Source organism: Lissotriton vulgaris, chromosome 9 (assembly GCF_964263255.1).
Source record: "Lissotriton vulgaris chromosome 9, aLisVul1.2, whole genome shotgun sequence".
Taxonomy (NCBI): Eukaryota; Metazoa; Chordata; class Amphibia; order Caudata; family Salamandridae; genus Lissotriton; species Lissotriton vulgaris.
In genome coordinates, this window is record NC_141697.1 from 259,244,691 (window position 1) to 259,388,869 (window position 144,179).

The 144,179-nt window shown below is 45.5% G+C and overlaps 1 protein-coding gene across 1 annotated transcript; it reads right to left on the reverse strand.

Annotated features, from left to right (window-relative positions):
- Positions 1-4,907: 4,907 nt before the first annotated feature.
- PROX2 (prospero homeobox 2) lies at positions 4,908-101,625 on the reverse strand. Its single transcript, XM_086936610.1, has 4 exons — positions 100,065-101,625; positions 86,563-86,664; positions 80,114-80,308; positions 4,908-5,403 (listed from the first exon to the last, which is right to left on the reverse strand). Exons 1-4 carry the CDS (start codon positions 101,550-101,552, stop codon positions 5,218-5,220), a joined length of 1,971 nt encoding a protein of 656 aa, XP_086792736.1. The 5' UTR covers positions 101,553-101,625; the 3' UTR covers positions 4,908-5,217.
- Positions 101,626-144,179: the final 42,554 nt, after the last annotated feature.

The following is a 144,179-nucleotide window of genomic DNA, read 5'->3' on the forward strand; positions in this document are numbered from 1 at the left end:
TCTCATTCATATCTAGTATTCGTTTTCTTATCTTCTGATATATTGTTCACAGCGGTACTCCATCTAGATGCCTGTAGTATTCAAAATGTTTGTTAACATTTTCACTCTACTGTAACATTCTTCAAGCAATGTTTCTTCATTCCATTAATTTTAGACATTATCTTCTACATATTTACCCCTCCTTTTCAGTTTTGACATTTACAATTCTACGTTTTTTGTGAATGACCTTGTGGTTGTTATAATGTTTGTTTGGTTTTACTGCTATTAGTGATGTCAAATATTCCCCACTTTACCATCTTTGACAACCATATCGAAATTTGGTATGTTTGATATATGTTTGTCCAAGAAACCAGCAAATGTGGTTTATGTATTCCAATTAGACGTTTTTCAAGGGTACTCCATGCAAGTTTGTTCACCATACAGCCCTCTTAGTCACAATCACTTTGGCTGCATGAAGCTTGTTCTATTGTTTCCTTGATTGCACACCTTATTCTAACGCTTTTTAAAATTGAGGCCATTACGTCTATATATTAGTGGTGCAATTGACATTCTGTTCTGTTAGTCCTCTTTTTATCTCCAAGAAGATCCTGCGCATGCTCAAACCCCAGTTACAGCAATTAGCTAGGTGTAATGCGTATGCTTGATCTTTCCTCACCAAATTAACCCCTTTCTAGCGTTAGGTGTACCTTGGGGCTTACCAACATTAAACAGATTATAAGGTAGTCCTGCCGTTTATCAGGGACAAAAATTGGCCATAAACTATCCACACTAACTTTAACACCTAGTGTGTAGTAATTGTATAGCTCTTCAATCCCTGTCTGCACAGCACCCAGGATAATGTGTTGCTTGGCTAAACACATACGGTCCAAAAGGCCAGTGCCAATGCTTTCTCTATATTAGAAGACATACTTCAAATATATAGTTCATGTTGAGTTTCTTTGTTTTCTATCCCGGTAGTTAGGACACCATCTTTCAAGTCCTAGTAGTGTGGCTTCCGTTTTGTAATTTCATGTTCCCACGCTGTGTAGAAATGGCACCACCCATTCCCTGTTTGAGAAAATGCAGTGGAGTGGAGTACAGGAGCAAGGATTTACATGACAGCGTGCTACGGTGGTAGTTGGTGCAAGGGTTAGTGGAAGGAGATGCTGAGAGCAGAGAAGGAGTTCAGTCGGGTTTGAGAGGTTAGTCATGGAGTGGGGAGAGGAATTAAGGTTTTAAATACCAAATTGATTCCAATAGTTGGAGAGGTGCTGGGTGCAGGCTGAGGGGTGGTGAGAAGAAAATTGCACAGCTCCAGCTCAGTGTTGGGTTTGAGGGGAGGGTACATTTTTGCAAGGGGCTGGTCGGGAAGCTGCGGATTACATCGGGCTCAGGGCTGGACTGGCTGTAGCGGGCACCGGGCATTTCCCCAGAAGGGGGTGGGGGGGGCGTTGTTTTTTTGGCCGTGGCGGCCGGTTTAGCAGCATTGCTGGAATATCGGCTCCCTGTAACAAAATCTGGAGCAGTGCTTCCTATTAGCTCACAAACGCCCCACCCCTCCACCGCTTCCAGGGACGGTCGAGCAGCAATCTGCCGGGCCCGTTTCTGATCCTAGTCCGGCCCTGATTTCGCTTTGGTGTTGTTTGAAGGGATGAGCCTTCTGTCCATTCCTGAAATGAAGAAGTGTTGGGGCCGAGCGGATCTCGACTGGGATGGCCTTACACACTCTTGGAGCATAGCTAGAGAAAACCTGGCACCTCAGCTTCTCCTTCCTTCCTCCTTCGCTGTTCCTGCAAGTCAGGTGTGTGACACCAGAGGCCTTGATTCCCCTGGTGCAGTGGGATACCAGAATTAACCGCCTCGTTGATGACTCAGCGGGTTTGGAATATAAGGGGAAGCCAATGAAGGGCTACTATGACCCTGTAGTGTTTTTTAGACCTTTAATAAGGGAGGACCCCATGTTGGACTGCCTGTAAGATGCACTTCTCAGGTGGATGTCGGGGATGCTGGCGGGCTCTGCACTTACTACCTATGTCGAAATGGGATAGGACCAGTGTTTGGACAGCTGTTTTGAGGTTTGCTCGTCGTAGGAAGGGTTTCACTCTGCAGAGTAGATATAAGTGGTACTAGGTATTTGCCCTCTCTTCTGGGCCATGTATTGAAGCTTTTGACTGTGTGGACGCCTTTGAGCTTGTTGTGTTCCTCTTTACACCCCACTTGTTGCTCAAGATGGATTCAAAATAGTTTTACATAGAGATACATTTTCATTGGCTTGTCGAATTCCCCTTGATATTGCCTACATTTTGTAATTGCTGTTTTCTATTTTTCTTGTACCACTTCTTGGTTAAGCTGGTAAAGCACACCGTTACCCTTATTTGTTTTCTGGGTTTAAATAGCTGAAGCCTATGTGTGTGTTTATGCATGGTGCTTATTAAACTGTGATTTAACTTTTTCTTCTCTGTATGTGCTTTTCTGGCTACTGTCCTCTCACATACCATAGGCGAAACCAATGTGCTCACACGCTCCAGAGTTCTATGATCTCTCCTTTTAGGAAGTCATCGTAAACAGTGAATATTTTATTTGAAGGTGTTAAATTGGACGAACACCGTTCATCTGATTCTTAGATCTAGAAATCAGCCACTGTCCAAACGATAGTTGTGATTTTATACACATACGTATATGTAAACATAGAAATAATATATTCACAGGATCCCCATACACATGTACACGTCTATTTGTTGCCGCATTCGTGTTTCTTGACCTCTGTCTTTCATTTGTGGCCACAGACATGTCCTGTTGTGGTGAAGATTGCAGCCAGCAGTCCAACAATCCTGTTCTATGGAAATAGTACAATTTCGCCCTTTAATGTAGTCACTCCTTTACCTAGTCTAGGGCCCAAGAGTGCTCCAGACCCTGCATGGATCCCTCCACCATGTGCCATTATACCACACTCGCACTGCTTTGTGAGCCAGAATCTTCCATAGGTATGTGAAGGACCCTCATTATCATAGTCCCATCAGAGCTATGCCTGCCTGGATGGCATTCATATTTTATGAGAAAAAAAATGTAATGTGCTCATTTCAGTCTACAGCTTGTGGAACTTGATTGTACCTGCTTGACGGCTAGCAGTATGGACTGGCTGCTCGGCGGTCCCTATTTCCAGGACTTTCCACAGTTGTAGATGTTGCTCCATATTTTGTGAATGTAAAAAGTGCATGTTTCACAAATCATTAATGCAAATCATCTTTATCCTGCAATGTTTATCACCATGTCAGATTGGCTACTGTCCCCTTGATTTTTGACATCTGGCTGTGGGTATTGTCACTGGTCTTGATCTTGCACTGCATCCTCTGATGGCTAACTATTTAATCTTAATGTCCAGGGGACCCCTTCTTAATATGGTCACTTGATAGGGGAAACCAGCGACTCTGGGTAAATCGCTGGCTCCTGTGCAAGTAACATGTACTCCTTTCTGTGGTTTTTCTTAAGACATCATACTTTTCCTCCTTTTGGTGAGCAGACCACAAAATGAAGGGATTATTGTTCTGTCGGTGACTCTTTCTAAGAGCTGCAAATAGATCATGTTCTTTTTTTTAACCGAGTATTGTACATATGCATGACTATATTTTTCTTTTCAAAACGTCATTGGAAGATTCTCACGCTAGTGGAGCAGTCTCAGTCATCTGCGGTTAGTAGATGGGGGAAGAGGGTGGATGAACGCATACATTTGTTTGGTTCTCAAAACTTATAAAAATGATTGTAACTCAGTGCCATGCTTTTGAGACCTAACAAATACGGTTTTTGAAAATGGGTCACTTGTTCTTCATAAAATTGATGTCATGGTTTACAATATTTTATGCTTGAAAACATTGGCATCCATTTCTTTTTCTAAAACCTGGAGATTTATATATCAGTTGATTTCAGGATTAGTATTGGCTTGTGTGAGAGGTGGGTCAATCCCCTAAACAGACTTTTTCCATCATGCACCCTGGCATATGATAGGCTCTTTCATAGGTTGCTTAGAATGTTGGCAGAAGCAGTCTCAGCACCAATTAAGATGGTCCGCAGTAATGATTGACTGATAAAGCAAATGCGATTTATTCAGAATCATCTTGTGTGCATGCACATTTAACATCACCAGAGCCATGGCTCACAGGATCAAGTTGCACCTGACACCACACAACATTCACTGAAAGCAAAAGTCGAATTGATGATGACCTTCCTCCAGAAGGAGGCGATGTTTAAACTACTTTTCATAGATGTGCCTTTCCTTGTATTCTAGATATACGCCTCTTTCTTCTATGAAATGGTCCCCTCTTTAATCTGGGGTCCGGGACAAAGTATGCTGAGCTCTATCTGGAGACACATCTCTTCTCTTATGAAGTAGCTTCAGATATAATATGTATTGATTCTTTCTTCGCATATTAGTTAACCATGGTACAGACCAGTGAACCTCATTTGTTTCCATATGGCAAGCCCACAATTCACCAATGAGTTGGCCTCCCTTCTGAGCTTGAATGACACATTGGAGAAACATGTCTTCCTGAACAAGGTGACCTCCAGGTCTAGTTTGAACTTAGCATCCGTGCTAATAGGTGGTTTCCCCATCACTAGTTTGGAATGTGTACTTCTCTTTGGTGAGATTGCATCATTGCTGATAAGAATTAAGCCTCACAATCCAGATTTGTATCTGTAACTTCCAACTAGCTTATCTATGCCTGTGATTTATTTTCGAGTAAGTATCTCTGATCTGGAGTAGGCATCCCACCCATACCAGAGGGACTCATTGCTAATCCTGGTAGACCTTACGTTACATTACAAGATGACCTCATAAATTATCTGGAGAAAACAATTATTCACGAGAAGGTTAACACATCTCTAATCAGAAGGTAGGTACCCTGTTCTTCCATTGAGACGAACCCAGAGCTACTCTTGAATATTTATTCTCTACCCATACTCAGTGGCCTCTGTTGTACAGCAGCAAACATCTCTTCCTGCACAGGTTAGACTCATGTTTCTTTAGTAAGCTTTTTCGACAGATGTTACCAAATTTTCTCTAGGAAGCGGAGTCATTTAGTAGCTTCTGGGAGTTTGTGTGCCTGGTCTCTGAAATGGATTTTAGTTTAGATAGGGCACCACAGTTAGTAAGCTTGGCCAGAAGAAGCAAACTAAAGGGCCCAAGTAGTCACCTTGGTGCTCTCTAGATGCAGCTGTTTCGAAGACCCTGTAAGTCTTTATTCAGCTCTGCAGAATCTCTTGTGGAAAGCCGGGACTTTGGAAGGTGTCTGGGATCTCGCAGTCCAGCTTAGCAATAATTTTGTATATAGATTTCTTCCAGGATGGATCCAAGTCTTTCCCGCTTATGATTGCACCAAAAAATTCACGCAAAGTTACTGTTGCAATCTCCAGGAACTGTTCAGGGACCTGAAATAAAAGAGGCACAATGAGATTCAGCGGCTACAAAAAGACGTGATTCAAACCCCCTGCAACCCTCGTAGGATTATAGAACCATAAGTCTGCCATCTGTTGTGTAGATCACAATACCCATCCCGGATGGACTCTGCTTGTCAGGGAATGGCTGCTATAGGTAGCCAGAAAGCTTTCTGCCAGATTGAGGAAAGTAGGTGCCCCCGGATCCCATCTTTTCTCTGTGTCACCATTTTTGTAGACTGAACTTCTATAAAGAAAAAGAGTGATAGGTGGAATGCCACTCAATTCCAGCCCTACCCTAAAATGATGGCCAAGCTAGACCTGCTACATCTGTGACCACAAACAGCAAAGCAAACAACTCCACTCCTATCCAGTCTTATTGGCTCTTATCAGTGAGGGTGTGCCAGAGTTTCTATGTTTTCATGTTGGTCTGTACATTTTGGAGCAGGGCAAAGACTGATTTGTATATGAGTCGCCTGTGTCTGCAATAGCATGGTGTAGGAATCTGGCTCTGTATATACTATACCAAAGTAAGGTATAGTGTGCCCAGAGTCCAGTGGAACCCCAAAGGTAGGCAGAGGTAAAAGTAGATAATACCTTACTCTCTATTTGTGGCAGTGTGGGCGAGCAGTAAGGCTTTATCAGAGGGTAGTGCTAAGCATTTATTGTACACACACAGCAAGAAATGATGTAATACACTCAAAGACTGAATTCAGACCAAGTTGTTTGCATAAAAAATGTGTTATATCTATTTTCTGGATCCAAGCAAGCCTGGCGCAGGTAAGTGTAAATGGTACTTTTCAAGGCTAGTTGAACAATACAAGAAAGCTGAATGAAAATGACTTTGTTACAGGTTTCTAAATACTTTAAATACACACAAAATGACTTTTAGATTACTTTTGATTACTTTAAAGATTGCTTTATGGACTACGTTTTCTATGTGATATGTGATATGCCTAGATATCACACTGGGACATTGCCTAGAGAAAAGGTAAGTAAAGCGTTTTTTTTGTATATTTGCAGTTTCTTAGAGTTTCATACAAACCAACTCCACACTTTGAACAACTTTTAAGAAAAGCAGTTATTGAAATTGGTAGTGATAAACTAAATATTTTACCTGTATCTCTTGAAAATTTTCATCCTCCATGAAATGTATCTCTGTCTTTCTTCTATACTTTAATTACTTCATTGGAAATGTTACAATGCATATGGTTAATTATATGAAATTATCTTTGAGGCAACTTGCTGTCATTATTACTGTTACTATTGATGACTCATAATATGATCTTTCCTATGTCCTCCCTTCCTCCCCCTACCTTCTCTCCTTTTCCTTTCCCCTTCTCAAAATTTAGAAATACTTTTTATGGTTGTTCTTATAGATATCTAATACTGCATATTCATTTTGGTTTATCAATATTGTTCTTGTAGTTGGTTGATATGTAGTATATACTGAATTCAATAACGTATTTTTAACAAAAAAGCAAGCATTGACATAGCCAATAGGTATCGTCTTTAGGACCTTACAAGCAGGGACGTAGCTTTGGGGTTTACACCATCCTAACACATTTGTTTAATGATAAATAGTCGGGTATTAGGAGGTCAGTTGGATTTCATCAGGAAAACACACACATACACTCTGTTTTGAAAGTCCTCAAAATATTGGTAATTTTTCAAAATATTGTGTTTTCTGTCTTGGTACTCCTACAAATTCGCATTCCTCGCATTTTCCACTGACCCTCAGGTCCCTCTCATGCAAACTGCTTGTTGTATAATGTATTCAAACATTATATGGCAGCATTATTGTTGGAATATCTGAAGCTCACACCGCCCCAATCTTACTGACCAAGCTACCACTGTGAGTGTTTAGCCAGAGCTATTGGCGTTGCCAAAGTCTTTAAACTATGCTGTAGAGCAGTGTGGCTGCTGTTAGCATGTTGAAAAGTTATAATAAAAAGCTTTATAAGTATTTTTGTTGTCTTATATATAAACAAGAAGACATTATGTGCAACTGAACAACCCTATTTAAAAATAATGAACATTCGAAAAGCAGTCAGTGCAATCCTATGTGAGGAAATTAATTTATCAATTTACAGATAAGTACATTACTTGGTTGTGGGAGTTTGGTTTCTGGGATTACCATGGTTTCCCCAGGGTCGAGGATGCACTCTCAAAGCACCCTTAGCGGCACTAGAGCAGCTGTGTGCAGAGTGCTGAGGCCCTATGTTATCCAATGGGGGGGTAGGGTGCCTGCGGTTGATGGCTGCTCACGAGCAGGCCACAAGGTTGTGGGAGCGAAGCTCATGCACTTAGACTCAGGGCAAAGGGGGATCTGATTTATTACACATGGTGCACCCACAGTGGCGGCCAGGTGCAGGGTGCTGTTTTGGCATCGAGTGCCCAGTTGTTTTCAATGGGAGTTGCCGGTTTGGGATTTTGTCTGCCGGCTCGGCCCAGGAAGTATTCCAGGAGGAACCAACAGTTGGGCAGGTAAGTTGGAGGGCTCAAGGATGTAGGTGCACCTCAGGTTTTCTTCTTCAGGGCACAGGGTGGCTGGATGCAGGGGTGTCTTGTGAAGTCGGATTTGACCTTACTGGGCCACTCGGGGTTGGGGGGGAGGGTCTCCGCGCAGAGGCTGCATGCGACCCTCAGGAGTCCTGGAGTGGACAACCCACAGTGGACTTGGACTCTGGAGTGCTGGGGGACCTCGCTGGGACCGGCGTGCCACTTGGACTCAGGCCGTAGGCGTCGGGTGCAGTGGTGGTTCCAGGCTTCTGGTTTATTTGTCCTCAGCAGGCTCAGAGTCTGTTGTGGGAGTTTCTTTTGTACAGAGCCGCTGTTCACAGGAGATCCAGTCTTTGTTGAAGGCAGTCAGTGCTCACAGGGGCTCTGGAGGTAGCTGGCTGAAGGACACGGTGAGCTTTGGGACGGATCTCTGGATACTGCAGATGGGCCTGTAGGGTGAGGCCAAGTCGGTTCTTCTCTGCAGTCTCCTCTGCTGGGCGTCTTCTTTCGTCCTCCTTCTTCGTAGGTTGCGGGAATCTGTCTTCTTGGTTCTTGAATGCAGCATTTTAGGGGGCAATAAATGAGTCGACTGTCTGAGTGAAAGAATGCCTTCATATACTTGTCAGCTTTGATAAAAGCCCTCACCTAAATGTGACACACTGTCAGAGCACGCCCCCACCCCCGCCAAACACACACAGGCTTCTCTATCCTGGGGGCACAGATCCTGATACAAGAATAACAATAGAGGAGGGATATGACACTCCAAGGGAAGCTGGGGCCAGGCCACACTGAGCACCTCCCTCTGCATCAATCCAAAGCAGGCGAACCAGCTCAAAAGGACCCCTGCTGCAATGGAACCGGACGATAGGAGATTTAAAGGTAAGTGACATTCTCTTGTCTTTATGAAGGTCATTTAACTAATTCTCATACAGTGGGCTGATAATAGACCGCAGATTAGTCTAATTTTTTAACCAAATCTCCACTTCAGTAAAACCTAAAAAGGCAGCATTTACTCTTGTTAATTTTTAAGCGGAAAATGGAATCTTCACCAAAAGCTTAAATACAACACACATGAAAGAACAGGAATCCTGAGCTGGTTGTGAGCCCTGAATAAATGTAAATAAAATGTAGATATAATGATTCATTAAATGGCATAGCCATCAAGGAAGAAGAATGCTAAACACTGGGGGGTTAGGGGGAGGGTTCCCAAACACTGAAATATCAGCTCATACTGTAAGCAGCTTAACACTGAAAACCAATGTGTATGGGGTGTCCTGACACTGAACTATTATCTCATACTGAGAGTATCTTAATACTGAGAACCATAGTGTGTGTATATGTGGTGACCACACACTAAAATATCAGCTCACACTACGAGCAGCTTAATACTGAAAAAGAGACAGAGAGTGAGAAAGAGAGCGAAAAGGAGAGCGTGAGAGTGTGTGTGTGGTGTGTGTATGCGCTTGTGTTCCACACACTGAACTAACAGCGCATACTGCAAGCAGCTTAATACTGAAAACCAGTGCGTATGAGTGTGAGTGAGTGTGAGTGTTTGGGGTGTCCAAGCACTGAACTATCATCTCAACCTGAGAGCAGCTTAATGCTGAAAACCAGTGTGTGTGTGTGTATATGTATGTAAGGGGTGTCCACACACTGAACTATCCGCTCATGCGAGCAGCTTAATACTGAGAACCAGTATGCATGGGGTATCCACATACTGAAATATCAGCTCACCCTGCATTCAGCTTAATACTGAAAATCAGAGTGTGTGTGTATGTGGTGTCCAAGCATTCAAATATCAACTCACCCTGCAAGAGAGGTGTGGATATATATATATGTACTTAACTATCAGCTCACCCTTGCAGCTGCTTAACACTGAAAACCACGGATCGCAGTGTGAGTGCCTAAAAACTGAATACACTGAAATATCCGATAATTCCGTGAGCTGCTGCATACGGACAATCATAGTGGAGGGATTACCTACACACTGAAATATCTGCTTACTATGAGCTACTAAATACTGAAAACCACAGTGGTGCAGTTAAGTAAACACTGAAATATCAGTTCATACGTATGCTACTAGATGATAGTGTGAGAGGAATTACAGTTAAAAAAACACGACATGAGGGCTACTAAACAATCAAATACTACATCATATGACGAGAGCTGCTAAGTACTACCAGTGCGATGTAATAATAGCGGGTCTGCGACAAACTAAAATGCTATACGATCACTTGCAACACACTGAAATATCAAAGAAAATGAATTACTTTTGCTATAATCGCGGCACCCGCCCTTTACTTTTAATGTTAAAAGTAAAGCGCGGGTGACGCGATTATAGCAAAGGTAAAGAAATAGACATAAACATCTATTTCTTTACTTTTGCTACAATCGCGGCACCGGCGCTTTACTTAAAGGTAAAGCGCTGGTGTCGCGATTGTAGCAAAAGTAAAGAACAAGCAATGGTGCGACAGATGGCGGCTGCTCGTGTGCATGCACACGTGCACGCAAGTTTGAGGCCACCAAAAGCCTGGTGGTGGCACTTTCAAAAGCCGCTTACAAAATGTCTCTCCGGGCAGCACATGGGCTGGCTCAGGCAAGACCTAAAAAGGGTACCAAGCTAGCTTCTGTGTTCTGCTGTCAGAACTCAGAGATTCAGCAAACCTCGCGGGATCTGTACGTGGGGTCTCTCTCTTCGAAGAGCCATAGAGCCCACCTAAAAGCGTGTGTCCTAGAGGTGTAGAGGAGCAGTTTAACTAGACACTTCTCATCAGCCGATTACCCTATTTTCCAAATCTTTTAAACATTGTAGGTACTTCAGAAAAAAAGAAGCAAAAGCATGATTATGAGGCTGTAGGGTTAGAACACACAGAGGATGGCAAGGCACACGCAGGGGATCTGAATTCAATGGCACTTGAGTGCTGAAAAACAACGAATTGGAAGAGAGAAGGAAGTTACGGTCATATTCATTTACAAAAGCAGGAGTCCTGCTGGAGCTTTTAACTTTTAAGGAGGAGAAAAAAATTTGACCAGATGATAAGGAGATGCACTCGGAAGTCTCTGATAGGCTGGAGGACAGCGTATTGATTGCCGACGTAGATGCTCTGTTTTCCTATGTGCGCATACATGAATTGTGTTGCGCAAAAAAAATCCTACAGGGTAGCGTGGCAAACTCAGTTATTTCAAAATTTTATGAGTTTCTCTTTAGAAATTCTAAAAGATTGCTGCAAAATAAATCGTCCTCCCTTTGTTTTAATAAAAACATTAGAGGGGATGCTAACTTGTCTAATATGTTTTGGTATGTATGTGTTTTTTTTTTTAAAGTCTGGCGTTAGATGAGAACCTTTGATTTTACTAAAATTATATGTACAATTTACTTACTCAAGCCACTTCAGACAGCCCTCTTTACCCATTGGTCTGCTGCGCTGTCATTTACATTTCTCTTCTGGCCACCACAGCACATAGCATTGGGAAAATGGTCAGCCCACTTAAGCCATTGGCTAACTTCACTCTGACTGATGGCATTCTGTCCTTTTAGAAGGAGCACATCTGCACATGGACTTCTCGACAATGTGTGCTCTTTTTATAGACCCTGTCACCAGGTAGGTCGCCCCCCTAGCCACCGCGTGGTCCTCCCCGTGCTGTGTGCTGTTGGCCGCGCTCTGCCCGCTGTTGGTCCTTCGTTTTGCTGGTAACTTGAGCGACCCTTGACCCTGTCACCAGGTAGGTCACCCCCGTAGCCACCGCGTGGTCCTCCCCGAGCTGTGTGCTGTTGGGCAGCGCTCTGCCCGCTGTTGGTCCTTTGTTTTGCTGGTAACTTGGGCCTGTGTTAGCCGTTTTCCCCCTCGCTCCCCTATGCCTTCTGTAACCCGTGACTGTGACTGTTTTTATCTCCCCCTCGCTCCCCTTTGCCTTCCGTAACCCGTGATTGCGACTGTTTTTATCTCCCCCTCTTTCCCCTTTGCCTCCTGTAACCCGTGATTGTGATTGTCTTTATCTCCCCCTCGGTCCCCTTTTGCCTTCTGTAACCCGTGATTGTTTCCCTTCGCTCCCCCTTGGCCTGCTGTGCCCCCCCCGCTTCCCGCCTCGCCCTCTGCTTCCTGCCGCAGCTCCCTGCGGCCCCGCCTGCCCGCCGCTCCCATTCGCCACCGCGCTCCCGCCTCCCAGCTGCTCTTCTATCCCTCAGCCCCTCATATGGAGGCAACACGGTGGTAAAGGGAGCGACCCTTGACCCTGTCACCAGGTAGGTCGCCCCCCTAGCCACCGCGTGGTCCTCCCCGTGCTGTGTGCTGTTGGACGCGCTCTGCCCGCTGTTGGTCCTTCGTTTTGCTGTTAACTTGTGCCTGTGTTAGCCATTTTCCCCCTCGCTCCCCTTTGCCTTCTGTAACCCGTGACTGTGACTGTTTTTTATCTCCCCCTCGCTCCCCTTTGCCTTCCGTAACCCGTGATTGTGACTGTTTTTGTCTCCCCCTCGTTCCCCTTTGCCTCCTGTAACCCGTGATTGTGATTGTCTTCATCTCCCCCTCGTTCCCCTTTTGCCTTCTGTAACCCATGATTGTTTCCCCTCGCTCCCCCTTGGCCTGCTGTGCCCCCCCGCTTCCCGCCTCGCCCTCTGCTTCCCGTCGCTGCTCCCTGCGGCCCGCCCCCCGTTGTTCCCATTTGCCATTCCGCTCCCGCCTCCCAGCTGCTCCTCCGTCCCTCAGCCCCTCATATGGAGGCCGCACGGCGAACGCTCAGCTGGCGCGCCGATTGTGCGCCGAAGGCGCGCCAAAGGCAAGCCCGTCTGCACCCGTCCGCACCCGGACGCGCCCAGCGCCAGGGCCCCTGGCCCCCGTCGATGCCATCCCACACGACGGACCTACGACGCCGCCACCCTCCACGCACTCAACGCTGGCCGAAACCCCGCCTGCTACCTAGCCACCCCGAAACGCTCCTATGGACCCTTCACCTGCCAAGCCTGCAAATTCACCTGCCTCCGGACCTGCACTGCACCGGACAAGCCGAGCACCAACAACAACCACCTCAAGTGCATCCTGCTCAACACCCACTCCGTCCACAGACACGCCGTCGAACTCTGGAACCTGCTCAACACAACGTCACCAGACGTCGCCTTCCTCACAGAAACCTGGATGAACGCATCCTCAGTGCCCAACATCGCCATAGCCATCCCGAACGGATACAAGATCACCCAGAAGGACCATGTCAACCAGACTGGAGGAGGCATCACCATCGTACACAAGAACACCATCCGCATCAGGACCAACCCCGACGACACCTTCACCGCCGCCAAACTCCTCCACTTCCAGATACACACCGAGCCCAAGACCACCCTCAGAGGCACCCTCATCTACAGACCCCTGGGACCACGCACCCAATTCAGCGAAGACATCGCCGTCTTCATCAGCCCGCAAGCCCTCCCCTCCGCCGACTACATCCTCCTAGGGGACCTCAACTTCCACCTGGAGAACAACAAGGACCGCAACACCGCCACCCTGCTCGACAACCTCGCTAACCTCGGACTCAAGCAACTGGTGAACACCCCCACCCACTACGCCGGCCACACGCTTGACCCCGTCTCCTCCTCCAGCAAGCACATCTCCTTCAGCCACTCCACCGGACTCCATTGGACTGACCACAGCTGCATCCACTTCAGCTTCAGAAAATCCACGACCCACCACCACCCGCAACAGGGTCCTCGCAGGAGCTGGAACAAGATCACCGCAGAGCAGCTCACGACCTCCCTCCGCCAGAACCCTCCCGCCACCACAACGGACCCCAACGAAGCAGCCAGCAACCTCACACAGTGGCTCACCAACTGCGCAGATGACCTCGCACCACTGAAAGACCCTCCCAGCAGACCCGGCAGCAAGAAAGCCCCCTGGTCCACCGACGAACTCAAGACCTCCAAGAACAACTGCCGCACCCTCGAGAAAGCCTGGCGCCACGACCAGACCACGGACAACATGACGGCCCTCAAACACGCCAAACGCAAACACCACAAGCTGATCCTCACCACCAAGAAGACAGCATTCAAAGAACGACTGCACAACAGCGCCCACAACAGCAAGGAACTCTTCAGCATCGTCAAAGAGCTCTCCAACCCGAGCGCTGGAAACAACGACATCACTGCCTCACAAGACCTCTGCGTCTCACTCGCCTCGTTCTTCCACCGCAAGATCACCGATATACACAACAGCTTCGGCGCACCAACCACGCACCCAACCGCCAAACCAACGCCCCCCACCACCACCCTTTGTGCCTGGACCCCGATCAGCACCGAAGGCACCACCCGCACGATGAACACCATCCACTCCGGATCACAACCGACCCCTGCCCCCACCACGTCTTCAACAAGGCCGACTCCATCATCGCACCTCAACTCCAGGACATCATAAACACCTCCTTCAACACCGTCACCTTCCCGGAGACCTGGAAGCACGCCGAGCTCAGCGCCCTCCTGAAGAAACCAATGGCGGACCCCACCGACCTCAAGAACTACCGCCCCATCTCGCTCCTCCCTTTTCCTGCCAAAGTCATCAAAAAGACCGTCAACAGACAGCTTGCCACCTTCCTCGAGACGAACGGATTCCTCGACCCTTCGCAGTCCGGCTTCCGAGCCAACCACAGCACCGAGACCGCCCTCATCGCAGCCACTGACGACGTCATATCCCTGCTCGGCAATGGTGAAACAGCGGCCCTCATCCTCCTGGACCTCTCTGCAGCGTTCGACACTGTCTGCCAACGCACCCTAGTACAGCGCCTCAGCAACATCGGAATCCGAGAGAAGGCACTGGAGTGGATCATCTCGTTCCTCGCCGGTAGAACCCAGAGAGTCCGCCTCCCCCCGTTCAGATCCAAGGCCACCGAAGTCATCTGCGGCGTACCACAAGGGTCATCACTCAGCCCAACCCTCTTCAACATCTACATGAGCCCTCTCGCAGCCATCGCACGCAAACACAACCTCAACATCATCTCCTACGCCGACGACACCCAGCTGATCCTCTCCCTCACCAACGACCCCGCCACCGCCAGGACCAGCCTACACGTAGGGATGAAAGACATCGCCGAATGGATGAAGAACAGCCGCCTGAAACTGAACTCAGACAAGATGGAAGTCCTCATCCTGGGATCTTCCCCCTCCGCCTGGGACGACTCCTGGTGGCCCCCTGCCCTGGGCTCCACCCCCAAACCAACGGACCATGCACGCAACCTGGGCTTCATCCTGGACTCCTCCCTCTCGATGACCAGACAAGTCAACGCCGTCTCGTCATCATGCTTCAACACCCTGCGCATGCTCCGTAAGATCTTCCGATGGATCCCCACAGAAACCAGGAAGACGGTCACCCAGGCACTCGTCACCAGCCGACTGGACTACGGAAACACCCTCTACGCCGGAACCACAGCCAAACTTCAGAAAAGCCTCCACCGCATCCAGAACGCCTCCGCACGACTCGTCCTGGACATCCCCCGACGCAGCCACATCTCCGGCCATCTGAGAGATCTGCACTGGCTCCCCGTCAGCAAGAGGATCACGTTCAGGCTCCTCACCCACGCACACAAGGCACTCCACGACCTGGGCCCCAAGTACCTCAACAACCGCCTGACCTTCTACGCACCCACCCACCAGTTACGATCGACCAGCCTCGCCCTCGCCACCGTACCACGCATCCGCAAAGCCACCGCCGGGGGAAGATCCTTCTCCTACCTAGCCAAGACATGGAACTCCCTCCCGATCCACCTCCGGCTAACCCAGGATCATTTCTCCTTCAGGAAGCTCCTCAAGACCTGGCTCTTCGAGCAGTAGCGGACCCCTCCCCCCAGCGCCTTGAGACCCTTCCGGGTGAGTAGCGCGCTATACAAATGCCCATGATTGATGGATTGATTGAAAATTAAGACCTCCTTAACTTCAAAATAGTAACATTTTTGTAGGCTTAAACAGGTTTTCATGTTCCATTTAAATGTATTGTAGTAGATTTATAAGAGGTACAGGAAGCTATTTTCAGACTGAACTCATGTTTAAAATGAATAGATTTGGGATCCTATGGGTAGCGAGACCCTCCGACTGAGTCACTGTTTGGATGTCTAATTTTCTTTTTTTTCTCCTGCTTCTTTTTGATAGTAGTAGCATCTCTCTGAATGAAAATGCACTTTCTTCAAAATCATTTTTATAGTGAGATAAGCGATCCCCAGTATGTCACGATCTTTGGGCATTCCCACAGCGTATGAAGGAAAATGCCAACTCCCCCACACTGTCAAGCAGAGTCGGTCAGCAGCGTTTCCCAACTTATGTATCATTAGCCTTTTGTAGTAAATTTGGTGAAGTATTTTTAATTACACCAGCTTTACTTTGGAGGGTATCGCCACCTCCGGAGGGGACGCAAGTGCCTCCTGCCAATCCGTCTCATCCAGCTCCCCTATATCAGCTTGCCATTTTTCTCTAAGAGTTTGTGTGGGGTCTGGTTGGTTCTTAATAATTTTACGATTGGTCAGGGAAATGGCTTACTTGTCAATGTATTCTGTAAGGAGCCTATCCTCCAACGGGGAGGCCTCTTGGGGTATGGTACGCGAGGGGAGGGTCACTTTAAGAGCATGTTTGATCTGAGTGTAGCGGAAAATTTAGGTAAGTGCCATTTCATACGTATCTTGGTGCTGGGTAAATGTGATGACCTCCGCCTTGCACCAGAGATCTTCCCCTCTTCAGATCCCTGAGGTCCCACTGTTTGAAACCCTTGCTACCGCTAAGCCTACCCAGTCTTTGGGCTTCCCAGAGCGGAATTAGCTGTGTTATGATACTATCCCAGCCAGGTTTTTGTGTACTGCATACCATATGTGCACCGTGTGCGCAGTGAGCCCCATAAGGGTGCTTTTCCGAGATCTATAATAGAGCGCCCTCATCACCCCACCCTCACCTAGCACATACCTATCCATACAGAACGCAGGCTCCATCTGAAGTGTGTGCAGCCACTGGTTAATCACGATCAATTGGAAGGCCCTATAGTATGCTTGTAAATTAGGGAGGGCGATCCCACCCTCATACCACCCCCTGACCAATTTATGCATGGCTATATGTGCAGGTTTCCCATCCCATAGGAGGTTGATTACTTCTGCTTCCATTGCTTTGAAACAGAAGGGGGCTAACCGGGAATGGAGTGTTCTGTAGGGCGGAGAGGAATCTAGGGAGTACCGTGATCTTAAAGAGTGCTGCTCTTCCCAATAGTGTCAAAGGTAGGGATTGCTAATATTTGGTGTCACGACAGAGTCTTTTTAAGGGTTCCCTAAGGTTTTTTTCCAGAAAGTCAGTGGGACGCGATGTGATATGAAGTCCCAGATATTTGATACTCCCCTCCACGTGCTGCATCGTACAGCCCGCTGGGAGCCGCGGTGGAGTGCCGCTCAGCACGTAAAGAAGAGATTTGGTCCAATTGATAGTATAGCCGCAGAATCTACCATATAACTCCCATATATCTAGAAGTCTGGGGAGCGAGCGCCTGGGAGATGCCATGTAGAGCAGGATATCAGCATAGAGGGAGATGTGGTCCTCCCAGCCTGCCGCCCAACGAAGCCCACGTATGACCGGGTCCCGTCTGATCCAGGCTGCCAGCAGCTCCAGCACCAGATCGAATAGAAGCGGCAGCAAAGGGCAACCTTATCATGTGCCACGTCCGAGAGGAAATTCTGCCGAGATTCGGCCATTGGCCACTACATGTGCCAGGGGCTTAGTATCCAGGCACAAAACCTGGGGCCGAAGCCCATATGCCTAAGTACGGCAAAGAGGTAATGCCACTTGACTATATTGAAGGCCATACGAGCGTCTAGGGCCGTGGTTCCCAAAGTGTGCGCCACGGCGCCCTGGTGCGCCGTGATGAGAAGCCAGGGGCGCCGCGACGCCGTGCAGAATGTGGGTCGTGAAAACTGCAGCCACAAGTCCTCCCCCTCCTTTGAGCTGCCAGGTCAATTGATCCCAGCCCTCGCCCTCTGCATATGAATGGCTCCAGGGCTGTGCTCATCAGCCCCAGCACCTTGCCTGCTCCTGCTGCCTCAGTAACGAGCTGCTAATTACCAGACTCCATTGACTGTGCAGATAAGGCCGGCCAGGGCGGGGGCTCTGTGATAACAGCTAATGTCAGGTGTGCATTTTACATAGCTGCCAAGGTTTCAGATTGTTATGTGTGACATTTTCATGATTTCATTGTAATTATGAGTGACATTTGAACGACTATGAGTGATACTTTCACCCAATCAAAATCAAGCAATGAAGAAAACTAGGCAAACATATAAATATCAGAAATTACAGCCGTTTGAGCAATAAGAAACTACAAGATGATCTTTAAACTGCTCCGAAGAACCAAAAATGGAGGCGCACTGAACTAATGCCCTTGTAAGATCGTACTGTTATACAAATGTGCAATCATGATATTAAACAAGTCTTTTCGAGGAAGTATTGTCATATGGTTACTACGTTTCTATATATTGTGTTAAGTTGGCATGGGCTTATTAAATGTTTAAACGCCATATTTTCTTTCTGCTTCGGTTTGCACACGACACCTAATTGTTTTTGTAGCTTCTAACCTAGACGAAAGATGTGATTTATTTGAGAATAATATGTTATTGCACTGGTATCAGTCGTGCTTGGAACACTTGGTACAACTGTCTGCACACTGAGAACTGCACACTCTAAGAATAACCTAACACAAGGTTGCTGTAGGCCTGATCCTCGCACCACGTTAGTCATAACACAAATAATGTTGTTGCCAATATTGGGCTCTACGCGGTTTTAAGATAGAGTTACAGGGAATGAATCGACACACTTGATGCTTCGCATGCTGAGAGCTGGTAGCGGTTGATGTGATCTCCTTCTACTGAGAATTAGAGGTATGGGTCCGCCCTGCTAGGAACCCCGATGAGACCTTCTTAGATATAATATAATATGCTAATTAGGGTGCGCGAAATATAGGTGATACAGAATTTCATAGATCTTTGCATCATAACATGCTATCACCTTTTGCTTATTATGGATTAGTGACTATGCTGCTAACTCTGATTTTTATAATATGTATTTTGATATTATATAAGATACTGCGTTTGAGAATGTTGCATTGAAAAATAAACATTTCAAACTTGCACGTGTGTTCTCTGCCTCCCAGTTTCGGTTTGTAATGATTATATAACGAAAGAGTGTTCATGTGTTCCACGATACCTGGGGTATTCTAAGTTCATGTTCTGGATTGTCTAAGTCATTGGGAAGTATTTACTACCGATGAGACACTGTAGCTAGCTAGGTAAAGGGATTTCTGAAACAAAGGTGGGTTCTGGGTCACCCTGACTCACCCAGGTTCTAGATCTCTGTGCACAGTTCTGTGGGAGAACGGAAACCCTAACACAGTATTTTATTATAGTCCTGTGCACATTTGCAGACATGCACTTAAATAGGAAAGGTAATACTAAATCAATAAAGTCAGCTGACTCTCGAACACTGACAGGCACTGGACATTAATTGGGCAAGCCTCCGCTGAGGCACACACAGTCACATAACTCACAGCGGGCACCGAGGGTGCGCTGATGTAGTGTATTATACTCTCCCAATTCATTAATTCCCTAAATCAGTCCCGTCTGCCCTGGTTGGCGCACAGCTACCTGCCAGCCCCTCAGCTACTCTATGATGGCGTTGTATGCATTGCGATGTACTTTATAAGATCTTTGCGATTGCAAATAAAGTTTTAAATGGTGATGGCTACTCTGAATCCTTCATCACGTCTAGGCCTGATTCTTCATGTAGACCAGTGGTTCCCAAAGTGTGCGCCGTGGTGCGCCGGTAAAAAAATGGTGGGGAGCCACGGCCAACTGCCAATTAGGTCAAGGGAGCCACGGGTCAAAAAAGTTTGGGAACCACTGGTCTAGGGAGAGAATGACAGCGTCCTCCTGGATGTTGTGCACCCGGGCCATTACGCCATGTAGGCGTCTCAAATTGAGAGCTGTGTTCCAGCCGGACTGGTCCAGATGTGCTACTTTTGTGAGGTGGGGTTGTAATTTAGCGGCCAATGTTTTAGCAAGTATTTTAGCCTCTGCATTAAGCAGTGATATTGGCCAGTAGGATGTACATTCATGCGCCAGCTTACCCGGCTTGTGTATAGCGACCCCAGTCGCTGGTCTCTGGGGAGCTCTCCTGCTTCTAGGTTTGACTCAAACATGTTAAGCATATGAGGTGTGAGTTTGTCTGCTGCGTTTTGGTACAATTCAATAGGTATGCCGTTGGGCCCCATTGCTTTTCCCGATTGAATATTACCTATGGCCAACACCAGTTTTTCAGCTGTTAAGTGTGCAATGCCTGAGTGTCCTCCGGAGTGAGCTTGGGCATTTGAATATCTTTGAGGAATGCTAGAGCTTCTTCTGGGGTGGCCGTAGCTGCTGGAGTGTAAACCTGTTCATAGTGGAGGGCCTGGGTGTTAGCTATTCGCTGGGGGTGTGTCACAATGTACCCGGTGGACAATTGTAGTTGCGCCACCCAGCGGCTAGCTCTTTCTCGCTTATCCAGCCAGGCCAGAAGCTTACCAACTTTGTCCCCAACCTCATACACCCTATGCTGTGTGGCTAAGAGTTTGGCTTTTGCATCTTCCCACATGTATTCTCTAGGTAAGTGTATTACTCCCTCTAGCTTCCCGCACCCGTCAGCCAATGTGAGTATGTAGTCTATTCTCGAGAGCCTATTATGTGCTTCGGAATAGGTGTATTGCTGTTCCTGTGGGAATCGTGTGCGCCTAACATCTATTATGCCACGTGCGTCCAGGAATTCTGCGAACCAGGAGTGTGTACTGTGAAGGTGCTTTGGGCCTAAAGAGCCACCGAGTGCAGTGGCGGCGGAATATATACTAAGACTATATTATATGCTCATCTTTCCCATTGACAGGAGATGGCTGCGAATCATCCCTGGTCGTCTGTCCATGTTCTGTCTATGATGATAGGGAATTGTTTTCAAAGCAGGATGCCCACTCCTCGTGACCCCAAAGAGAATTCCGGATGTGCCACCATCTGGTTCCCCCACTGATCCAGGGCCATACATGCCGACCCCACTAAGTCTGATTCTTGTATCAGGCCCACAGCAGGTGCCCGGCGTTTAAGATGCTGTGGGCCCAACCTTCTCTTTATTTTGTCACAGAGGCCGTTAACATTCCACGAGAGAATAGTGAGAGGCGGGCCGCCTGTGTGAGTCAGTGGCATTACGTTTTCTGTAGTGGTTGACTTTACATCTTGTGCCATATAATGGAATTATCGGTAAAGAGCAAGCAGGATATCGTGTCTGTGGTGTCGTGCGGAGGCGTTGAATTCTCAGTGTAAGCCTGTTTCAAACATGTAAACCAAATAAAATGCAAAACATATAACTGCACCCAACTACCCACCCCCTCCCAGCAAGACGGACTTCGAACTACCCGCCACCCAGACTGTGCAGAATGCCTATATCCCATACCCTAGTGCCTGTATGGGGGGAGAGTCGTCCAGTGACACTCCAGAAGTATCCCAATTACCTACTACACAGTGTATTGGATATTCATCATTAGCGTACATTATATGGCTGTAGTGCCGACAATTGCAGATGAGTCTCGATGTATATTAGGTTACCATTCATTGTAGACCAGTGCGGCCTGCTCGACTGCCGCCCCCTTCTCATGGTTCCCAAGCTGAAGTCCCAAATCCGAAGAGGGCAACCATAGTGTGCAGCTGTTCCTTCAGTCTGAGAACCAGCGACCAACAGGGTCTTTTCACTCATCGCCTCTGGCCGCCTCTGATACGTCTGTTGATCTAGCCACATTCAGCTCCATTGGTGTCGCCCCTGTCGTGTGCTGCTTACATTTCCTGCCAAGCTTTCTAGAGCTTGTGGCCTGGTGCCATCCTTTCAGCCAATCTTGAGCTTCCTCTGGCATCATAAAGTACCAGGTCTTCCCCTCGGCCTCTACTCTCAGTTTCGCCGGGAATAACATAGAGTACTTGAGTTCACGCTCTCTCAGCTCTTTTTTCACTTCAAGAAACCTGCGGCGTTGTTTCGTCACAGCCGCTGTGTAGTCTGGAAAGAAGGTCACTGTCATGAATCGGCGAAGATAGGCAAATGGGGCACAAAAAACACTGCATTGTATGAATGGTTAAGTACGTACTACATTATCCCAGAATCCTCAGAGGAAACTGGCCAGGGCACCTTCTGTGAATACTTAAGCCCCCGACCTGGAAGTGCTCGGGATTGTCCCTCGAGTACCTGATTGTTGAAAGAAGAATCTACACGCTTATTGCAGCACTGAACAAGCTGCTATAACCTTGAGGTTGTGGATTCTAAATGGCTTCCACCTGCTGACGGCTGTCTAAATACCTTTTTGTTTGTGCACAGTATGCTTCGCTGCTTGCTCTGTGTCAGGTGAGAGAAATCACTGATTCGCTCAACGGAAGAATCCGAACGGAACACCTTGAAGCGGTGTGTGTTTGAGAAGTGCTTCCGCTTCTTTGCCTCTGGTCGTTGGGCTAAATGGAGTCAAGATTGCAAGGTAACAAGCGGAGAAATCGCTTTTCTTTGGAACTGCTCGAGTTCGAGCATTTGACCCTGCATTGAACCTGTGTGTGTGTTCTGGAGCGGAGATTGAGTTTATCGCATGGCAGACAACAGAGGTCCGCGCTAAGGAAACGCTTTATTTTTTGTTTCTTTAAAGCACCGGATTATCGCTCAAGGGAGTGGGGTGAAATTGGATGATTTATTATCAGTATTCTTTTGTCTCCAGAGAGCTATTGCTTCAGCGCTTCAGTCACACTTGCTCACACATTCTGGAGAGTAAAACAGGCTGGACAATTACTGCAGTAGAAACCTGCCATACTAGGGGGCACAGAACTGCCAAAAAGGATCGCACAGTCACCAGCTTTGGGAGGATTATCCACAGTAAGATAAGTACCTCATTCTTATAGTGGATCAGGACTGTTTGTTTCTATATTTTCTTTATTTTTTTACTTTCGTGCCTTTTTACGTTGGGAGAAGCACAGCTGTATTATAAGTAAGTACATACACATAGGGGTATATGTTGGGTTTATGAATGAAAGCGGGTATAATCTCATGTGTGTATTGTGTCTTCACTTACAGGGCAGACGGGGTGGATTTCAGGAGAGTGAGGTCTGCATCTTTCGAAGACATCCCTATCCTAAGCCTAACAGTGGCAACGTTATTGTTTCTTTGTCCCTTTTTTCCCTTTCCCCTATGGTGGTATTATCGGTGCAGTGTTTATACATATACTCATTGGTATCTCCATAAAGGGGAAGGGATTAACTAGCTTCACCATCGTTCCTGCTGTATCCGGCTGTAAGGTTAGTGCTTAACCTTACTCTATCTGCCAGAGTGACAAGCCCACGGTTACTTACAGCCTGAACGATGGACACCAATACTGTTCTTACATCAGTGTTGGAAACTTTGACTGCCCTAAGGATGGAGGTAGATGCCTTCTGGGGGGAGAACCAAGAGTTACGCAACAAAATGAGCACCATGAGACATGAGGTTGCAGGGTTGTCGCCCTCTAGTCCTACAGGTTCACGGGGTGCTCAGTACATTAGAAATTGGACGCTACCCCCGCCAGCATCTCATGATGACGGTGTAGGGCAAATGACTCAAACCGTGGGTGGGGCTGCGGGTACTTCCACAATACAGGTTATACAGCCGCACAGTTACCCTTAGCTCCTCCTGAAAGATTCTTTGGGGATCCTAAGAAATTCGGTATATTTCTAGGACAGTGCAAATTACATTTCATGTGCAAACCAGCCGTGTTTCCCACTGATCAGGTTAAAACGGCTTTTGTAATGTCTGCCGCTAGTTGGTCTTTCCCTTTTATAGAAAGAGACGACCCTGCGTTGCTAAATTTCGACACTTTCTGTGAAGAAATGCACAAATTGTGCAATAGAAAGGCACACTTACTCTCCTTAGACAGGGAATTAATTACACTTCATTTAATTTCATAAGGCTTTATTCGGAACAAAAAACAAGTCCATAAAATCACAGCATAAAAAGGATTACAATATAAAACAACAGCCATAAGAAGCAAAGGATACAACAGTTTAAAAAGGTTAAATAAAGCATACTTTTCCTAGCATTAATTGATTTGAGAATGAAAGTAGCCGTATAAAAACAAACATCGGGGTGATGTAAATTAAAAAGCAGGCTCATGGAGTCTCGGATTGTCCTTACACCAAACTTAACAAACAATGGCTTCAGATAGGCAATCCGCAGATATTTGTACAGCTGGCAAAGCAAAAGAAAGTGCACAGTGCTTTGTGGGGTAGTATTATCATACAAACAATGGCCAACAGGATGTAAATGCAGAGAGGGGAAAGCCACAAGGTGATGGACTACTCCAGTTCTCAGTCTAGCCAACACAAACCGATGTGCTTTCCAGGTCACTTGTGATAAATACATTTGAAAACCTACAAATTCATTTAAGTCACGATTTAGGAACACAAGAAGAAAGTTCAGCACTGTTTTGATGTCGCCTTATAGATAGCTGTTGTAAAAAGCAGCCCTTAAGTTCAGTTTTAGACAGCTATTGGCCCCGCATCAGTCCACAATGATATTAATGTCAAAGATATCACGGAAGTTGTCCACAATATACTTTAACCATGGAATCTTTTCATAGTGATCCAAAGAAAGGCAATCAGAAATAATGGCTCTACACAATGAGGTCTCTTCTTTTATCCAAATAGAGCGCCATAGCATCAGAGGTCTGAGGAGAATCAAGTCGGCAAGATGTTAAATACCCAATTCGTTATGCACTAAAACATTTGAGACAGAGCTTGGCAGGCACAGAAGTCTCTTCAAGAAGACATTCTCCTCTACCTGAAGAGACCCTGCCGTGGCATGGCCCCAAATGCCTGCTCCATACAGGGCAATCGAGACACAACAAGACTTGAAAATTCTTAACATGTCGTGGACCCGCCTATCTCCCAGTTTTGTAGCCATAGTGAATATTTCATGAGAACTCCTCGCCATCTTAGCCCGGACATTCTTATGCGCATAGGCCCAATTATTGTTACTAGAGAAGGTGACCCCCAAATAGGAAAAATTATCAACAGCTTGGACCTTTTGACCCTCTATAAAGAATGAGAAGTGCTTCTTTCTATTCATTCGCCCGCATTCCATAACAAAGGTTTTGGATTTATTTAACACTAATTTTCTACTGTTAATAAATTGCAAAAAGCCATCCATCAGCCGTTGAAGGCCGATAGGGGTGCGTGAAATTAGGACTGCGTCGTCCGCGTAAAGTAACACAGGGACGCTGTCTTCATTTATTTTGGGAGCATCCACTGCCAAGGATTTGAGAAAAGAATCAATCTCATTGATGAAAAGAGTAAAGGGCAGTGGATCCAACACACATCCCTGTCTAATTCCCCGCCCGATTTTAAAGTTATTGGTGCATTCCCCGTTAAGGCCATAACGGACACAAGCACGTAATTTGGCATAAAGACGTGCTAGGAAGTGCACAATACGCTCAGGTGCCCCGATTTCAATAAGCTTTGCCCAGAGGATGCCATGGTCCACCAGATCAAAGGCACTACTCAGATCCAAAAAGCAGAGATAAATAGTGCCAGTCTTTGCCTGAGTATATTTACCGATGAGCAGGTCCAAATTTAGACCCTGCTCAATCGTGCCACGGCCCTTCCTGAACCCAAACTGGCTCTCTGCTAGAATGCCGTTTTCCTCTACCCATTCTTCCAACCTAACTAAGAGCACTCTACTCATTACTTTTACGGAGGAGTCCAACAAGGAAATTGGACGATAATTCTTGACATCCCCTCTGTTTCCTTTCTTAAAGATTGGAATTAAAATTGACTCTTCCCAGGTAGGGGGCACCTCGTTACAGACTGCTGCGTTGAAAATATTGGTTAACAAAGGCCCCCAAACTTCGGGGACCAGTTTATATATATCAATTGGTACCCCGTCTGGTCCCTGTGCTTTTCCTCCTTTACTGGCCCTTATGCTATTTAAGACTTCTTGGACAGTGATATCAAGTGGCGTATGTGGCCACGTATCCCCTGAATCCCTTGATACACTATCCGAGTCAAAAATTTTGGAGAAATGAAGGATCCACTCATCCTTCAAGACGTTGGAAGTTAATTCGGGGACCTTATCATCTTTGAGGAATGGGGAATTAACAGTTTTCCAAAACAGGGTACAATTATTCATTTCGGCAGCCAGAGTCAAATTATCCCATGCTTCCTGTTGGAGTTCCAGTTTCCTACGTTTTAGGGTTTCTTTATATCTAACTCTAAGGTCCAGGACCAGGCACTTATCCCTAGGCTTTGCTTATAAGGCTGACTTTAATTCCTTTAGGGCCAAGGTACAAGCCGGGTTAAACCACCCCCGCAGGCGTTCTTCCTTATGCTTAGATGTGATGGTAAGCTTGGAGTTGATGACGGCATTAATACCAGTAAAAAGCTCAATAGAGCTAGTGGTGCCTTGATCATCTTCTAAAATCTGTGTAATTCCAGCCAGACAACTAGAAATGATTGAATCGGACATGCTTTCAGCCCTATCCCCCTTCCACCTAAGTCTAATGCCGTTGGGACGCACAGCCTCGGTGTTATTGATAGTACACCCCGTAGTGGGGGTCCCTTTGGTCTCCCATAACAATGGCTCTACTGTCAGACAATTGTGGTCACTAAGTTGGATATCTATAACTTTTGGTGCCATAATCCAGGCCTCAAGGCTCGACGAGATACAGATAAACTCAATAACAGAATTAGCTCCCCGCCCTGTGAAAGTGGGGTAGTTTCCCTCCTGTTCATTTTTCTCGTTTACCTTGATATGCATATTATGTGAATCCAGGAGACTATTTAGGGCTTCTCCATAATTATTGTGTTGAAAGTGGGGGGCTCCATCCCCATGACAGTCCACCGCCCCACATACATTAACATTAGAAAGTGGGCAAGTAGTGGTATTGAAGTCCCCTGCCATGAACAAATCAAAGACTACGTTGGAATCCTTTATGATAACATCCAAGGCACTTGAAAGTGCTCTAACCACATGATCCCTGGTGCCATCAAAAACATTATTATAGAAATTAGTTAATAGAATATTCCTACCTCCTGTTAGAATCTGGGAATGCTCCCCGACTTGTGCATATTTTTTAACTAGCAGAGTGGTTTGGACAGAAATCAAGATCAAAAGGCCCCCTTTCGCTCTACCTGATAAAGAACCGATAGCAGGTAACTGGTAGGAGACAAAACCATTATATCCTTTAAAGTCCCTACACCAAGTTTCCTGGAAACAGATAATGTCAAAGAGGGCTAAAAATTCTGTCCATCCCAGGCAATCTGATTTGGACCTAATGCCCGCAATGTTCCAGCTAGCAATATGGCAGATGGAGAAACCGGAGAGACCTGACCCCACAAGAGGACGACCGCAACCCTGTTGGGAAGGTGCGATGTTAGTAATATCGGGTGGTACCACTGGGCAGCCTACTGCGTTACCCTCCTTGCCCGTAGGCGCACAATCTACAGTGATCCCCCGTTTTACAGGCAAAACTCCTGATGAACAAACATTTTGTCCCATACCAGACAGGACCTGTCTCTCCGGGGTTTCTAGGGGTACTGTACAGAACTCCAGTCAATCGTTTTGATCTAACCCGCTAAGACATTGGAAACGATTAACGGTGTTCACCTGAAAACTGCTTGGGAAACTATACGGGACCTCTCCCCTCATTTTCTCCCACCCGTGGTTACTAGGATGATGGCTGGTATGTTGTCTGTAAAAAAAGCCTAAGGGGCGGAGTGAAATGCCCTGCTCATTACAGGGGCGGGATGTGGCTCGAATCAGGGCAGTTGTGGCCAGATGAGGGTTACTAAAATTAATAATGACGCAATCCCCGGCGATGTTCTTCGGAGACGTGCCAATCCAACTGGTTCTGGTAGTAGTCAAGATTTGGTCCGCCAGATCCACTGGAAAGCCACACTCCCGATTCAGCCATGCCACAGTTTTACATTTAAGGGAATCATGCGATTCGGTAGAGCGATGAGACCCGTCTTCCCTGACTGGTGTAACATTAGTCAGGACTGCTACATAAGGTGCGCAGTCCGGTGGAAGGTTCGGTCGGGAGAGGCCACAGTTATTAGACTTCCCCCTCTCAATGTTCTTAGTCTGATTCCCTAAGACAGGAATAGTGGAAGGGTTCGAAGGGACAGGTTTAGAACATACTTGTGTTACAGTGGTGTCATTGGTAAGGCCCTCTACCGATGGTAAATTTGTTTTTCCAGTTACGCCCTGCTGCTCAACAGCTATCAGGGGGCTACTGCTTAACTGTGCAGGAATACTAGAGCCTGCATGGACTGCGCCAGCTCCGGGTGGGCTTACTGGTACTGCCCCCGGCCACAACAGCTAGTTGCGGACTATTATTAAGACTCAGACAGGATTGCACCATCTCACCCAATCTAGCCACTTCCTTAGAGACAGCGTCAAGTTTATCCAAGAGTGGAACAACAATGTTATTTAACTTGGCATCAATCATTCCGATAAGCAACTCAAACTGATCCGGAGCTAATTTCATATGGGTTGGAATGACGTCATTATAAGGAGGATTTAGATCGTTGGAGCCCCCATTAGATACAATGACATTGTTCTTTTTATTTTTACGCCCCCCCCCCCCCTTTTTGGACAATACAGGTCTGTTTAAGGGTTTCCCTGACCTCAACACTCTATGAGTTTTGCGGGCCACGGAACTCGATGTGTCAGAGTCATTATAGGGCTCATTTTGAAACTCATCAGCATCCGATGTCTTATCAGGATCATTAACGTCAAGGACATCCTGTAAGGACTTAATTTCAATGGTGCCCTCCCTGGGTTGACAATCCGGAGAACCAGTGGCACAGCTGTCATCAATAGACGTTGGCAAGGGAGTTGGTAAAGGAACAGGGATCTCAGTAGTAACCAATATGGGGGTAGGGTCTGGGGCACTAGCTACTCCCAGGGACAATCTTCATTCCTTATTAATCTTATCAACTACTTTCACTAAGTAGTTGTCAAGTGTGGAGACAATAGGGCGGGGGTTCCCGCTGACTGTTATAGACATAGTACCTTGTGTAAGGTATACGCTACGAAGAATAGACCCCAATGCAGTATTAAAAAAATGAACTTAACAAGATAATAAATAAATCCGAATAGCACTCAATATGAAACGGCCTAAAAGCACAATTAAATAATCATGGGTAGGACAGTAACAGACCCAAGATTTGGGAGCTGAAGTTAAAAGAAGTGATTGTTACCATGGGGGAACGGTAGAATCCGTTGATCCAATATCGACAAAGTCAAAAGGTAATGAGGGCAAGATGACAGGGGGTTGGGCCCAGCCCAGCCTCGTCCAGTCGCGGACTGTCGTAGACTGTCCCGCTCTTCTCCCGGGCCGCTCCCACGCGCGACTCGCGGCTGCGAGAGGCGTTCCGGTCTTTAACGTGCCTCCGGGCGCTCCTGTGGCGTCTCTCCCGCGCCACAGCCGCCGGGGCACCTGGGATATGGAGTCCCAGCCCACGCGGCGTCCTGGATGTTGCTGACGCGATGGCCGTTTCCCTCACGGCAGTGCTGGAGTAGGTGCTGGGACCGAAGAACGCTGGCCGTTCACCTCACGGCAACAGGTAAGCCCCACTTAAACAAGGTACCCAGGACCTATTGCCCTACATCACCACCTTCAACAGACTCATTTCTGAAACTGACTGGCCTATGGAGAAAAGGACATTGCTGTATTATCAAGGGTTGAGAAGTGAGTTGAAAGTCGTCTTGGTTCAGGTGGTGCACATGCCAACCACTTGTGATGAACTTATAGATCTCACCATGCAACTAGACCACAGACTTCAAGAAAGGCGAGGAGACCAACATCGTACCGAAACCAGATATGTATCCCCACGTCCAAGAGCCATAACAGAAGGATCCTCTCCAGCTTCAGATGGGACAGAACCCATGCAGATTAGTGGCATCCGCGGACCACTAAGTCAAGAGGCGAGAGAGCGAAGGAGAATGCAAAGACTATTTTTCTATTGTGGGAAGCCTGGGCATTTCATCAAGGATTGCAAGGCAAAACACAGAACAACCTACAAAGAGTTCAAAGGGATTCAGAAAGTGCCAGTGGTGGAGTATCTGCAAGAGGAGTCGGAAAACTAAAACGCCCAAACAAGTCCCAGATCCATTGTTTGATGCCACAAGAGGAAGAGGTCTGTCCAGCGGTAATCCACACTGTACAAAACGCAGTGGCACACATGAACGTGTGCGTCACACTGGAAATACCAGCGGCCGGGCTTGTGCTAGTACATGCCTTATTAGATTCAGGGGCTGCAGGCAACTTTATTGACCAAAGTTATGCACAAGAAATCGGAGTACCCTGTGTAAAGAAAAAGGTCCCCGAGCTGGTAAAGGCAGTAGACGGCAGAGAATTGACATCAGGTCCTGTTCGATATCATACCCAGCAGATTGAGATGCAGGTGGGCATGGATCATTATGAGTATATCCAATTTGACTTGATAGACGCCCCCCATTTTACCCTCATATTGGGCATGCCATGGCTCACACTACATGATCCCTTTGTGCAATGGGCTGCGCGGACAGTTACGTTGAACTCCTCGTATTGTGGGGAACATTGCACTCGAGACAGAATACAAGAAGCTCCTACAAAGATGAACCCGGCAGAGCGGCTAGCCAGCAGTTGTTTGACACAAAGTGTAGGATGTGTCACCACGCTACCCAAAGAATATCAGAAATACCATGCAGTGTTCAGTGAACAAGAAGCCAGCAAACTGCCTTCTCATAGGGAGTATGACTGTGTGATTGATCTGGAACCAGGAGCCAGCATTCCATGTAGCCGCATCTACGCCCTCACCGAAGCCGAAACCACTTATTTACAGCAATATCTGGAGAAACTATTGGCAACTGGCTTCATTCGTCCATCAATTTCACCGGCGTCCTCTCCACTTTTTTTTATTCCGAAACGTGAAGGTGGTCTAAGGGCTTGTATTGACTATAGGGCGATCAATTGCGTAACCAAGAAGAACAGAACTGCCTTTAATACCCGTTGTTTTGGACCAACTCAAGGGGGCTACTGTCTTTACCAAACTAGACCTTCGTGGAACATATCATCTGGTGAGAGTGCGGCGGGGAGATGAATGGAAGACGACATTTCATACCAAATTCAGACTATACGAATATCAGGTTATGCCCTTTGGGCTATGCAATGCCCCCGCCTTATTCCAATACTTCATGGATGAGGTGTTGAAAGGGTTATTGGATGTATCATGTATAGTCTACATCAATGACATTCTTGTATTCTCCACCTCCATGAAAGAACACATCCCTCATGTGTCGGCAGTTCTGGAACAGCTACAGTACTATTCACTTTAGGCAAAACTAGAGAAGTTCTTCTTTCACACCCCAGAAGTAGAGTTCCTGGGTTACGTCATAGGCCCTAATGGACTCTGAATGGATAGAAAGAAAACACAAGCCATTATGGAATGAAAATCCCCTTCCAAGTGTTAAGGCTCTACAGAGTTTCTTGGGGTTTGCAAACTTTTATAGAAGATTCATAAAAGACTTCTCATGTATTATACAGCCCTTGACGCTCCTTCTCCGGAAGTGGACGACAGCAGCAGACCAAGCCTTCCAGACGTTAAAACATTGTTTTACCAGTGCTCCAATCCTGAGACATCCTGACACATCCCAGCCATTCATCCTTGAGACAGATGTCTCTTATTATGCTTTAGGGGGAATCCTTTCCAGACGGCACGCCAACACTGGCCAACTGCATCCTGTCGCCTTTTTCTCAAAGAAGCTGTCCAGTTGTGAAGTGAATCACAGCATCACAGATAAAGAGCTGTTGGCCATCAAACACACATGCGAGGAATGGAGACATCATTTATTGGGGGCCAGACACACAGTAGAAATATATACGGATCAACGGAACCTGCTGTTCTTGAAGCGTGCCCGGGCCTTAACACCTCGACAACTACGGTGGTCCTTATTTTTCTTGGACTTTGACTTTGTGATCAAGTACAGACCAGGGCCACAAAACGGAAAGGCTGATGCACTTTCTAGACCCTTGTCTACCCCTGGTGAAGATATCTATCCTATGGAAGAGCCTCCCATCATACTGCAAAAGGCTTCCTTTCCAACTGAGACAGTAGCACTAATCACAACTCATGACTTCCTGAAAGAAGTAAAGGAACAAACCAATGGCCTTGATAAAGATGCTTGGGTTATGGAGGAAGCATTACATAGTTCCATAAAGGATGGATTGTTGTTCCATGATGACAGATTATATGTCCCTGAGGGTCCTCTTCAGCAGCAAGTATTACAATGGGTCCATGATACCACCCTGGGAGGACACATGGAGGTCCACAAGACGTTATAAACCTTGACTCTATACTTTTGGTGGGAGTCACTCCGAAGAGACACTGCAAAATACATATCGGAATGTTCCATTTGCATACAAGCCAAGGCACAACACCAACAACCCAGTGGTCTACTCAGAACAATACCCACACCACCGGCTCCATGGCACACGGTGTCCATATATTTTTTAGTGGAAATGACTCCTTGTTCCGGTCATGACACCATACTGGTTGTCATTGATCTGACCAAAATGGGTCATTTTGTCACTCTTAACAAGCTACCTACTTCGGCGGAATTGGCCGCTGTTTTTTTGCACATATAGTGAGTCTACATTTTCAAGGCTTTCTTAAGCTCACGACTGGCCTTCGAACAATTGCTATCAAACCATTTTGGGTTACCAGTTGAGTTAACTTTTCCCTTAGTAGGTAGCGTTAAAAGTGACTCCACCTTCTTAGCAATCTCCTTAAATGATGTCAAAATTTGTAATGGTGCTGATGCAGGAGATGTACATACTGTCAGATCGTGATTGCACACATTGTTGATAGAGGAATAAAATTGTTTACAATCCACCATTGACCATTTTAAGCATCGCTTGCCATTAATACATTTTGTGACACCACAGTCCTCTCGAGAATTACGCTTTTCAAATATATTCACGCCCATTGTGATGCATAGAGGGTTATGGTCGCTGTAGATGCTCAAAAGGATCGAGAAATCCTCAACAATATTAACAAAGTCTGCCGAAAGTAAAATATGGTCTATGTAAGTCCCTGTTGCATGTCCTTTAAAGGTAGGAGTTGAAAAAACGGTTTGCTCCGATACTATTGACATTGCTGTAAAAAAGTTATTTTCATTCATTAAGTCATTTAAACCTGTACCCCTCCGCGAGTGATCAAAATGAATTCCTTCCAGGCTATTACATCCCATTTGGCCAACAGTTCTCGAACTAGGGTTCCCACATAAATGTGTATTAAAATCACCCGCTATTATCTTGAGGCGAGGCAGAGAGCCATCATTAGCCCTTAGGAATTCACGCAGTGACTCAATATTACAATCTCCGGACTGATTCACTGCGTTATAGAAGTTGATCAATGCAAAATTTGTTTTACCCTTCTTAAATTCTAAGACCTGAATATTACTGTTGTCAGAGTGGTATTCGGTTTTGTGGCATATGAGTGTCAAATTAACAAAAATTGCCAAACCCCCTTTTGCTCTTCCACTGGCAGATGGAACTGCTGAAATTATAAAACTCTGGTAGCCTTCAATATGAACATTTTTCCCCACTACCCAAGTTTCTTGGAGGCATATTACGGAGTAATCTTTAACAAAAGACAACCAATCTTTATCTTTCAATTTATCATGGAGACCAGCTATATTCCATGATAATAGCCCCTCCTTATGTTTTTGTGGTTCGTGTTGTGTTATGTCCACTTTTTCACATACATCTAGGCTAGTGGGCATTAAACCTGTGCTACAACATACCCGATCTGTCCCAGAATTGGCAATAGTATGAACTGGGGGAAAAACTGAGTTTATGTCGTTATGTGAGCTAGATATATCAAATAATTGATTCGCAACACCCAATGCCACGACATTACTACCTTGCAGATCTAAGACTTGGGTGACATTTCCTAAGCCTATGTCTTCTGGCAGGCGATCATTGAAGGCAAGAATAGAGAATGTGTCAGGCAGTCATTCCACCCCCTCCAGCCCACCCTCATCTAAAAAGATGTCATACCTGTTGGAGATGGGAATATTGAAACGATTATTAAAGTGGCTAGGGTATTGTTGATCAAGGTGGTGTGGCCGTATTGGGCGTTCCCATCTATCCTGACTATAGCCCCAGTTATTAGTTGGTACACCAAAACCCCAGCCGTTAGTTGTTTCTGGCCATATTGGCCTAGTATGGGTATGAGTAGGCTTAGGATATGTCATACTCCGTTGTTTTTTGCCAAAAAACTCTAGGGTGAGAGGAATGATGGTGCCTCTCCTACGCTGCGGCGGCAAGATATTTGGCAGGATGTTTGGTAAGACAGCAGAGTTTACAAAATTAATAATAATACAGTCACCTTTGAATTTTTTAGGATTTTGGCCTATCCACGGAACCCTTCTGGCTGACTTGATGTCTCCAGCTAGCTGTTGTTTCCCCCAAGGGGCCAACTGCATATTACCGGATAACCAATGCAGGGATTTGCGGGCTGAGTACAAAAAGTCACTTGCTACTCGCAAACGAGCAGTTAAAAAAAGCGTATGGGAGTCACTGTTAGATCCTGAGACATTAAAAAATAGCTCGAAGTTCTGGGAGATTATTAATAAGCCTATATTTGATCATCCTAGTATTTCTAATGTGGGCACTAATATCCCAGAAGGAAGAATGGATTAACCACTTCAGCTCTATTTTTAAAAGCAATGGGTTGCAGGTAGAACGCAGTTCAAATGAAAGTAGAGAAAACTTTCTATTCTTCTCAACTGATGAGGTAATAAAGGGAATCGAAGGATTATCAAACAACAAGGCCCCAGGACCCGACGGTCTTCCTCCTGACCTCTTCAAATCTTGTATATCATTATGGGCACCGGTCCTTACAGCAGTACTCAACGCGGCTGTGTCATGTGGATGCCCAAAATCATGGGGGGTATCTACTATTGTGCCTATTTTTAAGAAAGGAGACCGTAGCAGCCCAGCTTGCTATAGACCAATATCATTAATAAACTCCGTGGTTAAAGTTGTGGGAGGAGTAATTTTGAATAGATTGGTCAGATGGTCTGAGGAAAATAATATAATATTTCCAATCCAGTATGGATTTAGGCCCGGAAATTCCACGATTTCCCAATGCTTAAATTTATACCTCATTATCGGGAAGTACACCAAGGCCCGAGGAGGAACGATCCACATGGCGTTCATGGATCTCTCCTCGGCTTTCGATTGTGTGAGTCGGGGGAAGCTCTGGGGCGCCATGGCAAAAATGGGCGTGGATCAAAACTTAGTAAATTTGCTAGAAGATATGCACTCGGACACCAAAGCGAATGTCAGATACACCCAAGATCTAAATGTGACTAAAGACTTTGGAGTGTATCGGGGTGTCCGTCAAGGATGCATTCTGGCCCCGTTCCTTTTTAACCTCTACATAAATGAGCTGGAAGAGCACCTATTAAGCACCAATACTGACTACCCGTACATTGGCCGAAAGGGTCTGCCAGTTCTGCTATATGCGGATGACGCAGTCCTTTTATCTAGAACTGCCAATGGACTTCAAACTTTATTAGACTCCTTCCACTCTTTCATGAAGTCCAGAGAGTTAAGTATTAATAATTCGAAATCCTACATAATGAAGGTCGGCCAAGGAAACAAAAAACCAAATCGCCTAAATGTAAATGGAGTACAAATCCCTGTAACACATGCATTCTCCTACCTTGGGGTCCTCTTTGATAGTCAATTGAATTGGGGACCCGTGATTCAAAAAAAGAAGGGACAGGTCATCAGGGTAAATGCGGCGATACTGGACTTTTCCAGGAAAGTGGGTAATAGCCCAGTTGCTGCATTACTCCAACTTTACCAGGCCAAAAGTGTTACCACAGCATGTTACAGCAGTGAAATATGGGGTTATGCTCCTCTGGAAGCCCTACAGATAGTCGAAAATAATTTTCTAAAACAATTACTAAGGGTTCCCAGGGGCACGGCAAATTTTTCTGTGCATGAGGAATTGGGGGTTCCCTTCGTAAGTGATAAAATTGCAGTCAATCCCTTGTTATGCTGGAAGAGAAACACTTACATGGGATAACAGGATGAAGGTTCCCTGGTTAAAGTACTTACACAAGTGCTTTACTGACTTAGGTCGTCCTGAACTCTTTTTACTTCCTGAATCTATTACTAAAAAGGATGTTATAGCGGTCAAGAAAGCTTTTATTGATTCTAGACACCAGGATAGGGAATCATGTGAACTAAAAAAAGAAAGTGTTCGTAACCATGTATTAATCAAAAGCACTTTGCTCATGGAACCCTACCTATCATGGCAAATGTCTAGTTATGACCGTTTTCTACTAACAAGGTTCAGGTTCAACCTGTTTCATCTTTTGTTGGCTGTTCCCAGGGGATCTCATCGTGGGCAAGTGTTGCCGGCTTGCGGCTGCGACGATAAGTCTCCGCAAGACCTGGCACACTTTCTGTTTTTTTGTCCATTTTATGTTATACCAAGGAAGTTATATTTAAAACCCTGTTTGAAAAAACAAAATTTTCGGCAATTCCGTCCTGCACTGCACTTTCTCCAGCTGCTAAGTTGTGAATACACTTTGTATATATGTTGTTTCCTAAAATTGGCAGTAAAATTTAGAAACAGTATGGAAGGATAAAAAATACTTATACATGAATTGTTATCTTCTCTTTTTAAGGATTTCTTAAACGTTTTGATTGTACAATGTAGATCTGCCTTTTTTATGAATATATAATAATTGAATCTCCCTTTTAATGTATAATTGTGTTATTAATTGTAATGTAAATGCTTTTATGGTTGTCAACAAGAACAACCGAATAAAGTTTATTGACTTGACTTGAGTCTACATGGAATGCCTTCCGTCATTATCACAGATAGGGGGACCTAGTTCACCTCCAGATTCTGGAAATCCTTGTGTGAAATCATGAAGATTGATGTCCGTGTGTCAACAAGTTACCATTCGCAAACAGACGGCAAAACAGAAAGACAAAATCAGACATTAGAGCGATACTTTAGGTGCTTTAGGTTGTCACAAGAAGAGGAATGGAGTAGGCTCTTGTGGACAGCTGAGTTCGCCTACAACAATGCTGATCATACATCATGGGATGTTCCCCCTTATATTGTCTCCATGGCTTCCATCCCAATATGTTGCCCTTTGAACGTCCTGTGTCCTCCAACCTTCCTTCTATCCAAGAACACCATGCACATCTCAAGTTAGTATTAGATAAGGCAATTGGGGGCGTGGCTTAGCCGCATAGCGGAATGGCTGCTTGATCTCGCAGCTCCACCGGCCAAGCCGTACAATCCGATAAATATCCGACTTTTACACGCTGCAACTCAGGCCTGCCTGTCGGCATTACTTGTGGGGTACAAAAGGGGGTGGTAATGGACGGAGCATCTGAACCAATCAAACACTCACACCCAGTCAAAAGATCTGGGTTTAATCCACCACCGTTCTTTAGCCCACTCTGCCACCCCAGTTCAGACATGGCTATATGCAAATCAGTCTGACCCTGTGCCTCATGGGAACAGTCCAGCCCGAACTACCAAGCGGAGTGCCCCCACTGTTACTTGTGGGGGCACTCCGCTTCGGTCCGTGACCGAAAAACAAACTGTGGGGCGAATGCGGACGGAGCAGCGGTGATGGGCGTCCTGGCATCGGGGTGAGGCCTGCGCGGCCGGACGCAACCGGGGCCTTGCGTAGTGGCCCTAGCGGCGTCGGAAGTTCTTGGGCTCAGTGCTGTGTGACGCGGCGTGCGCTGGAGCTGCGGGGGCCAGAAACCACCTGCAACAAAATCGGCTGGCTGCTGGAAGGGCCCTAGTCGAGGGTGCAGTGGCGTAAAGGAGCGGCTGAATACCGGAGGCGGCGGAGGCTGCCGGGAGGTGGCTGCGCAGTCCAGAGAGGTGCGGTACAGACTGGGACGGCTGCGAGATGTGAGGGGGCTGCTCCGGTGATGCGACACATGTGTGGAGGTACAGATTGTTTTGAAGTGCATGGGGAACGTTAAAGGCAGCATAATATCATGGTCTGTGGCTGTGTGGTGCAGAGCTCCCTTAACCACTTCCACGAGGGTGATCGGTGATCGCCATTTTGAGAAACCGATAGCGAACTGTGCTGGACGCCAGGAGTGGGGTTCGAGACGAGGGCAACACTCATGGATAATTGCTTGGTGGACTAACGGCGGCTGCTGTAACAATTGGGGGGGGGGAGGGCACCTAGCTGTTGATATTGGATATGACCTGGACTACCTTCGCTGTTATTGATTGGCGAGCCGGGGGTCCTTAACTGTGCTGTCGCAGGCGGTCACACAGCAGCAGATATGGGGGCTGGTCCGCCATAAACTACCCAAAACAGCTGATAATGTGAGCTTCTGTGGTGGGGTGACCTTCTTCATTGTGGACATTCCGATGTATGGCACAGCGTGCAGGTCTTGGGTTTGCGACAATCTTGCCCTGGAATACCGATAAGAGCTGGTCTGGAGTCAAGCTGGCGGCAGCTGTTACGTGTCTGCTAAGAGCGCGGAGGCCAGCACTGCGAGTGTGTTATGCATCACGCAGCCTGCCTTAAATGCAGATAGCCATAGGGAGACCTATTGAAAAGGGGGCAGAGAGTGGAGCCGGACTGGTGTTACTGTACCGACTGTCACAAAAGTAGTAAAGAGCTGTGGCTCAGTGGATCGCTTTTGATGAACGGGTCCCATCCGTATCAGGACTCCCCTCTGGTCGCAGCTGGCGGCAATTGGTGGCACACAAGAGGCAGACATATTTTGGCAGGATGAAGATACGACCGATAAGAATCAGTGAGTGGTGCACTTTCACATCATGGCTCATCCAGATGGCACCCCCGGATAATGGCTCGCAGGCTGCTCAAGATTGCTACATGTTTTAAGAATTACTGCTGCAACCGTAGTGCACTTGCATCAGTGCTGAGGAGCCCGTAAAGGGGGCCCTGTAGATTGTTGCTGGGCCTACCTGCTGGAGGGTGTAGCGTGTTGCTGTGTAGAGCTGGGGAAGCCGGAAACGAGACAAACAAAAATCACGTTTGACAAGAAAACGAACAAATCACATTAATCGGACGCCGCGGAACGTGAATCGCCGGAAGACGGTGCTCAGGGTCAACTGCCAGCGGCGGATTTCAGAGCCATGTTTCAGGAGCTGAAAACAAGCCTACAGGGCATTGACTCCAAGATGGATACTTTAGCTGATTGCATGGATAGAATCACCAAACGGATGGATAAGCAGGAAGGTAGAGTCAGTGTGCTGGAAACGCGTGTGACAGAGATGGAGGAAGGCCAAACTGACATTGAGAAGAAAGTGAGAGGTATGGACAAAATGCTGGCCCTGATTCAACAGAAGAACGAGGATTTGGAGGCGAGATCGAGGCAAAATAACATACGTATAACAGGTATTGCGGAATCGACAGACATTCAAAATATGGAACAATACATCGAGACTATGTTGAAAGAACTGTTCGGGACCGGACTTTCTCCCATGTTCCTTATTGAAAGAGCTCACAGGTCCCTGGGGCCCAGGCCCAAACCTGGCGCACCGGCGACACCAATATTAGCCCGAGTGCTTAACTATAGGGATCGGGATACGATATTGTGCCTCGCAAGAGAGAAAGGAGCAATACAATACATAGGCAATGATATAGCACTATATTCAGACTTTACCCTGCAGGTGCAAGCTGCCCGGAGGGAATTTATCCCAGCGAAGAAGATCTTCCAACAGACTGGTACAAAATACGCATTGATATATCCGGCCAAGCTGCGGGTTAAGGGCCCTGGAAGACCCACCTCCTTTGTAGATGCTAAGGCGGCGCTAAACTATGCAAAACAGTTGGTAAAAGATCAGCAGCAGCAGAAGGCGTCTGAGGAGGAACGATTGACGGACAGATTAAGTGACATTGAATGATATGCAGTATATGGCGCAGCATGGTAAGGTACCTGACAGGCGGAGGTGGGTGAAGGCTGGCATAAACCTGAGAGTGACAGGTAAGACATGCTCCATGTCATCATGTCGGAGTGTCCAGACTATCCTGGATCTCGGGGGCTGCACTGACATTCAATGGATCAAACTTTTAGTAGGTGGGCCCTGAAGGAGCATGCGTGGCATTTGTAGCTCGGCCACCCTGTCATAAGTACAGGGTAGAATGGAGGCCACCCTGCGCGCCCCATGGGAGGATTGCCGTAGACTTGACACTGTTCTTGATGGGTGTATTGCGAAGAGTAGTGGGGGGGGGGGGGGTGTACACAACCTGTTTGGGAGGTTGGTGTGGTGGGCATTGATGTTATTATGAGACTCCCATGGGGATTGGTGGGCTGGGAGGGGAATGCACAACCTGATTGGAGGATTGGAGCGGGAATGAGGGGACCTAGAACGTTATTGTGTTGTTTATGCCTACTATGTTCCAAGTTAAAATTGCTGAAGAATTATTGCCCGGATGTGCGGACGCGACCTGGCTCCCTGGGTCGGTTAATTAAGTGCTCTGACAGTGTCCAAGTTATCGCACCTGAGAGAGCTCGGTAGACTATTGCTGCAGAAGTAAGACTGCTTGTGGTTGAATATGTAATAATGTGGGGGTCCCTGTGCAGACCATTACTTTTCTCTCTTGGAACATCAGAGGGTTGAATGACCGCAGGAAGGCGAGGTTGGTCCATTCATATTTGATGCGTCAAGGGGTGGATATTTGCTTTCTACAGGAAACACATTTGGCAGCTGCGAATACTAATATGCTTAAACACAATAGATGGGAAGTGATAGTAGAGGCTCCTTAGTCAAATTATGCTAGGGGAGTAGCTATACTAATCCGTAGAGGCTTGCAGTGGAAAACGCACTCCTCGGTTATAGACATCGAAGGTAGTATATATTGTTATTGGGTACCCTGTGTAATGCCCCGGTGTTGATTGTAAATGTTTATGGTCCAATTGCAGACAGCCCATCCTTTTTTCAGAATGTGTTGCATAAAGTTGAAACAAGTGGTCAGGCGGCGGTATTGTGGGGCGAGGACTTTAACGTGGTCCTATCTCCCTCAGTTGACAGGCGGGGGGTGACTCGTGACCATCACCCTAGAGCGGCGTAGGTATTGGGAGATATCATGATGGAAGGTGGCTTAGTAGACTCATGGAGGGCACGTGTGTGACGGCACATAGGAATGCGTGGACGAGGATTGATTATTGGTTATTGACCAAAGATTTGCACTCCCAGGTGGTAGAAGCCGATCATCTCCCTCGGTCATTCTCTGATCATGCACCGTTGCGGATACAGCTGCTAATACCACTGCAATATGTGCAGCCATTTAGTTGGAGGTTTCCCTCACGAGCGTTGCTAGATCAAGTATTTAGGGAAGAACTTTGGGAGTAACTAGTTGAGTACTTTGAGTAAAATGAAGGGTCAGTGGAATCACCGGGAACACTATGGGAAGCTTTTAAAGTAGTGACAAGGGGCAGCTGTATGGCACTCAAAACAGGAGTGCTTAGGGCAATAAGAGACACTCTGGAACGACTTCAGAGGGAAATTGCTAGGTTGGAGAGAACAAATGTTGAGCATCCCTCTTCTTCCACACAGGCTGTGCTCAGAGCCAAGCTCACGTTATTTCAGGAGGAAGCAGAAAGAGAGACTGCCTATCTCAATAAATACTCCCAGGCCAGACAATATGGGGAGGGAGATCGAGCAGGGAAAACACTGGCATCATTATTGCGTCCACCCAGGGGGGTGGAGTACATTACTGTATTACAAGGGAAGGATGGAGAGTTAGCCAGATCACCACAGGCCATACTACACACAATGACTGACTATTATAAATCACTCTACACATCTCAAACGACCCCCGAGGAGACGGCTATTACAGACTTTTTGGACACTATCGCCTTAGCATGGATTAATAATGGCGCGAGGCAGTATATGGACCTTCCGATTACAGTGGAAGATGTGCGGGGTGTAATAGCCGGCATGCCGGCTGATAAAGCCCCGGGATCGGACGGATTAACGGCAGCCTTTTATAAGGAATACGTTGATATAGTTGCACCTAGACTGCATCGGGTATATCTAGAGGCTATGGTAACAGGAATATTGCCGCCCACACTTAGTGAGGCCATGATTATAACCCTCCTGAAGCCCAATAAGGATCCGACTAGCCCTAAATCTTACCGTCCCTTGTTGTTAATTAACTTAGATGCAAAAATTCACGCGAAACCTTCTGGCACTCAGATAGACGCCCATGTTGCCACAAATAGCGCTGTCGGATCAGTCTGGTTTCTTCCCGGGAAGGTCCACATCTCACAATCTAAGAGTGCTGTTTGGCTTATTGCATTATCTAGATCCGCGGGTGTGGGCTGCGGCTGCTTTATTGGACGCCACCAAAGCATTTGATTCTCTTGAGTGGAAATTTGTATTTGCTTTATTCACTCGCATTGGGATTTAGCCCCTTATTTATACAACAAATTCGGCTTTTTTATATTGCCCCTACAGCAAGGGTGAAGGTAAATGGTCAGATATCGGGCCCGATTAATATTACGAGAGGCACAAGGCAGGGTTACCCCCTATCGCCGTTATTGTTTGCCATTGCCACTGAACCTCTGGCGGCCCGCCTGCGGCAGCATCACACTCACCACAGCATTGGCTTTACCTCGAGAGTCTGCTCGTTTCTATGTACGCAGGCGACATGACCATTTATATGATTAAACCTGACACAAACTTTGACCCGATTATGAGAGAATTTATACATTATGAAGGCCTCACAGGTATACAGATCAACTGGGCAAAATCAGTGATGTTGCCACTAACTGACGATACCAAAAGGTGCGATACAGAATTTCCCATAGAGTGGGCAGAGGACGAAGTTAAATATTTGGGTATCTGGTTTAGTAGGTCCATACAAGAAATATGGCTAGCAAATTATGGTAAAGTGATGGACTGGCTGGAAGTCAAAATACAGAGATGGAAAACACTGCCGCTTTCTTGGACGATCACAAAAATTTAGATTTTGCCCAAATTACTGTATTTATTTGTGAACATCCCTCTGCCACTAACCGGTCAATTTTTTAAACGTCTTCGGACTGTAATTTTGGAATTAGTCTGGGCTGGACGACAACCTAGGGTGTTGTGGAACCTGTTGATGCTTCCATTTAGTCAAGGAGGACTAGCCGCTCCTGACTTTGAGCTCTACTCCTATAGTGCACAAGCACAATATTTACACTATTTGCAACATCCAATCCCATTCCAACCACATGTGGCCATTGAAATGGATGCAGCTGCACCCACCCCGCTCAATGCCACTTTTTATCATCCATATAAAAGATCCCCCTTGGATATTAACACAGTTGAAGCTACGAGATGGGCATGGACGAAATTACCTAAAAGAGCTGGAATTGTGAAGCTAATTGCACCATCAATGCCGCTAGGGGGGAACCCTCTGTTGGACCACTAACAGACAGAGCGGTCGCAGAAAGAGCCAACAAACGTGGGCTAAAGACTGCTAGTGATCTCTACCCAGATAATGAATTCTTGACATTGCAAAAGATGTGTGAGCCAGATGAACCTTTGGCTTCTGACCTATTATTGTTTTATCAATTGAGAGCGGAATGTAAGGCTCGCTATCCAGAGTTTCCAGTGGCACCGTCCACGCTGCCGGCACTGGAAGATCTATTATCCAATGAGTCTCCTCGTAAATTGATCACACGTATCTATAGTATTACACAGAACACTTCACCGGTAATAACGAGTCCGTCCAAATCTGAGTGGGAAAGGGAAGCGAATATAGTAATCACTGATAAACAATGGTTATTTTGTTGCTCAAAGCTCGAAAACCTCTCACCCAATTATAGATTGAGGCTTTTACACTTCAACTATCTGCACAGAACATATCGTACACCTAAGTAGCTTTGTCATATGGGACTCCAGACTGACGCAAAATGTTGGAGATGTGGGGCGTTGGAAGCGACTTTTTTTCACTTGACTTGGGAATGCGGGCAGGTGGCGCAGTATTGGGTGGAGGTGATACGACATATAGGGCACATCATCGACTTAGAGTTGCAGGTGGACCCACTTATGGCACTCTTAGGATTTGTAATGGAAATACCTAGTGGTCCACGTAAATTGACTGCACTTTTGTTGCTGCTGGCTAAGCATCAAATAGCGCTGCACTGGAAAAGGGTGGCCCCACCTACACTGGCAGGTTGGATACGTTTGGCTATTTATTGTAAGGATCAATTGACATCTTATTGGGAACTTATGCCAAGTAGGTCTAGGCCTGTGGATATTTGGGAACCCTTTGTAGGTTGGCTGGGACAAATTGGCTCGGCGTTGTGTGGAACTTGAGTTGCTGTGGAGAGGGCGGGGGCGGTGTGTGGGTTCTGGTTGGGTATGATGCAGTGGTAGTTTTTTGGGATGATTCGTGTAAGCTGTAGTATAAGTAAGAGATGTGTGGAAGAGGATGTAGGGCGCGATGGTTGTGTTTCGGTCATATTGGGCAATTCATGAGGATTCTTGATAACATGGGTTAGGAACAAAGTAGGCTAGTTGGGGGGTTGGGTTCGTTGATAAATGGTTCAGAACTGCATAGGAACACTTTCATTTTATGGATATACTAGCACCCCGTCCCGACGTTGTCCGGGTAACAATTGCTGGCGGCCAGTAGTATATTGTTTTGTAGGATTTCGTTATGATAGCATTTCTTCTCTGTGATAGGCCTGTGAAACGCTCCGATTCACAGTGCACTGCTGATGCACTTAAGAGTGCGCCTTCAGTAGTGTGTGAACTCGACTTTCCCTACTTTTTTTTCCCTTGCAATATTATATAGCGCGAACTTGACAACATGGCATGAGCACAATTTACATTACAGAAGTACACATTTATTTGTGGGAGGCACGGGGAGACAAAGCGATTTGCCTGGAATCACAGGATGTTGAGCTGATTCAGAGATTCGAACGTAGCTCCCCAGCTTTAAAGTTCGCAATTCTAGAACTTGTGGCAGGAGGTGTGTCTAAAAGTGTATGTCGGTGCTGGCCATCAATGAGAGAGACATGTGCATTTTTCAAATGGGTGGTGAAAAAATATGAATATGTTGCTGGAGATGTGGGCCGCTGTGCCACCAATGTACTTACCGGGGGAGGGTAAACACTCATTACGAAAGTACCATGACTCCGCAGTGCCATTATAACGCATGGCATTACATTTTATATGCTTATACCACGCATACATTTACAACGAAATTCGTTGGAAAAGCATGAATGGCAAAAGCATGTTTTTTTTAAATGTTTGGATAAGGTAAGTATGGGCATAGGGGTATATGTTTTGGGGTACTGAGGTATATGTTTTGGGGTGTTTGGGTATTTTAAGGATTCAAATATAGTTTTGGGTTATGGGGTACAGGGGTAGGTTTACGGTTAGGTATGGGTTATGGGGTACAGTGGTATTTTTAGGGTTCAGGGCTAGGTTTGGGTTTTGGGGTATTTTTAGGGTTCAGGGGGAGGTTTGGGTTTGGGGTACAGGGGTATGTTTAGGGTTCAGGGCTAGGTTTGGGTTTTGAGGTACAGGGGTATTTTAGGGTTCAGGGGTAAGTTTGGGTTTTGAGGTACAGGGGTATTTTAGGGTTCAGGGGTAAGTTTGGGTTTTGGGGTACAGGGGTGTTTTAGGGTTCAGGGGTAGGTTTGGGATTTTGGGGTACAGGGGTATTTTTAGGGTTCAGGGGTAGGTTTGGGTTTTGAGGTACAGGGGTATTTATAGGGTTCAGGGCTAGGTTTGGGGGTACAGGGGTATTTTTAGGGTTTAGGGATAGGTTTGGGTTTTGGGATACAGGGTATATTTATAGGGTTAAGATGGGTTAGTGTTTAAGGGTGTTGGGGTATTTCAAGGAGTAAGGGTGGGTTATGATTATGGGGTGCAGGGGTATTTAAAGGGAGCAGGGTGGGATTAGCACACAATATGAGACATGGCATGAAGGGCGGAACGTACCACACGCCCCCAGCGTTTGTCACGCCCCCAATACACGCCCACAGCACAACGCAGACACGCCCACAAGGGACTACTTTGTTGGCATTGTTCTTTTACCCTTTAAATGTATATGGTGGGCGTCTGCATAGCCTATGTCCTTCTGCTGCAACTGCCCTTTCCAACGCTGTATTGGGTGTTGTGATTGGTGCTGTGGTTCCTGAGATTACCCGCCTCAAATGTTTGGGCTCTCTCTTTATTATATTAGTACGGATATAAGTCGCACAAATCATTGATACAACTGTACTAACTTTTTAAATCGCCGCTGGACCGTATGGGTTGTCGGCAATGTGGCTGTGTTAACACACAAATAAGCATAGATATAAATTGCTGCCAGCCTCCGGGTTGTAGGCTCAAAGCTGTGTTCATTGTGCGAACAACAATAAAGGTTTTTGAAAAAAAAAGTTTAGATAAGGCAAAAACACACCTAGAAGAGGCAAGAACACGGGATAAACTACAGGCAGACAAAAAGAGAAAACCAGAACCCTCCTATAAAGTAGGAGATAGAGTGTGGCTTAACACCAAACACCTAAAATTCAAAGGGAACAATAGGTTGCAGCCTAAATTTGTAGGTCCCTATCCCATAGAGACGATTGTAAACCCCGTCGCCATGAAACTTAAACTACCTTCTGCTTGGCGAATCCACCCAGTGTTCCACGTATCCCTCCTGAAACCCTGTCTTCAGGACACTCGTCTGCCAATAAGACCACAAGTCCTGGAAATAGATGGGGATGAGGAATACAAAGTACATAGCATCCTAGATTCCAAATACGTCAGAGGACTAGTGCACTGTCTCATTTACTGGAAAGGTTACAGCCCAGAGAACCGCTCCTGGCAACCAGCGGCGATTCTACACTGCCCTGGTCGTGCAAGATTCCCCGCCAAACCCAGTGGTCTTCCGAGACGTCGAGCGAGGGGAGGGAGTACTGTCATGAATAGGCAAAGATAGGCACATGGGGCACAAAAACCACTGCATTGTATGAATGGTTAAGCACGAACTACATCTCCCAGAATCCTCAGAGTAAACCTGACTGTGAATACTTAAGCCCCGACCTGAAAGAGCTCGGGGCTTGTCACTCGAGTACCTGATTGTTGAAAGAAGAATCTACACACTTATTGCAGCGCCGAACAAGCTGCTATATCCTTGAGGTTGTAGATTCTAAATGGCTTCCACCTGGTGACGGCTGCCTAAATACCTTTTTGTTTGTGCACGATATGCTTCGCTGCTTGCTCCGTGTCAGGAGAGCGAAATCACCAATGCGCAGAGCGCCTTGCGCTCAACAGAAGAATCCGAACGGAACACCCTGAAGCGGTGTACATTTGAGAAGTGCTGTCAGCTTCTTTGCCTCTGGTCGTTGGGCTAAACAGAGTCAAGATTGCAAGGTAACAAGCGGAGAAACCGATTTTCTTTGGAACTGCTCGAGTTTTAGTATTTGACCCCGCATTGAACCTACCTGTGTGTTCTGGAGCGGAGATTGAGTTTATTGCATGGCAGACAACAGAGGTCCGCGCTGAGGAAGCGCTTTATTTTTGTTTCTTTAAAGCACGGGATTATCGCTCAAGGGAGCGAGGTGAAATTGGATGATTTATTTTATTAGTATTCTTTTGTCTCCAGAGGGCTATTTCTTCAGCGCAAGGAAGCGCTTTGTTTTTTGTTCTTCAGTCACACTTGCTCACACACTCTGGAGAGTAAAACAGGCTGGACAATTACTGCAGTAGAAACCTGCCATACTAGGGGGCACAGAACTGCCGAAAAGGATCGCACAGTCACCAGCTTTGGGAGGATTATCTACAGTAAGATAAGTACCTCATTCTTATAGTGGATCAGTACTGTTTGTTTCTATATTTTCTTTATTTTTTACTTTTGCGCCTTTTTACTTTGGGAGAAGCGCAGCTGTATTATAAGTAAGTACATACACATAGGGGTATATGGTGGGTTTATGAATGAAAGCAGGTGTAATCTCATGTGTGTATTGTGTCTTCACTTACAGGGCAGACAGGGTGGATTTCAGGAGAGTGAGGTCTGCGTCTTTCGAAGACATCCCTATCCTAAGCCTAACAGCGGCAACGTTATTGTTTCTTTGTCCCTTTTTTCCCTTTCCCCTATGGTGGTACTATCGGTGCAGTGTGTATACATATACTCATTGGTATCTCCATATAAGGGAAGGGATTAACTAGCTTCACCATCGTTCCTGCTGTATCCGGCTGTAAGGTTAGTGCTTAACCTTACTCTGTCTGACAGTCACAGTGCTGTGTTTGAGGCGCAATGTGGGGGGGGGGGAGGCGATTCTCACTGTTTGGAGGATCGCATCACGATCACGGATATTGAAAATTCGGGCAAGTATCAGTCTAGGAGGGGCCCCTGGTATGGGTCTGCCTCTTGGAACTCGGTGGGCCCTTTCCACCAAAAAATAGCTGGACAGTCTACGCGGTTGCAGTTGGTTCTTGATACGTTCTTCAACAAAGAGGTCCAGTGTTGGCCCCCTCAATCCCTCGGGCACTCCAATAATTCTGACATTAGTTTGCCGCGACCGGCCTTCCTCGTCGTCGACTTGGCGGCCATGAGCCTGTTGTCCGCTTCTAGTTGACGTACCCGGTGCTGAAGATCTGTTGAGTCTTTTGAGAGGGTTGCCGTTGCTGCTTCATCCTCCGTCACTCTTGTGGTAATTTTCTTAAAATCCGCACGGATTAGGGTGAGCTCCACGGGGACCGAACCTATGCGGGAGTCCAAGGAGGTATGAACATTGTTCAGCGTGGTCATAATGTCCTGCAGCATGACCTCTGATGGCTCCGAGGCAGCATCCCGGTCCGACTGTTCCGGCTGACCTTTGGCACAAACATGTTTGTCTAATTTTGTTTGGTGTGTGCCTCGATGGCCCCTTACCCCATCTCTGCAGTCCGCCTCAGACGTAGTATGGCAGAGGGTAGGAGGTGGTACTCACCGCTGCCTGCCCGTGCGGTGGTCAGCCACATGCGGCCTTTCGTGTCCGTCCCCTCTACCCGATCGTTCCGCTGCTGCTACTAGGGGAGGTTAGGCGGGGCCGGTGTACTCGGTGCCACCCCGCGACCTGGAGCTCTGCTCGTAGAGACGTGTTTTCAGCCATCTGTAGGAAACGCTCCAGGGCCCAGGAGCAGCAGGGTCCACCCTTGTGTTATGGTGCCTCCGTTATATGCTGATGTACACTTCTCCGCAGGAGCTCAGCAGCGGAGCCGGAGCCCAATTGTACCTAGTGTTCCCCGAGAGAGGGGTTAGGGGGGAGCTCCCAGTCCTTGGAATGCGCCCCAATATCCAGGTGCCGAGCAATCTTCGGGGAGGTCTAGTTCATTGGCCTGCAGTTGGTCCTATGGGGAGAGCCCGTGCGTAGCACCTCTTCATCTCCTATGGGGACCGCTGTGTCCTTTGTATCGCCCTCTCAGAGCAGGCCTCGTGGGGGTCTTCGCATACAGGATGGTGAGTGCGCTTCGGGCACTACAGGTACTGTGCCCCTTGATTGGAGTGGAGGAGGATCTTTCACCCTGATGCACCAGGTTGGGACCTGGTTGCAGTGGATCTGCGCTCCTCACACAGGGGGCGGGCCCGAGACGACGCTTCTGACCGCTCCGCAGTCGGAGAGATTGAGCAGCCTCTCATATACAATGGGTCACCACTGACCTTTATGTCCGCCGATAAGGCATGGCCTCAGCCACCTCCGGGCTCGTCTTCCCACTCGAGCCACACCTCGGTCACTCCTCGCGACAGCAGCCATGTTTGGGATTTCATTGAAGCTGTGGTACCCCTCCGGCACATCTGGATTGCCCCAGCAGTCCGCCTTGGTTGGCTGGTCTCTGCTGCTGGCGATTGATGAGTCCGCCCCTGGACACGAAACCACTGCTCCCACTTCGCTGGGCCATGGCCATACTCATGGTCCCGGCTTCCGGGGAGGATGCAGGCCACGTCTCTATGCTTCGACGTAGGCTCGCCGGATCCCACTTTTGAGGGTCTATGAGAGCCGCTTGTGATGGCCCGACACTTCCGATGCGTCACCCGCTACTTTGCAGGCGGGTGAGCCAACAGATTAGTAGTTGGATCTGTAGGGATGTCGGGTGGGTCACGGAGCCTCTCTAGGCAGTGGCCATTTCCTTAGGCTGCTAGCCACACCCCCTATCTGTTGTTTTTTATAACTCATTTTAATCAGCGTCCTATGAATCGGACCATGTCGTCATGGACGGCTCATGCTCTGATGTGTTTTTCGACAGCTAACCTCATGACTATTCATGTTAAGTCAACAGAGCTAAATTAAACGTGCTGCTATTGGAAATGCAAAAGACACATCTGAATAAGAACATCAAACTAGGATACCCAGTAGATGTACTACTATGCTGAGATCAGCTCAACACCAAATGCAGGAGTACCTTTGATATTTTCATTCTCTCCAAAATAGTGTCCTCTGCTATAAAAGGCATCTGACGCCATTGTTTCAAGCCACTTGTTATTAAAACAAAAAGGTAAACAATTGGAGAGAAAAAGGAGACAATCCAAACTGATAAAATGCCCTGTAAAACCCATTACAATTCCTATCAACAGGAAATTCTACAAGCAAAGAAAGATCATGATCAATAATTCTACCCCATGAATTATTTAAAAAATACCAAGAATTGGTTGATTCTCTTTTGATGAGGTGACTAAAGCACTACCCTCTTAAGCATTTTGTAATTTTTTCCACTTTTTCCACCATGAAATTGCTGACCTGAAACACATAGCTGAAGTTAAACTTTCATGTTATCACAATGCTGGTACACCTTCTTCTGTCACACCTTATTCATGTGTTTCTGAATCCAAGTGCTGTCAGCTGGAACCTCGCTGTGATTTTGAAGTTGTAATGGCAGATCTGTGTCCATCTGGCTGTAAAAATTATATATTTCCAGTTTCAATTTAAACTTATGCTATGCTGTCTGCAGATATTTCTTAGTAAATGCTTTTCACCAAAGTTATGAATAACCTCTGCATTTAAAAAGTGCATTTGTGTTGCCCCTGTTGAAGAAGCCAATTCAGAAAAGGGGGTGGTGATGAACAGAGTGTCTGAATTGAGCAGACCACTCTTACCCAGTCCAAAGATCAGGGCTTGATCCATCACCGTTATTTATCTCACTGCCCCATCCCAGCTCAGAACCTGGCTATATGCAAATCAGTCTGTCCCTGGCCCAGTGCATCATGGGAACAGGGCAGACTAAACTACCAAGCCAATTCTTCACCAGAAAGGAGACAAGCTACCGGGGACCGGTTTCTGGCATTTCAGCCGTCTTCGGCCCGGCTTGCTTGAATCCTGATGGAGCAGTGAGAAAGGGACTCATGTCTGAGTATACCCTGCCACACCTATAGTGGCCAAAAACGATTCAGAAAAGGGGGTGGTGATGAACAGAGTGTCTGAATTGAGCAGACCACTCTTACCCAGTCCAAAGATCAGGGCTTGATCCATCACCGTTATTTATCTCACTGCCCCATCCCAGCTCAGAACCTGGCTATATGCAAATCAGTCTGTCCCTGGCCCAGTGCATCATGGGAACAGGGCAGACTAAACTACCAAGCCAATTCTTCACCAGAAAGGAGACAAGCTACCGGGGACCGGTTTCTGGCATTTCAGCCGTCTTCGGCCCGGCTTGCTTGAATTCTGATGGAGCAGTGAGAAAGGGACTCATGTCTGAGTATACCCTGCCACACCAATAGTGGCCAAAAACGATTCAGAAAAGGGGGTGGTGATGAACAGAGTGTCTGAATTGAGCAGACCACTCTTACCCAGTCCAAAGATCAGGGCTTGATCCATCACCGTTATTTATCTCACTGCCCCATCCCAGCTCAGAACCTGGCTATATGCAAATCAGTCTGTCCCTGGCCCAGTGCATCATGGGAACAGGGCAGACTAAACTACCAAGCCAATTCTTCACCAGAAGGGAGACAAGCTACCGGGGACCGGTTTCTGGCATTTCAGCCGTCTTCGGCCCGGCTTGCTTGAATCCTGATGGAGCAGTGAGAAAGGGACTCATGTCTGAGTATACCCTGCCACACCTATAGTGGCCAAAAACGATTCAGAAAAGGGGGTGGTGATGAACAGAGTGTCTGAATTGAGCAGACCACTCTTACCCAGTCCAAAGATCAGGGCTTGATCCATCACCGTTATTTATCTCACTGCCCCATCCCAGCTCAGAACCTGGCTATATGCAAATCAGTCTGTCCCTGGCCCAGTGCATCATGGGAACAGGGCAGACTAAACTACCAAGCCAATTCTTCACCAGAAAGGAGACAAGCTACCGGGGACCGGTTTCTGGCATTTCAGCCGTCTTCGGCCCGGCTTGCTTGAATCCTGATGGAGCAGTGAGAAAGGGACTCATGTCTGAGTATACCCTGCCACACCTATAGTGGCCAAAAACGATTCAGAAAAGGGGTGGTGATGAACAGAGTGTCTGAATTGAGCAGACCACTCTTACCCAGTCCAAAGATCAGGGCTTGATCCATCACCGTTATTTATCTCACTGCCCCATCCCAGCTCAGAACCTGTTGAAGAAGCCAGGCATACAATCTAGTGTGCTTATTACTATTTTACTTTTACTGGTCAACATCACAGAGAGAATAACCTACTCTCAACTGCAGTATTTTGCAGATGCAGGAATCAGAGACCACAGCTTTAGACATTAGAGAACACCTTCTGCAGTCAGGGTCGATTGGCTGCCTCCTGCCACAGGATGTGTCTGCTGCATTTAAAACAGTTGACCATGGACTGCCTGCGGTTTGAACAATGGCTAGGAACGAGAGGGAGATCCTTTGACTGGACCCACTCTTTTAAGCAGGTTGTTATATCGGTACGGTTTTGTTACTTAAAATTAGAACAGTAATTTAAATTATATTTGAAATACATTTAAGTAATTGTTAAGGTAAAAATAATGTATGTAATTACTTTCACAATAATGTGTGTGTGTGTGTGTATATGTATATATATGTATTGTTTTAAAATATAACATTACAATACAAATTTATGGTTTTAATTTCATAGGTGTATATAGTGGTAGTAGTGTGTTTTTAGGGTTTAGAGATGGGTTGTATCTAGGGGTAATAAGGAGTTTTTAGGGCTCAGGGATGGGTAGTGTTTAGTGGTAGTAAGAGCTCAGGTAAGTAGTTTATGGGGACAAAAGTGTTTTTTGGGTTAAGAGAATGGTACTTTAAAATATGACATTCATATTAATTTAGTATAGTACAAATATAATTAGAAAATTAAATTTGCCTAATAATTACATCAAATATATATATTATTTTGATGTAAGTATTCAAAAGTATATTTTAAACTACCCTTTCCTCAACCCTAAAATAATATATATATATATATATATATATATATATATATGTATTACCTACTGGCGGTCGCCAGTAGGTATATATAGTTAGGGTTTTTTCCCTATGGGATTTCTGAAAATTCTATGTCTAATAACTTTGGCGTTTGTGGACGAAATCGGCTGAAATTTTCAGGAAAATGGCACATTTTGTTTCTGAGCAGCTCCTGGAAATTTGGGGGGGGTTCGTCAAGGGGGGGCCGAGAAAAAAGGGGGGTCCCAAAACGCGTTTTTCCCATGTTAATTTCCATAGGGCGGTTGGACTCACTTTTAGCCCGAACGGCTGAATGGATTTCCACGAAACTTGGCAAAATTGTAGGGACTGTTAGCCCGATGTGCCTTTGCTAGGTCTCAATATATGTGCTTCAGTGGATTTTGAGAAATTAACGTTTAAATCAAGATATATATCTGTAACAGCGCTCCGGGCAGCGATCCGGTTAGCGAACTTTTCGCGTATCGGAACTTTGCGATGCGAAGCTGATTGGCCCTCCAGTGTCTGTCAACATTCTAAACAGTCCGGAGCGGCCGCCATCTTGTCTCTCGGTAGGATCGAGAGACAAGAGGAGGCCAAAACAAAGGGGGAAATGAAGGAAAGGGGGCAAGGTAGACCCCTTCTGACCCCCTAGGATTGATGAGGGGGATATTATAGAGCCACGCGGGGCCCCAAAAAAAAAAAAAAATCCGATTTTTTCGCCGTAGAGACGCGTCTTGGTAAGCGAACCGGGCAGCTAACCGGGCAGCTAACCGGCAGTGTAACGGGAGTCTGAGGAGTAGCTGATTGGCTGTCAACATTGTAAACAGTCCGGAGCGGCCGCCATCTTGTCTCTCGGTAGGATCAAGAGACAAGAGGAGACCAAAACAAAGGGGGAAATGAAGGAAAGAGGGCAAGGTAGACCCCTTCTGACCCCATAGGATTGATGAGGGGGATATTATAAAACCACGCGGGGCCAAAAAAAAAAAAAAATCCTGAGGAGTAGCTGATTGGCTGTCAACATTGTAAACAGTCCAGAGCGGCCGCCATCTTGTCTCTCGGTAGGATCGAGAGACAAGAGGTGGAAAAAAAAAGGTGTAAATGAATGAAAGGGGTAAGGCAGACCCCTCCTGAACCCCTAGGATTGATGGGGGGGCTATTAAAGTTCCCTGCGGGGCAAAAGAAAAAAAAAATTGCGATTTTTCGCGGTAAAGGTGCTTCCTGGTACGTTAACCGGGCTGCTAACCGGCAGCGTAACGGGAGTCCGACATATTGTGTTTTTTGAACGTTTGTGATATGTGCACGTGTGGATTTTGTCTAATTAAGGTTAAAAAAATATATATATATCTTTAAGCGTGTTCTGGCGCGCTTACGTTTTGGGTTTGGTTTGCGCTGCAGAGACGATACGTCACGGTTATGCGATGCATCATGAGGCGTCTCACGGGCTACGTGATACGTCACTTAATAAAGAATATATTTTACAGCTATAGATATTAGCTTTTAAAAAACCAATGAAATTCACAGAAAAAACCATAGGTTATAGACCATATATAGTTAGGGATTAGCATTTAAAAAACCTTATTTTATTTGCACAAAACCATTGAAATTCCATATATAGTTAGTTGCACTAACTATATATCGCGGACCCGCAATCCACTGCTAATGATGTCACATATTACATCATTCATGACATGGTCAGTGACATCACTGATGACATCACTGATGACATCTCAAATGACATCACTGATGACATCACTGATGACATCTCAAATGACATCACTGATGACATCACTGACATCTCATTTGACATTACTGATTACATCACTGATGATATCATTTATGTGATAATACATCTTCAGACTCTAATATAACCTTAGATACACTCAGTGTAAACAGGCACTCACAGACTGTCACACATCCATGGAGTTACTCACACACCTAGTCAGTCATGCAAAGAATCAATCACATCTCCATTTCCTCAACTATACAGTTATACACACCTTACTTATTCAAACATATAGTAACACATATTTACTCTCTTATACAATCCTTGATACAAGTTCACAATGATTCATACAGCCACTCACTGGCTCTTATGTTCAGTTATTTATATATGTCAACTCTCACATGGAGTGTGTTTTACATATGTACTTACTTTGACATGTAGCACTGAGATATCCATTCACTCACCAATACACTCATGCACACAGTCAACTGTCCATACAGCTGTTTCTACATGCACTTATGGACCCATACACCTAGGGAATCAACTGCTCACACATCTATGCACAGAGTTATACACCTCCCAGCCACCCACACACATACTCAGTCTCCCATACAAATACTTGGGCAACCATTCAATAACCCATATAGTTACTGATATAGCTACTGATTTAAACATGCAGCAGTTTACAGAACAACATAAATAATGATTGCCAAATTAAGACACTTTAATCACTAACCCATACACTCAGTGAGACACATTTAATCATTCTGTCATACAGTCAGTCATGCACCTACTAAATCCTTCATCCAGACACTTATACATCCACTCATTCTTCAATATGTAAGACATATTTTAACTTTACAGAAACATACAGTCACTGGGTGTTGTCATCAGTGATGTCATCAGTGATGTCATCAGTGATGTCATTTGAGATGTCATCAGTGATGTCATCAGTGATGTCACTGACCATGTCATGAATGATGTAATATGTGACATCATTAGCAGTGGATTGCGGGTCCGCGATATATAGTTAGTGCAACTAACTATATATGGAATTTCAATGGTTTTGTGCAAATAAAATAAGGTTTTTTAAATGCTAATCCCTAACTATATATGGTCTATAACCTATGGTTTTTTCTGTGAATATATATATATATATATATATATATATATATATATATATATATATATATATATAAGAACTGAACTTTTTACGAGAGGAGCGGCGCCAAACCCTTCGACCAAGGAAACAAAATGCATTTCAAAACAAAGGAGAAACATCCGGCGCCGCGAGCGAAGAAAGAGGCGACAACAGCTTGCCAAGGAAAACAAACAACAAGAAATCTTTCAAAAAAGGGTGGCGCAAATAGAACCATTGGAGTGTACCATAAATAAAAACTCAGTAATAGATCTGACAAATATAAATTTGGACACTGACAAAGGCACCCTTGCCGAAACGTGTCTAAAGACTTCCATGGGAGTGCAGTTCTTTTTTGATGGGTTTGGAAATACCTGGGAGGAAGTGGAGTGTTATATATATATATATATATATATATATATGTATATCCGTTCAAAACTCCTACTGATCGGCTCTGGACGCCGATCCAACCAACGCAGGTACAGACCACAACAGCGCTTAAGGGTACTTTCAAAGGTGGTTTATTGCTCCCTTGTCACCAGCCTGACGCGTTTCGGCTACGTCACGGTAGCCTTGATCACATGGCCGTTACTACTAAAGTCCGACGGAGCACTCGTGAGCGGGTGCAGGCTGCGGCAGTGGAAAACCGCCATTATTAATGCCCCAAACCTTCCAATTTCAGAAGAAATTACCACACTCCGGGGGTACGTGTGTCTTTTGTTGCTGACTAAAGTTTTGCAAACGTCCCCCTGGAGTGCGGTAATTTCTTCTGAAATTGGAAGGTTTGGAGTGTATATATATATATATATATATATATATATATATATATATATATATATATATATATATATATATATATGTATTTTCCAAAAGTCGCCGTTTTTCTCCTGCTTCCCCCACAGAACAACGAAAGGAGCGAGACCACAGCGTAAGTGCAGTTTCTTCAGTGCTTTATTCGTGCCAGAATCTCAGCCTGCAATCCACCATGACGCGTTTCGCCTCAACAATGAGGCTTGATCACATCATATATTATACAGACAAGTGCCTAAGGTCATAGGAAACAAACATTGGCATAGCCAATAGGTCTTGCCTTTGGGACCTTATAAGTGTTTAGCCATGCAACAGTTGATGTTGTTGCATCAAGGATAATGTACTGTATAACAAACACTTAAAGGTCCCAAAGGCGAGACCTATTGGCTATGCCAACTCTTGTTAGTTTTGCATAGGTCCATCGCCAAAATTATACGTCTATGGGAGTCATGTCCCCAAGTAATGAGAAAAACAAATATAAAATAGTGGCACGAGTGGGTTGCCACCTGAAATCTCTCTGGAATACAGGGATTATATGCTGTGGCTTTAAAACACACAATAGATTTTTGTATTATTCAATTATTATTCAAAGGAATCCCTGACAATAGGTACATTGTAAAGAACATTCTACACATTGTTCATAACATAATGAGATGTATTACTCTTAAGTAACCTTTGGGAAAATTTAGTAGAAAAAAATGCTCTCATTGGGACAGTGTATCCCAAACTATCAGGCAAGGCTCCCTCCAGAGGGTAACACAAGCAGATGTGTACTGTATGGATTATATATAAAAGATAAAGAATTGAATGTGACAAACAGTGTGATGATTGGAGGAACTTTACCGGTGTAAAATAGTCACTCATTCCAAAAGAATCACTTTCCAAAAAGTGTAATGCTCACCAAACAGCCAATAGCTTAAGGTGCAGGAGAGATATTCCCCTGGATGGAGCTAAATCTCACGGTAGGTATATTTAAACAAGGAATGAGGCTGGAGGGTGTGAAAAGATTTTTTAGACAGTACGAACAAGCAAGTCCTTCTGACAGCTTGAAGAGAATTCCTCACAAGTAAGGAGTGAGGCGAGAAAGAGAGAAATCGGCATAATATTATCCCGTTTTTTTATTTCTTTTGTTTTGTCAGACCCAAAAATGGCTAAATCCACTGGGGAGGAAAAAAAAGCATTTAAGAAACGTGCACATCTAACTGTGTGGCCCTCTAGAGATGGGAGACAGAGCCTTTCCTGTTATCAGAGGGCTGCCATCTGGGCTTGTTTGTTTCTGTTTTTAGCTCTGAGACAGAAGTTTGACCGGAAATGAGACAGAATGCTAATCAAAAGGAAACTTCCAACAGTCTGCAGTCCTCTGTAACTCAATAAATTCCAGTTGAATATTCAGAGAGAGATTATCTTTGTGCTTTCTAACTGGTAGTTCAATGAAATAATTTAGCAACAGTACAAATGATATTTTAGCAAGCTTCCTTCGAGTTAAGAATGCTTAATGAAACCAATGTTTTTAAGAGTTCATTGCAATCTATCTGTTGTCCCTCATAAACTAGAAACGTCTGCATTTTTACCCAAACAAGAATGCATCTGACTGTAACTCCTCCCTAAATAGGGTTAAAGTTACAGCACTCAAAACAACATGGAACAAAATTCACTGTGCAAATGCAGTGCAAGCAATTAACCTGGAACATTACCTTCTAAAGTAAAGTCCAGCAGGACATACTCATACGCACAATCTGTCTTTGTTTCCACCTGGGGTCTCTTCAGTGTAGCAAAGATTTTCCCAGGGCTGCTGTCCTCCGGGACGTCCAGCTTTCCAACCCCGCACCCCATTCTGAAGCCTTCAAGGGGGATGAATGCTGGATGGGCGGGGAACCAATCCAAGTTTGTTGCCAAAAAAATAGAGCTCACCAAAAGAAACCTCTAAATGCAGGGAAGCCGTGATTTCTGTAAACGGACCCAAAATATAATAAAATATGCTGAGTTCAAATTCCAGAGGCTGCTATCCGCCTCACGGTAAACTTCCTAAAGGCATCTGTAAAAGTTAGCAGCAGATTCCACAAGTCCAGATAATGCCAGGGAGGTCTTGATCTTGCAGCAGCTTGCAAAGCGGCATGCAGCGCATGGAGAGGGCTGCAGGGTTGTTCGTGCCACGTCAATTTAAAGCCAGCCCCCTGGCAGGCTCCGTTAGCCTCGGACACCAATGGGACTTTGTCGACTCACCTCCGCTGAACCTTTACAAGACAGCTGGTAACTTTCATACTTAGACAGTTCCTGAGGAAAATGGTTTGTTCATGCAAAATTAACACTATTGTAATGAAAACAAGCCCGGGAGTGTGTGCGTGCGCGCTTAAAAAGGATATAAAGAAAAAGCACGCGAGTGGTGCGCGAGTGGTGTGCGTGCGGCGGTGGCAAAAGTGAAAGTGATCACAATTGCGCTGTAAGGGTGCCACGAGCGAAGCGCTTAATGAGCCATGACGGAAAGCAGATGGCGCCTGTGCGCGTAATCGCAAGCTTTAGGCCACAAGCAAAAGCGGGGTGTTGAATTTTTAAATCCCACTTACTAAATGTCTCACCAGGCTAGCGCATTCGCTGGCTCAGGCGAGACGCAAAAAACTCTGTGGAGACGATGGGTTAGAAGTCCTGTGCAGCGAGTGCGGGAGAAGCCCCAAAAAGCACACTGACCAATGGAAGAAGTGTTGTCCATAGAGTGAGAAAGGAGAAGCACTTCACAGACGACTTTGAATGAAGACACACAGTGTGCAGACCGTGCATGAGGTGAGAGAGGAGCACTGTACAGATTGGGTGAAGGCGAAGCACTCTGCAGACAAGAGTCATTAGAGCACTAGGAAGGTAGGAAGGGAAGCAAGAAAAAGTGAGCTGCAGTGAGTGGGGCGAGGTACTGCACAGACCGTGAGAGGCGCTGAGTGAGGGAAAAGCACTGCACTGAGACATGTCAGGCAGATGCACTTTGCAGACAGGCACTTCGGAGAGGTGCTGTGCAGGTGGCGTGTGGGATAGTACAAGGGCGTAGACAATGAGAAGAGGTGAACGAGGCAGAAGAACCATGCAGATAGAGGGTGAAGCAGAAGCGGTGTGCAGGCAGCTAACATGGAAAGGCACTGCAGATGGTGAGTGGGGAGAGACAGTGCAGAGGGTGAATGGGGAGAGGCAGAGCAGATGGTGAGTGGGGAGAGGCACTGCAGAGGGTGAGAGGGGAGAGGCAGTGCAGAGGGTGAGTGGGGAGAGGCAGTGCAGAGGGTGAGTGGGGAGAGGCACTGCAGAGGGTGAGTGGGGAGAGGCAGTGCAGTGGGTGAGTGGGGAGAGGCACTGCAGAGGGTGAGTGGGGAGAGGCACTGCAGAGTGTGAGTGGGGAGAGGCACTGCAGCTAATGAGTGGGGGTGCACTTGGGAGCAGACAGTGAGTGAAGCAGAAGAGGTGTACAGGCAGCGAGCGGGGAAAGGCACTGCAGAGTGTAAGTGGGGAGAGGCACTGCAGAGTGTGAGTGGGCAGAGGCACTGCAGAGGGTGAGTGGGGAGATGCACTGCAGAGGGTGAGTGGGGAGAGGCACTGCAGAGGGTGAGTCGGGAGAGGCACTGCAGAGGGTGAGTCGGGAGAGGCACTGCAGAGGGTGAGTGGGCAGAGGCACTGCAGAGGGTGAGTGGGGAGAGGCACTGCAGAGGGTGAGTGGGGAGAGGCACTGCAGAGGGTGAGTGTGGGGATGCACTGCAGCTAATGAGTGGTGGTGCTCTGGGAGCAGACAGTGAGAATAAATGAGGGACGCAGAAGCACTGTAGAGGCATGGGTAGGGCAGAGATCCTGTGTAGATGGTGAGTGGGTGAAGAAGGGGGCAGATGGTGCGAAGAGGTGTGGCAGATGCACTGCACAGACAGTGACTAGGGGTAAAGAAAGGCGCAGACAGCGCTCCCATGCAAAAGACAATCTGAAGAAGGTTCACAACAGTGCCTCAAGGTATTAGTTAAAACCTTCTATGCTATGCTGTTGTCCAACACTTCTTATTAAAACATCTTAGTGTCAGCACCCCAAATGTCACTGGTGCGCATGTAAAACTGCAGCTGCTGTCTTTTAAAACTGCAATGCTCTTAGTGGACGTGTTCGTGTTATTGTTGCAGCCAGCTGAGGCAGGGCCAGCAGCTCAATGCATGGCTTGGAGAGAGAGAGGCAAGGGTAACTACCCTCTGGCATAGCTCCGATCAGAACCCACTGATCCCAGCTCCTAACCAGGCACTCAGACGATATCTGAGTACTATAATTTGTGAATAATTAAGGCGGGCTCTAGCACATTTTTGCACAAAGACCCTGTAACACCATGTTGCGTCTGTGTGCAGAAATAGTAAATGTCTTTTTAAAGGTGTAGACAGCAGCGTTTGTGTTTGTGTTTTTATTTAGTGCTAAGTAAGCCCCTGTCAATATCTGAGCCCTTTTCACATCATAACAGCCAGTAAACAAGCATTGGCAAAGCCAAAAGGTTGGCTGCCAATGCCCAGCCTGTTGACTTTGCCAGAGCTTGTTTTCCGTCATCCTTGTTTGTGTCCAATGAAGAGGGTTGTCTGCAAGAAGGGTGTGTGTGTATATATCCATACTAATATAATAAAGAGAGAGCCCAAACCTTTGAGGCGGGTAATCTCAGGAACCACAGCACCAAACACAACACCCAATACAGCGTTGGAAAGGGCAGTTGCAGCAGAAGGACATAGGCTATGCAGACACCCACCATATACTTTTAAAAGGTAAAAGAACCGTGCCAGCAAAGTAGTCCCTTGTGGGCGTGTCTGCGTTGTGCTATGGGCGTGTATTGGGGGTGTGACAAACGCTGGGGGCGTGTGGTACGTTCCGCCCTTCATGCCATGTCTCATATTGTGTGCTAATCCCACCCTGCTCCCTTTAAATACCCCTGCACCCCATAATCATAACCCACCTGTACTCCTTAAAATACCCCAATACCCTTAAACACTAACCCATCTTAACCCTATAAATATACCCTGTATCCCAAAACCCAAACCTATCCCTAAACCCTAAAAATACCCCTGTACCCCAAAACCCAAACCTAGCCCTGAACCCTATAAATACCCCTGTACCTCAAAACCCAAACCTACCCCTGAACCCTAAAAATACCCCTGTACCCCAAAACCCAGACCTACCCCTGAACCCTAAAACACCCCTGTACCCCAAAACCCAAACCTAGCCTTGAACCCTTAAAATACCCCTGTACTTCAAAACCCAAACCTACCCCTGAACACTAAAAATACCCCTGTACCCCAAAACCCAAACCTAGCCCTGAACCCTAAAAATGACCCTGTACCCCAAAACCCAAACTTACCCCTGAACCCTAAAATACCCCTGTACCTCAAAACCCAAACCTAGCCCTGAACCCTAAAAATACCCCTGTACTCCAAAACCCAAACCTCCCCCTGAACCCTAAAAATACCCCAAACCCAAACCTAGCCCTGAACCCTAAAAATACCACTGTACCCCTAAACCCATACCTAACCCTAAACCTACCCCTGTACCCCATAACCCAAAACTATATCTGAACCATTAAAATACCCAAACACCCCAAAACATTTACCTCGGTACCCCAAAATATATACCCCTAAACCCATACTTACCTTATCCAAACATTTTTAAAAAACATGCTTTTGCCATTCATGCTTTTCCAACGAATTTCGTTGTAAATATATGCGTGGTATAAGCATATAAAATGTAATGCCATGCGTTATAATGGCACTGCGGAGTCATGGTACTTTCGTAATGAAAGTATGCGGAGTGATGGTATGCGGAAAGAAAGTTGCGGAATAATGGGTGTTTACCCTCCCCCGGTAAGTACATTGGTGGCACAGCGGCCCACATCTCCAGCAACATACTCATATTTTTTCACCACCCATTTGAAAAATGCACATGTCTCTCTCATTGATGGCCAGCACCGACATACACTTTTAGAGACACCTCCTGCCAGAAGTTCTAGAATTGCGAACTTTAAAGCTGGGGAGCTACGTTCGAATCTCGGCATCAGCTCAACATCCTGTGATTCCAGGCAAATCGCTTTGTCTCCCCGTGCCTCCCACAAATAAATGTGTACTTCTGTAATGTAAATTGTGCTAATGCCATGTTGTCAAGTTTGCGCTATATAATATTGCAAGGAAAAATAAAGTAGGGAAACTCGAGTTCACACACTACTGAACGCGCACTCTTAAGTGCATCAGCAGTGCACTGTGAATCGGAGCGTTTCACAGGCCTGTCACAGATAAGAAATGCTATCAAAACGAAATCCTACAAAACAATATACTACTGGCCGGCAGCAATTCATACCCGGACAACGTCGGGACGGGGTGTTAGTATATATATTTTTTATTTATTTATTTATTTATTTATTTGCCCTTGCAATAAACGTTATATAGGTAGCACCATCAAACCTACAAAACTTAGAATTCTGGAGCATATGAGGGCTATCGCAAAAAATGATAAGACCTATCCGGTAGCCCGGCATTTTGCCGAATTCCACAAAAGCAATAGAGATCTGCTCAGGTTCTACTGCATTGACCAGGTCACGAAATCAGAACGTGGTGGCAACAGGGAAAAGACACTGCGCATCACGGAGTCGAGATATATTCTGGACCTCAAAACGATGGCACCGTGGGGCCTGAATAATGATGCAGAAACGTGGGTTCACCTGTAGAAAAGATTGAGGTCTTACTTTGGATGTTTACTGTGTGTACATAAGAAAAGATCTCCTCTCTATATACCAGTGGATATAAGATGAATCTCATGTAAATATATTTGTACATATTTGTCTATGCTAGCGTGGTCCCAGATGAGAACCATACCAGTATGTAAATAGCTGTATCATATGAGATCTCAGCCCATACAGGGCTTCAAAAGACAATAAGAAAATGAAACAACTGATGTGGAAATGTAAATATTCAATGCAATAATAGAGGATACACCCCTATATAATTAATTTTGAAAATTAGGAAGTGATTCCCTGTTTCTCAAATGTAAATATGAATAGTTATTATGATACAGTAGAATAGTGTGCACTAAAATAATTCAAAGTTTGTCAAAGTCACCTTTTTTAACTTTGCACTTAAGCACTTTATTCACAGCCATTTTTTCCGAATGTAAATAGTTGTAAATACTACACTACAAGATGGCCGCCGTTTCCATGTCGAATACCATCATCTATGTTCATGAAATGAAATGAAGCGGTTGGTTTAAAATGGCTTCGGTATTCTTGCACAAACTGCCACTGACGAAGCTAACTGGCGAAACGCGTCTGTCAGGGGTGAAGGGGGGTTTGGAAATGAATACATTTTGAAAACAACATCTTAACATCGGAGTGCTTGCCATTTTGTGACCTGTATTGGTTGGATCGTGTGGACATGTATATATATATATATATATATATATATATATATATATATATATATATATATATATATATATATATATATATATATATATATATCTAAAGGTCTAATACCAGATTGTTCATTGTATAACAAATTATTACAGAAGGAAAGGATTGTCACAATACTCGTCATCGGTGTGTACAAATGCATCTTTACTTAAAAATAGTCGAGAGTGTGAATATCTGGCTGTCTGTAGAGCTGTGATACATGAAATGAGCGTGAAATTATGGAATCCAGTTTGAATGGAGTTACACTCTGTATCTATTCAAGGGCATTGTGATACTCCTACAGTTGGGTGTCTGATACCATGGGTTGATGTCTGCCCAATGGCCAGCCAGGTCATTGTCTCGGAGTGCTGTTTCATCTTCACCCAGGCTCTCTGGATGCTCGTTTCAAAACTCTGTCCTGCGCTGGGTAAATCTCGATGGACAGGCAGGATGCGCTGTCCAGCACTGCTGGATGACTGACCATGAGACATGATACACTTACTGTATTGTGGCCCGACAATCCCTCTGTGTGCCCAGTTCACAAAACTCTGCGGCAACAATTTACAAAAAAATCTAAAATAAAAATAAAACAAACAGGACTGAGAAAGGCAGGGTAAACCTGGAACTGTGCCAGCAGTAGGGAGAGGGCAGAGTTCAGGCCCCCGCAGGTCCCATCACATCCTGCAGTATCACTAGGACAGGAGTTTTTAGGTCTCGCTGAAGCCAACGCGCATGCGTTGCTTCTGCGAGAGTATAGTAGGGCTTTCAAAAATGATTCCAAAGTCTGCAGATCGGACGCAGTGCATGTGCGACGGGCACGCACACACCATGTGTTCGCCTGCAGCTTTGGGAGCAATTTCGAGGCTGCTTTGATGTTCTCATTGAGCCGCACGGCCACTGAAAACATCAAAGCTGCCGCAAAATGCTCACCATTTGCCTCTTAGTCTCCCTTGTTCGTTTACGTTTTTATTAGGTCAAGGCTACCGTCCCACTGCGAAGCAGTGGGGGGGCAGAGCCTAAGATTTAATGACTTCAACAGTGTGGGGCTTTATCCCGCCTCTCTCTTCCATTGGCTAGCTTCGTAAATGGAGGCTAGCCATTGGAAGAGATGTGTGTCAATTACTATTTTCCCCGCCTTGATGCGATCCATGGGCGTTTCTGTCTCTTTTTTTAAGTCCCGCCCCCCACACCCTCCCTCTTGCCGAGGTCCCATACTCTTTTCCCCGGCTTGATGCGATCCGTGGGCGTTGCGTCTGTGTCTGTGCCTGTCTCTTGCCTTCAGCTCTTTCTGGAGCTGCTCGGCTCCGCTCGCCCCCCCCTTCCCTCTGCCCGCAGCCCTCCTCCGTCCTGCTCTCGCCCCCTCTGCCCACAGCCCTCCACCGTCCTGCTCTTGCCCCCTCTGCCCGCAGCCCTCCTCCGTCCTGCTCTCGCCCCCTCTGCCCGCAGCTCTCCTCCGTCCTGCTCTCGCCCCCTTCCCTCTGCCCGCAGCCCTCCTCCATACTGCTCTCGCATTTTTTTTTGCTTCACTCTTTTTTTGCAAAAAGCTTGCCTCTGACCCACTGGTGCGCGCGCGGCGCTGGCCACGAGTGGGTGGAGGACAGAGGTATTTCAGCCTTCCGAGAGTTAACAAACCAAGTCATTAGTATGCGGATGGCAGAGGGGGTGTGTGCCGGGGAAAGGTTGGTGTACTCGCCTCATGGGCTCGGTCTAATCAGAGCCGCTTTCATTCGCACCCTCCTGGCGCCCCCCCAGCAGATGGGGCTCAGTGCAGCTGCTGGCTCGTTTGGTTTAAGGATGCGGCTGCTGCGTCCCGGCTGGTTGGATTGGAAACCGGCGTGTGTCTATTCAGCTCCACTCCTTCAGCAGCCGCTTTGGTAAATTCCTTGCCACTTGATATGGTAATACTCTGCCGTGAAGACTTTATACCTTCTCCCTGCTTGTGGCTGCCGCTGTTCACTAGTTGCGGATAACCTGCTTGCCTTGTCTGCGTCATTAGAGCAGGGGGAAGAGACGCAGATAGGAGGTGTTTGGGCCACCTGGGAGGAAAGTACGTTTGTGCGTGTCTATTGCATAGGAAATTTGAGTCATCTGGTCACCTTTAAATTACTGTTGGTATGTGATTCCACGTCGCCAGGGGTATATCATGGGGACAGGTTTGGACTTTAACTTGCTGATGCATTCTGTGACTTACCGTCTCGGTTCACTTACACCGAATCCATTGCAGTAAAATATTCGATTGCACTTGGCTATAACAAAGTCGACAACTGCAATCGTTATGCCTTAATAATATTTGGTAATGGATTTACACCATACAAATTGGGAGCACAGGTTGTCCATGTAAGTGAACCAAGCGTAGTTTTACTCTTTCCATTCTGGTACTTGCACAGTGCTTGCACTAGGACTGCAGTAGTAAAGGTACCCCGCACCCCCCCACCCCCCCACTCCCCCACCACCCCATCCAAAATATATGTGTCACTTTAATGCACTGCATTCTAACAGGAATTTCACACATACAACAAACAGAACGCAAAAACGGACTACCGGAACGCAAAAACGGAACAGGCTTAAATAAGCAACACATAGATGCCATAGGACAACTGAAGTACTACGCATACAGATAGTGAACAGTAAAATGCAAATACAATGCGTACCTACGACGTAATGGTGGTTTGGTTTCGTCCCCCCCAATCCGGTGCATTACAAACATTCTAATGTAACATCGTCGAACTATTTATAGATAAATAAAAGTTCATGAAAGATCTGGGCCTATTAGCTACAGTGTAAACAGCGTCCTTTATTTGTGCCCACCTACCTTAAAAAAACAAGCATTTGCAATGCAATAGAGCTCGCATTTACACGAGTTCAAGCTATTGGCATTGTACATGACAATGCCTTTTATTTATGTTTTAAAAACGAAAACAAAAATAAAAAGGCATTGGCATTTACAATGCCAATAGCTTAAACTTGCGTAAATGCGAGACTATTGCATTGCAAATGCTTGTTAAACAATAGCTTTGCACTTGCCTTCTAAATTGTTTAATGGAACACTTTGTCTTTTTTTGTTTGGTTTAATTTTCTTTCTTTTGTGTTTTTCTTGTATGTTTAAACGTGATGTGGAAATTGTTTATTTAACAGTAATGTTTGGCTTGGTTGCTTTATGACGCCTAAAGAGTTATCTTTGTGCTCAGTCCAAGCAACTAAAGATGAAACAAAGTTACCCTTCGCAGAAACTGGTTTGCTTTTAAGGAGTTGGTTAACTCGGTGGTTTTTAAAATTACCTTTTCTAACCCAGGTTGAACACTCCTTCCAGTTACAATGTCAATTTTTTTTTTTTAAATCTTTACGAAAAATGTAACGTTTTGGTCTTTTTGCACAACGTGAAGCAGAATTTTTTTTGTTAAGTGTATTTTCGGGGCATGGTTCCTTCACCCCAGTCCTGCCTTCTTTAATAGATCCTCGATGGAATGCAGCATTCTCGTCCAGAGTTTCCCTTTCATTAAACACCTTGTTTTTTTCGTTGCACACTTACAAACTTTCTTTTTGGCACACACTTTACCAGCCGTCAGTGCACACTTTCACCAGGCATACACCACCAGCCGTCAGTGCTCACTTCCACCAGGCACACACACAACCAGCTATCAGTGCACACTTTCATCAGGCATACACACCATCAGCCGTCAGTGCACACTTTCACCAAACACACACCACCAGCCGTCAGTGCAAACTTCCTCCAGGTACACATATCACCAGCCGTTAGTGTACACTTTCACCAGGCATACACACCACCAGCCGTCAGTGCACACTTTCACCAGGCACACACCACCCGCCGTTGGTTGGTGGTGTGTGCCTGGTGAAAGTGTGCACTGTCAGTGCACGCTTCCACCCCAGGCATACACACCAACAGCCATCAGTGCACGCTTTCAACATACACACACACCACCAGCCATTGGTGCACACTTTCACCAGGCACACACCACCAACCGTCAGTGCACGCTTCCACCAGGCATACACACCACCAGCTATCAGTGCACGATTCCAACAGGCACACACACATCACCAGCCATCAGTGCATGTTTCCACCAGGCACACACACCACTAGCCATTAGTGCACTCTTCCTCTAGACACACACACCACCAGCCATCATCACCAGTCAGTGCATGCTTCCATCATGCACACACAATACTAGCTGTCTGTGCACACTTCTATCAGAAACACACCACCAGACGTCAGTGCACGCTTTTACCAGTGAGACACACACCGCCAGCTGCCAGTACACGTTTTAACAGGCACACTCCTCCAGCTGTCAGTGCACACTTTCACCAGGCATACACAACACCAGCTATAATTGCATGCTTCCACCAGGCACACACACCACCGTTTGTCAGTGCACGCTTCCACCAGGCATACACATCACCAGCCATCAATGCATGCTTCTAGCAGGCAGACACACCACCATCCGACCCGCCTAATGGTTAGACAACTATTTTTTTTCATGTATTGTCTTGTACACACTTTTGTTAGGCTGATCTATTTTAGTAAACATTATGCTGCAATCTGGCGTTTATGAGTTTTTTTCTGGCACACACCAACAGACATAGCACACACACACCATCAGTCATCAGTGCACACTTTCACCAGGCACGCACACACCAACAGACGTCACTGCACGCTTTCACCAGGCATACACACACCACCAGCCGCCAGTGCACAATTTCACCATTCACACACACACCACCAGACGTCAGTGCACGCTTCCACCAGGCATACACACCACCAACCATCAGTGCACGCTTCTAGCAGGCAGACACACCACCATCCGACTCGCCTAATGATTAGACAACTATTTTTTTATGTATTGTCTTGTACACACTTTTGTTAGGATGACCTATTTTAGTAAACATTATGCTGCAATCTGGCGTTAATGAGTTTTTTTCTGGTACACCTCTACCCCCAAAGCCTCTCACTGGAAGGTGTGAACTCTAGCACTGCCACGCTCGCAAATGCCTTACAGTGCAACCACACACACAACCACACACACAACCACACATACAACCACACACACACCCACAACCACATACAACCACACACACAACCACACATACAAACACACACACAACAAACAAACACACACACAACTATACTGAAAACCAAACCATCTGTGCACACTTTCACAACGCACAGACACCATCACTCATCAGTACACGCTTTCACCACACACAATCACCACCAGCCATCAGTGCACGCTTTCACTGGACACAGACACCACCAGCCGTCAGTGCACGCTTCCACCAAGCACACACCAACAGACATAGTACACACTTTCACCAGGTACACAGACACCATCAGCCATCAGTGCACACTTTCACCAGGCACGCACACACCACAAGCTGTCACTGCACGCACACACCAGGCATACATACACCAACAGCCATCCATTCACACACACACCACCAGACATGAGTGCACGCTTTCACCAGCCACAAACACACCACCAAACATCAATGCATGCTTTCCCCAGGCAAACATCACCAGCCGTCACTGCACGCTTTCACCAGGCATACACACACCACCAGCCGTCAGTGCACAATTTCACCATTCACACACACACCACCAGACGTCAGTGCACGCTTTCACCAGCCACAAACACACCACCAAAAGTCAATACATGCTTTCACCAGACACACACCACCAGTTGTCAGTCGACGCCCTCACTCTATCTATCTATCTATCTATCTATCTATCTATCTATCTATCTATCTATCTATCTATCTATCTATCTATCTATCTATCTATCTATCGCCCTCACTCTATCTATCTATTGCCCTCCATCTATCTATCTATCGCACTCACTCTATCTATCTATTGCCCTCACTCTATCTATCGCCCTCACTCTATCTATCTATCACCCTAACTCTATCTATCTGTCTATCTATCTACTGCCCTCACTCTATCTATCGCACTCACTCTATCTATCTATTGCACTCACTCTATCCATCGCCCTCACTCTATTTATCTATTGCCCTCACTCTATCTAACTATCGCTCTCACTCTATCTATCGCCCTAACTCTGTCTATCTATCTATCTATCGCCCTCACTCTATCTATCTATATATCTATCTATTGATCTATTGCCTTCACTCTATCGCCCTCACTCTATCTATCGCCCTCACTCTATCTATATATATCGCCCTAACTCTATCTATCTATCTATCGCCCTCACTCTATCGATCTATCTATCGCACTCACTCTATCTATCTATCGCCCTCACTCTATCTATCGCCCTCACTCTATCTATACATCGCCCTCACTCTATCTATCGCCCTCACTCTATCTGTCTATCTATCTTTCGCCCTCACTCTATCTATCGCCTTCCCTCTATCTATCGCCCTCCCTCTATCTATCTATCGCCCTCCCTCTATCTATCTATCGCCCTCACTCTATCTATCGCATCACCACAGCATCACTCAGCACCACCACAGCATCACTCAGGGGCCCTACAACATCACTATGCGCTACCACAGCATCACTGAATGCCACAGCATCACTCAGCGCTACCACAGCATCAATCTGTACAACCATTCAACAACAACTGGTTCAAATATGTTCTCTCAATGTTTCAAGCGTTATTACAAACGTCACAAAAAGATGTTAATATTTCACTTCTGTTCTTGTATTTTCGTCACAATAAAATACACTGAACATAATCTTCACAAAAGTTATTTACAAAAGTTTAAGCTATTGCCATTATAAATTATGATACCTTGTATTTAAGTATTAATTATATAAAAAAAAAAAAAGCCATTGTTATTTGTAATATCAATACATCTAAGTCACGTAAATACAACACATATTGCGTTACAAATGCTATAGGTGTCACATTTGCGAAAGTTAAAACTATTGGCATTGTAATGTCAAAGCTATTAATTTCGCTATTTTCAAAACCAACACATAAATAAAAAAATTGTCATTTACAATACCAATAGCTCAAAGTTTCCTAATGCGAGACCTATTGCATTGCAAATGCTTGTTTCTCCTCGCGGCTTCCGATGCCGGAGAAGGAATGTCTTAGGGTCTGCGTTAAGAAAACTTTCTCAGGCTTTCCCTGCAGAGGGCTCTTGTGTCAGCCTCGCCCGGGGGCGCTGCTATTCACGCTTGAGCGCCTCTTAATCACCCAGTTGGTTTAAGTAAGGCTCTGAGTTCCTGTTTTGACATGCAAGGCCCGGGCCCTGCCCGAGACACAGCCCCAGTGTCAGCAGAAGGCTTTACTCATATATTCACACCCACAGGATATTGTGGAATGGACTGGGAAATTTTACGGCACAAAAATGAAAAATTTCTGGCACACTATTTCGTTTTTTGTGGCACTTTTAGCGGCACCTTATTTTACTGTCAGTTAATAGTTATGTCCTAATAAAATGAGAATCTGCACGAAAAAGCCTTGGTGTATTTCTCCTAATCGCAACTACTCTGCCTGTCAACCCCGCTCTAATCTAAAGCACTAACCTTTGACGTCAGAGATACCCATATATTTGCTGAATTTCACAGCATGGAAAAAAACAATTGTTGATCAATCCTGGCTTCCTGCTTGATTAAATTGTGTGATCTTTGGCAAATCTCACTGAGCCTCCTTTTTGAAACGACTTCCTTTCAGACCCTGTCAATGTGTAGCTGTCCTCACTTACCAGGATAAGGCTCCTCAAATGCAACTGTTGGTAAGACACAGGGGTGAGTCGGCTGTCAAGTGCCTCTCCAAACCAGCTGCTCCCTTGGAACTGAAAAATACATGTACACATGAAGGGGTGTCAAAGAGAGGCTGAGGGGGTAGGGTTTCAAGAAGCTACTGCCAGCATAGCTCAGGGGGGAAATGCAATATAAGTGGTGTGCCTGCATGAATGGAGGATGCGCAATGTGCCTGAGTACCAAGTGCAGGGTTAGCTGAGGACCTGAATAAGTGCAGGATGGGGGCGTGCATGTGTGAGTGCATCGTGCGCAAAGGGCCTGGGTTGCATTCCTTTCCTGTACATGTGCAAAGAGACCCGTGTGCACTGTGTCCGAGTGAGGCCTGTACAGGGTGAGAGGAGTGTTTGTGAGTTCAGGGTGCCCTGTGTGCTAGCTCAGTCCAGCGGGATGGTGCACCCTTGTGAGTTCTGGGTAGTCAGTGTGTCTGTTAACGTAGAGTGAAAACATGTTGGGTGAGTGGTGTGTCTTTATGAGAGGAGGATGAGTGGTGTACCTGAGAGATTGCATCCCCAAAAAAGCCAAATCTATTGCCTTTGACACTGCTTGTTTTGGTAATAATGTCAAAGCTGAATAATGGCTTAGTTAGAAATGTTTCACATGTGTATACCACACACACATGTGTATTGCTCCACATGCATTAAGTTTCTATTTGTGGCATTATTAGACTAAGGCTCTCATCAGAAAGTAGCACTAAATCGAGAGTAATACCACAAGAAAGCAGTTACGTTACTGTAGTTGGGAGATATATATATATAAATATATGAATATAATCTCAAAATATATGAGTGAAACCTCATAATATGGGGTATTATTCAATGTAGGCCTAAGTAGGAGGGATGCCTTACCAATAGATTTATAGATTTAGGCACAAAGAAGTTATAGAAACCTCTTGCACATACATGACAAGCTTCATATTTTTCCCATAATATAATGTAGTTTTGTCACAATTCAGTAAATTATTAACAGCACATTTACTCTAATTGGAGCACGCTAATATGCTGCAATTAGAAAAAAAACACATATGTGGCGTTTTAAAAACACTCTAAATGAAGGTTTAAGTATTAGGCAGTGATATGCGTGGTAGCCCTCGTAATGCAAAACATAAGTACTTATGACAGAAATGCTTTCTTTTATTCTGTTTGTAGTTTTATAAAGTGCAAACTCAACCCAAAGACATGGCAGCACTTTACATGACAACCAGATTAATTACACAAGGGCAGATTTGTTTTCTTGGGTCAGGGAAATTAAATGATTTGGACAGGATCAGAGGACTTTTAGCCGACACAGGGACTTAAACCTGCCCCCCTCACCCCTCTGGTTACAGAGGGCAGCTTTGCTCACTATGCCACCTGGCCTCCCTTTCACCAAATAACAAACACACATCAACATTTTGCCACTAGAAAGAGGGAGATTTTGCACAGAGCATTCAAGTTTACACTTTTTGGGAAGTTTTATTCCAAACAAAATTATGTTAACAACACTCATGATGACGAGGAATTAACATTAATTACACATTTTTGTCCTCTAGCCAGGGCAGGAGCACCGGTTAAGTCTGTTCAAAAGCATTAACTGCTGTTAATTGCCTGCCCTGCAAGTATGTGCCAGAGAAAAGAAACCCAGGGCAAATCCTTTACGGGTGACACCCCCAACTCAGATGTGCAGGTTCCATAGTGGTCTGGCCACCTAGGCAGGTGGTCGCAACCTGTGCATTTCCAGGGCCCTTTGTGGTTCGAGGATGATCTCCTCTTGACACTCGTTTAGGTCGTAACAAGTTTTAGTGGAAGCGCTCCAAACAAGAAACTGTCGTCAAAGAAATGCAGATTATGAACAGGAAAAAGGGAATGATAAATGTCACCCTGGCAGGGCAACTGTGGTTGCATCAAAGTGTGCTACAACCGCACAACAGAAATGATACTTCTTATAGGGATGTGGCGGGGAGTAACAGGACGACGTTCAGGTTCCAATATGCTAGACTGACATTGGCAGCCTCACATGAAAAGCAACACCATACTGTGCAGCACATACTCCACAATTCACCTGTCCGGGTACATGTGTGACACACCGCCTGCCTGGAGGAAATCTTCAGGCGCGTCCCCATTAAGGCAAAGGTCCCCACTTATTTGAAACTGCACGTGACTTTTTGCAGGGGAACCGGTAAGTAATTTCTGTAAAAGAGCACATGTAGAAAGGGGTGCACTTCCATGCAGAGCTGTCCAGTTTAAGTTTGCTTCTGTGTGACATTTCCGTGTTTTCAGTGTCTTTATGTGCGTAAATTATGTGTGACACTTTATTGTGCGTAGTTACATTTCTGAAATTGTTTTGTCTGTGTAATATAATGGTATTGTATGGCACCGTCCTTAGCATGGATGTAGAGCTCTACACCTCTGTAAATGTGCTTATTAATAGGAATAGCAATAGGCGCCTAGCTACGTACTTTGAATATGAGTGATGTCCCCTGCTAATTTGAACTAAAGGGGCAGAAAACCAGAGTGCACCTTGTTGGATACATTTTATCCAGGGTTGTCTCTGACTCGCTCTGGCATGACAGGTTTGTGCTTTCTGCCAGCAAATGGGCAAACTTGAGTGTCCAGATAAGGCAGGTGGTATTTTTTTATACCACAGAAACAAAATATATGAACATTAGCTGGTTATCCTGCCAGGAAATGGGAACTGCGTGGTTTAGTGGACGGTTTATAAAATCACAGTACACACCCCTAGTCATGGATCATAAATATTTAGAAAGTTTTCATTTTTATCATCCCTACAATTGTCAAAATAATATAAAATCCCTGCTAACAGAGCCTATTGAGATTTGCCATATTGGAAACTGTGTAACCCCTTGGTCTGTTTGGGTAGATCGCCAACACAAAGCTCTTGCCTACACTGTGATCTCTGAGATTCTCTGTACCTAAACACATGCCTACGGGCTTTATCAGAGTGTAATAACACTCAATCCTAGATTATTGCCTTTAATATATGCTTTTCACAATCAGTAAATCAGGCCTATTTACTTTATGAAAACTTTTCATTATATAGAAACCATGCGTAAATAATCTGACATACATTTTCCCAGTGAACTGAAGAGGCCTGTTAATCCTTTACCATTGGTTTGGTACTATATCCAACAGAGAACTAACTATTGAAGTGCACATAAACTTCCAACCATCATGTGCACCGTTATAAAATTACAAATATGTAAAGAATTTCAGTTGGCAAAACAATATACAGCCCCTCTTAACAGGGCCTATGGAGAATCCTCACAGTAAAAAACTTCTACACTCAGGGTTTGTCAGAGTAGGTGACCTACACCGAAACCCTTGCCTACTACGGTAATCTGTGAGATTACATGTAACAAAATACCTACCATTAGGCTTTAGTATGGAGTAATAACAATCCATTCTTAAATCCCTGTTGCTTTTCATTATAAATATGTCAAGCCTACTGTCTCTATCACAACATTTCCTATTAAACCAATCAGGTCTATAGCGGTGATAATTGGCTTCCCACCATAAACAACTCAGTCTTGCTATATTGAGAATACATTTTGACAAAAGCCAAAAAGTGCAATACAGGCACTCTTTTTAGTAGAAGCCCACAAATGCCACCCAAGTGAATCCTGTATTCAGGGAAACAACGAGTGGAGCCTAAACCCCTCTTTCATCATTAGTACTCTGACAGCTCATTTTTGTTGATTACATAAGGTCTATGACAGCTGTGCAGCCAAGCCAGATCTAAAAATCTCGTACATTAGTATAGCCCTGGGCATCCAATACTGCACTTATACACACAACTGCACTCTGATGAAATGTGAGAATACTGGGACTGGAAAACAGTAATATGCTCATTATGACTGCCCTCCTTCCATCTGTGCTGCTGCCTGAGAAAAACACATTGTAAAAATATATCCTTATCTAAGACACTTTCAAAGCATTACAGTACCATGTGTTTGCCCCAAAGGTCAAGAAATCCATTCTGCTGCTGGAACAGGCAGCTGGATAAACATACAAAATAATCACAGTTGCGTAGAGGGAAAGCACTTTTTATGTCTCAGCCTGACGAAAGCAGCACATGCACTGCTTTCGTCATACGAGGGCTTCTTGGAATCGATACGATTCCAGAAGCTCGCTTTCTACTCCGCCCGTGTTTTGCATTAGTGCGTGTTATTTTGCGTCACCAATTATGCAAAACCGGGTGTTATGATTGTCCAGGAGGGTTTTTAGTCCCTCCTGGTTACCACCCTGTCTCCTTTTGGCTTCGCCCACCGGGATTGCATCTTTACTGGCAGCGGGACACAGTGGCTCCTAATTAGCCGCTACACACTTTTTTTGTTATCATTCGGCTTTGCCAAACGCAGCCATGTGTTTATTTTTGCATCGCACTTTCACTTTAAGTGAAAGCGCGATGCAATTATAAACAAGCAGCTGCCTTTGCCAAAGCTGAGAGCTTGGTTTTTCTCTCTCTTTCCACTGACGCGCCACCTTTCGCTCTGTCTCTTTCATCCATTTCCATGTTTCTCGCCCCACCCCTTTTTCCCTCTTACAAACTGCCCCTCCTGTCTTTCACTATTTCCTCTGCTTCTGTGTTTGTAAATATCTCTACCCATCTCACCGTACCTCTCACTGTCTTCCCCTCTGCGTCCTCCTCGTCCCTACATCTTTCTGTCTCTCCACCCCACCCCGTTCTCTTCTCTCCGTCACCCTCTCCCCTCTCTCGCCCTCTCTTACAAAGTCACTGTATGCCTGTGTGTCTCGCTCTGCCTCACCCACTCCCGCTTCTTTCTCTGCCCCCTTTCCTTTTCCGTCCCTCTTCTCTAAACACAAACCGAAAGTACCTCCCAGCAGAGCACATGGGCATCCCAGCACTTTAAGGCAAGGATGGCGTTTTGAAAGTAGCAAAAACGTGTCTCGCAGGCACCCCGTCCCCTCACCACCCAGAAAAGCAGTGTTAATCTGCATTTCGCAAACAACGCCGCCAGAGTTCACTGCCCAGTGGTAACGACACGCAGACATTACAGCTAATTTCCAAGATTACCGCCTCTCTACCCACCTCAAAGTTACCTCTCGCTGTCTCCCCTCTGCGTCCTCCTCGTCCCTACATCTTCCAACCGCCCTCTTTCTGTCTCTCCACCCCACCCCGTTCTCTTCTCTCCGTCACCCTCTCCCATTCCTCGCCCTCTCTTACAGTCACCGCATGCCTATGTGTCTCGCTCTGTCTCACCCACTCCTGCTTCTTTCTCTACCCCCTTTACTTTTCCGTCCCTCTTCTCTCAACACAAACCAAAAGTGCCTCCCTGCAGAGCACATAGGCTTCCCAGCACTTTAAGGCAAGGATGGCGTTTTGAAAGTAGCAAGAACGTGTCTCGCAGGCACCCCGTCTCCTCAAACATCCAGAAAAGCAGTGTTAATCTGCATTTCGCAAATGACGCCGCCTGAGTTCACGGCCCAGCGGTAATGACACGCAGACATTAAGGCTAATTTCCGAGATTACCGCCTGCAGTAAACGAGCCTGCGCGGCTGGACGCATTTGAGCGTTTTTTGCACGCTATGCCACTGCATCTGTGGCGTGGTTTTAGGTCAAAAGGAAATATTCTCAACCCACATGCTCGACACAGTCGATATTTTTCGAGGTGTATTGACCCGAGGGCGCTGCTGACCACACAAGGGAAATTACCAGGCACAAGGTATCTTTTATTTCGTTTTAAGTCCGAGAAACAGAGGCGCAGCCGATCGCAAACAGTCGCTTCCCACCGCTGCTCCGTAGCCGAGTCGGTCTGTTTTTCTCACTTACATAAGTAGAACAAGCAATAAAAATGCAATAGGTCTCGCCTTTAATTAAGTTAAAGCCATTTGCTTTGCTATACAATACCATTAGAAAAGCAAATAGCTTTAACTTAACCCCTCCCACGCTCACGACGAGCTCAGCTCGTTATGAGCCACGGTTCTCGTGTGCTCATGACGAGCTGAGCTCGTCATGACCGTTAGAACGCTCACACGCGGGGTTAATTCCCCTGCTGTGCTGGGCGTTCTAAGGAACGGGCGTGGTCATGATGAGCTCAGCTCGTCATGAGCACATGAGAACCGTGGCTCATGACGAGCTCAGCTCGTCATGACCATGGGGGCACTGTGCGCGCCCCCCTCCCCCTAGCACAGCGGGGGAATCGGCCCCGCAGTGAAGGGGTTAATAAAAGGCAAGACATATTGCATTTTCAATGCTTGTTTTGGTTGAAGCACACAACTTCTGCCCAATCAAAACGTGTTCTCCTTCCCACCAACTTGTGGAGAGAGAGAAAGCCCCTCACTATAGTACTCCTGAAAGCTCTTTTTTTTAGGTTGATCACATAAGGTCTAGCGACAGCTGCTCTGTCAAGCCAGACCTATAAACCTTGAAAGCCAGTTACTCTTACATGCAGCTTCAGGAAACCTGGCAAGTGCCACACATTTTGTGATAATCTCCAGTCCTTGCAGTGATGCGGAGACATTCCTTGTATTAGACTGGCATGGGATGCGTGGTACTTGGTAGGGCTGTGCAGGCCCCCTCGACATTTGAGTTCAATAGTGAAAGGGAAGTGCTGCCAGGGGGGGTCACATGAATGCCATGCTCAGCGGGGAGGAAAGGTGAACAGAGCTGTCCAGAACACGTGTAAGGGCAGGGCAGCACAGACTCAACACTCCATGCAGGTCCCCTTCGACCAGCAAGCTTTTTGTGAGATTGCGGTTAACGTCTCAATAGTCTGAGTGTGCAGGTCGGCAGAGAGTGTATCACGTGGGCACTGTGAATTGCTAATATCAGGGCATGGTGCAGGTCGGGTTAGATGTACATTGTGAAGGCTGTGTGGCTACCTCAGCAGTAAGAGGGCTGCCCCTGTCACATTATTAAGGCTATGAAAGTCTTAATACGTATGGCGCAAGTCAAAATAAAGGAGCACTATAAAACTAATAGTGTTAGATTCTAAAGTAATAATTGCTAGCAAAGTCCCACTGTTGATGGGGTTTTTTGTGTTAATCTCCAGAAGTATTCTGTTCAACAATAAAAAAAAATATATATTGTTGTTGCTGGAATAGTGCACTTTCAAAATGTATAATCAGCATTATTGACCTTGAAATGACCTAATAACATCAGATATTGAGTCCTCTCCTCCTTATATGCATGCACTTGTCTGTGATTCGGGCCCTACGTTAGAAGAGAGGTTTTAACTGGATGTATGACAGATCCCTGCATGCATTTCCAACGCATGCCTTTACTCCGCAGTCACTACCCGACTACGACGTTACCAAGTGTTCCTTCACCACACAAGTCGTTACGACTTACCTTACGGGGGCACTGGACTTTCGAATAGTATAAATTACTATTCCAACTCTAGTTAGTGTGTCAGTAGGGAAGGTGTTGGACTTAAAATACAATACCAGTCCAACAACGTCCCCTCTAAAGCAAGTTGTTGTAACAACTTGCATGGTAAAGAAATGCGTGGTAATGGTTTAGTGACTGCGGAGTAAAGGCAGGTTGTGGTACTGCCTGCGGGGTAAAGGATGTTTCCCCTTTTAACTAGGTGGTATTACTGGCTCTGTAGTCAATAATGCTGCAATACGAGTCCTTATTTATGATTCTCTACATTAGTGATACCATGAATGGTGTTTAGTTTTCAAGTATTACATTCCTGCCCATTGATACTGTTAACACCCCCACTGAATTCTCTACCAGTGCATAACACCCCACTCCTGCTTCTCCCTGCCCTTCCCACACCATATATTTTAGTAAATTTCAGTGGCTATTGGGAAACCTCAGACTTACATCGATCATTGATCTCACAGGTAGGTCACTGGTTGTATGGGTCTCCATCAGCTGTACATTTACATACTCTGGATGTACTGGTCTGATGGCCTGGAACAAGTAAAGTGAGCTGCCTCTCTAGGTGGGTTATACCTGTGCCATGTTATCACTGTTCCATGACCTAGAAAGTTGTATGCCCTTACCTGAAAATCGTTGGCCTTGTTGTAATGCATGTTGAGGGTGCGATACAACTCAGAGGTGCGTCCCACCGTCAGGTCATTGGCAACTGTTGTGCCCTCTGCAACTGCCTGGCGTGCAAACTTTTCCATCTGGATGTAGTAGAACTCCCGGAAGTTGCTGAACCACTTGATGAGCTGGGAGGTGATGCAACGGTTGAACTGTGGAGAGAACAGTGCTTCAGAAGGAGAACCCCTATTTCTACATGCAAAAACCGGAACCCGACCCACCACCCTAGATGAGCAAGAAATCTGATACTGTGAGGAATTCTTAAGGATGTCCCATGAGGGAAGACTTCTATGAGGGAAGAATCTGGTGGGTAAAAATCAGATGAGGTCAAGAATCTCAGTTTGACTTTCTCAAATTTTTGGTCATTTACCAACCTTGATCCTGCCTTCAAATGGATCGCAGCATGTGGAAGGGTACGAGAGTTAAGTTACTCCGTCTCCTGAATCTTCACTTAGTGTCTGTGTTGGTGAGCCCTTCAAGGACTGCTTGCATGTCCCGCAGCCAGATGTCTACATATGCTACAGTTATGCACTGGGTGTTGCATGACTCCAATGATCCCCAGCCCAACTAGTGGTGGAAGGGAAAATTCCACCCCTTTAGCTTTTGTATTGTATTGCGATTGTATTTATATAGCGCTTTCTACCACTCACAAGACTTCAAGGTGTTTTTCGGCTAGTAGCACTTTACTCCGGAACCCGAAAATGATTAGTGGTGGATTAGTATAGTGAAAATTTCAGTTAATTTGAGCAGTGGACATGTGAGTCTGTTAGTTGGATTGAAACAAAGATTGGGGAATAGAAAAGGGAAGAGTATAGAAAGTGTTTATTGGGAGATCATAGTAGTAAAATGAGTTTTGGGAGGACTCAAAGGAGGGATAGGTGAGGGAAAAATTTGGAAGGCTTGCTTGAGAGATCATAGTATTAAAATGAGGTTTGGGGTGGTCCGAGAATGGAAGAGTCTAGAAAGGGTTATTTTGGAGATCATAGTAGTGGAATGAGGTTTAGAATATATAGGGTACTGCATTGGAGAGAGTCAAAGTTTTTTTTTACATTAGGAACAAAGTGATAAATATATAGATACATAAGTACATATTATACATATTTATATCAAGAAATACACATATCTAGATACATACATATAATCAAATTAAATGTTTTTGTTTTTATACACAGGGATACACTGTACATTTTTAAGTATGGTGGTTATATAGGAAAGAGCCAACTCTTGAGTAGTCTTCTGAAAATAAGATAGTTATCTTTGGATCTCTTGTTTGGGAGTAATGAATTCCATAGTGTGGCTGCTTGAACAGAGAAAGATGTGCCAACTGTGGATTTTTTCTTGTATGGTGGGATTTTGAGGCAAGGTGCCAATCTGGAGTGGAGGTCCCATTGTTGAATGTATTTGGTGATTTTATCCCTGATGAAGAGCGGTACTGTTCCATGTATCGCTTTGTGGGTGATACAAAGCATCTTGAATGTGGGTCTTCTGGCAACCAGTAACCAATGTAGGGTCTTCAAGGCAGGGGCGATGTGGGCGTGTGGCTTTATATGTAAGAGTAGTCTGGCAGCAGAGTTCTGAATCCGTTGTTGGTTATATTAGATTGTGGAGATAACTAAATTAATGTAAGCATATGTATTTTACATGAACTGCCCCTTCTAAAAATTACAAACTGCAACTCTTTAAGTGCATGAATATGACGAAGAAGCATTTATATGCAATGCAGTAAATTCAGGTGTAACAGATATAAAGCAGTAGCGAAGAAAAAAGAATATCGAAGAGATAAAAATACAACAGAAGTTCTATGTTCAGGTAGTCCACACAACACGTAATATACATATCATGTGATTGATGCTGAATTTAGCCTAGAGTGTGTGCACAAACTAGAACAGCAAAACAGGGATCCACTATTGGATTCCAAGAATCTATATTTATTAATTTATTTAGGAAAAAGAAAAATGTTTCTATTTGAAACATAGCACAATGAGCTGCAGTTCAGAAGTATAATCTCCCTAAATAGGAAAGAACACTATTAGCCTTTATCCTCATCTATGTATGTATTTGGCAGTGAAGCACTGCACAGGGTAGTCTCACCATACCACGAGGCTTTAGACCACAACACAAATGGAATGAGACTATCTTTATTTATATCATCTTAAATATCCAATGCACATCAGGCCAATCCAAGGTACAAATGATTTCTGTAAACATATATAGACTGGTATTAAGAGGTTCAGTGCATTTACAAGATCACAGACCAATCAGATGAATTGCCAAATCAAGATTGTGCCTTAACTTGCGCCTTTTGCCATCGAACATCATTAGTGTCATATTTCTTACCCAACCGAAATAAAACTGTTTACTGTGTTTGATCAGAATTTGAAAACAGGATAATGGCACAATACTTTCCATTACACTGTAATTTTTGAATGGATGTACAAAAAAACCTTTAAAAATGTGCATGAAAAATAAAGTTGTGTAGTCAATAATCAAATTATAACTTAATAAGTATTTGTAACAGTAGATAGATAGATAGAGGGTGTACAGAGACTGGTGTGCTTACAACAAAGCCAGCTATCAATAATCCCACACAATATGGTCTTCTTCCATAGCTCTGTGTTAGTATTTGTGTTTTGCCTCCAATGAGAAGGAGCCATGAGTTTCTTGACAACCACAAGCATGTCACCCTTCCTCCCAAAAAGAGCTGTGTCTATTGCACTAGTGCAGGGGTTGTGGCCTGCTGCTAGTGCCTCGGCTCTTCATCCTTAATGACACGTTTTCTTCCCAAACGCAAAAATCTTCAAGATCATTGAGGGGATTGGTGGTATACTGCAGTTTACTCGGAATTGTAGGTGTAAGTATAGATCAGTGTTTAGACAGGATCATTTTTACGATAAGTGAAGGTCAGACCGGTAAAACTGCCCATTACAAGACAACCGGTAGAACATAGTACATTTCAGCCTGGCGCAGAAGCCCCTCTTTGCACTGTTATCAGCACAGGAGGTTTTACGCAGGTATGTACATGCAGCATCCTCCTTTAGTAGGATGCCACTATTTGGTACCAGGAGGGCCATACCCATAGCAACACAGGGGATTGCATAAGCCTTCCAGTACGGGTAGGAATACTTGGACAAGGCGAGAAGTCATGAAGTCTGTTAAACCTTTGCTGTCCCGCCTGCCCACCTTGGCATCCTCCATCTTGAAGGACGGTCAATGCTGCCTTAGTTACCGATGCGAGGGCGCGACCTCCCATGCGGAGCCTGAACACTCCTAAAATTTTGCTGAACGCTCCACCTAGTTTAGAGCGGCCATTTTGGTTCCTCGCCACCTGTTTTACCCCTGGATATGTTTCTTTACTGTCAAGACAGGGAAAAAAAATCATGTCCTTCATTCGCTGGGACAAACCTCAAGTGCATCAGCGATACAGTTTTTTTTCAATCTCCTACACCGTCCCAGCTTGCACGGTTTTTCTTTGAAAAACAAAAATATGCAAATTAGTCGGCAGTGCCACCGCAGCATGGCGGACTGGCCAACACTGTTTGAGGCGGCTTTGATGAATAAAAAGTCCTTTCAATGCATTTGTTTTCAGCGTGTTAGTGACACAGTTTTACTTCACTTTTACCCACTCTTCCTATGGTGGATCAAAACTTCCAACAACCTGAGTTTTTTCCCCTGAATGTCAGTCTGTTCTGTCAGGTGAAGAGCTAAGCCACTGTGATGCTTATTAAGTCTTTACCTTCCATAGAAACTTAAATGTGAACCATAGAGTGGGCTATCGATTATGTATGTGCTAGTAAACACTTCAGTTTGTGGTGTGTGTAATACCAATGGCCAAATTAAATTTTAAGATGGGGTGGGTGAACTTGAAACAGGCTAGGGATCTTTTCCACATTTTTTGTTTAGAAAGGCTGCCATTAGATGCCAGCATCCTGTTACACTATGATAAATATATTATTTTTTGTAAATTCGCCCTGCCATCTCGGAACGTGTAGCGCAGCTTTTGGCACCGCTCTCTAATGCTGACCACTTGTCCACTCTCAAGGTGCATGGTGCTACTCTTCATCCGGTCCTCTCGTCTCTGTTTCATTCCTACCACCATGGTGTTCCTTTCCTTTTGATTCTTACTCTGTCGGTGCTGATTCATTATTTGAAAGAAAGGCAGGCCTGATTCACAACCCTGTCCCGCTCTCGCTTGGCACCATATGTGGTACTTCCCAGTAGCTTTGCAAGGATTCGATGGGCCCTGGTGCAAGCAATGAAAATGGCCCCCTTGACTGTTGTTGGGGTAGTAAAATGCAGGAATTATCACGGTTCAGTGGGCTTCAGTTAGTCACTGTTGGCAACATGACTTATCTACGTGTGTCTAAATGACCAAGTAAGATAACAAATCAGATTGTTTTCCTTCTTTGTTTTTCCATTTAGGATAGGTTAGGAAACAACTACAGGAACTAAAGGTAGGGAGCGGTCTAGATGGTGCTGAAAAATACCCATGCTCCTGCTCCTGATACAGAGGCAGAAACGTGTTGACTGACTAATTAGCATAGGCAAGGACAGCATAATCAACCAAGCCCATCTACATTGCTTTAAAGCATGTGCTATTGAATACATCAAATATTAGTATCCCCCTTATACACAATTTTTAGTAGTATTAGATCCCATGAGTGCACCTGGAATAATCAAGACTACCCATAAGAACATCTGACAAAAAACAAAAAAAGATATCTCGGAGAGCCCTCTGAGCATCAGTAGATGCTGCTGAGGACCACCCCTAGGATTGAGCATGCCACTATTTTGTGGGAGAGTAGATAGTGTCCTTTTATAAGAAAGGTCTAAACTGACATAGACACTAGGGCCCTCATTATGAGTCAGGCAGAGCCGAATCAACTCATGGAAGTCCACTCCGCAGTAGCAGTCAAGCATCATGCACATTTTTTTTATGCTCCCCCTCCTAGTAAACATCTTCCTCTTTCCCACATTTTCCCCCTTCTTCTACTTCCCTTCCCTCTCCACCCCCTACACCCTTCACCCAGAAGTACCCGTACACATTTATCACCTGCTCAGAGCAGGTGATGAATATATACATTGGGACCAACTGGCTTTTACAACTGGAAACATCGGTCCCATAAGGTAACTATCAATTCCATGGGATTTCATTTATAATTGCATTGTACTGTTGTTGATTTTCTGGTGACGGTAGCATGGAATGCAAGCAGGGCCGGCGCTAGGCATGGGCAGCGTGGGCAGCTGCCCAGGGCCTCACACTCAGCCCACCAGCATGGGGCCACGCACTGGTGATGTGTCCTGTCGGTTCCCTGGCAATCCATTTCAAAGAAAGGTGTCACCTTTCCTTGAAATGGAGGGGCCCCCTCCCTTGGCCTCTCAGGGATGTTATCTGGATACATAAGGGAGGGAGACGCTCCCTTCAATTGAAAGGAGACCCATTCACAGCCACTGTGGGAGGCCCATTGTCCATCATTTTGTCGCCCCCATTGTTTTAACTTTTAGCCCACAAGCAATTCTCACACCTATCGGACTGAAGGTGTGAGAAATGCTTGTGGGCTCAAAGTTAAAAGTGTGGGGGGGCGACAAAATGCTGGACAATAGGCCTCCCACAGTGTCTGTGAATGGTCTCCTTGCAAGGGGCCACTTATCGCATTAGAGGGGCCTCGCACAAAACTTTTTAGCCCAGGGCCTCGCAAATCCTAGAACCGGCCCTGAATGCAAGTTTACCATTCCCCCAGCACCGCAAACCACAATGAGGACATAACACACATATTATACTTTTCAGTAGCGGCTCCTGGAGGGAGTGTTGTCGGGCGGTGACGCTGGGGAGAGGCAGGGTGGGGGTAGTAAACTCCGGATTATAGCCCAATGGAGGTAAGTATATAGATAAAACGAATTTCATTGCGAGTGCTGCATTGCATTTGGCGATGCAGGGAGCGCAACAAAATTTGTATTATTTATATATTTGTATACTTACCTCAGTTGGGCCATAATCCGGAGTTTACTGCCCCACACCACCCTGCCCCTCCCCTGCCAATGAGTCACCGCCCTGCAGCACTCCCTCCAGAGCCGCTACTGGTACTTTTATGGCTTGTGTTGAGCATGATGGCTTGATAGGCAGGACCTGTAGCCTTTATTCTCGCAGTCCTCTAAGAGTTACAGTTGACTGGTTATTATGGCCCTGGACTGTGTGAATAGAGACCCCCCAGTACGACCATTTCACTATGCAAATGCCAAAATGAATGCTTGTTGTGTGTGCCTCCAACATGTACCTACCAATCACATGTATTGTGAAGGGGCCTCTCCACTATATTGCATGTGCTTTTATCTACTGAGGATCCATAATTAAAACTTACATTTGCATTGTACACATATAGCAGTTACATTAAAAGAAACACACTATTACCTTGACATCCGGGAAGTAGGTTTTCAGGACGTTAGAGCTTGGATAGCGGGTGAAGAAGAACATCAGCTTTGCTTTTTTCAAGTGACCAGGGTTCAAACCCTCCTGGAGGTGTGGGTGGGTCAAGGAAGAAAAGATAGAAAAATACCCTACCAACAAAAGCCACCAACACATGATCAATTGAATTTCTCAAACTCCCACCTTACCACAAACAAACAACAAGTGACTTCATTTAAAGGAGGATACATATGATAGATAGTTCAAGAATGGTAGATTTACTATTACACTCTGCAAAAGCAATAACCTCCAATTTTTAGTTTGGCAGATGGTGGGTCTCTTGATGTTGGAAACCTACTCTTCCATCGTGAGGAGGTAACTCCATCAGAACTGATGGTGGGTTAATTACGCAATCTAGAGTTGTTGGTCCACCATCCTATCCAGCGGTAACCCCTGTAAAAGAGGTACCAATGATGACGTTAAACCAGTTCAGATAAAGGTCAGAAGACTGTATAGGCCTGGCTGGCTGAAAGCACCTACGAAAGCTAAACGTTTAACAATGCCAGAAGGTTTTATAAAAAGCCATTCTAAACGCTAGGAGGACAGCCTGGAAAGAACAAAGGACTCTTGAGTGCTATTAAAGGTTTCTACCAATCCTTCAAGGACTTAGCAGATCCAAAAATTCCCATTGAACAGCTCAGACTCCCACATTAGTAGGTGGAATGTGGTGCAACAGTACTTCCAGGTCAAACTGTCAAACTGAATTGATTACAGCTTACATCACCTCTCCTAAAGCAGAGTGTACATCTATCAAAGCCAAGCCGGCAATGGGACGGAGCTTCCACAGTTTCTGCTTCAAAGACATTTCACTTGTAGGGACCACGGCCATTAGTCCTTCCTCCGGCCCAGAATAGCCATGCCCCCTCTATGCTAGATAAAGAGGGATATGAGCAGGGCAAGACTGGGAACCAAAACTGGCCCTGGCAAAGTGCTCAGCCAGCTCCCGGAGGGTTGGGGGTGTGGCCAATCTATTTGCCAGGGCCGGTTTCGGCCGATTTTGTTACAGGGGCCGATATTGCAGCTATGCTGCAAAAACGGCCCTGTAACAAAAACGGCCCCCTTGGGGCCCAAAACTGGCCCACACCCTGGCGGTCCACCGGGGAAATGCCCGTGCCCACTACGGCCAGTCCGGCCCTGGATATGAGGTTCTTACTCTCTTCATACAAGACATTGTTAGTGTATCATTTAGGGGGGGATCTACTTCTTCTGTGCTGAAGGAATCTTGGTAGCTCTTTTGATAAAAACCCTCATAGGATGCACAGGACCCAAGAAACTTTCACTTCATAACAATTGTATCCATTTTCTCTCAAATTTGGAAAAAGTAGTCACACCTCAACTACAAGAGCATATGGAAGACCACCATTCACCTGACAATAGGAAATCTAGATCGTGTCCTTACAGAGGATCTAAAGCAACTTTAATTGACGTCCAAACATCCAATTAAACATTGGATCTGTTGGAAGCATTCAACATCCTTGACTACCCAATGCTTAAACCTCTCCGCAGAGTCTTCAGAAGATACATATCTTTTCCCTAATTGTCAGTTGGATACTTTAGTCCCCTAGTAGTGAAGCAGGTGGGATTCTGAGTAGATAGAGGAGCACATGACAGATGTCTTCCCCTAATCGAACCTACACAAATGTCTTTCCTTCCACAGTCCAAAGAATTCAGCCCTAAAACCGTGGCTTAGTGAAAGCAAAGGAAACTCTTTCGTCTCTCATTAGTAAATCTGTTCTAACAGACCTCTTTAACCCGCTGGAATTGTAGGTGGTATTGTTCATTCAAGAGAGCCATTGGGTATATATATAAATACATATATATATATATATATATATATATATATATATATATATATATATTTTTTTTTTTTTGAACAAAGGGGGCGGCACAACTGGATACTAAATTCAGCTTTTATTCACACAAACACTCCACCAACGCGTTTCAGCCTCACGGCTTTTCTCACGGTCAGTGAGTCCTTCCTTGCAAGGAAGGACTCACTGACCGTGAGAAAAGCCGTGAGGCTGGAACGCGTTGGTGGAGTGTTTGTGTGAATAAAAGCTGAATTTAGTATCCAGTTGTGCCGCCCCCTTTGTTCAAAAATTAATTTTGGGGCTTGGATCCAGCTCTTGGGCAGTGCACACGCTGTCGAGCGCTCTCAGGCTTTGAAGGATCACTTTGGATTAATATATATATATATATGAAAGGGTTGTGGTGATAAGGTTAGATCTTGAGGCACACTTTGACACTTTACTGCTGATGGATTCTAATCAGTGGCGGCTCCTCGATGGAGTGCTGTGGGGCATTGGGGCGGGGGAAAGGGCAGGGTGGGGTTTTTTTTTTGGTGCAGGACACTTCTTTGAAAAAGTTTCCATGGGGAAACGAAACGCGTCAGAACAAGTCCCAATCCTGTTGTCCCCTTTCAATTAAAACGGCTAAAAAGTGAAGTACCGTGTGCGGCTCAGTTTCTTTCCGCAGGGGGAGATGTTGTGAACATTAATATCGGCCTGGTTCCGCCGAAGAGCAAACCACCACCACAAGAGCGCCAACGCTCTCCCAACTCGAACCCAAGTGCAGGACTCGATAAAACGGATCGGGAGAGAGGTGCCGCCGAGGACTGGACCTCGGTATTGGTCCTAAGTCAGTCTCAAAAGTAGGCTGACATGGGGAAACTTCTTGCCAACAAAGTGGATTACTGACACAACAGGATTCAACTCACCACCCACTGGAGTAGGCATGGGCGGAAAATCCGTTCCGCTCGCGGATTTTGCGGATTTTCGGGAAATCCGCAATCCGCGAGATTCGCGAATCTCCCGCAAAATCCGCAAATCCGCGAGCAGCGGATTTTGCTCGCACTGCTCGCACTGTTCGCGTGAGTTCGCGCCCCGCGAATAAGTGCAAAATTGCAGAAATACGATCTTAGCAAAACTGAAAGTAACTACTTACCAGGTTCAAAAGTTCAGGCTCATCATTAGTAGCCATTTCCTGTAGTGCTTCCTGAGGGGCCCCTCCAGAGTTCAGTTGCCAGTTGAAACTATTATGTGACCCTGCTCTGAACCTCAGAATAGTTACACATATGCCACAAAGGTCCTGAATTACAGCTAAGGGAGACAAGCAGGAGCCAGGCTGGAAGTTAAAATCCATTAATCAGCCCCTAATTCATTATTGTCAGTTGGGGCAGGGCAGGTGTTGTAACTAATTTTGCAACAATGAAAGCACTTAGCAAGTGCAAAAGATCACTAATCAGGGCGCACTAAGGAAGCAGGTGCCAGCTAAAAAAATATTCTGTGACACATTAATCAGCCCCAAATTAATTCAGGTCACTTGAGGCAGGGAAGGTGTGCTTTGCTTTGCCGAAAATAATGTACACTGGACAACCAGAGGGTGTGGTGATGAAACAGAGGGTGGCATGGGTGGGCCAGAGGGTGGCATGAGTAGTCAGAGAGTGGCAGTGGTGACAGAGAGTGGCAGTGATGAAGAAGAGTGTCCCAAACAGGCTGGACACGTAGAAACAACAAGTTCGCAAAACTTGCGACCCGACAGGTAAGTTCGCAAATTGCGAAATTGTAAAAACCCTCGCGAACTGGCAGAAACACGGGCGAACACAAAAAAAAAAATCCGCAAATTCGCGGGAATTCGCGGATTGCGGATTGCAAATCCGCAAATCCGCAAAATTCGCGAACGCGAGATCCGCAAAATTCGCTCATGCTTACACTGGAGGGTTTGAAACACGAACAGCCGTTTGGACCACAAGCCCCAGAATGCAGCAACAAGAAGGAAGTGATTTCATATAGTTGTGCCATCGGAGGAAATGAAATATAAGTTAAAACATCGGGCTGTGGAACTTATGGCATGTTCTTTTGGTGCAGGACACTTCTTTGAAAAAGTTTCCATGGGGAAACGAAACGCGTCAGAACAAGTCCCAATCCTGTTGTCCCCTTTCAATTAAAACGGCTAAAAAGTGAAGTACCGTGTGCGGCTCCGTTTCTTTCCGCAGGGGGAGATGTTGGAATATATATATATATATATATATATATATATATATATATATATATATATATATATATATATATATATATATATATATATATATTACCTACTGGCGGTCGCCAGTAGGTATATATAGTTAGGATTTTTTCCCTATGGGATTTTTGAAAATTCTATGTCTAATAACTTTGGCGTTTGTGGACGGAATTGGCTGAAATTTTCAGGAAAATGGAACATTTTGTTTCTGAGCAGCCCCTGACAATTTGGGGGGGTTTCATCAAGGGGGGGCCGAGAAGAAAGGGGGGTCCCAAAACGCGTTTTTCCCATGTTAATTTCCATAGGGCGGTTGGCCTCACTTTTAGCTCGAACGGCTGAATGGATTTGCACGAAACTTGGCAAAATTGTAGGGACTGTTAGCCCGATGTGCCTTTGCTAGGTCTCAATATATGTGCTCCAGTGGATTTTGAGTAATTTAGGTTAAAAAAAAGATATATATCTGGGGGGAGCCTAACCACACATCTGATCTGATTGGCTGTCAGCACTTCATCCAAGAAGTGTTGGCAGCCATCTTGGGACCAATATACATGATAGCACCTCATTAAAAAGCATTGTAGTTAATAGAGGGTTTTAGGACTTTAGTTACATTATAAATCATTTGTTGATGGTACCATACTCGTTTTAGGAATTGTGGTGGGTTCTAAGGTGATTTTACCATGTGAAAAAACCTTCTGCTGTGATATCATGAATATTGTTTGAAAGAAAACTAATATCTCATGATTTTCCCACAGTGGTTTGGAAGGGGATCTATAAGCTAAACTGAAAGCATATTTTCTGTAAATTCACATTATCTTTCTCAGTCATGTGAAAATGAAGTCTGACATTCTCAGTAAAACCTGTACATCCAACAAGGACAGAGACTGCCAGTTGATTCCTTTGTGCTCTACTGCAGCCTCCTAAAGTGTTCTAAAGAACAACTAGAGCGCTAACAGTCCTACGTATTACAAAGGTATAGCACACCTGGAGCCATCGTGATGGGAATAAAGTGGTAACTCTTAAAACATTTAATTTAAAAAGGAACAACATGAGGGGGTATATTATGCAATAGAAGGTATTATTAGTGCTGCAGAAAGAAAAATTAGGGCACATTTTGAGTGACTTTTCAAATCCTCTTCTATTCCATTAAAAAATTCTGACATGCAGTCTCCCAAAATGGCCACCAGAGACAAAAGAGCCCAAATGTAGCCCAAATATCACCCAGATGTAGCCCAAGTATAGCCCAATGACAGAATGTCCCAGAGTGTTCTAAAGAACAACTAGAGCGCTAACAGTCCTACTTATTACAAAGGTATGGCACACCTGAAGCTATCTTGATTGGAATAAAGTGGTAACTCTTAAAACATTTAATTTAAAAAGGAACAAAATGAGGGAGTATATTTTGCCATATGAATTATGATTAGTGCTGCAGAAAGAAAAATTAGGGCACATTTTGAGTGACTTCTCAAACCCTCTTCAATTTCATTAAAAAATTCTGACATGCAGTCTCCCAAAATGGCCACCAGAGACAAAAGAGCCCAAATGTAGCCCAAATATCACCCAGATGTAGCCCAAGTATAGCCCAATGACAGAATGTCCCAGAGTGTTCTAAAGAACAACTAGAGCGCTAACAGTCCTACTTATTACAAAGGTATGGCACACCAGAAGCCATCTTGATTGGAATGAAGTGGTAAGTCTGAAAACACTCAATTTAAAAAGGAACAACATGAGGGGGTTAATTTTGCCATAGAAAGTATGATTAGTGCTTCAGAAAGAAAAATTAGGGATCATTTTGAGTGACTTCTCAAATCCTCTTCTATTTCATTAAAAAAATTCTGACATGCAGACTGAAACATGCACTTTGAATACCAGCAGCAGACGTCCCTGGTGAGCAGTAGCTTTACTACAGTGATCTAATGTGCAACTAGAGTGCTAACATTCAGAATTTATGGCAAATGTGTGACACATCTGTATGCCTTCTTGATGGAACCAAAGTAAACAAGCATTGAAAATGCAATAGATCTTGCCCTCGTTTAAGTTAAAGCCATTCTGTTTGTAAGGAGATGGCTTTTTAGCTTTGCTTTTATTAGTGTTTTTTCAACTTTCATGTAAATAACATGCATCTGTATGCATATAAGTATATGTATGCATGCATTTATGTTTGTATTTATATAGATATACAGATTATATATGTTTATATATGTATGTATATATATATATATTCACTGAAAAAACCATAGGTTATAGACCATATATAGTTAGGAATTAGCATTTACAAAACCTTGAAAATTCACTGAAAAAACCATAGGTTATAGACCATATATAGTTAGGAATTAGCATTTACAAAACCTTGAAAATTCACTGAAAAAACCATAGGTTATAGACCATATATAGTTAGGAATTCGCATTTACAAAACCTTATTTTACTCACACAAAACCATTGAAATTCCATATATAGTTAGTTGCACTAACTATATATTGCGCACCCACAATCCACTGCTGATGATGTCACATATGACATCATTCATGACATGGTCAGTGACATCACTGATGACATCACTGATGACATCTCAAATGACATCACTGATGACATCACTGATGACAACATCCAGTGACTGTATGTTTCTGTAAAGTTAAAATATGTCTTACATATTGAAGAATGAGTGGATGTATAAGTGTCTGGATGAAGGATTTATTAGGTGCATGACTGACTGTATGAGTGAGTGATTAAATGTGTCTCAATGAGTGCATGGGTTAGTGACTAAACTGTCTTAATTTGTGCATCATTATGTCTGTTGTTCTGTAAACTGTTGCATGTGTTGATAAGTAGCTATATGAGTAACTATATGGGTTATTGATTGGTTGCCCAAGTATTTGTATGGGAGACTGAGTGTGTGTGTGGGTGGCTGGGAGGTGTATGACTCTGTGCATAGATGTGTGAGCAGTTGATTCACTAGATGTATGGTTTCAAAAGTGCATGTGGTAACAGCTGTATGGGCGGTTGACTGTGTGCATGAGTGTATTGGTGAGTGAATGAATATCTCAGTGCTACATGTCAAAGTAAGTACATATGTAAAACACAGTACATGTGAGAGTTGACATATATAAATAACTGTGCATAAGAGCCAGTGAATGTGTGAGTGGCTGTATGGATCATTGTGAACTTGTATCAGGGATTGTATAAGAGAGTAAATATGTGTTAGTATATGTTTGAATAAGTAAAGTTTGTATAACTGTATAGTTGAGGAAATGGAGGTGTGATTGATTCTTTGCATGACTGACTAGGTGTGTGAGTAACTCCATGGATGAGTGACAGTCTGTGAGTGTCTGTTTACACTGATTGTATCTAAGGTTATATTAGAGTCTGAAGAGGTTCATCGTATTATCACATGAATGATATCATCAGTGATGTGATCAGTAATGTCAAATGAGATGTCATCAGTGATGTCATCAGTGATGTCATTTGAGATGGCATCAGTGATGTCATTTGAGATGTCATCAGTGATGTCATCAGTGATGTCACTGACCATGTCATGAATGATGTAATATGTGACATCATCAGCAGTGGATTGCGGGTGCGCGATATATAGTTAGTGCAACTAACTATATATGGAATTTCAATGGTTTTGTGTGAGTAAAATAAGGTTTTGTAAATGCGAATTCCTAACTATATATGGTCTATAACCTATGGTTTTTTCAGTGAATATATATATATATAAAAGGGTTGTGGTGATAAGGTTAGATCTTGAGGCACACTTTGACACTTTACTGCTGATGGATTCTAATCAGTGGCGGCTCCTCGATAGAGTGCTGTGGGGCATTGGGGCGGGGAAAGGGCAGGGTGGGGGGGTAGTAAACTCCAGAATGCGGGCAAACAGAGTTGTGTAGTATATAAATAAATAAATAAATAAAACGAATTACATTACGCGCTGCAACGCCGATTTGGTTCAAGACTTTCCCTTTGATTCATTAGGAATTAGTCAAAAGTGTCTGAGGTGCCAATGAGTCCATCAGGACCCAAAAAGCCTGATTCAGGTCCTACCCACTCCTGCAGCACAGAAGTGGTCAACGTGTCAACGCGGATCTGACCGTGGGTCCTTACAAGCTGTGATTTTGTTCAGCAAAGTTGGACTGCTTGCAGTACATGAGGCAGCACCTAGCAGGCTCAGAATCTCTCCTGAGTGGCTCTGTTGACTTTCTCTAGTGACCGTAGATGCTACCAGTCTGTGTAGACCTGGTAAGTCAGTCTTTCCCACATTTGGGGAGGTTGGTCTTCCAACTCCCTACCAGAGCCCAACGAGGGTGCAATGTCTTCTTCAACATCCTAAAAGGTCTTTAGGGTCGATCTTGACTCTTTGGCAACTTAATACCAGCAACTCTTCTTGGTAAATGGGGTTGCTGCGTTACCTCCGTACACAACACCAACTCCTCTGGTGCAATTCCCCACACCACAGCACACCCTCCTGGCTTACGAGGTCATTGCTAAGGTGTCCTGTCATGCTGGTTAAACAATTAATTCAACTATGGCCCCCTATGGGGGTCACACCAATGAGGAAGTACAGGCTTGGCACTCCCACAACAGCGCTCAACGCACGGCTCAGTCCACCATGGCCCTCTACTAGCATACTGCGGTCAGCGAATCAATCCTGCACACAGGCACCAACCTCATCAAAGCATAGCTGTCTCCTCACACAGGGAGTCCTTTTGGAAGACTCCCCACTAGACCACCCGCCCTCCAATGCTCTGATCTTCCTCACGAGGGCACAGTGGTCGTGGCAAGCATGCTGGTGTTCTAGGCTTCAGGGCAGGTGGTCTTGGTTTCTGGGAGTGATGTTCCCTCACCCAGCAGGGAGACTAGCAGCCCCCCCCCCCCCCAGTCCTGGTCACTGCCAGACGTCTTGCAGAGCTTCCCCTGCTCATGAAGCTTCTTTGGCTGCTTGGCTAATGCCACATTTTGGTATCTTAACCTTGCCCCTAACAGTCCCTTTTTAGACACCAAATATGATTTAGGGTCTGAGTCTTCGAAGTTTTATGTTTGAGTTTTGTTGCTTTTAAAGTATTCACTTTTCTTTCTCTTCTTCCCTCTTGAATGGCTATTTGTTACAGCAGAAGATACTTTGAAGCTGATAATCCAAAACACAGGCCCCGGGAGTGACTAAAGTTCACACCTGGATGTCAGCCACAGTGATTTGTGCATCAAAAGGTTAATCCTGGACTCCCATCCTCACTCTATAACATAACGTAACATGTGTATTTGCAGCACTCTACATCTACATGATGTAGGCCAAGGGTGAGTTAAGCACACAGCAGCTAAACTTTAAAAATGTGAGTGAGCATGTGGGCCTCACTTCAGTGATTCAGGGTAAAAAGGACCTGTTCACTACGCGGTATGCTGCCACCATTGCGCGTGGTCTACTGAACTCCTTGGTGAAGGCAGTAGCCTTACATCACTATACGGGTAGTGCTTTGGGCATCCTGCCCAGTCCAACGAGACCACAATCCAAGAGACAGGCCGATGTCATAGTGCACACACATGATGTGTGTTTGCCTATGACAGCAAAAATCAGCATTAGGGATGCAGGCAACCATACAGTTGGGCACTCAGGGCAGGGGTAGATGTATTTTACCATGCAGAAGACTTTTCCATCCCAACAAACGAACCAGCTCCTAACCTGGAAAGGTTGGGAGTCTGGATTAGTAAAAACTAGTGGAAATCTGTCAAAATTCCCATGGCTCAATCTAGCTCTGTGTTTCACCACAAAGTCTAACCTTTGCAAAGAATTGGACCATCTCAACAACCTGGGATTCTTTCTCTTCATTGCCATCAAATATTTCAGTGGCTTATGATCTGTGGGCACTAAAAACAAAGTGAAAAACAAGCATAGGTGGAACTTATGCAGGCCTAAACTATGGCCAAGCACTTCTTCTGAACAGCCGCCGAGTTCTGCTCTTGCCGGATGCCTCTGGGTAGTAATCTCCTACTGATAAAGGCTACCAGATGTTCTCTACCTTTGACATCCAGGTAAGTTAATACCGCTCCAACTCCTTTGTCAGAGGCATCCTTCTGTAGAATGAAAGGCTGACTTTAGTCAGGTGCTTTAAGTACAGATGCAGTGCATAGTTCCTTCTTCAGTTCCTCAAATCCCTTTTGACACACTCTGCATTCAATAATACTTTCCTGGAAAGCTTCTTTTAGGTCAAATCAGTCAATTGGACAGGTATACTTCCATAGTTTATCACAAAGTTTCTATTATTCACTGCGTGAGTCCTAAAAAGACCCGCACTTCAGTCTGGGTAGTAGGTACCACCCTCTCAATCACAGATTGAATTGTGGCATTCCAACAGGCGTATCTTCCCTTTCCCCACCCTATGCCCAAGGTAGACTACAGAGGATTGCCCCACCTGACACTAATGAGCTGATTAGGAGTTAAGGTGTTATTTATTGCCTCTGATAAAAACAATACTACGGGGTATGTATTTATCAAGTGCGATAAATAACATCTATTATGAGTTTATAGGGAATAACATGTGGTTTTTGGGGTTTAACACACCAACATCCGCATGAAATGGTAAATACTATATGTTTTCCCTGTTTACATTTCGGCAGGTTTGACCTGTTGCAATGTAATGAATGTTGGATCATATAGTGCGTTCGATAATTATTGGATGCATTAAATAAAACCAAACTCTTAATTCCATCCAGTGCATAAAAATGGGTTCACGCACAGGACAATAAATAATGAGCCACTCATAATTAGGCCCTTAGATGCCTTGATGGTCAGTTTTGCCTCTTATATCATTGTCAACACCTGTTACAGGTGGTCCTTCCATTAACTGCTGAACACCACATTATCATCCAAATAGGCCACCCAGAACACCTCCAACCCTGCAAGAACATGGTTCACCAGGCGCTGAAAATTGACAGGTGCATTTTTCAATCAAAAGGGTATCACCTTATACTGGTATAGCCCCTCTGGCATAGAAACTGCTGTCTTCTTAGCATTTGGGGGCCAAAGTGATCTGCCAGTATTCACTGTTCAGATCCAAAGTGCTCAGATACTTTTCAGCACCCAACTGATCTACAAGCTTATCATCTCTGGTAATTGATTGTGGATCGGTTCTGGTTACCTTATTGAAGGTTCAGTAGTCCACACAGAACCACAAGTCAACAGATCCTTGCATTGGTACTAAAACACAGTGAAACGTCTGCAAGTCTTATTTAATGGTAAGGTTGTCATTTGGCCACAGAATCAATGCTGTAGTCAGAAGTACAAACTTCTAAATCTCCTTGCTAAGCAAAATTCTACCATCGCGAGAGGCTGACAACTGGGATGAACTAAGAAGATCTTTAGTCCAGTTTAGGTTGAAGTACTGTAACATCACCCATGTAAGCATTACCGTGGCGCTTTTTGTTACTGTACATTTTAAATATGCAACTCAATATTCTATAGGTTTTTTAACCTTCTTTTTTTCTGTACCACATTTATCATGCACAAATGGACTATGAAACTCGTTTTACTTATTGTCTATTTCTAAAATGAGATTGAAGAGTTTGTAAATGGTTCGCTTTATGTAATGAGCTGGTTTGTTTATGCTCAAATAAAAAAAATTGAAAAAGCATTACCATGGCTGAGATACAGAAAGTGCAATCTTCCAGAATAAGACAGTCAATATGTACTACAACAAAAAATGCATTAACGTTTGACCCCGCCCCGTCCCCCAACTTGTAAGTATTTCAATGGCTTCCAGTACACCAGCAGCATATCTCTTTTTATGCGCACAGTGTACAAAGATTTCTGGGGAATAGCTCCAATTAATATGCAATGGTTGACATCCTGTGACGTGCCTGAACAAAAATCCAAACACACCACTCAAATTGAAGCCAGTTTTGATGCACTAACCAAACTTCCACTATTTTGAGAAGGTTGTGGAAACTTCCCTCTTTAAGGATGTGTTTGGAGGCTTTCAAGTTCAACTTGAAATACTCGCCTGCCTATAGTTTGAGTGCCGCAAAAACACACAGTGCCCACACCACAATTACTTAATCAATACTTTGATAGGGAAAGAAACCAATTTATTGTGACTTCCCTAAGACAATATTTACTTTGTGTCTATTATTTTATACTTTTTATCTTTTTCGAAAACTTATAACAGAAAAAAGGACAATACATGCACAATATTTACAAGACTAAATGCACTTTCACGGACCTCTCCCCTGTTGTTGTCACTATAGTTTGAGTGCCAGCATCGAGCATGTACAAAGTCCTAAACCCCTGCTATTATATAACTATAATGGCCTGGAGGAACCACTTCTACTATTACACTTCTGAAACATGAAGTAATCACCACATGAAAAAGTAGAAAGGCTACCAAGCGGACAACAACTGCGACAAGAACGCTTATGGAAACAAGCAACTTTCTGGAACATTTGAAATTGTACTCCATCATGCAAGCACATGGACTATATGAACCCTCTAAATAAATAGTGTACTTCTATACATATATAAATGACACACCCACCTTTATTTTAATAAGAATACTCTGGCCTGTTGACTGCATTTTGGAATGTTGGATGTTCTGTCGACGATGCCTGTGAGTCTGAGGCAGATTAAAATATGGCCCAAGGCAGAAACAATGTATCAGTACCACAGGGTGCTCTACTCTTCCATCAGTCCTCTTGAACCACAGCACACACTTCTTCACAGTTTAGCTCAAGGAAGCCAGTGGTTTCCACTGACACACACTCTTCCCAACCAATGCCAGCGCATGGCACTGCACCATGCACCCGTTAGTCCATGTGAAACCAGCACCCAGCTCAGCCACGGAGTTAATTATTGGCAAGACACTGTGCCCCATTCTACTCATGGGCAGCCGTTCCCTAGTTCTGCACCACAGTCTACCTGTGCAAAGCTACACTGCCTCTTACTGAGGTGATTACTTGTACTGCAATCTATCGTTTAGGACCTGGGTGTGCGGATGTTTAAGCGCACAGCACTGGTAAACTGGCTGAAGTGCTAAGATTGTAAGGTTAAGACATGATCAAAAACCTGGACTGCTGTTATCCGGTCGCACGAGGTTTTCAGTGGTACACTTCCTTCCCTCTCCCAGCTACTTTTTGTAGCTCATTCCTTGCTACATTTACTTTGATTACGTTTAATTTCTCTCTAAACATCTATTTTCATGAGCTATACTCCAAATTCCTATGTTACTTTTGATACAACAAGAGGCGCCTGATTGTCTAAAGGCAACCAGGAAGCCTCAGAAGGCTGCAGTAGTATTTAGAAAAGGGGAAACTGAATGACAAAATGACCACACTCGGACATGTAATTCTTTCAAGTGAGACCTAAATCAGGGTAATACAGGAGTCTTCAAAGGTGAAACTTTGACAAGCACTACCATGACTCCCAAGCCCCAGTGTCCTCAAAGGATACATTCATTGTATTGTAAGAGGCTCCATCCATCAGCCCGTGCATGTCTGTGCATTCCGTCTTCGGTTGCGTAAGACCATAGCTTTCCAATGAGTTGGACCTGAAGGGCAGCTCGTAGGGCTGGTGGCTCATGTGATATGAGTTTGTTCCTGATCTTGGAGGAACTGTCTCCCAAGGTAAATCCACTGATCCTGGAGAGGACCTATCTGATGACGTGGAAGGGACCCTAGCTGAGCTGCTGAGCTGGCCTGCTTGGTTGAATCCAAGTAAGTGGCTGAGAATATGGGTTTCCTGCACCTGTGGAGCCATAGTCAATGGATATGACAGAGAGATGTGGGGGTACTTGTAAGGTCTGCTAGCCAGTTTTGGGCTCCTGGGAGGTGATGGACTGTTTAAGCTTTTGTTCATGACAAGGGACAAAGCTTCACTCTGGGTTTCTGTTGGGGAGCCGACACCATTTTTGTTACAAGAGCTATTAGAATTCCTTCTGCTGGGATGTCCTCCAAGGAACACTTCTCTGGGAAGTGAAGAGGCAATATCACTCTCAGCAGGGATTGGTGCATCTGGAGTGCTGCGCTTCAGGGCCACTTGCCCCAATGGTGAAGGAAACTCCTTAAACACAGCGTCCACTGTCTGTGTGATTGCACTTGATAATTCTTGTTTCAATATCTGGGAAAGTTTTTTCACATTGCGCAAAGATTCTCCCTCCAAGACTTTTATCTTTGACACAGGGCTCCAAACAAGATCTTGATAGTCATCAAAAAAAGGGTGTTTGTCGCTATGATTCAAGGATGCTTCCTTTAAAGTCATCTGCCTAGTTATTTCTGTCCTTTGCTGACTCGGATCAGAATCGCTAAGTTCATGGACTTGTACGAATTTCTTCTGCAGTTGCCTGAGCTGCCTCTGTAAAGCCCGTAGTTGCTTCTTCAGCTGTTGGCATTCCTCTTCTTTACTACTTCCCCAGGATGGCCTTGTTGATTCTATGAGGAGGTGGCTTATTGGTGATGCAAGCCTGTGTTTTCGCTTGCTCTCCACGTGATTTTCTTCTTCCTTCATCACTGGCTGTTCCTCCATTCTCTCCATGCCAAGGCTGGTGTTGCTTGGAGCAAAACTCATCCCTCTGATGATGCTTTCCACCCTGGCCCTCTTGGCCTGCAAGTGCTGGCTGAAGAGCTGTCCAGCTTCATACACATAGGGTGACGGCCTCTGGGGTGAGGGAGAATGTAAACCTCCTTCCTTTGATGAAATGCTATTTTCTCCATCCTCCTGGATGCACTCTGCAGAGGAGCATCTCCCTTGAGCTCTGGATGAAAGTGCGACGTTTCGGTCCATTCCTGTTTTCACTAAGCTCTTCCTCAGCATGTTAGATATGATAGATTCATGGTGCAATGGGTCTTTGTATCGGTGTCTGTGAATATGTGCATTATCCTCCCTAAAAAAGCCAGAGCTGGAACATTCCGCAGTTTCAGTGTTACAGAGGCCATGGATCATAGCTCAAAGCTGTCAGGTCTGGGATCGGAGATCGGATGAGATCACTTGTGTAGTGATGGTAAACAGGCCCCAACGTCTCACGATCTGTTTCTGAAACAAATAGAAAATAAAATAAGAAAAAGTTACTAACTGATAGCACAAAGAGACATATTCTATTTCCTAACTTTTAGGACTTGCACCATCTTCTGGTAGGACTAGAAACGATGCTTTAGCCATTCCATATTCCGTGACTCCTGGGAGCACTCTTTTTTTACATCATTTGCCCAACTTGCTGCCTTCTTTAGCATACATGTTAAGCTATCCTGTATTCTGGGACAAGGCGTTGGGAGCTGTAACCAAAAACAATGTTCTCTCAAGACTTATTCTTACAAGGGGTATTAGGATTTGCTATTGTGGAAAAGTGTCAAATATCAGTTGTTCTGCCGTTAATGCTCCTGTTATAAAGTAAAACTGCCAGAGGTACCCTCTGAGGTGTGCTTACTGGATGAATTTCCTGAGCCAGGCTTTGTCAAATTTGGATGGCCCTGTAGTTCCTGATTGTTTTGACCTTCTGTACTACAGATGTATCACCTACATTTAGATTCATTCTCCACCTGTTTCCAGAACCATCAACTGATTGTTTCTGTTCAATATGTTTGGGATTCTACATTCTACCGTCATTTAATTACCCGTTTGGTGCCTTCAACTTTTTTCAAAGCATTGATGTCCTGAGGAAGAGACCCCCATTTTGGCAGCAGGGGTTGAAACGCTGTTGAAATTATAATAACAGTCTGTAAGCAAAAAATCTTTCTGAATAACTTTGTATTGAATATTTGGTTTTTATGTAGTTTTTTGTTGTTGCTGTTTTTCACTCATCCATCGCCTTACACTGACAACTGCATAGTTGCACTTGGTTTTATTTTATCACCTTTATACTACATATAATATTGAACTGAGACACATCAGCATACATCAAGGGATCTTAGCTTTGCAACAGCTTTTTGTATAACAAAAGCATTGCTTGCTTTGGAACCGGTGTTTGACATTTTTCCACATAATGCCATCGTAATACCTTTTGTGAAAAAAACGAGTCATGAAGGAACATTATTTTTGACTTACAACTTAAATACAAACATGGAAAGTGATCAAGAACTACAGGTGTGGGCATAAATAGAGTTGGTAGTGGTTGGATACTGTATTGAAAGGATCGAGTGTAGTTGTAGAGTTGTTGTGTTGCAATGGTGTTAGTGCTAATGCTGTAGTGGTATTGCCATACTCTTATGGTAATGTTGTAGCTGTGTTATATTACTGTTTTATTGATATAGTGCTGTAGAGTTGCCAATTTGATGTTAGAAAATTGTTGTAGTGTTTTAGTGATGTTCTGATGCAGCCTAATATATTTATAGCATTCTCGGTTTTATGCTCATTGAAATGTGGTCTAGTAGTGTTCGTGTAATAGTGATAACGTAGTAGTGCCAGTGCTTTAGCATTATTGTTTTAGTGTAGTTCTTGAAATGTGGTTGCGGTGCTGTAGTTGTCATCTTGCATATGTAGAGTTATAACCTTCTAGGTTGTACTGCTGCTGTGATTGTATTATTGTAGTTTCAGTGGGGCATAGTTCTGTTTTTTAAAATAGGTTTTTATTGGGATTTTCTGTGATACAACAAACAGGAAATTGAAACAAGCATTGACATAGCCAATCGGTCTCGTCTTTGGGACCTTACAAGTATTTAGTTATGCAGCACAATATCCTTGGTGCAACAACATCAACTGCTGCATAGCTAAACACTTATAAGGTCCCAAAGGGATATGTGACACCCCAACGCATGCCATTACATGGCATGCCGTTGCAAAGCAAACCTTTACTCCGACTTTCTGTTCGGGGGCCCTGGAAGTTGAAATAGATTAATCTTCTATTCCAACTCCAGTGTGTGCAACAGTAGGGAAGGTGCTGGAGTAAAATCCAACACCTTCTACCCACTGCTGCACACCTTTTGCATTGCAACGACATGCAATGTAATGGCATACGTTGTAAAGGTTGCGTGGTGAAGGTTGTTTCCCGTCCCAAAGGCGAGACCTATTGGCTATGCCAATGCTTGTTTGCATTGTAAAGGCGCAGGGCACCATTCACTGGCACTCGGAAGTTTCACAGGCAGAAGGGTGTGAGGGAGCAGTGCAGATATAGAGAAGATCACAATTCACTAAAATACATAAGGGCCAACATCAAGGAGCGTGCGGGGGCACACAGCACAGTTTAAGATTGTTGCAGGTAACTGTTCACTAGGGGGTTCACATTAGAAAGGGTGCAAGGGCATAGTGCCTAAATTCGCCTTGTCGCAGGGCACAGTTTACTAAAACATACAACTTTCCACTATCAGACGAGTGTGGGGCACTGTGCACTGCTTGAAAGGGATGTAGGCACTTCTCACCATCAAGGCATCGGCTTCCACACTCAAAAAGGTACAGGGGCACAGTGGGCATAATCCCAGTGGTGCAGGCCGCTGTTCAGTAAGTGCCCGAGTTTCCACAGCCAAAAGGGTGCCAGGGCACAACACACAGACGGCATTTCTTTAGTATTGCTGTTTGGAACGGGGCTGGTTCACAAATGCACTACTTAACTTGAATAGAACAAACTTAATGGCGATTTTTAACAGAACCACCCCATAAGAACTGATCAGACATCATCCCCAAAGAATGGCACTTGTCCTAATTTTTGGATGCAGTCTCTGCCTTATCTCCCTTCTGACAAAACAGTCACCATTGTGTCTTAACTTTCTTACAATTTTTTTGTATTTCAAAGGATATTGCAAACATGTCACACAAAAAAAATCACAACTGGACTCAAAACTTTCTTCTACTCTGTTTTTGAAGTGGCAATTGCACTGTGCTTATCAGTGTCTGGTACAGTGCAGTCAGCAAAATGGATTTCTTTCCTTCCTGGCAACTTGCTTGCTCACCACCACATCCTCCACTGTAGCAGTACGTTTCTTTTTCTATGCAACATTATCTTTTATTGGCTACGCACTCCATTTCCCATACTTTTTCCCACATAACTTCCTTTGCAAAATTACACAAGTTTGGCAGAGCGCAGAAAAGGTACAGGATATTATGAGAATAGTTTCTGCACACTTTCTCGCAATTCAAACATTATTTATATCCTACTGGCGGGCAGTGTGGGAAACTCACAGTGGCAAAAAGAATTCCAGTTATCAGTGATCTAAATGAGGCCCTTCCACTGGTGCCAAACGGCAACCCTAAAATCATCCACATAGTTAGAAAGATGTTCAATTTGCAAAGCTCTAAAAAACAAGGGAGGGCGAGGGTGAGACAGGCAAGGGAGCGATAGTAGAGCAATATCAACAAGCGCGCGTGGCCACGCTAATTGAAAACAGATGGCCCCTGCACGACACTGCTCGCTCCCGCAAGGTGGATTCCAACACAAGATTGAGTGCTTGAAAAGGGCAGACCTATTTCTAAAGGTCATCTCCTAGAGCAGCGCTGCTCTAGGCTTGATCTAATAACTGAGTGCAGGCCTTTGCCAACAGTTTCTTCGTAGCGGAGAATGATTGACAACATGTAAATATTCCATTATAGCCCTCATCGCACTGTAGGGCAGGGAGTACCTTCTTTCCCTTTTCAGATTGAATCCATTGATTCTCATTTTTGTCAAGAAATCTGCACACAAATCTCCAGCATTCTGAATGGTCGTCCTGCTTAGGCTCTGTGCAGACCCTTGACATTCAAATCTTCCGCAGCAAGCGACCACCCTTTCGTGTCTCTACACTTGAGGTCAAATATGCCCTGGAACCACCATCACCACCTGTCTGCACTCAGTGTATACCGCTTCACTGATTCGGTTTGGCCACTAGTGATCCCAGAGCTGCCATATGGTATTATATGTGGGGGGTTTCTTTTGTTGGGCACAGGCGTAATACTAATAGACATTGTTTAACATTTAACTGTGTCATAATTGCTACCACCCTTTGTAGTCGGGTAATCTCCTAGACCTGGGAATATTGGCAGCTATGACAGCCTTTAATACATCAGATGACATAGGTTTTTTTGCATCTGTTCACTTGATTTTCAATGTGCTGATTTGACCTATGGTCCCCCTGGCAATGCTCAAGATACAGTGTAGTATCTTATTAGCCCAAGACCTCCGACTCATCTTGTCTTTCACCATCATCTCTTTTACTTACAGCTTAGTCGGCACAGCATATCGGGCAGACTGGAAGTTTACCGTAGCACATTTCATCTCCTCAGGCAATACTTCCCAGAGATTTCTTAAATAACTTAGCCTTAGCCGTCTCATCAGCACCAGCTGTCCTTGAGATGTTGCTTTACTCCTCTTTGCCTGCCCTTCTAGTGCCCTGTGTTACTTGTGTTTCAGACACTTAGAATTTAGCACTGTTGGTCACTGTTTGTATTCTTCAGGTGATTGCATTTTACTATCCATTCCTCCCTTTGTAGTGTTTCCTACATTCTTCCTTTCATTTGTAATGTTAAGACTGCACATGAATGGCTATCTCACCAACCATTCTGGATTTTGTCACACAACCGCAATCCAGAGGTCGAACTCAATGGCTGCCAGTTCAAAGTGTACAAGATGATGAAATGTGCGGGATGTGGGTGTGTCTCCATCCCACTTACATCATTAACGTGATGTCATCCGTCGGCTTTTAGTTTGTTCCAGTGTCTGTTTTCTTATTATTTATCTGCTACATCTGGGATGGACCTTTTCCTTCCAGCTGCTTCCACTTATATTCTCAGTGGTAACATGGATGGCAATTAGGAATTGCCAGGGGTCGCAACTGCAACTCCTTAACCACCTGTTGAGACCTCTGCCACCTTGCATGCGACCCCTGACTGTTTGTCAGCCTTGGCAAGCACTCTAGTGGCATAAATCAGCCGCAGTGTGAGCAGCGCTTGGTTGCATAATGGCCTGCAAGCTGGGCTTGGGTCGGGGAAAGGACTTATTTCACTCCTTGCTGTGGTAACCCCAGGCCGAGCAGGCCTTGATTTGATACAGTACATGTGTGTAAGTACAAGTGTCGATCTGCTCAACCTTACCCAAGATGAGGACGTGGTGCCTGGTGTGGTATGTGTACCACTGTGTTTGGGAATGCCGGCCGGAGTCCCAGGGCCAACCCGCTACCAATGATAGCAGCCCTGGCAAAAATTATTGGCCAGCCCCTGTGCGGCAGTAAAAGCCGCACTAACGTGGCACAGCCTTGGAGTTGGACTTGTGCTTGCTGCGTGGGTGATGGGTGTCAAGACTCTAGAGTGAATAACTAGAATAAATGCAAGTTTGGGACCGGGCAGTGAGTGACTTCAATTAATTCACTCTCTGACCGAGTAGAACTGTTGAACCTCGGGAGGGCCGTGGACAAGGTGAGGTCTTGTGAGAGTGAGATTGACTAAGTCATCACATCGACTCTCCCATTCCCCTAGTGGTGGTGCCGATAGTGGTGACTCCTGTGAGCTGCGGGCCTTGGGCAAACCTCTTACAGAAGAAACAAGTAAAGTAAGATAAGATTATCCGTTTTTGGAGTTGACACAAGATTTTTGTATGCCCTCCTGCAAAACTTCAGAAATGATTGTTAAAGAGCACACATTTCAGGTTAAACCCTTATAGTGGTATAGCCATTGTGTAGGTAATGTGAATAACACATTTATTGCATTGTTTTATATCAAACATTGCATCTGTGTAGCCACAGCATGCGCACGCCGGTCAATGCGGAGTGGAGAAGTGTGGCTCAATGATTAGAGCGGCAGACCCTGATGCAGAGGTCTAGCCCGGGACCAGGGTTCAATTCCCTGCCTCGGTGTGTCTTGGGCTCAAAATTCCACGGACCTGATAATTCTCGCCTCGGTGCCTATTCCAATCATGGAGTCCCACTCTGCAACTCTGGGCAATAGCTTGCTTAATCTCCACAACGGCCCCCACAACGCTAAGGATGCCTGGCCTCCACCTTGGGGGTGCCCAGGAGTGGATGCCTCACAGGGAAAGCCAGGATGGGTTCCACAGCGGTATTCGTACAAGCGCCTTGAGACCCTTGCGGGTGAGTAGTGTGCTATACAAGTATCAATTTACATTTACAATGCTGGTGGACTGGCCTACAAGACATTGACTGTTTTGAACACCACCAAGGCCAGAATGGCCATATTGGGCATAGGGCGACAGGTGGGCGTTTCCCTGGGAGGTTGAAAGGGTGGGGGCAGGTTTTGTAGCAGTGCAGCAGTTTTAAAAGCACTGCAAAATTCCTTGTATATTCAGCAGTTTTTGGACAACAATAAAAGTATCAAGTTAACTCTAGTGATTTATTAATGTACCTGCTGGAGAGATGGGCGTTTTGTGTAGTGTCAGTTTTAATTTATCTAAGGAAGCACAGAGGGTTAATACACATGCTGAAGTGAACGTGTACCAGGCATATCAAAGAACAATATTTTATTCAGATGGCTCAGTGGGTTAACGTTTATGTCCAGTGGAGGCTGCTCAGGGTCTGAAGTGGTGGTGGGAAATTTCAAAAATAAGCCCAGACACCAAAAAATTAAAAAAATTTACATACCAGCTGCGACGTTGCTCCTCTACAGATCCTTTTCTCCAGTACCAGCTGGTGCACACTTTGCAGGCTCCCAGATGCCAATCCCAGGGCTTCTCTTATGCTGGGAATAGTATTAGCTGGATTGGTCTGAATGGCCTGGTTTGCCGCTCAGACAATGCCTGTGAGCCTGTGGCTTTTCTCCACCCGGCTGTACAACACAGCTTTGTGGAGAAATGCTAAGTGCGCATCACCTCTCCTCCCCACTGTTGTCATGCATTGCATGGCCCTGCCCCGTGGCCTCCCTGTCAGCCCTCAGGTGAAAAGAACAAGCATTTGCAATGCAATAGGTCTCGCTTTTTAGAAACTTTGACCTATAGGTATTGTAAATGAAAAATGCCTATTATTGCATGTTTTTTTAAACACATAAATAAAAGGCATTGTCATTTACAATGCCAATCGCTAAAAATCTCGCAATTGCGAGATCTATTGCATTGCAAATGCTTGTTTTAATTAATCATAACATATAAGAAGCTGTTTGAATCTGCCCATTAGTTGGTGCCAGTTCTCAATGTTTGAGGATGGAGATGCCATTAAAAGTAACTAGACTATAAATGCACCACAACCGGGTTCTCAAGCGTTGTCCCACGTTTCAAACATGTATTGACAAAAGCTAATCGTTAAATTCTGTCTAGACTATGCATGCACGTATCAACACACATTGACACAGATGAATACATAAAAATATTAATGTGGCATGTAAGCGGGCGTTAATAAAAGCGGGTGGCGTGTGGCACACGTGTTGACAAAGAAAGCAGGCGCAGTGGGCTGTGACCTGGGAGAGCAAGAATATTGAGCGAACGTCTGCCTTTGTTGAAGTTTATATGTCTTTTTCAATAAAAACTACTGAACTAAAAAAAAAAAAACAGTGTGCGCAGCCCGATGCTTCCAACACAAGGGGGAGAATCAATAAAATAGGCAGACCCAGCCAGGATGCAGGTTTGGGGGAAGATGCAAATTGTGCCGTAGTTGGAGGCATTGCTGATGGAGGGCCCGATTCACAAAGGTAATCTGACACGAAAGTCTAATTTTACGGCTTTGGTATTCACAAAGGGGATTTAACTAGTAGTAAAGTTAGACTTTTGTCTCAGATAATCTTAAGTTTTGGTCTTAAGTTTAACTGAGACCAAAATGTTAAACTTAAGACCAAAATGTAAGTTTAACTGAGACAAAAGTCTAACTTTACTACTAGTAAATAACCTTTGTGAATACCGAAAGTCATAAAGTTAGACTCGTCTCAGTTTACCTTTGTGAATCGGCCCCAGAGTGTATATCGTGACGCCCGCCGTACCAAGTTGCTGCAGGGCCAGCATGGCTGTGAGGCAGCCTCTGCTGCCCTGGAGGAGAGCGGTGCACTAGTGTGTATTTTGGGGACTCCTCCTCGAGCTGTGGTGAGGGACCGGACCCACCTCCTGCTAAGGCAAACAAGAATACAGAGTAGGGTAGGGAGTGCTCTTAATGCTAAGCAGGAGGGGGGAGGAAAAGAGCTTGAATGAGCACGCTGAGGTGTGCAAAACAAAATAAAGTTGGCACCTCTTTATTCCTGGGTGATACACCACGCATAATATGAAAGTCAGCAGAGAGTTGAAAAGTGACCCCATTGCAGGAAAGCATGTCATGGCTGAAATAGCAGAAACTATTAAAGAAAATAATGCTTACAGACTAAGGAAGAAGTCCTGTATAACAGCCGATGTAAACGGGCCAGTCCTCATGGGAGGTTAAAAATAAGGACAAGGCTGTACTAAGAAGGGACTAACGATAATAAAAAGTCAGAGGTCTTCAATCTCAGCAGAGGTACACGACAGGGATGCCCTCTCTCCCCTCTCCTGTTTGCTTTGGCCCTGGAGCCCTTGGCATCCTGGGTACGGAGAGATCCGGTGATAAAAGGACTAACGTGGGCGGACACGTGGGAGGACCGAATATCGTTGTATGCAGTCGACAGACTGTTATTTATACGTTCCTCAAAAGCATCCCTCACAGCGGTATTAGACATTTTTGCCATGTTCGGCAGGTACTCCGGATACTCGATCAACTGGGCTAAATCCATACTATATGTCCTTCGTGGACCACTTACTGGATTACCCAAGAACCGCCCGATACAGGTTACCACGCAGGGCTTTAAATACCTTGGTATTTATATCACAGCTGACCCTGCGAGTAGATATGCTAAAAACCTGCTCACACCCCTATGGCTACTTAAGAGTGATTCAGAACGCTGGAAGGAGCTCCCGCTCTCTTTGTTAAGCAGAGCGTCCTTATTTAAAATGATGTCCCTACCCCGGTTTCTCTACATTTTGCAGAATTCACTAGATCTCGTCCATGCGAAATATTTTAAAGAAATTGAAAGCCTATTACGGGGCTTGCTCTGGAGCGGGTAACCTCTCATAGCACTTTCCAAATTAAATCTTACCTAGTACGACGAATGTATCGGCCTCCCTGACCTCAAAAAATATTATTGGGCAGTGCACTTGGCAGCCATTAACCACAGCACATACAGGCAAGCGGATGATCCGGGCTACGCAATGGATCGGTGACTACTTCCAGGGGGGAACTATAACAGGGCGCTCTACTCCGGCACAGGAAGGCACCAACTGACCGGACTCACAAAACACTTGGTGCAAATATGGATAGCAGCTACTAGAATCTAGGGATGGGAACGTAATGTAACTCTGGCCACCCCACTGTGGGATATGGAATTTACTTGGGAATCTTTGGTCATCTAGAGGCTTCGACAAATGGAACCTCATAGGTATTTCAAAAATTGGCGATCTCTGGGTGAAGGGTGAAGTTAAATAGTTTCCTGCCTTGCAAAAGGAGTATGAGCTAGCCCCATCGGAATACTTCCGATACATGCAGGTGCGACATGCACTGCAGTCATGTCTCCAGAAGGGAGTCAACCCTCCCGATTCCTCCCCCCCTGGACGGCCATTTGCCAACGAAGGCCATCTCACTTACCTACAAACAGTTAGTGAAACCGCCGGCGAACCCCTCCTCAAGGTACGGGAAAAATGGGAAAGGGACCGCATCATACTTGATGACGAAGACTGGGCAATAGCTGTCACCTCACTACGAGAAGTGGCCATAGTAGCCAGAGGGCCGGGTCTGGTGCGCATGGGGAAAGCAGAGGATGGTACATGCAGATGGGGCTGTGGCACTGAATGGACATTCCTCCATATACTATGGGAATGCACGCACATACAGAGATATTGGAGAAAGGTACATGAAGTAATGAGTGAGGTGCTCACACATAACATAACTTTGGAGACTAAAAGGTGCCTCCTAAATGTGTGGGAGCCCACGGACCTGAATCGCACACATATCACCTGGGTCACATCGGGGTTGATGATAGCGAAGCGCAATATTGCACAGACATGGGGGCTAACGCAGGCGCCTACAGTATCAGCCTGGAAGAGGGATATGGACTGGTGCATGTTTCGTGAAAACACTGTATACATAGCCAGGGGATGTCCAAAGAAATGGATTTGTATCTGGAACGACTGGAATGATTATAGAGGAAGCATTTGTACTCCGCCCATGATAACAGCTCAGAACGAACAAATGTAGACAGGATGTTGTTACTAGATTTAAGCTAATGTACTTGTAGACATGGTCTTAACGAAATGGTGGGGAAAAGATAATGTACTGTGATATGCCTTGTGATGTTGACTCATCTTGTTAATAAAAAGAATTATAAAAAAAAATAAGGGACTAACAAGCCTATTAACAAATCAGAAGCCAGCATTTACGAAGGCAAATGTACAGAAGCCCATTGAAAATATGGGCGGGGAGTGGGCGGGGCTTCTATTCCATACTCCAATACAGCATAGCTCGCAGAGCAGTGCATGTGCTGCCCAGGCTCGACCTAAAAATAAACACATAATAAAATTGGTTTATTATTTAACAAAAATCATGTGTTTTAATCTGCTGCCATCTAGTGGGGAAACACTCCTCTGCCATAATGGAAGAGCCACCCCTGCTTTTGTCACAGAGATTCTGTTTTTACTGTGTAGTTCATAAATTACATTCATAATCTAGCACAGTGAGGTTTGAACTGCCATCTAAAAGCTGCATGCAAGCTGTATGGTATAGGTTAGAAAGTTATGTTTTTTCTCAGTTTTTCTATCCAGATGTTGTTAATAAAGGTTTGTTTGGGAAGAAATAAATTCTTATTATTAAAGTCAACCCTAACCACTGTGTTATGGTCTGAATCCTGACTTTGTGCTTCTCCAGACAAAGCACTCTTGAAAAGTGCCTACCAGTATGATGACATGTGAATCCTACACCTTGTAGTCTCCCTTGCCTTATGTGACATTTTCTATACACCCGTTTACACATGTATGATTCACTTTCTCTGTATGTGTGAGTGATGGATTTTGAAAATGTGGAATGTTTTGCTTTAGGCCCAGTGATTAATGGAGTCATTTTTAAATGTGGACTATTATATCTACATTTGAAAAGCAAGCATTCATGCCTTTGGACATTCTGTCTATTAGTTAAGATGTCTGTTGCTGGTAAGGTATGCTAATACAGAACAAACATATTATTGATCAACACAAGTACTGTACCAGTGATGTGCATGATTTCTGAGGAAGAAATTAATGATAGTAAACCTGGAAAGGTTCAATGCTCTAAAGGTTTAGAGGTATGTGTACCCTGTCATGGGAAGGAAGGCTCGTGGGAGAACCGGACCTGTGTTAAATAGCACTGTTATCTACTTTCCAAGTCTGAGATTTTATTACACAGTACTCTTAGTATCTAAAACAAATGATAAAGTGAACTTGTTTTGAACATTATAGGCCCATCATCCTTCCCATTTTATAAGTTATTTGATACTGATAATGGCTGATTTCAACTTGACTACTGTAGTTTCCATTGTTGTACACTATTTGATAAGTTCTTAATCAATGCTACTTTATCTTAATTGTCTATCTGAAGATTCTACCTGGAACAATATATGTAGATGTATTTTCAATAGGATTTGAAGTATGTATGTTTATAAGGTACTTCTTTTGTATCTTTAGAGATTTTCCAGCCTCTGCTTGTTATATAAGAACCAAAAGTTAGGTGCAACACTTCCTGTGATAGGACCAAGCCAAACGTCGTGCAATGTCGCTTCCTTTGATTTAATGGGGTCCAAAGGACACGTGATGTCGCTTCATGTGAAGTCATCAGGTCAAGGTTCATGTGTTGCCACTTCATGTGACATCGGGGGTGTCAAAATGGCATGTGATGTCACATCCGCTACCCTCGGTATTTTGATGAATCGACGTTCATGAGGGGCAGCCAAGTTCCCATATATCTCCGATGATGCACTGTGCCTGGCTCCTCTGCCCCACTTCTGCAGTGCCATTATCCTTCACTCCTGTCCAGTTTAAGGCAGAATGTTATAAAGGCGTGTGATCAGTGGCAGGCATTCTGTGCCACATGCACTCTGTGCCACATGCACTCTGTGCCACATGCACATTTGCCTCAAGCCAGTGCCGCACCTGCACCATGAGGCCTTCATGGAGAGCCGGCGTGCCTTATTTTCCTCTTTCTTCCAGTAGTTGCTGACATTTACCCACCAACTCACTGGTCTGCACCTTTAGCCCTCTTTCATCCTCTGCATTCCAGCGCTCAGTCACTGGCGCTACTCACTGTGTCACGTTGGCTCATATCCTGGTCTCCCCCACTCGCCTTCCTCTTAGCTAAGAAAAATCTCACAGCATGGGATAAAATAAGGATGGTTTCCCAACATGTATAGAACGATACCACAATCATTTTGAAGGAAGTAAACATGTCTTGAATATATTTCCTTGCCAGACACGTTCTTACACATTTTACATCAGTACATAAGCAAGGTTGCTGCAGTATACAGTGCCCCAAATAACACATGAAAAGCTCCATTGACCATTGTTTAAAGGCAGATGGGGGGTTCCTGAGAATAGGCATTGTATTAGGTTTCCTTAATAAAAAGTTAAAGTTTTTATTCAGGACTATGAAGGGGCGAGGCAACAAAACTCAGTACCAAGTGACAAGTCTGTACAAATCAATGAATACTACCTTATAAGTGTACAAAGGCTTTCAGTACCAAGGGACCTGATAGAACAAGCTCCCCAGTGCCAAGCAGTGAGGCAGCACAGTCTCCAAATGCTGAGGGGGATGATCGAACAATTGCTTCAATAACAAAAAAATGTAACTGCACAACTTTGAACGCCAAAGTGTGATACTTGCAAAGCCTTCCAATACAGGGCGAAGAGACAATCTACTTAATACAAAGCAATAAGATGGCATACGTCACCTAAAAATTATGTGATGGCAAAAAGCAATAACAACTAGCAATTAGATGATACACCCACACAGAGAACCAGAATAATATGGCACAAGTTATCCTGTACCATGGAAGGAATTGGCACAGGTCCATGCTACAGGCCAATGAGACAATACCGGCATCTTAAAACCAAGATATGAGCAAAAACAAGCCACCTATCCCAAGTGAAACCACCACAAAAGCCAAGAGATGCAACAGCACAGGCCTCCAATCCAAAACAAAGCAGTAAAACCAATTGAAGACATGACAAAAGCTACTGATACAGAGTGGCGGGTACCTCAATAACAAGCTAAAAAATTGTGTGGCATAATAAAAACTATGACATGGCACAAGCCACTCATTTTCCCCAATTAATTCAGAGAGGTGAAATGGCTCAAAATCTCAACAGAAGCAGTGAAATAAATACCAAGATGTGAGATGCACTATCCACCCCCTCCAGCACTTACTCCACACTTAGGGGTGGGCGGAATTTGCGTAATCTCCACAAAACGGTAAAAAATCTCAGCGAACACGCAAACATTTTATTGCTTGTCCGCTATGCTTTTTTACTGTTCGCAATCACTGTTTGCATGCCCGGGGGGGAAATATCTTGCGAACACGCGTTTGAGAACGTGACCAAGCAAAAAATTTCGCGAAGTCGCAGAACGCTGAATTTTGGGCAATTTTGCGTTCTCCGTGGAACGCGAAATTACCCAAATTCCGCGAGCAGGACCAAATTTACTGCCCAGGCCTATCCACACCCCTGCTCAAGATAATGTGATCGCACAAGCCCCACTTGCATCCAAAGCAGAGCAACGCACAATCCCACTAAATATCAACAATGAGGAAGCACACACTCTCCATTAACAAGCAATGAGACATTACTAAGAAATATACTGACCTTCCAGCTGACACGCTCCAAGAAATTCGCTGGAAGATCCCCTCACACTAGAAGCTCCTCCATTTGGATGTCTCAGGTAGTAAGCATTTGCCTAAAAAAAGAGGTTCTTAAATTTTAAAAGTCCATACAGGTATTTGGGTTGAATCTGGCCTGCGGATAGAACTGCCTCCCACAGAACAAGATGTCCTGCCCGTCAGACACCTTAGACTCGCAATTTACTCCTAGCATCGGGCCACAAAGGCTATAACTGCACCAACCAATGTTTTAAAATTGCATTTCGGTTTATCGGATGATGACGTAGATCAGTGGACACAAGACCCCCAACAGACTGATATGGAACAGGTCCTCAAGAAGGGGTGATCAAACAGTAAATCCTCCTTTACTCAGCATTAAGAAAAGGCAAGGCTACTCCTGCCCCCAGTAAAAAACTAGAAGGTAGCACAAATTCCCCACAGCATATTCAGATGAGGGACAGCTTCAGTCTGAAGGTCCCTTGAGTGCAAGCATCCTGACCTAGAGTTCAAACTGTGCATAAGTGCTGGAGGCATCTGTATGGGGAGGTGGTAGCTGTCGCTAACTTTCGGCCTAAGGTAAGTTCCAGGGAGTTATTTACATCACTTCACACACACGGTAAGTAAGGGGTAGTAGGAGAAGCCCCACTCTGATCTCCTGAGATCCGACTCAACACACACATAGAATTGGGGCAATGCAAGGTATGTCGCTATTTTACAGAGGTAAGTTGACAAGACACACATGATGTTAAAACTGCCCTCACCCACAGAAATCTGTGGCGTGCTTGATCATAGGGCTGCCAACACACCTCAGCGCAAGCCAACGACAGAGGTGGAGCAATAGGGAGGGGGAGACGTAACAAACATAAAGAAAAACTGTGCGGGATCAGGAAGAGGGTGCAGAGTAGATAATGCTATAGTCACACTTTCGTCAAGGTGAGCTTGTCTCCTGACAACTCGTCCCTCCCGGTGCTGCGAGAGACGAGCTCACCTTTACGAAAGTGCGACTACAGGGAGCCGTCCTCACTCCCCCGCCAGGTCCAGCATTGTTTTCAATGAAACTTGGAATTTCACTGGGAGTATGTTTCTCAACCCATTTGACCTGAGCATTCACTCCGACTGTGACTTCGCTCTTCTCCAAAAGGTAGGAGGTAGGGAGAGTGTTTAAGGGATCGATTTTCATAGTCCTGATGAAAGCCGGAGACAACACATAAGCCGGCCGAAACATGTTGACAGTTTGCAGATTGGAGGGGTAGTGGGTTCATCATAGCCCATAAAACCACCATTCACTGGTTAGGGTGAGGGCAGTTTTAACAAAGTGTGTCTTGTCAACTTACCTCTGTAAAATAGCGACATACCTTGCATAGCCCCATTTCTATGTGTGTGTTTTCTAAATCGAGTTATTTACATCAGCCAGCCCTCAGGGGCATAGCTTAGTCAGTGTTATTCGCACGCATGAATCCCAAATTTCCCAACTAAAAAGCAGCGAGCTGCAGGGTGGAGGGGTGAAATGACCAACGCTCAGGATTAACTGTTTTCATGAGTATCTGGACCAGTAATGATTTGCATTGGATTGGCCTCTATCTAGAGTGGTACTGTGGGCAAAAAACGATGGGTTGGCAAGCTACCCGAGCGATTGCAATTGGTAAGACTATTTGCATGCATTCATCACCTTTTGGGTATTTGTTTGCCAGTGGTAATCCTGGAATGCTGGCATAACTTTCCAAGCCTTCTACCTCCAATGTTTTTGAATTCCAAAAAGTAGTAAATTTGCACACACTCAAGGAGTATGTCCATGGGTGCAGATTTACTGTTTCTTTGATAAATCAGTCACTATATATGTTTAAGTATCTGCTCTGAAAAAGGACCAAGTTAAAAGCTCTCAATGAAAAGAGAATGAAGAGAAAAACCAACACAAACATAGCAGACCCAACACAGGGCCCCAGGCCCAACTACCAAGCCAAGAATGCAATAGGGGGTGTCACACTCCAGTATACTGGCGATATGTCACGTCACTGAGAAACTTAATTCTAATATCACTCACCTCTAGGATGATAGATTCTTGTGCCACTAGAGGCAGACAAGAATGATTGACTGACTGAAGTGCTTTATTCTCCTTTACTTGTATGTTTGCTTTCGGTCATGGCCTTTGTGGATACACATTTCAAATTAGAAATGAATTGCAAAGCTTAATCATAATACACTGAACATGATAATATAATCAAGGAGGTGAAAAATAAAAATACAAATGGGTGCAAGGAAAATTAACTGTAGCCGTCGACCTCGAAGCTGGGGAACCGGGTTCGAGTCTCAGCAACAACACTCAACATACTGTGATTCTGGGCAAATCGCTACATCTCCCTGTGCCTAACAAAAATGAATGTGTCCATTTGTAACGAAACTGGTGCGCATGTAAAGCTTCCTGATACCCGATGTCTCCGGTCTAGTTTGGGCTATATAAAACTCCCCCAAAAAAACAGTGAGGAATAGAGGAGAGTGGTACCATAGCCCAGGAATCAGTAATATTGGGGAAGTAGGTTAGTAAAGACAATAAAGAAGAGACGCTAGAGATGGGGAACTCTGGTAGAGTTTCAATAGTCCGAGGCCCCAATCTGGAAAGAGGTCCATTGAAGTTTTTATTTTGATTTTTTGAAGGGTCAGTGTGACCCATGTGATTGACAGACTGATGGATTGAGTGATGTATGGGGACAGAGATGCATAATGTAATACACAATAGTAGATAAAATGTTATCTCTATGTACAGCTTACTGCAGGTTGGTAATTTCAAAAGGTAGAACATTGCATCCCTGACCCCTCCCCACCTCAGTCACCAGTTCCAAGAATGAAGACTGCTTCTTGCTGACTGAATGAACAAATGACTTCCTATGCCAGTCAGTCAGTCAGTCAGAAATAACTTTATTTCGCCAACACAAAGATGGCATAAAAAGTATTCAACAAATATATCAATTTCCATTATTATTATAAGTTAAAATTACATGTATTACGAGAAGTTTGTTAAAAGAATAAAATCATGTTAAAACATTATTCCTATTATACAAATGATGGTAATTCATAAATATATACACGGTTATTGCACAATTCAATGGCTTAATTTGCAAGATGAATGACAGATTGACAATTTAGTGTTCTTCTCTTCAATGCAGATAAGAGGAATGATGCCAAAGAAAAACATGTAAAGGGATCAGACAACGGTAGGTAATACAGAGTCACACGACACTGTTTAAAAAATTTTTGCGGATGGGGGGGGGACAATAAATATTTTCCTTTCTTTACCATAGATTTTAAAAAAGAATAAAAAATGTAGATCATTCTGAGTGGATCGATTATCACAAGCACAGGGTGGCGGTTTGGACATCACATAAGTATTAAGAGGGAGAACCAACATCAGGGGGATATAATATAAACGGAATCTCACTAAAATGTATCTATGTTGTAAATTTGTAACAAACGATAAATAAGTTAAATTCACATCAATCGACATTACACTCGGGACATCGTGATATGCTCTGTCAACAGCTTATGGATAGAATGCTGCCTCCTTGCCTGTAAGTTGTTCAGTTGGTGAATTTCCAGCTCTTTCTTAGGAATAGACCAACACGTAGTTGGGTCTACAAAAAGATGATGTAACCCAACTGTCTTAAGGGTGGATTCAACGTATTGTAACCAGCTGATATTATTCACACCATCTAACTTCAAAGCATCACTTATGATATTCAGTGAGAGTCTCCTTACGCCAAACCGAATGCCACATCATAATGGGTGCAATCGAGATTTTATCACTCATATAAGGTACTCTCAGCTCCGTATGACAGTTACAATTCGAGCATGACTGAGGCAGGGAGGCCAAGTTTTCAGAAAGGCATCTTCGGTGCGTTGCAAAGGCCCCCCCTGCGCCTTGCTTACAGCAATTTTCAGCTCCTTTTAGCCCAGATGCAGCATTATGCATTAAGGAAAAATGTGGGACCGAAATGTAATCCTGCAATAAGGAGAAACTGCTAGATGTGCCTCCTTACCTGAACACTTTGAGTTCCTCTATGATCGATTATTTGTTTGCTGAGGGCTTTTATGAAACACTCAGACGCCACCTTTCATCTGTTCCAGGGCATTCTGGGCCATTGTAAGCATGCAGAAAAGCCAAAACAAAGGGGTGGTCAAGCAGTCCTATTGAGCGTTAGGTATGAAGGATATGGACTGAAAGAAGATAGTCTCTTTCTGATAGACCCTATAACCCTCCATGTGACCCCCACCCAACAAGAAATGAGCTGTCTCATGCCCCTCAATAATTAGAGACAACATGACGGAAGTGTTCAAGCTGTTAGCTCTGAGATATGGTGGGCATCCCAATACAGACCAGCAGGATTGTACAAGACCAGGCAATAAGATGGCGCAAACCCGTCAATACCAAATGATGAGACAGCCAAGCCTCTCAACACCAAGCAGTGAGATGCCACAAGCCCCTAAGACCAAACAAGACCACAAAACCATCGCATTATCAAGCTAAGAGGTGCCACATGCCTCAAATCCAGGCATTACGACTACAAGTCCACAAGACGTTGCAATGAGATAGCACACGCCTCCAAGACCTGCAAAGATGCAACACAAGCCCTTCACTACCAGCTGATGAGAGGGCATTGCTCCCATCGCCTACCAATGGCATGGCCTAAGACTCCAATATCAAACAATGAGAATGCACAAACACTCAAGCAATGAGATGGGATAAGCTCCACAAGAGCACGCAAGCATCCCAGGGATGAGCTGCCACAAGCCCCACACTATCAAGCAACGACCTGGTACAGCACCAGAAGTATTGATGACCACATGATGAGCTGTCACACGCCCCACACTATCAAGCAACGACCTGGTACAGCACCAGAAGTATTGATGACCACATGATGAGATGGCCCAAGAACCAATACCAAGCGAGGAGACTCCACAAACTCCACAATATCTAGCGATGAAACACAAAATCTGAAGAGTGTACAGTAACGGAACAAGTCCCCGCAGCGCAGGCAGTGCTGAGATGGCACAAGACCTCCAGGACTAATGGATGATACAGTAGAGTGCTCCCCACAGCCAGTATTAGCTGCCTAGACAAACCCCACCCAATGCCAGGAGATGGAGCACACCGAGGGCTGTTGGATGAATGGGTCGATGCTGATCCCTGAGCTCTCACCTGCTCCTGGTGGATGAATGAGTCTGCTGATCCATGGAGCTCACTCCTGCTCCTGGTAGTTGAATGGGTCGATGCTGATCCATGGAGGTCACTCCTGCTCCTGGTGGATGAATGATTCTGCTGATCCATGGAGGTCACTCCTGCTACTGGTGGATGAATGAGTCTGCTAATCCATGGAGGTCACTCCTGCGCCTGGTGGATGAATGGATCAATGCAGAACCCTGAGCTCGCTCCTGGTGGATGAATGGGTCGATGCTGACCCCTGAGCTCGCTCCTGCTCGATGAATGGGTTGATGCTGACCCCTGAGCTCATTCCTGCTCCTGCTGGATGAATGGGTCGATGCTGACCCCTGAGCTCCCTCCTGGTGAATGAATAGGTCGATGCTGACCCCTGAGCTCACTCCTGCTGGATGAATGGGTCAATGCTGACCCCTGAGCTCACTCCTGCTCCTGGTGGATGAAAAGGTCGATGCTGACCCCTGAGCTCGCTCCTGCTCCTGGTGGATGAATGGGTCAATGCTGACCCCTGAGCTCACTCCTGCTCCTGGGGGATGAATGGGTTAGTGCTGACCCCTGAGCTCACTCCTGCTCCGGGTGGATGAATGGATCAGTGCTGATCCCTGAGCTCACTCCTGCTCCGGGTGGATGAATGGGTCAGTGCTGACCCCTGTGCTCACTTCTGCTGGATGAATGGGTCGATGCTGATCCCTGATCTCACTCTGTCTCCTGAAGGGTGAATGGATCGATGCTGATCCCTGAGCTCACTCTGTCTCCTGGTGGATGAATAGGTCGATGCTGATCCCTGAGCTCGCTCCTGCTCCTGGTGGATGAATGGGTCAGTGCTGACCCCTGTGCTCACTTCTGCTGGATGAATGGGTCGATGCTGATCCCTGAGCTCACTCTGTCTCCTGATGGGTGAATGGGTCGATGCTGATCCCTGAGCTCACTCTGTCTCCTGATGGATGAATGGGTCGATGCTGATCCCTGAGCTCGCTCCTGCTCCTGGTGGATCAATGGGTCAATGCTGACACCTGAGCTCTCATCTGCTCCTGGTGGATGAATAGTTTGATGATGATCCCTGAGCTCACTCTTGCTCCTGGTGGATGAATCGATGTTGACCCCTGAGCTCGCTCCTGCTCCTGGTGGATGAATGGGTTGAAGCGGATCCTGAGCTCACTTCTGCTCCAGGTGGATGAATGGATCGATGCTGATCTGGATGAATGGGTTGATGCTGATCTGGATGAATGGGTCGATGCTGATCCCTGAGCTCACTCCTGCTCCTGGTGGATGAATGGGTCAAAGCTGATCCTGAGCTCACTCCTGCCCCTGGTGGATGAATGGGTCGATGCTGATCCATGGAGCTCACTCCTGGTGGAGGAATGGGTAGATGCTGATCCTGATCTCACTCCTGCCCCTGGTGGATGAAGGGGTCGATGCTGATCCATGGAGCTCACTCCTGGTGAATGAATGGATTGATGGTGATCCTTGAGCTCACTCTTGCCCTGGTGTGAATGGATCGCTGCTGATCCCTGAGATTACTTTTACCCTGGTGGATGAATGGGTTGATACTGATCCTGAGCTCACTCCTGGTGGATGAATGGGTCGATGCTGATCCCTGACCTCACTCCAGCTCCTGGCGAATGAATGGGTTGATGCTGATCCCTGAGCTCACTCCTGCTTCTGCTGGATGGGTGAACAGATGTTGACCTTGGGCTTGGCTCTCAGTTGCTCCTGGTGCGTGAATGGGACAATGCTGGTCGTTGAACCGACCTCTCGCCCAAGACCGTGGGTTGAATGGATTAATCTTGACCCCTGAATTAGCGCTCATTGCTGTCGGTGGATGAATGGATCAAGGTTGGCCACTGACTGAGTTCTAGCAGTGTCAGGCTAAGAGGATGAATGAACTGATGCTCACCTTTGAACTAAGCGCTCAATGCTGCCGGTGGAGGAATGAATCAGATTTCTCCATTGAGTCCGTGTCTGACACTGATGGATGAATGAAAAAGTTGCTGACCATTCAGCTAAGCTTTCATTGTTCCTGGTGACTGAATAAATCAGTGCTGCCCACTGACTGAGATCTATCCTGAAATGCTGGATGATGGAACTGATGTTGACCCTTGAACTAAGTGCTCATTGTTGAGGGTGGGTGAATGGATCAGTGTTCGTCACTGACTAAGTCCAAGTTTAGCATAGCTGTATGAATGAACTGATGCTGACGCTTGAACAAAGCCCTCATTCTCCTGCAGGATGAATGAAGGGATGCTGACCTTGAAACTAAGGCCTTATTGTTCTTGGTAGATGAATGAATGGATGCTGACCCTAGAAAAAAGCCATCATTGTCCTGCAGGATGACTGAACAGATGCTAACCCCTAATCAAAACCCTCATTGCTCCTACAGGATGGATGGGTGGATGTTGACCCTTGATCAAAGCCCTCGTTGGTCCTGCAGGATGAATGGGTGGATGCTAACCCTTGAACAAAGCCCTCATTGCTCCTGCAGGATGAATGAAAGGATGCTGACCTTGAAGCTAAGGACTCACTGTTCCTGCAGGATGAATGGGTGGATGCTGATCCTTAATCAAAGCCCTCATTGCTCCTGCTGGATGAATGAATGGATGGATGGTGCCATTAAAGCTAAGGACTCATTGCTCCTGCAGGATGAATGAATGGATGCTGCCCTTGTAGCTAAGGACTCATTGCTCCTGCAGGATGAATGAATGGATGATAACCCTTGGACACAGCCCTCATTGCTCCTGCAGGATGAGTGGACGAATGCTGACCTTGAAGCTGAGGACTCACTGCTCCTGCCGGATGAATGGGTGGATGCTATCCCTTGAACAAAGCCCTCATTTTTCCTGCAGGATGAATGAACGGATGCTGACCTTGAAGCTAAGGACTCACTGTTCCTGCAGGATGAATGGGTGGATGCTGACCCTTAATCAAAGCCCTCATTGCTCCTGCTGGATGAATGAATGGATGGATGGTGCCAATAAAGCTAAGGACTCATTGCTCCTGCGGGATGAATGAATGGATGCTGTCCTTGTAGCTAAGGACTCATTGCTCCTGCAGGATGAATGGATGATAACCCTTGGACACAGCCCTCATTGCTCCTGCAGGATGAGTGGGCGGATGCTGACCTTGAAGCTAAGGACTCACTGTTCCTGCCGGATGAGTGGGTGGATGCTATCACTTGAACAAAGTCCTCATTTTTCCTGCAGGATGAATGGGTAGGTGTTGACCCTTAATCAACGCCCTCATTGCTCCTGCTGGATGAATGAATGAATGGATGCTGCCATTAAAGATAAGGACTCATTGCTCCTGCAGGTTGAATAAATGGATGCTAACCGTTGGACACAGCCCTCGTTGCTCCTGCAGGATGAGTGGGCGGATGCTAAACCTTGAACAAAGCCCTCATTGCTCTTGCAGTATGAATGAATGGGTGCTGACCTTAAAGCTAAGGACTCGTTGCTCCTGCAGGATGAATGGGTGGATGCTGATCTTGAAGCTAAGGCCACATTGCTCCTAGTGGATGAATCATCTCATGGTGGCCCTCGTGCCTCGCCCTCGCTGTTGCAAGGGCTCCACCCAAATCACACCAGACAGTTGAGCTGCAGTTTTCCCCCCAAGGATGTTAATAGCAGTGAGGCGCCTGGATCAGCATTTGAAAGGGCTCTCCGCCCTCTCACCCGCTGGGCTGTTAAGCCTTTGATCACCTACAGGCAGACAATCACGAACCACATTGTATTTTGCATTCTGCTGCATTTTCACCATAATTATGGATTTGCCATATAATATATTATGTCATGCAGGATTTGCAGACTTTACCACAAAAGTAGTTGTTAGCTCAGGCAGATCAATAGTTTCAAAACAGTGCAGCAGCACGTGTAGCGCACAGTTCAAAACCCCTCGCAAAAGTCGACAGGTCAACTTTCAGTTGCCTATTGGGGTATTTGAATATTAAGTGTTACTAATTAGGTTAACGTGTAAAAAAGACAAAATAATGCACCAATACCGTCAGAAAATGTGCTATATTACGCTGCATAATTTGTCTTTTTTTTTGCTCCTTGTTTTAGTCAACGTTGCCGCATAATTTGATCGTCGCTTGTCGCATATTTCTAGTGACCCCGACTATGGCCTATGATACTATCAGCCTACACTGGCGTTTGATGCAATAGCATGTTCAGTGTGAGCCGTGTAGTTTTGCTTGTAACTCTGTCATGGACTCCAAACCCCAGCATGCAATGTACTGTTGACTAAAATGCCAGAATCGGCAGAAGGCGTTATACAGATGGCGCCACTTGTTAGCTACTCATGCGGTACCGTGAGCACTCACCTTGCTCTGATGGATGAATTGATCGATGCTGCGCCCCTCCGATTGGCCGACCATCTGCTGTACAATATGCACTGCACACACCCTCGGTGTAGACCGGCTCGCTTAAATTCTGCTCCGGGCTTCACTCTGTATTAATAGTCATACTATAGAGGGGAAGGAGGGGCCAGCCTCCGCCAATCCGCTGCAGCATCTATGAATATCCTAATATACGAAGCAAAGCAGAGAGATGTAACGATTGTATGATAGTACGGAAGAGGCTGGCAGACTCCGCCCCACCACACTCCCCCCACGTGCACACCAACACTCACCCAGGCACCACAATTAATCATGAGTGCATCGTGTGAACAATTGCGGCCCTTTCTCTGCTAGCGAATATTATACCCCGTACACTTCTTGAATTGTCTCTTTATTTTTATTTTTTGCAATTTTACATATAGCGAGCATGACCCAATTTGGTGCCAGAACGCTTTACGTAAGAACAAAATGTACATCTGAATAAAAACAGCATATGGTTAAACAAATAGCATATCATGGTAATATGTATCTATAACTGGATTACTTGCTGAAATTGATTTATGCAACGATTTGTCAGAGAACATTTCCGTTTAATACATTTCATCGTGTTCACCATTTTAAAAAAATCTTCATTTTTAATACAATCGATCCCACGCCTCAGAAACGTTTTAAGGTATGGGCAAAGCAAAGTGGGCTCTGGCCCGGGGCCCCAGCCTTTCAGGGGACCCCTTGATAAAGTCAACTCTGTACTGCAAAGTCTTTTTCCGGTGGCATTTAATCATTCTTAAATAGATTGTTTGAAATGCTGTTTTCATGCAACATCCATATAAAAGTTTCTGTTACCTCAAAACAGGAAATCAGGTATTGAAAGGGGAGGGTGCAATTCAAAGCTGTTCCGAACGGGGTCCCCAAAAATACATCTGTCCCAGCCCGCCCCCCCCCCCCCCCCCAAATCCTTAGAATGTCCCTGACACGCCTCTTGACGTTCAGTGTAGGACAAACTCAAAGGAACTCGCAGAGCCGAAACCCCAAAATATAAATAGTAAAAAAAAACTATAAATAGTAATCCGTGCACCATAGAAATGTATGTAACGAAGTTTCCTGCAGTGGGCGCATTAACCTGCGGCGGCCGGGCTATTTTATGGCACAAAAGCTGTTGCATTTCCCTGACTGAGACGGAACGGAAGCTTGTAGCTAACTGCTCCTGTTCAGTAGGTAAACCCGCCGTATTTTGAAAACAGCCCCGCGCTGCAGACGGCTTTCCTTATTTGTGCACATGAAACATCTGCCGCGCGCGCTTCTTTGAAAGTGCCCCAGGGCGGCGGAACGGCCACTTGAGAAAGTCAAGTGCGAGAGAAAAAAAGCCCCACTGAATAAAATACCAAAACCGCCACCTCCGACACCAAACCAGCGCAGCCCCGCGCAGGCGGACCTCCGGGAGGGAGGGTAACGGGGCGCAAGGAAGCCCGGGGGCTCGAGCAAAGCGCGGCCACAGGGGGACCCGGTTACGAGCAAGGCCCCAGGGCGAACCTTAGGACCGGTGCAACCCGGAGCACGAGCTGAACAGTTGACCGGAGGAGGATACTGTCTACACAGGAAGGCGGGCTGCGAGGCAGGTGCGGGGGAAACTGCAAGCCCCGCGCAGCCAAGACGAGTGACTGAGGAAATGTATTACAGCAAATAGACTGTCTGGGTTACACATGGAAACAAGCAGCGCTGACAAACGTGGCGTACGCACAGCACTAAAGGCAGCCCCAGCAAGCAGAGCTTTTAATGAGCCGGGTCCTGTTGCGTCTCTGACCAGACAGAAATTAAAAACGTACCTTGAATCAGGCCGCCCTGACTGTGATGACGTTCTCAACACTGACTCTAGACGCCTTCAAGGTAATCCCCATGTCCACAGTGCTGTGCAGTCCCTGCCTGCGTTTCACGTTTTACTTCATCTTGCATTCCTAAGAGTGTTTGCTTTTTCCAGATGTTGTCTTTCTGTGTTTTTTCCAAGTAATATATAGTGCATACTTTGGACTGAGACGCCCCCACTCCAAGTTTCTGAGTAAGTTCAGTTTGTGGCTGGTTCATGGCAGGGCAGACGGAGAGCTCTGAGCCTGAACTCAGTGCGAGCTTCACACAGCGCTTGTCAGTGGGGCATAAAGGTGCTCAGACGGCAGACGGCATGCACATCCAATCCATGGCTCCTCTGCCGAGCGCACCCAGCGGTGGTCACATTGCCTCAATAATATTTTGTTGGAAGATGAATGAAGGATGTTCACAGCTGTCAAAATTTGGACACTAACGAAGGATGCCAAAGGCAGTGCTTACAGGTGAGTGGCAGTGTGTGTGGGGGGTGTGGGGGGCGGTGAAATGTAGGAGATGCAAAGAATCCCATGCAGAAGGAGAGAGTGAAAGCACACGCTGAAGAGGAAAGAGTTGAGGTGTGAGCTATGAAGATGAAGAATTTCCAAAATACATGTGGAGAAAATGGGGGCAAGTGTCGGAGTGAGAGACTGCAAAGGAACGCACTGCCAGCAGCCCCAGGAGGGCAAACGAGCAAATTCATGGGGAGCCGAGACAGGTGTATGTCTTGGCCTTGGAGTCAAAATACAAGCCGAGACACTGATAATGATACTTTATTTGATTTAAAAAATCATAAAAGGGTGGGCTTACCACCATGCAAACAGCGTGTACATCATAAAAAAGAACAACACAAATTCAGCTTTGAATGTTGTTAAAAACTGGTATCCTAAAGTATGCAAATTTATCGGGGAACACAATGTTTTTAACTCATGATAAAGGGAAAGAAGTAGAGGTGTGGGAAAATAACAGTAGTTCAAACGGGGGGCACGTTATTTTTAACTCATAGTGCAAAAAGACATCCGTTTGGAAAGGAGGAAAAGGAAGAGAAGAGTCCGTAGCCGGCCGAGGCCTGGCCTATTGTCCAGAGACCTCTTTGGTTGCCGCCCTGTTTTCCAGCTTTATGGCGGCGAAGTTAAAAAATGTTATGGTTTTACATGAAAGTTCTATCCAAGATCCACTTAAGCATCTTATCACCGCCGCTCTGCAAGTTCTCACCTGAGCTTCTCTTAGAAGTGGTCGAAGAAGCGTTTTTCTAAGATTCTGAAGTGCCGGGCATATGCATATAAGGTGCAGCAAAGATTCCGCACCGTTGCCACAGAGACGGCACTCGGGAGTTGCCCACGACCGTAGCCATTTAGGAGTAAGCTCTTTGGAAGAGAAGCAGCCCAGCCTTAAGAGACTAAGTTTCCTTTTGTGATGGTCCCTGAAGCATTCTTTCAAGTATTCCTGAGGTTTTAAGTTGGTATATGATGGCAAAACGATCCAGGCATGGTTTTTGCCGGCCACTGCTGCTTTGTCCATGAGTAATGATGCTTGTTTGACTGCTTTCTTGGTTATCAGCTTGAAAGCGGAGTAAGTCATGGGCAAAAGCCAGGATTCTTCCAGTTTTAGTGCCTCAAGAGCTTGCCTCAAGGTCTTATATGTTGAGTTTGGTAGGCCAGCTTGTTTTTCGACTTCTGACCAGCAAAGGTGGGCCAGGGATTCGTCTGCTGCGTCCCTCATGCGCCAATAATATTTGGCGAGTGCTCCTTGTCTTGCCGGGAGCTGGTTGGTAAGACCATACTCCAAGCGAATTTGAGCTTGAGAAATATGGCGCGGAATTAGGAAGAGGTTTTTGAACAGCCTGGATTGGGCGAGGTTTAACGCTGTGGAGTCCCGGGTTGCCAGTAATTCTGAGCCGTATGTTAGTGATGGCAGAAATTTAGCGGCTACAATCTTAAGAATGTGACCGGTGGAATGTCCGTTTAGTTGCTTTTGAACAGTTTTAAAAGCAAATTGAAGCTGCTTGGCTTTGGATTTCCCCTGTTCCAGGTGCTGTTTAAACTTTTGTCGATGGTCCAATAAGATTCCTAGGTATTTATATTTGTCTACATGGGTTAAAGAAGTAGAATTTATCTTCCAGACAAAATTTTGTTTTTTCTTTCTAGAGCCGCAGAAGCATAGAGTGGTTTTTTTTTTTAGGTTTATAGTCAGCTGTGCCTTCGCGAGGTACTGCGACAGTTTGCAGATCAAGCGTTGTAGGCCGATGGGGGTTTTTGACAGGAGCACTATGTCGTCTGCATATTGAAGAGATATTATAGGTCAATTAGCCAATTTTGGAGGATCACCCTGAGTGGTACGTAGGTCGCTTTCTAGATCCGCGGTGTAGATGTTAAAGAGGCTGGGGGCCAGTACACAGCCTTGTTTTAAGCCATTGGTTGTGTGGAATTTCCTTGTCAGGCGTCGACCATCTCCTTTTTTAACTTGGACCCAAGTGTCTGAATAAAGCTCGATGATTGCTCCCAGCAACTTTGGCGGCACGCCCCAAGCTTTCATTTTGGCCCAAAGAATGGATCTGGGCACTTTGTCAAAAGCCGCTTTTAGGTCCAAGAAGCAAGTGTACAGCGGGGTGGAATTGTGAATTGCTTTGTTAACAAGGAGGGTTAAGGCGGATAAGTTGGTCAAGGTGCCCAGTCCTGGCCGAAAGCCTGTTTGTGTCAGGGGAATTATCCCTGTACTGCTCACCCAAGAATCCAGTTCTACCAGCAGATTGGAGGCATAGATCTTGGCCTCCACGTCTATTAAGGCTATTAGCCTATAATTGTTAGGGTCTGAGCGGGACCCGGATTTGTGAATTGGATGAAGAATACTGCCTCTCCATGATTCGGGAATATTCCCAGTTTTTAGACTGTGACCAAATAAGGGTGTTAGTTGGCTGGCCCAAAATGTTGGATCTTTCCTGAATAAGGCATTGGGAAGCCCGTTTGGTCCAGGTGCTCTGTCTGTTCTCAATGATTTTACAGTGTTCGAGACCTGCTTTAAAGAGAACAATTCCATGTCTCCTGTGTTCTTAGATATCGGTGAGTGCCCACTGCTTTTTGGAGCCAGCTTTGTGCTCGGGCTGAACCGGGGAGGCTCCTCTGGACGCTCATTGTTATTGTCAGTGGAATTGTATAATAAGTCTATAGACTGCTCCAAAGCTGGTCCGTCATGTCCGAGTTAAACTGGCGATGTTTGCCGTTTAGCATAAAGTTTATTTTTGTCCAAAAATCTTTTGAGTTATTCAATTTACTTGCGTGGAGTATGGAGCATGCTAGTTTTTCCCTATGCAATCGCTTGGCCAGATTGATCTCTCTTTTTAGTTCTTTTTTTAGAGATTCAATTTTGTTCAGCGTGGTTTGTGATAACTGAGAGACTTTTTTACGTTCGGCCCTAAGGAATGCATTTATTTGCCTTTTTAATTGGCGCAGTTTCGGTGTGTACCATTCCCCGCCTCTTTTCCTTATGGGTTTGGATCCTCTATTGTTGAATTGATGTTTCTTATTGATCTCCATTACGAAATTTTCCCAAGTTTTAACTATGTCTCTTGATGTTTCAGCTGGTTGGTACAATACGTGGCATGACTCCATTAGAGTAGAGAGGTTTCCTTCGTTCCAATTTAGCCGTTTTAGGTTAAAGATTTTTGTGTTCAAGGACAAGGGTGCTGCCTTCTCCGATTTTGTAGGTTGGGTGGTCAGGATGAGGGTCTGTGGGAAATGATCGCTTTCTCCGCGTTCCTGAATCTGGAAGTCGCTAATTTGGTGGAATAAGTCGGGGTCAGCCAGGGTGTAATCTAAGGTGGAGCCCGAGTTCTTGGAGACCCTCGTTAGAGCGGCTGGTCTGTCCAAATGGCCTCTCCCGTTTAAAGTGTACAGATGTAGAGCTTCTAGTTCTGAAGCACATTTCCTGCCCAATGCATTTTGTCTGCATTGATTGCCCTGCCGTGGTTCGATATTATTGGGGAGGGGTCCCTCCTGTCCACCAATTAGGTTCAGATTAAAATCTCCCGTTATTATCATGTTTTCACTTGGGTAGATTGATTTCAATGACTTGATTGTAGAGACTAGTTGTTTTATCCTTTTCCCTTTATATTTTCCACGGGGATGCATATAGATATTCACGATCAGAAGTCCCAGGTTAGGGGTAATTTCCACTTTAATACATTGCATCCATGTGGAGTCTAAGTCGATGCAAGTTGGTGACCAGGTGAAATCTGTTGATGTAAAAATGGATAGGCCCCCTTTGGCCCTGCCGGAGCGTCCATCCTTTTGAGCTGGAACGAGGAATTCTTTGTACCCCACTAGAGGGGAATTTTTGGTCTGCCATGTTTCTTGAAACAATAGAATTTTAAATTGGGTTATAAACTCAATAAAGTCATCTTCCTCCAGCTTCACATTTAAACCGTTGATATTCCATGAGCAAATCTTGCAGCCTTGCTTTTTACCCGTCATTGGGCTGCTGTCAGTTCAAACTACGTTCCTATGTAATTGTGCCCGAATAGTGTGTTGGGGCCTTTCGGGCATGTCTGCCTCTTGGTGTGCGAAAGTGATTGTAATTTGCCTCAATCCCTGCACTTCCACTTCAGTACTACTTCTTAAATCTGGCCCTTTGGCGTTTTTTAGAAGGCATATTTTTGGGTTTTGTTTCCGCAATGGGTTGGGATAACGCGCTGGCTCCACTATTTTTAGTTCAATGCCCCATGCGGCGAAAGCCTCCCTATGAGACAGGATTAGATCTGTGGTGAAATGGTTGGTCCACATTGTAATTGTTGAGTCGGAGCCTGCTTGAAGAGGGTTCGGTTTAAACTCAATTGATTCGAGGTCGCTCGATTTTAAATGTCGCAGACCTGGTAGTTCTTCTAGAAGTCTTAAAATGGCCCCTCTGTTCAGAATATCATAAGACCCTCTTGAACTGTATTGTGGGTTAAACTCGATTTTATTACTTGTCGTGGGCCGTTTTTGGATTTTAGGTTGTCTATTCTCTTCAATAAAGCGATGGACCGTTCCTGCTTGGTCCGCCTCTGGCACTAGTGTTTGTGAGTTTACCATCAGTGCGCTGTTAGCAAAATCTCGTCTGTTAGGGACTGGGGCTAATGATACGTGAGAATCTCCACCCTGTGTATCTCGAGGGTTAATTCCCTTTATCGTTGCGACATTATCTAAGTTAACTTGACATTTAAAGTCTGGGGCTTGATTAGGTGAGTTATTGTCACTTAGATCCGTCTTTTGATCAATGTTTATTTTTTTTCCCGGCTCTTGAAGTGGTACTTTATGGTCTGGTTTTTGACTCGCGGGTTTAAAGATGCTGAACACTTTTAATGCGTTCGTCTTTGTCGTTGTTTCACATTTTGCTACTTCTGAAGTCAAGGGCGCCTTGGTCGGTGGGTGGGCCGTCGGTGTAGACCCTTGCTCTGACGTTGTTCTAGTTTGAAGTGGAACGCTCTCGGGATGGTGTTTGGCTTCCTTATTCTCGGGATTGTTGGTAGATTTTTCCAGGAAAGTTTGTGGAACCCATCGGTTGTGTGCTTTTGCATTTCTGGCTTTCCTTAGTCGCTTTCGTTCTCTCTTTGTAAGCGTTGGAGCCTGTTTGATCTGGTTGGCGATTGGCACGACGTTGGAAATTTGCCCCTGAATTAGCTCGGCCGCCTCTGTACGATTAATCGGGTTATGCTCATCTGGTCTTGCTGGCGACCGGTTTTCCTTTGCTGGAGAGTGTAGATGGTCTAGAAATTCCGAGCGCTCTTCGCCCCTGCTGGCTTTGGTCTGCCTTGTCACCCTGCCGGTGCCCTCTATGGAGTGCTGATTACCGGTTGGTTCCCTTGCTGTTGAGGTTGTTTCCGTGGGAGAGTCTTTTGGCGAGTCCTTGACGGCCCCCAGTATCTGGGTCATCAGGTTGGGTAATGTGGCCAGCTTGTCTATTATATTGGAGCAGTGACAAGTGTAGAATGTGTGATCCTTATTTAATTGGACCTTGGTAATCATAGTGTTTAAGTCTTGTAGGTTTGCTTCAATTCCCTGGACGTGAAACGCTAGGAGGTGGAGCAAATCAACTTGAGTATCCATCTTGTCCGCGTGATAGGACATGGCTGCTCCTATGGTTTCCATTGTTTTTAATAATTGCGGCCAGATGGAAACCTTTTGACTATTCTCTGACGAATCCCCCTGAAAATGAATGGGAATAGGTGATATAGGCGGATATGCAAAGGGGTCTGAATGCGTTAGATGCTCCCGCAGTTGGTCGCTCCCTGAGTTTTTGTCACTACTCTCTTCCTTCCCAGGGCCTAGATTGTTTTGAGTTGATAACTCTTGTGTGCTTCGTTTGAGTGTTACAGACTCAGTTGCTATTAGATTTAGTTCCTGTGGCTTCGGTGTCAAGCGATCTTTAATGGCATCGGTGTCATCAGTATCTCGTCCGGTTGGGGCAGAGCGGCACTTTGTTTCCAAACCCGGCATAAGCTGACTAGTCGTTGGACTGTGAGAGTTTGCCTGTGGATTTGGGCACTGTTTTTCAACACGGGGTAGCGCCTGAGGCTGCAGAAGGGATTCCTCAATTGTTGTTGGGGACGTGTTCTGAATTAAATGTGCACTCTGCAGACTCTGCTCTAGGAAGACCGAGTCGTCAGTTGCGTCCGGGGCCCAGTGTACTAGGGCGCGCGCAGGTAGTGAATGGGTAGGTTGTGGAGGCTGAGAGGGTGGTTCCCCCTTAGCTTTCTCTGAGTCTTTAGCTATTTGTTGAGTCTTTAAAACATTTGACCAGAGGGGGCCAGGCCCCTTGCACCCGGAGTTCCTTCTTGACTTTACCGTTTGGACTTTGCAGGATTCACTGTAACACCTTGGTCGGTTTGGTGGTGATACGGACTGTAGGACTTCCTTGTTTGCTCCCTCCATATAAGCGTTATATTGTGTACTGTTGCATTTGGGGCCGGAGTCGTGAGGTGGGGATGTGTTCCGACTCACGCTCCCGGTGGAAAGTCTTTGGCAAACTTTGAGAAAGTCTGTGATCAATGCCCTTTTGCTTGCTTTTAAATGCGGGGCTTGTTCACTATGTACCGAAAGTGGCGTTACATCTCTCGAAAGATTTCCCTCATTCTTCGTTGCGGGACTGCTGGTTGTGCTGTCCTGATTGATCTTATTGGCTCCCTCATCCAAGCTTAATGGACCAGGATTGTCAGATTGGTGCGACATGCCTAGGGGGATTATTGCGGAGTTTACGAGGTCTGTGGGAACAGTGGCAGGGGCTGCTGTCCTAGAGCCTTGGTCCTCCGGGGATAACTTTGTGGAAATCCTACTCCTACCCACGGCTGACCCTTCGGCTACCTCCTCCTCTTCTACCACCTCGCTGGTCATACGTGTGGGGCTCCCCTTAACCTTCTTTGTCTTCCCCTGTGATGTCACAGCTGTGGCATCCGCGCCCCGTGGTTTCCCCGACCTCATGCTGATTCTAGGTGGACGGTGCCGTTTGACTTGTGGTCAGTAATGAGGTAACGAGGTAGCACGGTAAGCTGGAAGCGTTGGTGTTGAATATTCCCCTTCTTTATAGCGTTTGTCACTGTTTACAGTTTAACATGTGTATTAACTCAGTTTGCTTTGTAAAAAGTTTATAATGAGTTGTAGTGTTTGGTTTTGCCACTTGTAACAGGAATGGTGGGGTGGTGGAGGATGGCAGGAGGCAAATTGCAGAAATGACTGCAGACTGCGAGTGAGGTGTGCAGGGTAGCAAGCGGAGCACACGGGGAGGCACTCAGGCTGGGAGGACCTAGTCAACCAGCCTCTCTGTGTCCGCCCCCGGCTCTTACTTTGCGGCCGCCTCTAATGGCTGCCGCGCTTGCTTTCAACTCCCCCTCCGCCTCCGCCTCTTACCTTACTGGCCCTGCTGGCGCCTGCTCACTTGTTCCAAGGCACAGTTAGTAACTCCACCACCGCTGGCTGGCTGAATGCAAGCAGTCTCTTCGTTAGTCAGTTTTTTTCCAGATATTTCAGGTATTGGGGGGGGGGGGGGGGGGGCGGCTCACTGGGTGATGGGGTGACCCACAGAACCCACAGAACGGGTCCCGCTTCCGTTCTCGCCGTCCCTCTCGCAGTCCCTCCAAGATGGCTCCGGGATTGCTCCCACGACCCCCTGGGCAGCTCTCTCCTGCCTCTCTCGGGCCGCTCCCGCTGGCGTTTCTACAGTGTGCAGTGTGCACAGCCTACCGCCGTGGCTGTCCGGGGGTCTCAGCCTGGCCACACACACAAAAAGCACACAAAAACCACTCGCGGCTATTACCGCGTCTGGCGGGTGCTGGCGGCCGGCACCCGGAACGACAATTGGGGTAGTTGCCGTGCCCTGCCGCGTCCGGCTCGTGGTTCCAGCTGCAGTTACTGCCGCACCCCAAGCGCCAGCCGCCGCTGACACGCGGCTCCAGCCGCAGCCTGCTCGCCAATCTCGGGAGTCGTCGCGCACCAGCCACGTCCGGGGGCACAGAACAGTGCAACCGCGCCCGGGATGCCCGGCAGTGAGCAAAAGGTAGCGGCTGGAGTCGGCGTCTCCTCGTTGCCCTCCTCACCACTGCTCGTGTGCTCTGCAGCGCCGAGACACTGAAAAGGGTTAAAGTAAATAACACCGCCGTCCATTCTCCAGAGTTACAAATGTGTACATCAGTTCATTTTCCTGCTTGTGTGGAATGTTATGGTTGGAAGAGTGGGTGTCTGTCATGTGGCCTATAAGAAGGTCACCGGAATTATGCAATTCGGCAAACACACCATATTCTATATAATTATGGATTTACCGCAGTTGCCACATAATCCACAGTCCTATGCGTAATTTGCAAATCTCAAGAAAAAAATTGCTTGTAGTTGAAACTGATCAAAAGTTTCTAAAAAATGTGCCACAAATGGTGCGGCCAAGTTGCGGACCCACTGGAGAAGTTAACTGGTCACATTTTAGTTGTTATTTATTATGGGTTAGCCTACTACTTTTGGGAAACCCTTGCCCAGAGAGAATCAATGTGTCTTAAAATGAAAATACAGTCAAGCTTTATTGCTACAAAATGTGCCACATTAAGCTGCGTAAAATGCCTTTTGTTGCACCTAAATCTGTAAACATAAACTTAGACAGATTCAGGAAAGATGCACCGCGGGCGTTGCAATGAGCGAGCCAAAAGACAGTTTCTTTCCTGATGTGCAGAATACAAATGGGAATTGCTACTGTTCTATATTAGAACATTGGAATGTTGGGAGCTCCATTGAAAACAACGGAGTGCTCCGGGCTTATAATGGCTGGTATAAGCCTGGAGCTCCAACATTCCAATGTTTCTCTGTTCACAGCTTGGCTGTAAACAATGGCTTCAGGGAGCCTGAGTGAATTCCAATCCCCTCACATTCCCATAAGGCTTTGGTTGTTTTTGTTAGAACATTCTGCCCTCTAGTGGCAGAATGTTCTAATAGCCTTACAGCCCTCCATAGCTGGGCTATACCGGCTATTAAAGTCCCTCTCCCTTCGGCTCGGGCCTTTAACACTGCAGTGGGCCTTTAATAGCCAGTATAGCCCACTACGGCGGGCTATAAGGATATATTATACGCTAAGCGAATTGATGACATTTGAAACCATTTACAAGGGTGGTGTTGGTATAACTGACCCGAATGTGTCAGTCAATGACAGCCACATATAGCGAAATGCAATAATTTGCCTAGGATCACACACTTTGTTCAAGTAGGAGAGCTACAATTTGAACCCGGGTTTCTGGGTCACAAAGTCTGCTATTCAGCCTGTAGAAAATATCTCCTTCGCGAATTGAACAACACTTAGTGCTCTCTAGTATTTTGAAAGCTATAATAGCACACTGCTGTTAATAAAGCCATTGTTACAAAATACACATATAATATCCCATGTTAAATCGACCTGATAATATGTAAGATGTATCAATGAGTCCTGGGACTACGTTTGGGGTGCAGAGAGTGAATATTGGAGCATATAATAAAGCAATCCAGCATACTCAACGGATTACACCCACATCAATATTTGTTACGCAATGCAAAGTTGAGTGCAAGGCAGAGAGCCCTCCCTGTATGTTATTATTATATCAGTGGACTCCACAGACTTAAACAAAAATACACCAGAACTCCAACTGGGACAAATGCCCCAGCAGACCCATGAGCCCAGAACTCCCAAGGTGCTTGCCACTTGGTTGCAAGTTTTGGAATGGATGCCCCTGTGAAATCCAGCTATAGTGAAAGCTTTAGGGGCGTATTGTTCATCAGTGCAGCAAGTGCAGTGGCACTGGGGCATGGAGGCCTGAGGGGCCCACTGAACCCTGATTATTGCTGTATTTCACACCCCAAACAGTGGCCATCAGCTCTAGGGCCCACAAGACACTGGCTACATTGTTGGATAGGTTCAGCGTTTAATCTGTGCGGGTGGTTGCAGGTGGGGAGCACAAGCACTCGCACTCATTTTTGGGGGTGACTTATTTTTGATAACCAGACTTTGACACAGGGAGAGAAAGACATTAAAGAGAGAAGATGAGAAAAGAAGGAAAACCGTGGTGAAGGGGGAGAAAACAAGAATGAAAGAGAAGCTGCTAGAGTAAGATGAAGGTGCAGGAAGTGTAGAGTGGTGGAAGAAAGAGTTATGAAGCGAAACCAAGACAAGGCAGCCATGCTATGCGCCAAACGCAGGTTCTAAGAAAAACAAGCATTTGCAATGCAATAGGTCTCGCATTTACGCGAGTTTAAGCTATTGGCATTGTAAATGACTGGGTTTTATTTATGTTTTAAAAACCAAAACATAAATAAAAAGCATTGTCGTTATGAATGCCAATAGCTCAAACTTATGTAAATGCAAGACCTATTGCATTGCAAATGGTAGGCATCACAGTCAATGGGAATGAGGGAGGGCGGGCCGGCGGGGAAGAAGGCACGGACAATGAGAGGGAGGGTGGGGGTCTTAAAGAAGGCACAACAATGGGAGTGACTTAAAGGGGTGGGGGTCTTAAAGAAGGCACAGACAACGGGAGCGGGATAAAGAAGGCACATAGGGGGGTAAAGAAGGCAAGGACAATGGGAGGGAGGGAGGGCGGGGTTTAAAGAAGGCACCAAAGCACATCCTGCCTGCAGTAAGATAACCTCCATAAAGAGAATAGTTCTTAAAGAGTAGGCCAAAGACAATATACCAGGTACGGTGTAACAACCAAAGTTAAAGGGCCAGTCGCCATGGGAGGTGACAAATGAAGACAAGGCGGTACTGAGGAGGGACTAACAAGCCTATTTACGAATAAGAAGCCAGCATTTAGGAAGGACAATGACACAATCCAATGGCAAATATGGGTGGAGAGCGGGCAGGGCTTCTATTTCATACTCCACTATAACAAGTCTTGCAGAGCAGCAATGCGCACTGACTCTAGGCTCGACCTAAAAAATGGGCCACTGCACTTGTGCTTTTTTTCCTTTCTTCTTTTTAATCAAAATAAGCACTGGATAAGGTCCCTTTCCTAGCGGGAGAAGTTGAAGGCAGCACATTGTAGTCTGGACAACACAGAACCACACAGCCTATATAAGCAACATCTTTAACATAACCAGTTTAAGTAACAAGAGCAAAAAGCAGACACTGTCAGCAAGTCGTATGATCAGCACAGACCCTATCTGCAGCACCACCTACAGCTGCAATAAAAATGGTAGCATAGCATGGACAAAAAGGTGACATGTGGCAACAGGAGCATTGTGAGCCAGACTTCCAAAGGAGTGAACCACAAGGGGGATGTGCATGTGCTCACCAACAGTGTCTGCTTTCGCACAGAGTGTAAAGGTCACTGTATGTCTTGAACTTCCAATGGGGTGGATATGATGATTGTCTGTTTTTGTTTTCAACCACTGCGGTTTTAATTTGCACCGATCATTCGGCGTGTCTCTGCACACCGCGAGCTCGCATTGGATGGGTCTAAACACAGCCTGCAAACCGCCATTTTTGCACAGTGTCTTTCCACTAACTAATCTGCGCTTCGATGCGCAGTGTGAACTTCCAACACTGAGGATTGGAATATTGGCCGTGTTTGCTTTCATACATTGTGATTTTGCACCAACCAACCTGGGATGATTTGTCCAAATTTTACTGGTGGAAAATCTCTGCAATTATTGGGCGGCCGAGCAAATTATCGTCTTGACTGTAACATCTAATGTGCTAATGATAAGTGAGAATAGGATTTTTAACTGAGTCTACCCTTGCACACTGTGATGATGCTTTTGGTACAGTGCCAACATATAGTGGCGAGGTCTTGATCCCTAGCTACACCAGTTCTCCAATATCATGCATTTTGCACTGACTAACTTTCCGACAGACTCAATCTTAACTTTAAACTTTCTTGTATTTAACGTCCATTTAGCCTTATTCTATATTTATAATTGTAATGTTTTGTAAATAATCAAGCATTAAAACATTTACCTTACCTTCTGGGCAATACAGGCAATGTATGCAACAGTGACAACATGAGCAATGCTAATAAGGTAAACCAACAAGGGCAACACAATCAACAATGACAGACACAGTTAATATGTCACACACGAGCCAGTCATGGATAAGATAAGCAAAGTGGCAAACACACAATACGAATAAACAAGCATTTGCAATGCAATAGGTCTCGCATTAGGAAAGTTTGAGCTATTGGTACTGTAAATGACAAAGTTTTTATTTATGTGTTGGTTTTGAAAATAGAAAAATTAATAGCTTTGTCATTTACAATAGCAATAGTTTTAACTTTCGCAAATGTGACACCTGTAGCATTTGTAATGCAACATGTTTTGTATTTAAGTGACCTAGATGTATTGATATTACAAATAAAAATGGCTTTTAATTTTTTTAAGAATTAATACTGAAATAAAAGTTATTGTAATTTATAATGGCAATATCTTTTGTAAATATTTAAAGATTGTTCATTGTATTTTATTGTGACGGATATCCAAGAACAGAAGTGAAATATTAAATTTTTTTGTGACATTTGTAATAAAGCTTGAAACATTGAGAGAACATATTTGAACCAGTTGTTGTTGAATGGTTGCACATATTGTAAATGTATTGCGATTTATATAGCGCACGTATCACCCGAAGGCATCAAGGCGCTTGCCTTGGGAACCCGTCCTGGTATTCCCCTGTGAGATAACCCCAGCAGGGTATCCACAAGGTGAAAGCCAGGCATCCCGCCACAAGGGGCCGTAGTGGAGATTAAGCAAGCTATTGCCCAGAGTCGCAGAGTGTGAACCCGTGAGTCGAGTAGGCACCGGAACGAGAATTATCGAGTCCGTTGAATTTTTGAGCCCAAGACCCGCCGAGGCGGGGAATTGAACCCTGGTCCAGGACCGATCTCAGCTTCCGGGTCTGCCGCCTCTAACCCCTGAGCCACACTTCTCCACATATTGATGCTGTGGTGGCGCTGAGTGATGTTGTGGTGGCGCTGAGTGATGTTGTGGTGGTGATGAGTGATGCTGTGGCGTTCAGTGATGCTGTGGTAGCGCATACTGATGTTGTGGTGCACCTGAGTGATGCTGTGGTGGTGCTGAGTGATGCTGTAGTGATGCAATAGCTAGATAGAGTGAGTGCGATAGATAGAGTAAGTGCGATAGATAGATAGAGGGAGGGCGATAGATAGAGGAGGGCGATAGATAGATAGAGGGAGGGCGATAGATAGAGGGAGGGCAATATATAGATAGATAGAGTGAGGGCGATAGATAGATAGATAGCTAAAGTGTATTTATGTTGCATCGAGTAGAGTGTAAGTATGAGGTGTGCAATTATGTTGCATATAATTATGTGGCACTGAGTGGTATTTGGAGTGTATGTTCCATTGCAGAGTGTGTGAGGGTGCAGAGTGTGTGAGGGTGCAGAGTGTGTGAGGGTGCAGAGTGTGCAGTGTGTGTGCGGGTGCAGTGTGTGAGCGGGTGCAGTGTGTGTGCGGGTGCAGTGTGTGTGCGGGTGCAGTGTGTGTGGGGGTGCAGTGTGTGTGAGGGTGCAGTGTGTGTGAGGGTGCGGCGTGTAAGGGTGCGGCGTGTGAGGGTGCAGTGTGTGAGGATGCAGTGTGTGAGGGTGCAGTGTGTGAGGGTGCAGTGTGTGTGAGGGTGCAGAGTGTGTGTGTGGGTGCGGTGTGTGTGTGGGTGCGGTGTGGGTGCGGTGTGTGTGTGTGGGTACAGTGTATGGGTGTGGGTGTGTGCGGTGTGTGTGTGGGTGCGGTGTGTGTGAGGGTGCGATGTGTGTGAGGGTGCAGTGTGTGTGAGGGTGCAGTGTGTGTGAGGGTGCAGTGTGTGTGAGGGTGCAGTGTGTGTAAGATTGCGGTGTGTGAGGGTGCGGTGTGTGAGGGTGCGGTGTGTGTGAGGGTGCAGTGTGGCTGCAGACATGATCTATTAGCCATAAACAGGACCAGTTAGCTGTGTTTAGATCTTAAAGGGAGTAAACTTTGCAATGAATGATGAAAATAACAGATAAGCTGTGTGTGAGGGTGCAGAGTGTGTGAGGGTGCAGAGTGTGTGAGGGTGCAGTGTGTGTGTGTAAGGGTGCAGAGTGTGTGTGTGTGTGGGTGCGGTGTGTGTGTGGGTTCAGTGTATGGGTGTGGGTGTGTGCGGGGTGTGTGTGGGTGCGGTGTGTGATGGTGCAGTGTGTGAGGGTTCAGTGTGTGAGGGTGCAGTGTGTGAGGGTGCGATGTGTGAGGGTGCGGTGTGTGTGCGAGGGCGTGGTCTGTGTGCAAGGGTGCAGTGTGTGTGAGGGTGCAGTGTGTGTGAGGTTGTGGTGTGCGAGGGTGCGGTGTGTGAGGGTGCGGTGTGTGTGAGGGTGCAGTGTGTGTGAGGGTGCGGTATATGAGGGTGCGGTGTGTGAGGGTGGACAGCATCAGGGGAGGTTCTCATCCCTTATGTCTCAGACGTGAACAACCACCTGGATAATTCAATTTCTGGTGCAACCCTGGCGTAGCACAGGTACATTCATTCCCACATGGCAGAGTGGGTTCAATGAAGGTTCTTGATATCAAGGCACTATGGAACCCTCCTGCGGTTATCGTGGACAATACACTCATGTCTTTAGGATGTCCCCATTATGAAAGTAATATTCAGGCCAATATTCCCCCAGAACGGGGCTGACTGAAATGATTCTCAAACATATAAGGATGCCTGACCAGCTGAAGCCCCGTTCTGTGGTTTCCCTACATTTTGACTAAAAGTGTGACTTGTCACAGCAAGTAGGAAATCGACTGGGAACCTAGCCTCCATTGCTAAACCCTATGACAGGTAAGCCAAGGAGGCTACGGTGGTTTTATTTATAGATGTAGCTGTTTGGTAAGGCACTGGTTGTCATTTTACGACAACTTACGGGGTTTAAGCCAGGCGTTTGCAGTCTACAGTATCTACGTTTGCGGGAGTGCAGACCACGTCACCTATGGGATCGCAGGTGCGGACTTTAGGCATCACAGCTCTGGCACAAGCTGAGACACGGTCCCGAAGGATCGAATTACTGTAATTCCTGCAGGGGCGTGGATTTCTATTACCCATCCGACAAAACCCAGATTTCCTATTAGCTCTTAAGGGCAGTGAACTCTTTTCCGCATGTAACTGTGCAAGTGCAACCTGTTCTAACCAGAGTACTGCGGGGAACTCGCCCTACACAGGTGCCTGCACAGCAACCATGTGAGCTAATTGCCGGTCACCGTCGTGTTATGCAAGGCCTGCAGTACTGGCAGACCCGCTCCGCTGTCCCTCTGTGTACTGATCATTTCTGAAGGGACGGGAGCTCCCTGTCGAACTCGCACTTGCGTGATTTGGGTCAAACCACATGAGTCAGTGCCAGGCCTTTGCTGCCGACCGAGTATGTATAACGGAAGAACGCCAGGCACCCGGGAGCTGCAGGCCAAGCACACGGCAAACTCTGCTGGCACTAATCCAAGCAATTTGAGGAACATTCCCTTCCTGTCCCTTCAGCGTCCAGCGGTCATGAGCACATTGACATCACAGGCCAGCCTCCCAGCGCTGAGGGACAATTGTGTACTAGACTGCCCCCATCAACTAACGTCCCGACTCCCGAGGGAGGCTGCAGAAGTGCACTATAGCCAGCGTTCAGCAGAGGGGGCCGGAAGTCGCTGGAGCAGCGCTCTGAATGACAGCTGTTCAGAACGAGGCCTGACACGCAAATAGGTTTTCCGGCCGGGAGAAAGAAGAGGCGTGACACGCACGAACTTCCTGAAGGGGGGGAGAAACAACAGAGCGGGCTGCGGAGTCTGGACACGGAGGGACAGGACGAGAGGAGCCGGTGAGGGGGGGCGTCGGGGCACATTGACGGTGCCCGCTCCCCCAGTGACGGAAGCCCTGCATGTGCCCGGTGAGCAAGGTTGGGAGTGTGTGTGTGCGCGTTTGTGTGTGTATGTATGTAAGCCCTGGGGGGGTGCGCTGCGTGCCTGCGTGTGTTATACCTGTGTGTGTGCCTGCCTGCGTGTATATGTTCGGATGCTTATTCCAGGCGAGACCTAAAAAGGAGAAACATGGGTGTATGGTTGAAAGTCTCTCGTGCAGTATCTGTATGACAACCTGCTCCTCATTTTATCATTCTGGCACGAGACCCATTTCATGAGTCTCCTGACAAATGTTAGACTTTGTTGGGTGAAAGGGATACCCCTAAAGTGGCGTTTATTGTAACTTAAGTGGCTACAGAGCCTGCTCATGACTCTACTAACGGTGTGTAACAGCATTTATTATAGTCAGGACCACTGGAATTATGCGGCAGGGGGGGACCAAATTATGCAGCAGGGAGGAATCAAATTATGTGGCAGCAAAAGGCAAATTATGCGGGGGTAATTCAGCACATTTTGTTATTGTATTACTTCACTTTTTTTGTTGTCATTTTTGCACTTTGCAACACTGTATGGGCGCATATTTCACATCATTAGTAGTGAAGAACCAACACAGCAATAAGCAACTGAAAAATGACCAATCAGCCTTTGTGAAGAGGCTTCCAATGTGGGGGAACACACCACACATTTTTACAAACTTAATCTGTTTGAGCTGAGAACAATATTTTTTGTTATAATCTGCAGATTATACAGTAGATGATGGATTATGTGGCAAATTCTGCAAATCCATAATAATGTGGAATATGCCCCAACTGCAGAATCACATAATTCCAATGGGCCTGATTATAGTAGTGGGATGAAGGCTTTTTTACCTCCAACCGTGTGGGGAGACCATCTATTGTCTCACCTTGATGAATCCATGTAGTACGCCACAAATGGGCCTTCCCTGATTGTATGAAAGGTGCTCGAGCGTGCTCGGGTACATGAGATGTGAGGTACCTGTGGCGGCCCTAGATTTATGCTGATCTTTGCCTTGTAGGGATCTCTATAGATCTTAGTGGAAGATACTGGCTTTTGATTGATTATGAGGCTTGTTAGTCCCGCCTTGTCTCCATTTGTTAACGCCTATAAGGACTGGAC

Excerpts from the sequence above, each read along its gene's own strand:
- PROX2 (XM_086936610.1), bottom strand. The coding sequence starts at position 101,552 with ATGATCCATGGCCTCTGTAACACTGAAACTGCGGAATGTTCCAGCTCT. Across the intron at positions 86,665-100,064 it reads CCTCTTACAATACAATGAAT|GAGGGTTTGAACCCTGGTCA; the intron begins GTATCCTTTGAG and ends CCACACCTCCAG. Across the intron at positions 80,309-86,562 it reads CCTACTTCCCGGATGTCAAG|TTCAACCGTTGCATCACCTC; the intron begins GTAATAGTGTGT and ends TTCTCTCCACAG.